Here is a 126,800-nt window from a genome sequence, read left to right as displayed (position 1 = left end):
CCTTTGCTTGTTGCTCCTTTTGCATACCTACCCACCAGGTCATTTCCCTCCACAAAAACATGATTAGGGAAAAAAAATAGAACTCCTGGCCTCTTAATTCTGAGCAAGTTATTTTGAATATTGCATTTGATCTGAATGCATGATCTCAGTTATTAGATCTTACGTTAACAGTAGCTGATGAGTATCCCAATAAATAATAAAATTACTGAAACCTTTCTCTTTCTTTCGCAGTGTCGAATTCACATCTGATGCTACTCAAAATAACGGGCTTGCAACTTATACAGTTCATGATGCATTAAAAAGCTGCATTTTAAGGAGTGGCTATTGCTAACATCTATTCAATTTCAATTAGTGGTTATTGTGATGCCATGTACATGAGGCTAGACATCACAATGTGTGTCTTCCTGGATTGTCTGATGAAGGTATCACTGGGCTGTAGTGATACACTAATCTCGCAATACAAAACGATACACGATATTCAGCTCACAATACCATATATCTCACAATATTCAGCTCTGACCGGATGAGAAAGGCGTTGGCGTCTGGGTAACTAGAAATGCTCTACAGCGACATGAGCGGCCGGCAGACCGAATTGCTCTTCCTGCAAAGTGCGGGACACGGGAGATTTGAATGGGGCTGAATGTATTGATACTCTCTGGGGAAACAAAATATTGATATATGTTGCAGAATCACTAAAATTGCTCAGCCCTAGTTATCACATGCTTAAATTTAATCTAAAGAAAACAAAAATGATCTCATGTCTGATTGCTTTCCCTGTTCAAACTTTTGTGGTTTGTTAGAGGTTAATTGGAGGCAGCTAGAGTCAGCCTGGCAGATGGAAAATGGAGACAGATGTGGAGCCCCCAGACATGCTCTCATCATCATGTTTGTGGCACTAACACACACGTGTGCGCGCACACACACACACACACACACACGTCATCTTGATATTTTGACATCTGTCAATTAATTTGTGTTATTTGATAAATTATGACAGTCAATGTCAAATGATGACTTTAGGGGAACAAATGTTTTCCCCTCAAGTCAGTGACTGACTCTCTGGTGCAGCTCGTCATTGCACTTGTATCATAGCATTTAACTTTTTTTGTTACTGCACAAAAAAGTTATGTTCAATTTCCTGCCACTAGAAGGTGCAATGACCATGAAAAGTCTAATGTTCCCAGACAACAGTTTCTCCCTTTTATTTTAAATGAATGAAATTGTTGTGATAACATACAAAAAGAATATCACAAAAATAACAGATGATCTAACACTGTGTGTAAGAAAACATATGTTAAAAAAAGAACATTTGTCATTACTCTGTCTGGTAACACAGACACAGTGGAAGAAGAAATTCCATCAGTCTGTGATATATATATTTACACACACACACACACACACACACACACACACACACACACACACAGAGTTAAACACGTTTTACAAAGAAGAATCTGAAACTGTTATTCCAGATGCATTCTCACAAGTTTTATTCTCAGTATGTGTGCTTTAAGTCACACAGGCTCTCTTCTAACACAGTGAAGCCACTTAATTCAAAATGCCTCTCCTCAGGATTTACTGCATTTTGAAACTATTGAATTTAGTAGAGTGTTAATTTAACTTCACTGAGACACATGCATCCTGGAACAGTTAAAGTTATCAACAGATGGAAGGAGAGCGGTTTCATCATGAGCCAATCAGAACACAATGTCAAATAAAGTGGTGGTGGATGTGTTGAAAAAAAAAAACCCACATCAATAATAAACAATTAATGTTTTAAAGGAAAAAAGCCCAATCCTAGGAAATTCTCATGCAGTGAAGAATGAATAAAATAGAATAATTAATATTTAATACAATTCTAATGATTTATTATATTTTTGACATAATATCCCTATGCAACAACAATACTTGCATCATTGTTTTATAGATTGGGGATTTTGCTGGTATACACTCAGCACTTGAAATGTCTGATTCAAAGAAGTTGCAGAGATATAATGTCATCGGTAGGAACTCTGTTTGTAGAGTTGGTCTGTTTCAAGCTTCAAACTGAGCAGCTATAAATGAACTGACCGGTCCTAGAAGAGATCCAAGTGTCTCCTGAGTTTACTGGTCCACCTGCCCGTGGTTCCCCCTGATAGAGGGATCTTAGATCGCACTGTGAATGTTTCTTGAGTAAAAGTGTAGACATGTAAAGTGAGAGGATACAGTGGTGAAAACATAACAGCCACCCGAAACATATTTTAGACATTAGATTTAAGCTAAAACTCTTTCATGTGTAAGGGAATATAGCTCAAATGTTGGTGGTAAAAAACAAGGACTGAACCATGACAGAGGCTCTAATTGGTAGCTGCTGACAGGCTGCTTCTCCAACCTGTCTGCATTTCTGGACATATAAGCTGCCTGATGATGATAAGAAGGCTAAAACATTCCTCACTGTGCTGCTGCGTCGCTCCTTTCATCCTTGTTGGAGCCAAATTTCAATGGCTGGCCACTGTTTTGCTTTTTGGATTTGAATTTGTGTTTATACATGTGTTATTGAATTTGCTGTAGAAATACAGCCACTATTGGCTAAACCCACAGTTCTAGCATCTCTGAACCGCAAGGAAACTTCACTCGCATCAACTTAAATCATGGTTGAAGGGGTGTTAAAGTATGAGAGTCCCATTGACTTTATTGGTAGTTTTCTGACGAATGCAAACACATTCTTGTAAAACCGGGCCTATTGGCCCGGCAGGGGCTCAACAGACAAACTGTTCCCGATGCACAGTCGCTTTCTTTGTTACGCAATCACTGAGATGAGCCACCGAAGCGGTTGAGTAAGACACAAAACACTAAAAGAGCTTCAAAAGGACAGTAATAAACAAGAGCACTTACAATTCCTAAAATTGAATTAATATTATCCGACTAAGATGGCATTTACACATCAAAGTTGACTCATTGCAAAGTGGCTAATTCAGCAATGTGTTTATGAGCACAGATAAAAAAACCAAAAAAAACAAAACACGAGATGGAAACAATCTGCACTCCACTGGGATGTTCCACACTAAATTAAATCCAAAATGCATTTCCTTGTTTGCCAACTTTTGCATGCATTCCGATTCATTATGCACATCTTTTTGCCACAAACTTTTGTAAAAGACATGGCTTCAAGCAGCCCCCTCAAATACCACCCAGTTGTATGTAACCCCAACAAACATCTGGAGAACTGGGTCTGTAAGACACTCTGTCAGTGGAGACCTTTCCCGGCAGAGGAGACACAGCCTGTGGTGAAGAGACTTGAATAAGAAGTTGAAGCGATACAACACCCGAATGGCGCCCCGTGGTCACCGACTACAAACAACAGCAAAACTGCTGAAAAACGTGTGTTTACAGACCCTCAAATCCATCGTCCTGCTCATTGAGCTGTATATGCTCAGCAATCCACCAACTCTTTGATTTGAGCTAAAAAAAACAAACTATAACACAACTGCGACTTACCTGAATGTTTGTTTTTGCCTCATATGGAAGTGCTGGTGGATTAATTAGCACATAAAGACGTGGATTTTAACAGACGATGCACTTGAGGATTTGATCATGGACGTTTATGAACAGTTATGAATTTGATGGCCCTGAGTTAGCAGTCAGCCTCCAGACAAATATACGTGGCTGGCTCTTTCCACATTCTGAAGTCATAAAGATGCTGCGGTAAGAAAACATCTTTGTGAGCGCATAAACATCTGTTTATGAGTGCTTGAAAGGCAAGAGACACTGTTTTGATGAAATATTATAAAATTAAAGAAAAAAATTACTGATGAGTTAGGATTTTTCTCTGTTTAACTCTTTCTGGTGGAGGATCCATGAGGAGTTTTTGTAGTAGTAATGAGGTAGTGTGGTGTGAGGTGTTAAGATTGATGATAAAGTGGGTTCCTTTAGAACCAGCCAGGGGGATGAGGAAGTGAGCCCTGCACCGGCAGATGTAATGTGTATATTTACATTCATGTATATGCACATTCAAATTAAGCTTGAACCAACATTGGGGAAAGATTTTATTTTGTCTTCATGTGATGAAAAGGTGTCATATAATGCGGTATAGCATTCAAATATAAGATTAAACTCATTCATTCATTTATTCTATGCGTGACTGTGTGACCTACATACTCAGACTACCCTGAAAACCCTCTTGACCTCAGGGAGAGCCTCAGACGAAGGAGCCCACTTTCAGGATGAATAGCATGGTTGCCTCAAATACAGAGCAGGCTAACGAAGTCTTGAATCATGCAATGAGTAAATTAAAAGTGACAACAGCAGAATGAAAGAGTCAGCTGGTGTCACTGCTGCCGCTAACAGACTGTGTCTGGCCAGCACCTGGCCAACACTGTGGCTGGTGCGGAAGATGTTTTTGGACGGAGGCCTGTGTGGCCTCAGCAAGGCTCCCTGGGTAAATAAACTTACGTCTGACCTCAAGCGCCAGTCGCGGAGTCTCCTGACCACCTGACACAATGTTCCTCCCCCAAGCATGAGCATCAGGCCTGGGTGGTCATGCAGGAAAAAGGGAATTCTCCTTGACATCCTTTCAGCAGGGAAAATAGAATTTGTACAACTCCACCACACTGATTGTTTTGTAACGTTAATCTTCTTGGCCTTCATTTATTTTAACTCAGGCTGGAATAAAAACCGCTTTGGGAATATTTTTGCTCACTGTTCTTTAGCACCTGCTGGGCTGTTTTTACCTGGTCCTGCCAGGAAAGGCAAACAACAGATGGAATTAAGTTGTTTTGAAAGATACTTCTATATGGGGTAGGAGTGTAGTTGCAATCCATCTCCCTCACCCCCTTTGACTTCCCACCATCCCTCCCTCCCACTCTCCCTCCTTCCCTCCTTCCCAGCTCTCTTCTCCCTCCCTGAATCGTTCTCTGCATATGTGATGGCTTCTGTAATGAGGGCTCTTTGATGTGGAGGAGATCTGGGGTAAGCAGAGTGCTTAGTTGAGTTGGGGCAGAGGAATGTGAGGCAGGTACACCACAGCGTGCGTGCGTGCGTGCGTGCGTGCGTGTGTGTGAGAGTGTGTTGATTAAAACTCTTGTTGTCTCCCACCAGACCAAGCTCAACCACCCTGAATACAAATGCATCTCCCGAATTTTGTTGCTTTCTATCCTGCATAATCCCAGTTACTAAGTCCTGTCTTTCTAATGGACATTACAGTTGTTTGTCTCTCTCTGCATTCCTTCAACCCTTAATCCCACTCTGATTTAACTCTATTCAGACATTTCCTGCAACAATCAACAGAGCCTGAACCTTTGTCAGCTGCTTGCACGCGTGTTTCCACAACAGACACAAAGAGAGAAAACCATCATTCAGTGCATTGTGGTGTAAAATGATGTGCAGTGTGGGCAGGGAGACCAGCCTGCACTCTGATTTGATGGATATTTCTGACGTAAACTGATAGAAAGGTGAGTGATGTTGACAGTGTGTCTATACTAATAAGTCATTTTACCTCCAACAATAGATGCTTGGCAAGGCTGAAGTACAGTAGTGGTGTAAGGGAAATAATTTTATGGTTTCCATCAGTCATTTCTTATTCGTCCAGATACCTTGGAGGTAAGATGATTTACCAGCCATTGCTGTAGAGAAGCAGATTAAGAGAGGCAGAAGAAGGAGTGGAACAAGAAGAGCATGGGGCGGAGGGGAAAAGTCTGACAGATGATGATATTGAGACCTTGTTGATAAGCGAACTGTTCTCTGGACGTGGACGTGCAGGTGAGTCCATTTTTTTTTTTGCACGTGTAAAGTTGCTCAGAGAGTGAGGGAGAGAGAGAGAGAGAGAGAGAGAGAGAGAGAGAGTGAGAGCAGCCAAGGCTGGCACATCAACAGCCACAAGCGAAGACCTGATGTGGTCACTGGGTGACCATGAAAGCACCCCGAGTGACCATGAAAGCTCCCCTTACACGATGTCAAATGGTTTCCTGTAGTTTACATTTTTCCATGTCATAACTACATCCCACCACATACAGTATGGAGTCAGACACATACACACATGTCATTTTTCCATCCCATAAATTTTACCATACACCAAGTCTTTATCCTCATATCCAAGGGTTTACATTGTGACTTGTTTTTTATGCTCTGTATAAACATGTAAGTAGATTTGTATAAATATAAAATGAAACCACTCATTTTTCTTTAGACATCACTTTTACATCACGACCATTTATTTCCTCCACCAATGAAGTAATATTTTCCTTGCTTTCCTGTTTTGCAAAAACTAGGAGGTCAACAAAGAACCCATTGGGGCATGTCCCAAAAAGATATTTGTATTTGATCTTAGTCTATTTTTTAAATTCAATTTGGAGGCCTTGATGCAGATATTCTGAGTGCCCTCTCATTGTCATTTTATGGCTGTATTTGACCCATCATCCTTGGATCAGTCGGCTTTTCTACCAGCGTCAGGAGTGTTAACTTCCTTACGTGAACCTCGCTGATGATGGAGGAAGCCAGAAGACCCAGAAGAAGCCATGCAAATGCTGCACAACTGGAGCTCCAACTCAGGACCTTCTCCTTGAGAGGCAACGTGCTACACAGACAAGCCTGATTAGAATAAACTGCGTATTTCTTTTACGACTACAATTAAATGATAAAAGAAGCCTTGTCCCAATGTTAATCTCTTGCTATAGCTGCTGTGAGTTGCTGTGTGTGCTTGAGTCAGGATGTTGGTCTCCTGGTACGACGTTCTTAATTGTCCCCCGGATGAGTTGTTCACCAGCCATAAAACCTTTTATAACTGGCCCTCCAACTGTTCTATCATGGGATCTCAGTTGCCAGCGATTCACATAAAAGATGCTGCTTGTTTATTGGCGCCTCTATAAATTGATCTGGTCTTCATCTGGCTGGGAGATGTCCCTCTACGAGTGTGTGTTAGGGGGTCGTAGGCATCAGTGCAGGCTTATTTTAATTGTTCCACCAGAGCTGTCTCACTTTTTATCCCCCTTTTAGACCAAACCATCTCGATACATCTGTTTGTCCTTCCTCACCAGATGTTTAACTCTCTCCCGTCCAGACCAGCTGAAGCACTTACACCTCTCCCTGTTAATGTCCTCTGCCCAGTCCCAGAAATATTTTTTAAAAACTGTCATTCAAAAGTCATGGAGAATGATTTGGCTCCGTCTGTTGAAATTGTGGCTGTGTGGTCTGGCACCACCCACATGAATATCCTCGCTTTGACAACCTGACACTAAACATTAACCTCGGTGAATTGCCGTTTTGACACACAATCTGGCTAACCACTGTAATTTACAGATTCTGTAAGTTAAAGGAGACAGAGGGGGGTGTAAAACATTTGTAATTTTCTTTGAGCACAGCCTGCCTCAGGATCCAGATGATAAATTGAGGTGTGTGTGTGTGTGTGTGCGTGTGTGTGTGTGTGTGTGTGTTTAAAACTGTAAATTCTGGGTAGGTTTCCACACGCTTTAAGAAAAGAAAGGTCTGTTTTTGGTTCTTTACATAGAAACTAGGGCAACCCCTTAAAGGAACCTCATATGCACCCCGTGCGTACGCAGTCCCACGGTAAACGCGCCTGTGTTTGTTTTTGTTCTGACTTTTTCCATCACGTGACAACCGACAGTAGAGGAGAACATTGTATAGTTTTACATGTTGATTATAACGTGTGATGTCAGTGTCACATTTCCATTCTTCAAGGGGCCATCAGAACCTCGAATTAGTGCTTCTCAATCCAGATAATCAGACATTGTTGCATTAAAAAAACTCAAACCAAAACATCAATTCAACACTTTTCTTTTCACGCCCATTTTTTCCACGAGTTCTTATATGCACACTAAAGGTTTCTGTCTCATTAATTTTATTGACGAATGTGGATGTGCAGCCAAATTCTTGTAAACAATGCTGGATGCAGTTTATTGGAGTGAAACGACGTTAAGTTGATGGGTAGTAGCTCTGGTGGACGTTCTCACAGTCTGCACGCCAACTGTACGCTCCCTCAAAACTTGTGACGTCTGAGGCGTTGTGCTGTGTGATAGAACAACTCATTAGAGTGTCCTTTTACTACCACCAGTCCGAGGCACACCTGTGCAATAATCCTGCTAAATTTTGTTAAATCCTGTCAGGTGGATGGATTTTCGTGGGAAAGGTGAATTGCATCATTGTGAACACAATTTGTAAAAAAAAAACAAAAAACGAAATCTTTTGTGTGCTTATGAGGTTTTTACTTGAACTCGTGAAAAATCTGTATTTGTATATATTTTTTGTAGTACGACAAAGTATAAAGAACAACAACTTATTATTAGTCCTCATTCTTCTATTTACCCTTTTATCCAGGATGAGAGTTGTGAACAGGATCTTCAGCCACTCCACTCCACTCCACTCCACTCCACTCCATCCATCCATCCATTGTCTTCCGCTTATTCCTACATTAAGGGTCGCGGGGGGGGGGGGGGGCCTGGAGTCTATCCCAGCGTCAACGGGCGAGAGGCGGGGTTCACCCTGGACAGGTCACCAGTCCATCACAGGGCCAACAAAGACAGACAAACCACCATTCACACTCACAGTCACACCTACGGTCAATTAAGAGTATCAATCAGCCTCGTCCCCAATTGCATGTCTTTGGATGGTGGGAGGAAGCTGGAGTACCAGAGAGAACCCACACAGGCACAGGGAGAACATGGAGACTCCTGGGACTCAAACCAGGAACCTTCTTGCTGTCAGGCGACAGTGCTGACCACTGCACCACCGTGCAGCCCCAGGATCTTCTGATAAGAAGAAAAAAACAATCAGGAAATCTCTTTTAACGCCACATGATGAAGAAAAGCCCCCCTGCTGAACCGTTTCCTCTGCTTCTTCATTTTGATATCCTACACCATCTGCTCTGCCTCACTATAAATATCATTACACAATCAGGAGGCTTTAGAGGCCAAGAATACATACATACATATAAGTGTGTGTGTGTTTATATATACACATATATATATATATATATATATATATATATATATATATATATATATATATATATATATATATATAGTGTTCTTATCAGCATACCCTTCCAGCATGTGAAGCATGATTTAATGATGGTTTATCTGATAGAATATGTGAACTACTGAGATCGTCACATATTTTAACACATGTAAATTAGATGTGAACTAGGCAACATGGCCATGAGACTGTATTAGATGAGAACTGTTGGTGAATTTCTTTTTAAAATGGATATAAAGAAGATTTGATCTCTTGAATTCTTGTTGTTTTTCCTTGTATATATTAATCTAAAACCCTGTGAGCCTTCGGCCCTCCCAGGAGGATTCAAGCCTGCTATAATCAGTACCTAAGCACCTCTGTGGTGGATGGATGATCCCCTGTAAGAACCAAAACAGCCAACAGGTATTTACACTCATCTCACAGAAAAATAATTCTCTAGATAAGGTCGACTTACTCTCAACGATTGAGTCCATAACAAACGGACAGAGAAAACATGTCTTCGTAGGTTATCTCGCTCTTGCGCGTCGCAGCTGGTATTTCCAGTTCATGCTGTGTGTCGACCACATCATGTGAGGCCTCTTCACCCAGATTGGGGCTATGATTTTATTGCGGTCTTGATTAGGCACATGTGACTAGCTGCAACCCCTAGTTGGCAATGAGTGAGCTGTTGGCAGAGAGCGGAGGTAACTGGAATGAGATTTTGGGAGGTGAGAGTCGCTCACCAAGAGTTTGATTCTTCTTGAATAAAGTTGGCCCGAACTCACCTCATTTCACACATTTATAACTGTTGTGTTTGCATAGAAGAGAAACATTTTCATTATACTGGCGGTCTCCACTACCTCACAGAAGAAAAATGCTAATCCCGTTTTACTTCCCATGGAAAAAAACAGCCAAGTTGACTTGGTGAGAAAGGGAAAATATTGGGGTCTTTTAAATGCAAAAATAGCTAGAGATGGTTGGGATGGAATTTTTTTTTAATACAATTTTCCTCACATGAAAAGCAGAGCTCATCAAAACTCAGTCATGATATCCTCAAGAATAGGTTGGACCTGGTCTTTCTCTCTGACTGTTTTTTCCAGGGGATGGGGAGCAGCGCAAGAGAAATGGTTGTGATTTGCATTGTGATGGATGCCAACATAAATTGGGTAGTGATTTTCTCTTGCTCTCTCTCTTTCTCTCTCTCTCTCTCTCTCTCTCTCTCTCGTTTGAGGCTCTTGCATGCAGACCTATTATACATTTACCACATCAAAGAACCATCCTAATTTCTATCATACACACTTCTGAGTGGGGGAGCCAGAGAAAAGAGGGAGAACTAAATTAAAATAACCTTTTAAAACATAAAATGGGGGGTTTGGGGTGGGGGTACATTTAGAGGGGCTGTGATAATATAGTGCTCTTGTGTGGTCCTTGCCCTCGCTCTCTCTCTCTCTCTCTCTCTCTCTCTCACACACACACACACACACTCCCCCTTACTGTTCCTCCTTCTCCTACGTTCTCTCTTCCCTCTTTTGTGGCTCTAAGCCTATGAGCTGGCGTGGGCCCTTCCTTACTACACACCCAGTGGGGCTTTAAAAAGGCAGGGCCGGAGGTCTTAGCAGGCACACACACTTTCTCTCCCTTTGCCTTTTTTGTTAGAGGCGTTTGCCTCTGAAAAAAAAACAAAAAAAAAACAACAACAATAACAACAGAAAAAAAGTCTGTGTCAACCTCCTCAGGTCGTTTGGATTAGAGATGCAGGCGCTGCAGCGTAGGGCCCCTAATCTCCTGCTCATCCTTCTGGGCCCCATCCTGCTGGCTGTAGATTGGGCTGCGATGGAGAGCCAAGGTGAGGAGTCAGATGAGTTTCTACTGCTGCCTGTGGATTGGATATTAGTAGCACTGTGTGGGGTTACCTCATCCTGGAAAAAAGGTGTGTGTATGTGTGTGTGTGTGTGCGTGAGAGAGAGAGAGAGAGAGAGAGAGAGAGAGGGAGAGAGGGTGGGTGAAGAACATGAAGATGTTTCTTCAGATATACAAAAATGTGCATGAGTATATTTTTCCTGTTTATGGAAAATATTGGATGAACTGTCTTTTTGTCTTTCCATTGTTTTGTGACCACTGTGTGTGTGTGTGTGTGTGTGTGTGTGTGTGTGTGTGTGTGTGTGTGTGTGTGTGTGTGTGCGTGTGTGTGTGTGTGTGTGTGTGTGTTTGTCAGATGGAATGTTCCCTACTGTGAGCCTCTTAGTGGGCATGAATGGACAGAAATCCAGTGTGTCTTCTTGGCTGTTTTTATCATTTTGACACCTCTTGAGAAACCCATTTTCTTGTCTAACCTAAGGCTAGTATAATTCAAAGTGTCAGAGAACGGCAGTGTGGGATGCAAGCAGTTCAAGTATTTATTATTCAAGATTCACCACACTGAGCTTTCTACATCCTACCTTCTTCCCTGTACCTGTGAAATCTCAGATATCCGTTCATATCGATCCACAATCCCCAAACACTTAACTTCTTCTCATTTCCATGGAACAGATCTATATGAACGTGAAAAAGAACCATCTTATTGGGATGCACAGGCAAGGGCAACACTGAATGCTGCATTGAAACTCCGCCCTCGGGAGCACCGGGCCAAAAACATCATCCTGTTCCTCGGTGATGGTAAGGACATCTTTTCTTTGTTGAATCTATTCTATCAAACAACTAATTCTCTCTTGGTTTCTGGTTGAATTTTGAATTGAAAGAATTCCTACTTTCAGCTTTACTGGCAAACAAACTAACCTCAGTGTGCAGGACAATGCTCAAGTGTGCGTCATGAAGTTCTTGTTGTGTTCTGAATGGGGAAGGGGACTGTGGTTTGGAAAGGTACTGTGCGTGTCTATTAGTGCACGCAGATATTTTAAGCTCGAAGAACTGATGGATTTACTCTTTGCTTTAAACACTCTCACCAGGAAAATTGCAGGCTTGGTCATTTGTTCAAACATTTCAAATTGACTGTGTTTACCCTGACGTGTCAAGGAAACTGGTCAGAGTAATAATCACTATCCTCTCTAGGCAAGGCAAGGCAAGGCAAGTTTATTTGAATAGCACATTTCAGCAACAGGGCAATTCAAAGTGCTTTACATAAAACAAACATAAAAAGACGTTCAACATTATTAGAGAAAGTAAAGACAGAGAAAGACATTCAACACAATTAGAAGAGTTACATTGCAGCTAAAGTAAAGTTAGCTGAGTAGAAAGTCGGACAGAATGGCTGTCTTGTAAAGGGGGATATTTAACAATATTATAAATCTGAATAATGACATTTGGATTTTACCATTTCAAAGGGGACTAGGACTCCACCAGGGAAGATTTGCGTCATGCACTGTTAAAATAAATTAAACATTTGAGATTAGCTCCCGTGTCTTCAAGGCGTCCCCTCCTCAGAATGATTTCACATCTATCTCGTTCAGTTCACCTTAATCGAGCCCCCCCCCCCCCCCCCCCCGTGTGGTTCATTTGGGCAGGACACAACAATCACTCGTAGGTGCAGGCCAAAACAAACAGACCCTTGAGAGGAAGTGGTCTTGGTCGGCTCACAAGCAATCTCTGGAATGGTTCGTTTGAGGTGAGATTGTGATCTGACCGTGGTCCAACCCTGCTACCGGTGAACTCAGCAAGTCAGAGCCCAGATACCATAGTTCTGTGTGACGCACCTGAAGTCCATTCATTCCCCATGGAAACAGCCAGGACCGCCAACATGCCCCCCCCCCCCCCCCCGACATATGTCTATGTCGCTCGATGACGATGAGAGAGCTATTATTAGAAGTTGATTGACTAACAAAGAGTAATGCGAAAGAAGATACTCATATTTGATTTTTACAAAGAAATTCATCACATTGTCGGGTTTTAAATGTTGTGCCGTACTGTATTCACACAAAGAAAAGACAAAGCTAGGGACTCGTATTTAGCAGCTTCCCTCATAAGTCGCTGGAGACCAACACAGTGGATACGAGAGTTTGAATTTTCATGCTCTGGGATGATGACTTCAACTCTGGAAAGTACATTTAAGTCCCTGCGTGGCAATTAAGGTGGCAATCCCAATTAGTGCAGGAATGGCTGTCACTCAGAATGCAGCCTCTCTCAGCATTGCAGGAGTCAGCAACTGCACTGTCTGCTATTATTGCCAGATGGGCAAAGTTTCCATCTGAATTGGTTTGGAATGGATTTTTGTCATATTACTTGTCACAAGTACATTATAGAGTATTTACAGCTGGTGAGGCATGAGACTAATTTTTGTAAGGGGAGCCGTTTAAAGAAACACAGACTGTTTTTCCTGGTAACTACTGGAATCTATGTTTTAAATCAAAGCTTCTTCTCGGATTTCTGGGTGGTCGAAGCGGAGTTTTCTCTCTGCGTCTCACCAGTAATTTCTTGCCCAGATTCTGTTCTCAGTTTTATGACTGTGATGTTAAAGGCAGAGTTAAGTGCATCACACAGGGTGCAAACCAACAGTACACCCTAAAACTGGATGAAACAGGTTTCGTTAATTGTTTAAAAAGAACAAAATAAAAAGGAAAAAGTGATCAAAAAGACATTTATGTTTAATGATATATCCAGGAAACAGTGGGAACTCTGTCAGTTGATATGTTAGATATTTACTGTGGTTTGAATACCTGCCAGGAAGAGTCAGTTTTGGGTCTGTTTGATGACTTCCTAGAAAACCACGGCCCTAAATGCCCCATCCATTTGCGGATTCAGCTGATGTTGATGGCCTTGACATGCAACGACTTTGTTTACTCAGAGGATTACTAGATCCAAGGTTTTACCTCAGTCAGGCTGCAAAAGCCTGAGCTTTTCAAACAAACATTTTAATACGTTGTATGGATTTTTGAAATGCTCACAAACCGGTCAGAGAACAGTACTGAACATACTGTGGGGGGATCTGCTCAAAAGAATGCAGCAGTGGATTTGTATTTCCACTGCACTTTACTAAACGTTTTGAAGTATTGCGTTTGCAATGTTTGATGGAAAAAGAAAAAAAAAAATTCCAAAAATTGACCACGCATTTGCAAGGTTTTTTTAAGCTTCTTTTTTCTTCAGAAAAGACAAAATGGCTTTACGGGGAGATGAAAATATCTTTGAAGAACATATTTTGATCTAACTGATCAGCTGTTTCCACTCCAAGAGAGGAAGAGGACGCTATTAGCATGAAACATATCCAATACTAGCTGATGTACATGACTGATGACACTTTCTCAGTTTTTCTCTCAAAGTCGTCCGAGGCAATTGGTTTTGTTTCTCTCTTCTTCTACTTTTTTTCAAACCACAACTTTTGTTACCATTACAGTTCACATTACTACTTTTACTGTTTACCACAGTAAAAGCTATAGGGTGTAATATACCCTATAGCATCAGCCTCTAAGGAGACACTATGTGTGGCTAGCCTTGTTTTTTGCTTCAAATCAGTATTTGCTCAATGCAGATTTTTGCATTTGCATTGAGTTTGCATCATATTTAGATGAAAACACTGCAAAAAAAAAAAAAAAAAGAAATCAAAATAAACAAAACAGGGCAGAACCTTTCAGTAATCTGTCAATCATTCTCTACCCAGGAATGGGCGTGTCCACAGTGTCAGCGGCTCGAATTCTGCAAGGTCAGCTGGATGGCAGGTCAGGTGAGGAGACGATCTTGGCGATGGACACATTCCCGTACGTGGCACTCTCTAAGGTGACAACAAAATCCGGTTGACTCTCTGTGATTTAAAATACTGTAAATTAAAACACTAACTTTACCATTTAAGTATTTATGATTTGATGCATTTTTTTCTTTCTTTTTTCTTTGCAGTGACTGCCTTAACATTTTTGTTTTCGATAGTCTGGAATGGACTGAATTATTGGCAAATGATGAATACTGATGAACGTTTTCAACATTTGCCAATCATATTGCTTGCACAACATTATTGCAGTGATGACTTATGGGAGATTTTAACTGTCTTCTCAGAAAATTTGATTTGTAGTATTTTATTCAAAACAAACCGTAAATAAAACGTTTCAAAAGAAAGGAAGATTGACACGCACTCTCGCATACACACCACCGAGACTGAGGAGCAGATTCCAAGGACAAGCTCTTGTCAACTGTTACTGCTGTTAGATGTGCATGAGTGTGTGCGTGTGTGCGTTTGTAGATTTTGGGTTCTGTTACTGGTCGGGTGTTAATTATTTAGGTGTGACGATAAAGTTAAGATAGGCTACACAACAAATGTAGTAACGTGTGGGTCAGTGGCTCAGCGTGTGTGTGTGTGTGTGTGTGTCCATTTTTCGCACACTTGTACTCTGAACATGCTGCATCTTGCCTCAGACTGCCCCACTCTGACTTAAGCCCCAAAACTTTTCTGTGAGTAGAGTTGCAAGGGATTTATCTAGAATCAACAGTCAACTGTAAATGCTGACATTTTGGTTGTAGAAGTGAAAACAGACTGAAAAGTGCAGTGTGTAGAACTGAGCCTGGATATACACACTGAATATGATTCCTATGTATTATTAATCAATTTCTGCTTGAACTGCACTCACAGCTATGTGTATTCTACGAATGTTAAAACAAACAATTGTTGCTTTGAGATACGCCATTTCTTCCTCCTCTGTTTTGCCAACAGCACAACTAATGATGAGAACCAATCAGGAGTCACATTACTTGGGTGGCAGAGTAGCAGTTCAAACTCAGTTCTAATTGGTCCATTACTTTCCAATATGATCCTCCAGGCCACCATAGGTTGTGCTACACACTTGAAAGAGCAGGGATGTTTTGAGGGATTGCAATGAACTAGATATCACTAGATTCTACGCACTGATCCATTTTTGTAACCTCTACATGTCAGATATTTTCTAGTAGGAACAGAGCTGCATTTGGAGTGATGAAAATATTTATTAGGTATCTGATTGCGACAGTCAAACGCAGAAACCTGCCTTTGTTCCCACTTTCCATTACCTGACACTTTTTGAGGTCTTTAGAGTTGCTACTTTGAATATCTCCAGTATCTTTGCCCTTGTTCTGTGTGACATACGTGCACAGTCAGTAGCTGGAGTGCTGCCAGACGATTTTACCATCCTAACCCAACTCTTATCCTGTCTTATAAAATATTGTATTCTTCCTGCACAGACCTATAGTGTGGACAAGCAAGTAGCAGACAGTGCCAGCACAGCTACAGCCTACCACTGTGGGGTGAAAGCCAATGCCAAAACTGTCGGACTCAGCGCCAACGCAGTGGCCTACGAGTGTAACACCACCTTTGGTAACGAAGTCTACTCAGTGCTACGGCGTGCCAAAGCACAAGGTAAAGACAAGAACACATGTGATGCGTAGGGTTGAGTTCAGCTGGTTCAAATAATAACATTCTTATCTCAAACATAAAGGGTAAAACAATCATCTGATAAGCTAGTTCAATGTTCAAATTATATCTAATTATAAGATCATTCCACATTACCCAGAATTCCCCTGTGCACTGTTCCAAACTTTTCAGGATTGTTTTCTTCTCTTGAGCAGTATGTTGTCAAGAAGTTCTCGCACTCTGTGATTTTTCATTCTGAATTCATGTCACGGCATCAAATTCCTTCTCGCTGTCGATTAATTGTCTTGGTTGTGATTGGATTGTCTCTTTGAATTGAACTTTCTTTTTTGACCTCCTCTGGGCTCTGTTGTTGCTCAGACACCTGCGGTCAAATCTACGTGTCGTGTCATAACTCTTCTGCTGCAGCCATCACCTCAACTGGTGTTGTTGGCCTTTAACCTCCAGTTCTAATATTAATGATTCTGTCGGTATTTGTATAAAATAATCTTGCAAAAGAATTTTCAAAATGCAAAAGTGGGTAGTCAATATTATCTTTATTATTGAATGAATTCTGTTAAATAACAGTAAATCCCAACTGCAAAAAATTGTAACTGACTGATACTTCAGTCTCTGTTGTGAAAAGTCTCAGCAATATCATTTGACATTTACGGAATAAACACGATATATGGACACATTTTGGAGTAAAGTCTTGAAGCGTTTCTAAATAAAAAGAGTACTACTGTGTATGGTCAACTGAACCGTGTGTTGTCTGCCCTGTCCAGGTAAATCAGTTGGTATCGTGACCACGACTCGTGTCCAGCATGCCTCCCCAGCTGCTGCCTATGCCCACTCAGTCAGTCGCAGCTGGTACAGTGATGCTGATCTTCCTTCTAGCGCCCGTCAGCAAGGCTGTGTGGATATCGCCACCCAACTGGTCACAAATGTTGACATTGATGTATGTGCCAACACCTCTTACCTATTCTTTATATTATACTGCCGCCTGAGTTATCTGATTGAAAACTACTGCTACTTTTTCATGTTTAATAGTTGTATGGTCTTTAATGGTTATTTAATCAAGTCTTTAGGGCAATGTAGAAGTATTTCCCTATAAACTATATTGCCCTGAGGTAATAGAGGAGTTTTATGAGAATATGGCTCATTTTATTTGTTACTTGCAAAAGGTGCACAAGGACTTTGATCTGGTTTAATGGTTTTAAGACACTGCGGGAAAGTAGTGTAATACATAAGTGCACTATTTGGTGAGACTTTCAATGTGGCTCACTCGGGGCTATCAGGGTATCAGGAAAGTATGCATATACAGTGGCATTTCCGGATACAACAAATCAGTGTCAGATAAATAAATGTGTCATGCACCATTTTCATGAATTCATCCTGAATAAATTGGTAATCCACAGATCAAGCTACCAATTTGGTATGCAAATGTTTGATTCTTCTTCGATTCAAATTGCAGTAAATTATGCAAGTTTTACTAACTGCCTTGAACGTAACGTCTGCAGCATGATTTGCTCTGGCCTGCAACCTCAACATTCATTCAATTTGGGACCCTCCTACTGCACTCAATGCCACTAGAAGCGTACGGCCCCCGCCCTTGACAAGATAACCACCCCTACCCCGCCCTGCAGTTATCTATCACCTATTGCTAATTGGCTAGCACACACTCACTGCTGGCTAGCATAAGCTAACCGCCAGCCAGTCTATGGAAAATGATGGCTAAACCAACTAAACACTGATTAGCACAAGCTAAACAATGGCTATGACAAACTAATCGCAGGTTCACAGCAGCTAAATGTTGGCCAGCCCATGCTAAACGGTCGCTTGGACAAGCTCGTACTCTCCTACCCCCCTGCCAAGCTACATCCTGACAAAATAATTCTTTTTTGTTTGTTTTTTCAGGAAAGTGAAACAGACTCTACCTTTAAGTCTGACAATATTCTTAGTCATTCAGGTCATGCTTATCAAGGAAGGTGAATTTATAAGTTGCTGGACATGGTAGTACCTGAAGACATTTTGCTTCCCATTCTAGGGGCTCCTCCAGTTCTTATTGACAGAAGGTGGTTCTTGTTTATTCAGCCTTCATGTTGTTGTTGTCGGGTTCATTGGTTCATTGGCGCTCTTGACTGTGATCACAACACATCTAACAATCCGGGGCCACGTGACTTAAAGTACTCCAACAAAGGTCTTTCACTCTTGACCTTATTTGACTTATGTTAATCTAACGGCTGTCATTACAACAACTAATCAACCGAGTGGTACAAATCACCTCGATAACAGCCCTACTGAGGCTAATCTACACCCTGCTAGAGATGAAGGCCCTTCGATGTGAAGAATCGCATCATAAAACCAAATCCAGTTGCCCTTGATTCAACTATATTACATTAATAAAAAGAACACCACCAAATACACTCATCCAGACAAGGATACACATGTGAAGTAATGTGCATACATGCCTAGTAAAGCGGAAACCCCACAGAACCTGCATGACTGGTGCAGAACATCCTCTCTATGTAATGACTTCACTCTCTGCTGTCTCTTTAAGGTAATTTTGGGAGGTGGGAGAATGTATATGACACCAAAAGGCACTCCGGATCCTGAGTACCTCACTTCCAATTCTCGCAAAGGGGACCGCAAAGACCAGAGGAACCTTATTGACGTGTGGCTGAAGGCTAAACCAGTACGATTACATAGTCTTATTTTTTCCATGTCATGTGATGTAGGGATCCCAAATAAGTGCAAGATATTAGTACTAGACCAGAGGTTTAAGATATACCTCTTTTTTGTCGTATATTGCCTCGTATTTTACTAAATATTACCGCCAGATTGGGAGTACTGTAAACATCTATTTTTATTGCAGGCTATATGTTATATGAATTGTTTTTTTTTTCATATTTTGTATGTCTTTTTTAATCGCTTACACATAATTGGACCTAAGGACTCCAAATCAGTACCAGACCTATTCCTACAAAAATGGAAAAACAGGAAAGATATCTTTTTTCTTTTTTTTGCGTTTCAGAAAAAGAAATCCCACTATGTTTGGCACAGGAAGGAGTTTGATGAGATAAATGTTAAAACTACTGACCGGCTCATGGGTGAGTAATCAGACACACACTGTCATCAAACTCCCTAAAAATACAACAGGCAAAAGAAAAACTCTACATAGTAATGCATGTGCCTCAAACACACACAGACACACACACACACACACACACACACACACACACACACCCAGGCTGTTTGCGCCGCGGTGTCTCACAGATAAAACTGACTGATATATGTCCTCTTATCTAAGTTGCAAAACCTTCTCAAGGGCTCATAAGCAAAAGATTCCAGTGAGGTCAGCTTTCATCTTTACAGCCATGTGAAGTCATCATCATGGCGCTCTTTAAATTCACACTAACGGCTTTATCACACGTACCAGAAATAATAACCTGAGGGTATGCTTCATTCTAACACTGATATCCTGCTTGCCCCATCATATTTGAGGGGGCCATTAGGAATGTTCAAATCTGACAGGAGCTTTAACTTTCTCTTTTTGTGTGGTTCCAGGTCTGTTTGAGCCAAAGGACATGAGGTTTGAGGTTTTCCGTAATGAAACACGTGACCCGTCCATCGTGGAGATGACGGAGAAGGCCGTTCAAATCCTCAGCAAAAATCCCAAAGGATACTTCCTGTTTGTGGAAGATGAGTACTTATTCCTTTTTGTTCTCCATGGTGAAATGTCCTCCAGGATGTTATTATCATCACCATCATAATGGTCATGGAAAACCATAAAATAGATATAAATGTAAAAAAAACAAACATGGTTGTTTATTGATTACATAACAACAACAATGGAAAACAGGGACTGATCTTATAGCTCTTCTGTTTTCTGCTATCACGAGGGAGAATTGATCATGGCCACCACGATGGAATCGCCAAACTAGCGCTGACAGAAGCTGTGATGTTTGACCGAGCGGTGCAACGCGCTGCACAACTAACCAGGGAGTCGGACACACTGACTGTTGTCACTGCTGACCACTCTCACGTCTTCACCTTCGGTGGTAACACACCTCGAGGAAACCCAATATTTGGTACGATCCACAACGCAAACCTTGATTCTTTCCACATTGAAATTGAAAATAAAAATAATAATGAAATTGTAACTAAAGATTTTATCATGTAAAACCAAAGATGGCAATGAATATGAACTGTTGTTCCAAATCTTACAGGTGCACTTATTTTTCAGAATACCCAGTATGACCAGTTAATTGTTATCATTCAGGTTTGGCACCAAAGAAAGCAGATGATAGAATGCCTTTCACCAGCATCCTGTATGCCAACGGTCCTGGTTACGTCCATATAAATGGAACACGGGGGAACATCACACTGGTGGATTACTGTGAGTACACTCTAATATCTTTCAGATGCAACACTCAACTGACAGACAGCGTGATGTGGTTGTAGCTGACTCATGCTTTGGTTTTTCTCTGGAAAGAAAAGATAAAGTATAATTTCATGGCATTTACTTTGCCATGCTCTGTACTGCCTCATTGTGTACATGTAACTGTATTTAAAAAAAGCTATTTCTGTTTCTTTGTGGAACACTGGACAAGCGATGATCCAGTTCCTCCTCCTGCTCCTGTTCTGCACCATTTGCTTTAGTCATTGCATGAGTGTGTACACTTAAAGGTAGAAAGAACACTTTCCAAAAATGACTTACCCCCTTTTTTTGTCTGTGTGAATAGACGCCTCACGTTATATTTTTGAAACCGGTAGTTGGGACTCGGAAAAGCACACTCAACCCATCTGGCACCTTAAATAAACATGTCATAAAGTGTAGTTATTCATTTCTACAACTTTTTATATCTGTCTGGAGAAAGGTGTGGTATCCTTTTTGTCAATGAGTCTTTTCAACAACATTTAAATGCCATGCTTATTTTTGCTATTGAATATATTACATCTTAACTTTAGTCAAGCGGTGAATAATACCATTTTATCAAAATAACTCAAATGATTTTATGGACTTGTGTTGGTTTAAATATATTTATTTTCATAAATTCCAGAGGATTTACTTGTGCTTAAATTTGTAAGTGATTTAATCTCAAAGAGTTGGTGACATAAAAAAGATTTCTCTGTTATAGTCGCCGAGTGAGGCAGTTATTTGTCACTGTGGTAAAGGACGAGGTTCCATTTTCGACTTGATGTGGTTTGGGCAGTTTGTGCTGTGAGCGATATTTAGACTGTCTCAGTAAATCTTTGTCTTGCTTTCAGGTGATATAAATATAGCACATTACATTCTCACCTCATTTTGTTCCAGATGACGAGGAGTACATGCAGCAGGCCGCTGTCCCTCTTGATGCCGAGACACACGGTGGGGAGGATGTCGCTATTTACGCTAAAGGCCCAATGGCTCACCTGTTCCATGGGGTGAAAGAGCAGAACTACGTGGCTCATGTTATGGCCTACGCTGCCTGTTTGGAGCCCTACACAGACTGCCCTCCTCACCCCCACGCTCACACCTCCAGTGGGAGGATGAATACACCGTTGAGCCTCACATTTGGGCTACTAGGCCTCCTCTGGTTGTTCAGATGACACCTTCCCCTTATATGCACACACACACACACACACACACACACGCACGCACGCACGCACGCACACACACACACACACACACACCATATATGCACAATTAAATACATACTGTAAATTGAATGCATACAGCACTTAATGCACTAAACATCCATACAGTACATGAACATAATCTTGCTGTATTCACACAGATTGCAGGGATAAACCTAACAGACAGACATCTCTTTTGCAAACTAGCATTCAGGAATTGCAAGCCAGCTAACGTGCAAATATGCAAGCAATTTACATAAAAGCTGTTCTTTAACATTCAGTCACATGCAACAAAGACTACTAACTTGTACAAGCGATCTCATTTACATTTTTGTTACATTTTTGTCCCTCTACCCTATAGTCTCTGCTAGCAGCCTCCTCTTAGACCTGTCAAACATTTGCAAGGAGCTGCACTGTATTACTTACATATTATCCTGAAGCTTTACCTTGAATAACTTGAAAGGAGGAAGCAGGCTGAGGGTTTACTGTTCAGCGTGTAGTCACACAGCTGTTGATCTTACATGTAGGTTGCTGTTTGGATCAAATATGACTGAAGCGAGAGCTATGACGCCATTACAAGCAGCCACACCAACAGACCTTACAAGGACTTGTAATAATGCTGTAGCTCTCTCTCTCTCTCTCTCTCTCTCTCTCTCTTTTTCAGGGCAACATGTTGCTTTTCAAGATGTTTGAAATTTGTATCTTGACCTCATTAGTACCAAATATAAATTGTTTGTCACATTTTTTCTGCCTGTTGTATCTATTTGGAATACCAGAATGTATTTTAAAGGCAAAATGTATTTTTGTAAGGTGTTTTTTTTTTGGAGAACTTACTGATATAAAGATTAAAAAAAGAATATATATAAGCGGTGGATTTGTTGTTCGCATAATTTGCAGATGCTGTACCTTATTTATGAGTCTGATTAGGAGTCTCATTCACTTTTAAAAAAAAAAAAAGAAGGGAATAATAAACATCCATCCATTTTCTACCTCTTATCCTGTTAAGGGTTGCGATGGACTGGAGCCTATCCCAGCAGCCTTCGGGCGAGAGGTGGGGTTCACCCTGGACAGGTCACCAGTCCATCACAGGGCCAACACATAGAGACAGACAACCATTCACACTCACAGCCACACCTACAGTCAATTTAGAGTATCAATCAGCCTCGTCCCCTCTTGATGTCTTTGGACTGTGGGAGGAAGCTGGAGTACCACAGAGAACCCACACAGGAACAGGGAGAACATGGAGACTCCACACAGAAAGATCCTGTGCCCGAGCCGAGGCTTGAACCCAGAACCTTCTCGCTGTGAGGCGACAGTGCTGACCACTGCACCACCGTGCCGCCTGAAAATAAACTTTTGATCTCCAGTTAAAGAATCTAGCACATTAAAATCAGTTGGAGACATTACAAAAATATCTATGAAATAAATATACTGCAACATTAACGTTTCTTAAGACTTTTGGGTAGAATCATCAAAAAAAAGAGAAATGACAAAAAAAAAAAATATTTTCACATTTCTCTAAATAATTTTGTCATCAATTCATCAATTACAAGTGCCAACTTTCATTACTAATGTCAATCTTTAACCTGAAATTTAGAAAAAATTACCAAGTATAAAAAAGACGGAAAATCTCACCGTCGTCTAATTGCTACATTCATTGTGTTGAATCTGTCTCATGCTTATTGTGTGGGGATGCAGGATATCTCTTTTTTCTGAAGTGCTGATATTTTAACTTTGATTTGTCAAACACTACGAAAAGATTTTATGATATTTATATTTTGTACATTCCGACAAAAAAGCATGTAAACATACAGATTTTGTAACTTTCTTCTTCTTTTCCAACCGTAAATCATATATGTGTTGTTGCTTCCTCATCAGTGATGAACAAAGAAGACTTTGGCAAAACTTGGTTGACATTAAAATACCGCCCATCTGACCAATTCCAGTGTATTAAAAAAAGCCTGATATCTGCTGATAACCTTCCAATATTATCATGCATCCCTTCTGTTTTGTTGCAGGAGATGCTGTAACTTCAACAGTGTCTGTGAGAATTAACCCCTCTTTCAGATGCGGCTGTTTCTTGAACTTGTTCCAACACTGAGTCTAATTTATTATACTGACAAACCCATTCAGTTATCCTAACATTCACTTCTGAAAACAACAACAACAAAAAATCCACACCAAAAAAAAGCACAGTGAAATTTGCCTTCAAGCATCTTGTTCATGAAACAATGCCACTTATTCAAAAAAGGGGTTTAAATTGAGCTGATGCACATAAAATTCTGCATTCTTCAAATGTTGAAACTACAATGTCACATAAAACACTTGGGTCATGCTCAATATCATATAATGATTTATGGTGTAAATTAATATTGCCTAAAGCTGCCTCTGGTTAACTGTCACCAGATGGTGTTCTGTTTTGTTGCTTTGTGTGCAGTTCACTCGACCTGGAACCAATAAACACAGATAATGGATCCATTCGATTGCAGTTAAGATCCGTGATTAATAAACTCTAATTGTGTTGTTTTTCTGTCTTAGACACTCTCTTCACATGCAAAACTTCTCGTCAAGTATTCAGAGTCAAACACACTGTGACAGCCTCAAATATTATTGAGGTTTGGTGAGCAAAACTGTTATTTTTTCGTTGGAATGTAAGGATCTTTTTCTGAATAATGTTGTGTGTGCTGAGAGCAAAAGTGAAATTATTCAGCTAGGATTCCCATTATATGATATAATAATCTTGTAATAGTTATACAAAATAAAAGCTTTTCATGCCATACAAATTTATTCACAAGGCACAAAGGTGTGAAGGACATAGACTTGCATGTGTGCTATGAAAATATGTAAATTTCTCCCCTGCTTCAGTCCTCTGAATGTTTGTATGTGACCTCTTGCTCATATTGTAACAAGCATGTGACCTTTGCTCCTTGGATGCAGTTATAAAGAGAACCAGGTGTTCTGCCCTGTATGCAGTTTCATTTACAGTCACTGCCATGGCCAGGAATCATGTGTTCATCTTTATTGTGTTATTGAATGTCATTTCAGTGCAATGGAGTCTGTCTGTCTCAGGTAAAGATCTATTATTTATAACTGCATTTGGAAAATAATGAAATATCTGCTAAAGCTGCTTACACTCTGGTGTCAGTTACAAATTACCAAAGAGCTCTATTTCCAAGAAAACCCATTTCAGGCATGTAAACGTTCACTCTGACCCTTGCATGTCCACTTCTGAATGTGGGTGACACTCTCTCCTTCTTCTCCAAAGAGGACGAGCTCCATGCCAGCTATTGGAACAACAAAGCGAGCCAGGCTCTCTATAACGCCCTGAATATTCGGTCTAATCTCAACCAAGCCAAGAACCTCATCCTCTTCCTGGGGGACGGTAAGTCTGAGGAAGGAGCTCTCTCACAATTTAAGCGGTTGCTTTGATTTGTGGAGTATTTCCCCACATTAGTTCTCTTGGTATGGATATAAGTCGCCAACAGAGCATGATCATGCAGCTCTAATCATCACTGTGGTATGCTTCGCTAAGAGAAACTGATCTCGCTATGTGTTTTAACTACACTTTATGACCCCAAAAAGCAATATTTTACGGGCAGAAGATGGAGGTTGACATCTGATAGCCAGTAGTTAATACTGCTTGGAAGCCCAAACACAACAAAATGAGCCAAGGCTAAACCACAGTCTACACTGCAAGTAGCTATTTTCTCGTGTGTCCTTAACTGATCTGCGGATCAACCAGGTCAATTTCAGGACCACGAACTAAAAGTCAGTCAGTTTCCACTTCACCAGAGTTAAACTCTTGATACTGGTGGTGGCACGTGACTTAGCCCAAATGATGTTTTTTGCTTCTTTTTTCCAACAAAGCTCTGAGTATATAAAACTAACAATTAAAAAGGCTCTACAGGGTTTTCCCTTGGAATTAAACAGAATAAGCGTTACCTCCTACACTCAAAGGAACATGCAACTTTTAGGGAAATACACTTATTGTCTTTCTCCTCAGAGCCAGGAGAAGAAGAAAGATACCCTTAAGTCATTTGTGCATGCAGAATGGAGCTGAGACCCATAAAGACCCACTGGTCGCTAGTCAGCTTAGCTCAAAGAATGGTCGCGGCTTGGAAAGGTTGGCATACTGCTGTCAAGAGACATAAAATACATACATCTCCACCTCACAAATTCCAGGATATGCTGACAGTAACTAATCTAAGACTTTATCAGTGTTTGGGATTGATCAGTAACTTTTAGACAATTTATTAGTGACATGTTTATGAGAACAAATGGCAAAGTTATTGGCAAGGATAGCTCTGTTACAAAACTTTCTAAGGAGGGATGACATATTTGACAGGAAATTGATTGATGGCAAAACCTTTGGTAGATTTATGATGCTGTATGCTACGTTGTACTTTTAACAGTACTTACTGTTAATTTTACTACCACATACCTGTTTCCAGGTATGGGAGTAACGACAGTGACTGCTGCAAGGATCCTCAAAGGCCAAATGGCAGGAAAATCTGGAGAGGAGACAAGTCTGGTTATGGATACCTTCCCCCACCTGGCGCTGTCCAAGGTTTGTTTGAACCGCTAAAGTGAAGACGACACGCTTGCTTTTCTCGTGTTTAAAAATCACAAAGGCGCTTTTATGCTCTGTAAGGAAGGTGACCACCGATTATTTACATCCCTTTACTCTTATTGGCAACTACTAGCATTTGGACTCAAATCCCACTTTTCTTTTAAAAAAAAACAAAACAAAATGTACAAATAAGTGTGTGCAATTTTTTTTCTTATAAATTATAACCACTCATTGCTTTTACTGCTGTTATGTTTAACACTGAATAAGATGAAGATATCTAATGTAGGTGTCGTGTTTCAAATTGTGACAATTTGTGGGAGATTCACTGTTTAAATCTGCTTTACTCTCCTTCTTTGCTAACTGAAACCAAGACACTGTTCTTGCTATTTTTCTGTCTCGAAGGCGAATAGGGACACCATTGTATTCCGCTCCTGGGCAGGTTTATTACATAGACCAGCAGATGCCAGACCCCACTGGCACGGCTGCAGCGTTATCTCTCAAAAGCTCCTTGGTTATAATTGCAGTGGTCCATGCTATGGCAGGCCCTACTCAGAGGTCACCATTGCATATAAAGAAAAAGAAGACATAACTCATTTGATTAAACAGTTTTATATATCAACTTCACTTACTGAGATTTCATAGAGTTAATATGTTGTAAGAGGCCTGTACCCTCTCTGAGGCTCACAACCTCCAGTGCAACTCTTGAGTGACAACTCTGACTGAAACAACAGTGCATCACGATACAACCTGCAGCTCTCACATGACTTGTTACACCGGCTGCACATTCATTCAGTGAATTCTTCAGCTTTCAGTAAAAATGTTTTTCCCTTTTTTTTTAGGAACTTTTTTAAACTCAAGCATTTATTTCTAATGGGATCATATTCTTGGCAGGGGTCAGGTACTCAGCTCTCCTACTTTTCTAGCTTTAGTCCAAAATTCTAACTTTTGCTCTTAAACGCAGGAAGCCACGATTAGAAGACCAGCTTCGCAAACAGAAATGGAAAATATTCTTGTGATTGTGTTTGCAGACATATAACGTGGACCAGCAGATGCCAGACAGCGCTGGCACAGCCACGGCGTACCACTGTGGAGTAAAGGCCAACTATGGCACCCTGGGTGTCACTGCCGCCACCACAAGGTACAACTGCAGTTCTACTTTTGGTAACGAAGTGACATCTGTTCTCCATCGTGCCAAGAAGGCAGGTACGTTCAGTTTTAAAAACCTTTTTGTGCTTTTAAGTTGACCTGGACTCGTTGCTGCTTCCCACTTTGGGGTTTACATATTTTTTTTTGTTGCTTTTATGGGCCACTGATTTTCATTTTCTTTCAAAATATGTTTTAAAAGCACAGGAAAATAATTAACTGGAGCAATCAGTTACCACAAAAAACTGAGGAAAAATACCCACCGAGCAGTTAGTCAAGAATAAGCTTGCAAGATAAGTCTAAAAGTATACAAAACAAAAATACATCTGAAATGCCCAAAACTGTTTGCTTTTTTTTTTTGCTTGTGCCATTGGTGCTTTCTGGATTTCTTAAATTACTGCTTTGACTTCAATCTTAATGATTTTGAGACAACAGCTCAGTTTTCTCTAGGATAAGAATCCAAGTCATCGTGTCTAAACGTCTGACACGTTGTGAAATGTCGATTAAAGGATAGAAAATAAAAATGCCATGTTTCTTTTTTGCTTCAGGAAAATCAGTGGGTATCGTCACCACAACCCGAGTGCAGCATGCTTCTCCCGGTGCAGCCTACGCTCACATTGCCAACAGGGGCTGGTATGCAGACTCTGACCTCACCCCCGAAGCTCTCAATAATGGCTGTCGTGATGTCGCGTATCAGCTCATTCAGAACACAGAGATAAACGTGAGTCCCAGACTAACATGGACACCAACTTTGGTATATTCATTTATAGACATACAAACTTCAATATACCTCTCCATCAAGGTCATTCTTGGTGGAGGTCGGCAGTACATGTTCCCCAAAACCAAGCAAGACCCAGAATACCCGAGCAGCAGAGGAGACAGGAATGATGGGCAGGATCTCGTTCAGGAGTGGCTGAAGAATAAAAAGGTATATTTTTACGAGTAAGCTTTATTCAAGTGCAGGTACGGATATATTATCATCTTAAAATTTACGATCCTTCCAAAATTAGTTAAGTTGTTTTTCTTTCTTGGGCAACAGAATGCCAGATATGTTTGGAACAAAAGGGACTTTGATGCAGTCAATCCAGCAAATACAGATTTCCTGATGGGTAAGAAAATGAATTCAGTTTACTTGTCATATGCAAGGGTACGTGACCTATAGCAGGAAAAAGACATGACGAAAGGAATACATGAAAATAACAAGGTCTGTTACAGGTTAGATTTGAGATTTAGAGCAACAGCTTTCACACTCAAGCTCACACTGCACACAAATAAGTCATGAAACACACAAAAGCTGCTGTTCTGTCTCACGTGATGAAAATCTCTCATAGTTCCTCCAACTGAAGACTTCCACTCTCTCCGTGTTCAGGTCTCTTCGAGCTGAAGGACTGTCGCTACGAGTTGGACCGTGACCCCTCCATGGATCCATCCCTCACCGAGATGATGGAGAAAGCCATCAGGATTCTCAGCAAAAATCCCAAAGGATTCTACCTCTTTGTGGAAGATAAGTGGAGTTGTGGATCTTTCCAAGCCCAGAAAAAAGCCGTCACGAATCAAATCTTTTCTATGCTGTCATCACTTTCATTAAAGATTAGTATTTGTTCCATGACCAAAGCTAAACAAGCTAAAACTGAGGACCGTTTCTGTTTTTATTTTTTACTCAATTTCACATGTTATTATCTTCCATGCCCCTTTTCTTTAAAGCGCAAGTAATACTTTTAGTATTATTGGTTTTCTGTCTTCTGTTGTTTATATTGTTGCATGAGGGAAGGGAGGGTGGTGACCTCTAAACTTGACTCATTATATTTTCCTTTTTCACACTGACCAAAATTTTTGAGAAAAAACATCTTGATCTATTGATAGCCGCACACCAAAAATACACTTCAAAAAGTCAAAATGTAAACTTTATTCTAGACTATATTCAATATTTATGAAAGACACCCAAACACATCCAATAGAGGATGAAGATTCCCTTTGATACCAAATAACTTGATGATCACAAACCTGTCAAATGGTTTCGTGAGTGACTGTGTTGTTGTAAAAGATAGATCAAGTGAAAAAAAAATCTCATTGTGTTTTGTTTTTTTTTTTGGGTGGGATTAAGGGGGAGAATTGACCATGGTCACCATGCAGGAAATGCCAAGAGAGCTCTCAGTGAGGCTGTTGAGTTTGACCGGGCCATCGGGCGAGCCGCTGAGCTCACCAGTGAGATGGACACCCTATCTGTGGTCACCGCTGACCACTCCCACGTCTTTGCCTATGGAGGATATTCACAAAGAGGAAACCCTGTTTTGGGTCACTATCATTTACAGTATTTGATTATACATAAATGGAAACCATCACTATCACCTTCCATGTCAGAAACGAAATCTGCTGATGCCGCTTTTTTTTCTCTTTCATTTCAGGAGTTTCCAGGGTACTGGCTGAAGATGACAAGCACTTTACCACTGCAGTGTACGGAAATGGACCAGGATACAAGATTTCCAATGGAACTCGCCCAGATATGAATGCTTCTATTTCATGTGAGTATCATCACACAAAGTAAGATTGTATCTCCATCTACTGGTATAACACGGTACTACCGCAGAGACTGGGAGCGAGTCACACAATGAAAATGGCTCACTCACTGTTTATAAAAAAAAATAGATATCTTTCATGAGGACACAGTAACTGTATAGGAAGAAGACAGAGCAAATCCTCCTGCACTACTGAAGAGTAGCAAAATTGCAATCAAACACAAACAAGTAAAAATATTAGTTAAAGGCGGCTGTGAGAAGAAAAACCTCGAGTTTCAGATTATAAAATGGGTAAAGCCTTGACATACATACATACATTTTAAAACAGGTAACAGGTAATTCTCTATACACACTGTCTACTACCTCATTAGGTACATTTGCACAAACATTAGTTATGCCTTCACGGTTAATAACACTTATTGACTGACCGATGTCATCAGGGAGTTATTAGTAAAATCTACTAAGTATCTGTATTATCCAGGTTGTAATGTGTAATAATTGTACTGCATTAGAGTTTGGAATGTTGTCGCTTCCCCAGATTAGGAGAGGGGCAGAATATTAGAAACAGATTTAAGTAGTACAACACCATCTGCTATGGCCACAATAATAGACATGGAGTAGGATTGTTACCTTTCTGCCAGGGTTAACAACAGTTTGTAAAAGATATATTTGCATAATACTCTGGGCTTTATGATGTAACCTGTCAGTTTTACCTGTATATGTCATCTACTGTGTTAGATGTTGCTGAGACTGTGTATGGGGTTACAAGGTGATCCCTGGTATTATAATTCTATGTGATATACACTCCACTGTCGAGCATGGCTGCCAGCGTGACTTTGCCAGAGGAATCTGAGTCACAGCTCCTCTAATCTGGTTCCTCTGTCTCCGTCAGCTGGTAATGATTACCTTCAGCAGGCAGCAGTCCCTCTCGGATCCGAGACCCATGGCATAGAGGATGTGGCAATTTTCGCAAAAGGTCCCATGTCACACCTTTTCCACGGGGTCCAGGAACAGAACTACATTGCCCACGTAATGGCTTACGCTGCCTGTTTAGAGCCATATGAGAACTGCAAACTGTCTGAGCCTAACCATGCCGGATCCATCCGGCCCAGCCTGCTGCTCCTCCTGATGGGCCTCCTTCCTGTTTCTGTCTTCTCTGCCTGCGTATGAGATAACAGCCTCAGATTGTTTCTCTTGGGAGGAATTCAGCCATCCGACACATGTTAAGCTATTACCTGCAGTCTCTTTGTCTGGCTTTTAGAGTTGTAGTGATGCCACAAGACTGCCATTTTAAGTAATCAATTCAAATGCTGCCATGATGTGACCTTAAACACCTCATTGCATTTATTTATATACAAATATCATTGTAAATATTTTGAATTTTTTTTGGAATAAATGTTATTACTGACATCCTGGCCTCTAAAATTATCTTTCAATTCATTAACAGCCTTGCCTTTTACTTTGCATGTGTTATAAGTGCGTACATCCTGATTTAATGCGTCAAACCTTCTCTTTTTCTGCTTCTTGATTCATATTTGACATTAGTACTTATTACAGGCAGTTGAAATGTATTTGTTGCTCTACCCCTGACAGTTATGATTTCAGTCCTAAAAGGGTTTTTACCTAAATGTGACACAGGATGAAATCCAAATCTTTGAGCTTAATAGACAACTGCATAATGCTAGTTGACCCAGATGACCTCTTTAACTAAAACATTCGATGGGCCTAGAAAGATCACGAAACATACAAATGTTGCAGTCTGAGGACGGAGGGAGTCGGTCGATACGGCATCCAAGAGCTACCTTCTGCTAATGCGTCAGTATCGATGACTGACGGCTTACCTGATTGGTGGGAAAGAATAGATTGTCCAATGGGGCAAGAGTCGTAGGCGGGACTTCCGCCTGCTGAACGCAAGGAGATGCTTTGGAGGGAAGTTTAATCACAGTAGTCCTGCTGTTGTCAGTAGCTTCCAGGGAAAAAAAACATAATGTTTTGTGTTTGTAACAAAACAGCTCTTGAACTATCTTGGCAACCGAATTGAGAATTATAAGCGTGTACAATGCGCGCCGGAAAGACCTTCTGTAGTAGTTTTTAGCTTTGCTCGTTAGCCGCGACAGTGCTTTCCACGCAGATGTTAGCTATGGGCTAATTTCATTAAATTTATAATCGAGAGACTCAGGAAAAAACGAAAAGTGAAAAAAAAAATCGTCATGGCTCGACATACGAGCAGTCTGGAGAGTCAACTGCGTACGGCTGTGAGGAACGGAGAGCCGAGGTGATGTGCAGCTCCTTGTCTTTGTTTTGCCCGTACGTGTCACCTTCTGTGGTAAAAGATGTAACCGAAGGCTGGAAAATATCTCCTAAGACTTACAAGTAGAATTTCCTCTCCTGTTAGCTGAGACCTTAGTTAACCACCCAAGTGTGTATTTTGTAAAGAGGTGATTTATGACTTTTAAAACGAAAAAGTTGTTTTCCTATCGTGCTTGAGCTGGAATCGTTACTGTCGTTGTTGCCTATTTGGTTTCCGGAGTTGGAGTTTTTCAGGGTTAAAACAAACAAACGTTTTGTTTGTATGGATGCATCATCCATCAGTGAGTCTCTGGTCTTGAACTTACTGTAAATTTAGTTTTCCATCATTAAAAAAAGCAGATGTCAATCCGATATCAAACATTCAGGCTTGACCTAAAGATGATGTACATTTAATATTTATCAGGCAGGTTTCATAATGAAGATGCAGCCGCTGACTATCAAACGATGACAGTATAATGAACACAGCAACTATGTCATCAGTGACTACTATCATTTTTAAAGCCAAAGCCACCCCCCCCCCGAAAAACATCCGTTCCAATATTATGTTATTAACAGTAAACTAAATGGAATTACAAAAATAGGTTAAGATTGTTCTGTGCTCATGTAAAATCTAAATTTTAGGCATGATCTTATGTGCCTGATTTGACTTTTCACCTTGTTTGGAGGCTTATCTGGTTTCCCTATGTGACAAACAAAAGTGTGATGATACCTCCAGTGAACAAAAACTTCGAAGAGACAGCTTGTAATGTAATAATGTATTTGTTTTATGTAGTGATTATATTTATATATATATATATATATATATATATATATATATATATATATATATATGTATGTATGTATGTATGTGTATGTATGTATGTATGTATATATGTGTATGTATGTATGTGTATATATATATATATATATATATATATTAATATTAGTATAGAATACCCACATCTTTGCGGTACAATAACTGAAAATGGTAACATATTTATCTTTTACAGGTCTGTGCAGCTTCTTCTGTCTGAAGGTGCAAATCCCGACCTGGTGGGCTGTAAAGGGGTGGCTGCAATACACTTGGCTGTTGGCAAGGAGACTGAGAAGAACACACAGTGCTTGAAAATGTTGCTGCAACATGGTGCCAACCCTAACATCAAGTAAATGTCACAGTCGAATCAAAAACAATCATGTTCGCACTTCGTGAGATCATTTCTTACATCATACCGTCCTGTGACATAGGGAGGAACTTTTGATATAGATGAACTTAAAGTGGCATCAGTGCACAAACCATTTTTGATGTGCCATAGTTACCGTCTTCTTATTTTTGATGCTAAAAAGATAAGTAATCAATTAATGGGCTGTTTTTCATATGTTAAACAATGTTGTACTTGTTCTAATTTGATTATCAGAATAAACGTGCTATGATATAATTATAATGTGCTGATTATGTATCATCCTGCATAAGCTGATCAGACTTCTTTGTTCAGAATGATCAGGGTGCTTTTGTCACATTTGTTTTAATTTTTTTGCTTTTCTCCAAGATCATCAGAGGGTCTGACTCCACTTCACATTGCTGCAGTTTGGGGATGTTCTCAAAATCTGAAGCAGTTATTGATGAATGGAGGGAACCCCACTATAAAAGATAATGTAAGTACCAGGCATAGGTCATGTGTCAGTTTGGGCAAATTTGAGAGCGAAACAGAGATTTGCGCTTGAAGACAGCATAATCTCATGGAACATACGATAGTTCTTGTTCTTGCAGTGGCTCCGTATAACAGCTGTAAGGGTAACTGTCTTCATCTGTGCAGGAAGGATATACTCCAGGGCAGCTTGCAGAGCAACAGGAGAACAGAAAATGTGCGCAGCTTCTTCAGAAACACCTGGCCAGCTCTGCAGAGACCGAGCGTGATGACTTGCCTCAGTTTCAGTACTGTAAGAAAATGTATTTAGAAGATTTTTTTAGGGTACAAATCTGTGTTCAAAAATCCAAATATGGTACAAAGTTAATTTTGCCAATTTGTGTCGTAAGAACATCCAATCAGTTGGAAAAAAACATAGAAATTCAATATTTTACAGTAATATTTATCAAGCCAGTCAAGTGTTTGTCATGAGCTTTGCTGCCTAAAGTTTATCTTGTTATTTTAGTGCTGTAGTGTTAATGTCCTGAAACCACTGGAATCACTGTTAATCACTGCAGTGTAGCTCTTGCATATTGAATGTGGCTAAAAATAATAACCAATAAACACTTAATATAATTGGGGTGACATAAAAAAAAAATACATTTATGGTCGATAATCTGCTGAACAACATATCAAAATGGGATCAGATGAGTTACAGCTGCAATGAAACAGGCCAATGATTTTACCTTGGTATGGCGTGTGTTAATTTATGTCTCCTTATTCTCTGCTTCCCCGTAGCTCTGTATTCCGACCAGGCAGACGTGTCCAGCTACCCTGAGTCAGACCACAGCTTCAGCTCCCACTCATCTATGATAAGTGACTTTGGCGAAGCCCCATTGAGCAGCACAAGACGCTCATCGTTTTTCAACCTGTCCAACATTAACGGGAGGCCCAGTTGCAGAGGAATATTATACAACAGACTGTCTGCTGTGGATTCTGAAATGCATCACAACCAGTACTTGAACAGTTCTTCACAGTGGTCGTCACAAGGCCCATCCTTATTATCCAGCACCCGCATGTCTTCCGTGTGGACTGCCATTCCAGTTCTTAAAGAGGATGAATTGTTTATTGATGACGTTTTCACATCTAAAGCAAATATAAACAGTGCTATAACTGATTGCAGAATCTCTCCCTCCAGAAGAGACACACTGCCTGCATTTCTGCCCAGGCGAACAAGCTGTAAGAGTGTCAGCTTCTGTGATGTCGATGAATACTTCCCAGTTTTTAGCCCTGAAACTCAAAAACAGCAGCAGTGCACCAGCGACTTGTCTTTTGACCCGTCTGAGTACTCTGGATTCCTGGATTCAGAACGTTTGGCCACTGTTTTACACACGCAGGGTATTGACGTCACATCGCCAGATCATGTTTATGTGTTTTGCAGGGATAGTAGTGAAAGCACTGAAGAGGAAATGGAGAAAACAGTTGTCAGTCACTGTGATTTGAAGGACAGTGCTGCTGCTGCTGCTGCTGATGATGATGATGATGAAAAGGAGGTCCCGGAGCTGCCAGCGCATCCCTCTGGGAGTGGGAGTGGCAGCGGCAGCGGGACAGGTAGTAGTCATTACAGCAGCTGTGAAAGCGACCATTACACCAGTGCTCTGGAGCCTTCCAGACACCCTCAGCACCTTTCACCCCCTGTAGTAGAACATGAGTCTGCTAGTGCTGATGGGGATTCTCCAGCAGCTGAACCTCAGATAGATGTCAGTCTTGATAAACTGAGCCTGACTGAAGGAAAAACCTCAAATGGTGATGTATTGGATGGTCGTAGAGGCCTTGGTGTAGAAACGTCAAGTAAAGATGGAGTTGATAAGCCAGACACACAATCAGATGACGTAGCTGAATCGTCAAAGGAACAGTGTGACCTTCCATTTACACCAAGTCCTTTTGTAACTGGCAGGACACGGTCCAGGTTGAGCCGCTCTCTGAGAACCAGCAGAACCCCCGAGAGCCTCCTCTTCACCTCCTCCTTATTTGAGGATACTTTACCAACACCAGTCAGAACACAGCGTCAGACGCCCAGGTCTCAGAGGAGTACTGACTCCTACAGCTCTCCATATGTATGTAGTTATAGACAGTCCGATTCAGGGAGTTGCAAAGGATTTGTATCCTCGTCTTTTGATCACCAGGACACTCAGTCCAGCACCCTTACAGCCAGTTCAAGTGTGAGCAACAGCCAAGCTGACACTCTCATCCTCCCTAAGAGCGCGAGTGAGTCTGCTGGTGAATCGCAGACTCTGTGTGATACCGTGATACTGGAGAAAGGTCAAGAATCCTCACTGGATGCTTATGAAAGAAACCTTGCAGAGATTGCACTGGCTATGCAGGGTCAAGGAGAGGATCAGTGTGAAGCCAGGGATTTTTTGACTGACGACATGAAAAGTTCAGATGATGCAACTACAAACCGGCAGCTAAACGACGCATTTGATGTGGGCGGCCTGAAAAAGCAAGATGCCTGGATCAGCGAGGACTGTACTTCTCAGCCTGAGTCTGTGTCCTCTTCATCCAGCTCTGCCTATTATTCCCCAAGGAGGTCCAGGGAGGACTCAGACCTCCCTAGTACCCCTGGGACAGGCTGTACCCCCAGATACAGCATGAGCCGGCTGTCTGGTTACAGCAGGCCACAGCACCTTGCTAACCTGTCTTACACCCCTGGAGGGCGTCCACACATTGAGGATGTAGATGAACCAGTTCAGTACCTCTACACTGACACAGAGCAGGGCCACAAGCTGATCGAGACCCACGTCCCACCTTCAGCCAACACCTCTCTCAGCTCCAGCGTGAGCACCGCCAGCAGTGAAGAAACCATCATTTATGATTGGCGCTCGATGCAGAACACCGTGCAAGGAGGAAAGGAGAACCAGAAACCGCAGGAGGGTCTAAAAAATGAGTCCAGTGATGAGGTGGAGGACAGGTTGCTGCAGGAGACCAAAGGGTTGACTGACAAGCAGCTGAGACTCAGGCTAGTGGCACTGGGGGAGAGCCCAGGTCCCATCAGTCGCCAGACCAGACCATTCTACATGAGAAGATTGTGCCGCTTGTTGCAGGAGCCCCAACCCCCCTCACCCCAGAGGCCCTCAGAGCAGCCGCAGACAGGTATTGACTGTTATCAAATAAAAGCTCTTTCATGACTGAACATAGGCTTCGTCAGAAATGATAGTAGAACCATTGATCCGTATGTTGATATGCTTTTCTTATCATCTTCGCTCTTGCTGCAAGTGAAACGTTTATTTTTCCCTTTCTGTTGCAGGTTTAGGTTATAGTCCAGAATTAAATGTGGCCATGCAGATGTTTAAGCTGCCCGATTGCCATCTTGATGAGCAGGCCTTGTGTCAGCAGTTTGACCAACCAGATCAGAACAGGAAGTGGAGGGAGGGCATTATCAAGTCCAGCTTCAACTACTTGCTGCTGGACTCCAGGTCTGCTGTCTCCTCACTCTCTGATCGCTAGATCGGAACCACTGTTTGTCTCTATTAACAAGGCTCTATAATTTGTCTTCATGGAGTAGAAAAAAAAACTTAAATTGCAAATTAACTGAATGACTTTTTACGCTAGAAGATGAATGAAAAAAAGCAGTCTGTCTTCAGACTTGACATTTCACAATTGAAACATAATTGAATGGGTAATTGCTTTCCTTGTTTTTCAGAGTGACAAAAAACCTCCCGTTCCGGAGTCGGACCATAACTCAGCAGGAGTGTTTCCAGACGTTCATTCATGCTATATTTTATGTGGGCAAAGGCAAACGCTCCCGCCCCTACAGCCATCTGTATGAGGCTTTGGAGTATTACAAAGGAGACAAGACCTCCAAAGTAAAAAATCCTCCACTGATCACTTCAAAATAAATTCATGACACAGGATTTAAATTGATGTATAATGTTCCTTCTTCTCTCTGACAGAAGCTGTGTCCAAAAGTACAGCACATCCTTCAGGTTTGGAATGCCGAGCAGGGCGTCATATCTCTGCATTGCTTCCAGAACGTCATTCCAGTGGAGGCTTACACCAGAGAGGCCTGCATGGTGGAGGCAATAGGTGTGTATAAGGAGGTTAAAACTCAGCCATGTCAGTCTCACCAGTGGCAGTGGTCTCAAAATCTCAAATCAAACACCTAACGTGTTGGACTTGATTATCCTCCTCCCACTTATCCCAGGGTTGAAGATGCTCACCAATCAGAAGAGAGGAGACTTCTATGGCGTGGTGTCGAACTGGCAGCAGAAGAGGAAGCGTGAGCTGGGTGTCCACCTGCTCTACCGGGCCATGCAGATCTTCCTGGCCGAGGGGGAGAGACAGCTCAGACCAGCAGACATCAGACAGTAACAGCTGCCCCCCAGTGGAGCAGCTGGCAGACAGGGAAGTGCCACTGGATCAGGATGTAAAGCACAAGTGCTGGATACGTGTTTTTAATCATCAGGATTCCCTCACCTGGAATTGTTTGGTACATGTCATGTGCTGTTTATGTCTGAACTGTCTGTCAATGTTTTGTTTTTTTTCTTTTCTTTTTTTTTTTTTTCAAATAATGCCATTGTAGAAATCCTGGTTGATTTCATTATTTCTGTGGTCGTTTAACTTTGTCTGCACAGACATGTCCATACAAATAATTCCACTTACCCTTAAATTCTGGAATTATGTTTACATTTTTTTCTACTAATTGAAAAGTGTATGATTGAATCACATGATGAAAAGAAATTACTAGACTGAAAACCTTTTTTTTGTTAGAAATCACAACCAACGAGGTAGTTTCTCAAACATGGTTTCCATTTCAAAACTTACAACTCTTCCAAACTGATCTATACATCAATGTAGCATTAGTACGTTAGCTATTGCCTTAGCATAGTTTTCAAAAGAAGCTGGAATATAGCAGAGGTTTGTGACCGAACCTGTGCACAAATGCTTTATTAATCCCAGCCATTAGAGAAGTTGGCAGACGTGCACAAGCCTGATGTCCACTTCCACATTCGCCATAATTTGAAGTGGAGCCACCCTCCATTGTTTGCTTATCCCAATCCTGCCTAAGTAGAGTAGTTTCTCCAGGCGTGTGGCATTGGCGAGGCCTCCAGCAACGCAGGAAGCAGTTGTCATCACGCATGACCGTAACACGCAGTTGCAGCTATTAATAGCAGCCACAACACCAACTACCTATCAGCGGCAGCGTCTGAGTCGCCATCACTGAACATCAGTAACATCATTAGTTTCGAAACCACTTGAATCGGAAAAAAAAGACATCGCCGTTTGTCCCAGTGAAATGATTAAGTAAATATTATTAACAGAGAGGTGAAGGGTGTCATTCATGAAAAAATTAAGAACTCAAAATGCATCAGCTAATTAATTGTTGATAAACACTAAAATGTTTAGTGTTCGTAGTTGTTTTATTGACCATTAACCGTCAGCACAAAATGTGCAATGCAGCATGTTTTGTTTTTTATCCAACGTTAATCATAAAGTCACCGATGACACTACTGACCTTGATATGATTCATGGATTAATAAACAATGAATTGTTTAATTTTAGACTATCATTGTTTTGCTCAAATGTGATTTGTTTACATGATTGTTCTTGTATTGCCATTTTGTTTTTTAGGATTTTTTTTTTTATGTAGCCAGGCCGATGTTATAACATCTAGTGGTAAAAGTGATTTATATGTCTACGGTCATGAAGGTCAGTCTGTCAGGAACTAGATTATAATCTCATGCTATGGTCCACACTGTGTGTCCTCTGGATACGATCTATTATTATTACAGGGATTAAATGCAACTGCTCAAAACAGGAAAAATCTCTCTCTCTCTCTCTAAAACAAATTAAAAAAACAATCTTTCTGTACCACCCAATTTAAGATATCCAAACAAGAGGTCTTTATTTTGGCATGGAAGTCTAGCTTTGACCTTCAGTTAGCTGCTCAGTTAGCCATGTAATATAATAATAAAAGAAATCAGCTCAAAGCCCCTCAACGCTAACAGTATTTTTTTTCTTTTTTAAATTTGTAGGTGAAGCTGTATGTGTTGTTCTGAGTGATGTCATGATTTCTGCATTAAACCTGAACTTGGGAGTCTCTTTCCTCCTCAACTCTTTCTGTCTGGTGTCCCTCTAGTGGACAAAACATGTCACTGACTTCTCTTCATGTAGGTCACTGTGATAAATAACATTTGGAGTCAAGTATTACTATCATGAGAAGAGTTATGTACATAGATACACACAGCCATGCATTTATTTATACAGAGAAACAAATGGGTACATTCATCAACATTTTCTTAAAGTTCAGCTGCATTGATAACAAAAAACCAAAACAAAACCAAACATTTGGGTGGAATCGTGAGCGAATGATGCACGTTACTGGTCTGAAATTATTTTTTTCAGCTGTGACACATTCAGATAGATTGCTAGCGTCTTGTGAACGATGTTGTGTTTTAAACAGACCCTGTAAATGTCCTTTAGTTGTAACTGATCTGAATATTAACTCTCAAATATTTCCCAATTCAAAAATAAATATGTTAATGTATAATGTGAAATGTAATTGTCCAAAATATGCAGAAAAAATATTAAGAAATATAGATGATCTGGAAATATTATTGAAAAAATATGAGTGTTGCTGATATTGGAACATTTTCAGATTACAAATATGAGCTGTGATGCATGAATGGAAACAGAGTTGTTTCCTTTGTGTCACAACTGTTCTTCATCACATAATAGTGGTTATGATTCAGAGTGAGAAGTCTTGAGCAGATTTTTGTTGAAATACTGTGGAGGTACTTTCCTGACTGGGCAGCAGAAACTGAGGTATCACTCATCCATCGGACACTGGAAGTCAAGCTGCCGTTTATTCTCAGGAGGTTAAAAAGAGAGCGGGCCCAGCAGGCTAACAGACACTAACATGTCTGGGAACATATGGTACTAAAACACTTACTCCAGTATTATTATGATTACTACTGTCATTATTATTATATTATTATAGCTCAAATTGTGCTTTGCAAGATGTTCTGAATTTGATCAGCTCTTTACCCTTTTTTAAAAAAAATTACGAACCCATTTATATTATTTATGATATAAACGATGCCGTTCAACTTCTCAGGACGCTGTTACCACATGTTAAATATACATGGAGGCCTTGAATGCAGCCCCCACAGTTCAGATGTTATTCTCTTGTAATTTAGCTTTATTTCTTACGCCACGCCTTTATTTCTCTTTCATACTGCCGATTTTCAGAGCTGTGGGATCTGTATTTCATGATTTATTAGGAATATATGTAATTACAACGTTTCAAAATAGGAGGCAAAAATGTTCATACAGCTTGTACACTAACATTTTCCTACAGGGGTTCCTAGTTCCCGTATCACCGAATAAAGAATCATTTACATAAAACATTGTATATTGTAAAATATGGTGGTTCTACTAAAGGTTCAATTTATTAAAACTTTCTTGGAAAAACAGTAGCTCACCTAGTTAGTGATAAAAAGGGCTGCCTAGATTTAATTATGTATTCTATTTTGTGTGTGTCTTTGTGTTGTATATACAATTCTTGCCTCTAATAATAATTGTGTGCCACATTTCATGTCTTTTCTGACCAAACAAATTGCAGAAAAAAACCCAGAAACATCAGATGGGCTTTTGAATGTTTTTATTAAATAAAACAGACTGAACAATCATATATTTTATATATATATATTATATATATGTGTGTGTGTGTATATATATATATATATATGTATATATACACATATATATGCACACAACACACATATACATACTCACACATACACACATTTTGTTCCTTCATAATATACCATTTAAATTTTTCCCCCCGATTTTTATCAAACTGTACAAATCTTAAAGACATTCTTGATTACTTCATATTTTTCACTGTGTTTTTTCATGATGAATAAAAAGACAATCTATTATCATTAATTTGTCCAGCAGGATTTTTTTTAAATTATAATTTTGGAAATAGCATCTATTCATCTTCAACGTAGTCTTGTTTACAACCAAACTATTGCTCCGAGTAATCCAATGCAGACAAGAACAAACATTCGTCATGCATTATTTCTTCCAAAGGTCATTTTTTCCACCTTTCTCTTCGTCTTGTTTCTTCTCTCTGCTGCTGCTGCTGCATGAAGATTCAGACCTCGCCACCACAGCCAGCCTGACAGAGATGCAATCTGAACTTCCTGTCAAGTCACACTGCTTGTGTTTGCTTGTTATTGGTGGGAGGAGAACGGGGTTGGAGGGTGTGTGTGTGTGTGTGTGTGTGTGTGTGTGTGGGGGGGGGGGGGTTCGGGGGTTGGGTGGCACAGGCGGAGAAATAAACAATGCCATCATCAGCATATCGTGACGCTATTCGTTGAGACTGTCGGCTGAAATCTGGGACACAGTTGCATTCATCGTTCAGTGAGCTCTTCCACACAGTTAAACCCACCGACAGCAATGAATGTTGATTGTGACCTTTGTTGTTGTTTGGAGGATTTTTGTTGTTGTTATTGCTGTTGAAGAAAGCAGATTTTTAAGCAGGTTTAGGAGGAGGGATGCACTGCTCTTGCCTGATGGTTGAAGGAGTCGTCAGGCACGTGTGAGACGCCAGGACCCTGCACAACTTTAACTTCTTTTTCTTTCACTTTGCAGAAAGAATGCCAAAGGCCTTCCACAGGGTACAATCAACGGTCGATGGTTTTTACAATTTAGCTCAAACTCACCGACAGCGTTGAATGTTCACTGGGGCGAGCAAAGACCTGATGGTGAGCAGGGACGACAGCCTGCGTAGAGATGTAGAGGGAGCATGTTCTCCATCACCAAGGAGGAAAATGCTGTGCGTTTTAGCATACTTTCATGATGCCATCCTCTTCATTATTGAATCATTTTTTACAAAAAAAAAGCCAAAATAATTAACAGTTTTGTGATCTTACTTCACAAGTGTTAATTATTAAAACTGAGGAACATTATTGGCATGCGTGTCCTCACATTCCTTACACCCGCCGCTCACGGAATCTACCTGAAGATTAGAGCAGCGAAGATTATGGATATGGAGGAACAAAGGCGGTACAAGAAAAAACTTCCTCCACCCTGTGTTACCACCGAGAAAAAAAAAGCAGTAGAACCGGTTTCGCTTGACCTTTAGTCAAACCTCATCATCGCCCTCTCATAGTATCTGCTTTTAACGTTGATGACACACGGCTAATTATGACACCAAAGACGGTATCAGTTGAAGAGAACGCTTTTTTTCACAGAAAGTAGCAATCAGGGGAGGGATGTCATCTCGAAACTACTGAGTCATAGATGGTTTTTAGTAAACAAGCAGCTGGTCGCGATACATGCCACAGTGAAGCACAGAGGCATGGTGACTGTAGAGGCCCAGCTTGACTTCAGGGCTACTAGCAAAGACACCCGGTTTGAAACTGCTGACTCACCTAGATTAATAATCTGTTGTCTCGCTATGATGCAAAACTGTGGCTAAAGAGGGTGTTTTTCTGCATGCATACCAGTAAAAAAAATTTTTTTTTTAAAAACTGTCCGCCATCTTTACAAGAAGGCTTTTTTTCACAGGCAGATTTTTTTTTTGACTCACTGTTACTCATTGTGAAAGAAAAAAAAAAGTTTCTGTAAAGGAGAAGAACAAAATGCCACAAAGCTGCTGAAGCAATAAAGACAATAAATTTGTGACGGTGAGAGGCAACATAAGATCACATGATTAAAAATATTATTGGGACCCTTTAAAAAAAAAAACCTGTGTGATGATGTGGTGTGTAATCTTCATCTCCTGCCATGAAATTTATTTAATACAGATGGCGGTTAAAAAAAAGACACACCTGTCTCACTGTGAGTATTAACATCAGAGGAGTTCTACAGACGTATTTACATGCTTGACAGTGAAGAGCGTGCTGCTGCTCTTCTCTTAGGATCACAAGAGTTGCTCAAACGTTGTCATTTGCTGTCTTAAATAAGAAAGTAAGCCTGCCAGTTTGAAACTCGTGCAAAAAAAAAAAAAAAATCAAAATCCCATCGTCAAAAATAAAAAGAAGAAGAAGAAGAAAAACAGTTTGCAGGCTGCTGACACGTCACCAGGCCGAGCTTGGACCTAAAAGCACAGTCCTTGCTCTAAGGGACATTGCTAACTTGGCTTCGCTCCATTCTCACGAGAAGTGATGTGAATGACAGTGTTGGAATTGACAGAAGTGGATGAGAAGGAATGTTGCTTTATAAGGTCTTCTCTGGCCGCAGGACCGGGGTGACAGGAAGAAAGATCTGGGACATCCAACTTGAGAGAGAAGGGCCTTGAGCTGACAATGTGGCCCTAATCTGAATGACAAGGTCTGCACATCAGCCCTCAAACCAGCCTGGATGGGTGGGGGTGACGGGGGGGGGGGGGGGTAGATGATGAGGGAAGCTAAAGGGGAGAGATGCAGGCGAAGGCAAAGAGAGAAAGAGAGGAATAAGAAGAGACAGAAGAACGAAGGGGGGGGTTGGGTGGGAGCAGGCAAGGGTGTCCTCCCTTCAAGCGCGCTGGCCTTAATGGCACGGACAGCTCTGACATTTAACCACTGAATCATTTTTAGATAAGTGGATGTGGTGGTTTGTGGGGGGAAAGAGTAGTGAGTTGTAAAATTTTCATGATGTGTTTTTCGTTCTAAATTAAGGGCTTCGAAAAAAAAAGAGGACAATAAAATACAGATAGGGAAATAAGCTAATCACAGAAGACGGGTGATCCGCCTCATGAGTGAAGTGAGGCCTGTTCAAGGACAAGGCTGGACGGACGAGGGGAGAGAAGCTGGTCTGTGACTTGCAAATTTTACAAAAAAAAAAAAGAAAAGAAAAAAAATCGGTGGAGGAGATGTTTAGCGGCTACTGTTGAGGTCTCTCCAGCAAAACACCAGTGGAGGGATCGCTGTGGCAGTCGTGCAGGATGCCACTGATGAGAAACACATGCCGAACAGACTGTGCATGAGAGAAAGATATAAAAAAGAAAAAAAACAAACAAACACAAAGCCAAAGCCGCGCAGAGGAGCGCTAACAATAGCAAACTAGCCCAACAAGTTTTAGTAATAGATACTGTCACAATTATTCTTGAGGATGCTGTCAAAACACCTATGTGGAAGACAGACAAATAACCCTAGGGTCATCGAATGACTCCCGACCTAACAAAAGAGCCATCTGTAGTCAATTTCATAATAGCGTGTGAACGTGCTGCTCTATTTTAATATCAAAGGATAACCTTTCATCAAGTCAGTTAAGCACATGAGGAGGCATTTCAGGACCGGGACCCTGCTACTTTTAGTCCACACAGAATTAATATTCCTCACCTGCTCTTTATCATCCTGAATATTTCTAGCAAACTTTCTTTAAACCTAACTTTAGTTTTGTTTTTTTTTGCAGATGCTTGATCGTGTAGAAAATCCTAGGGAATAAAAATGCATTTGAGTTACTTTATCCCATTTATTTTACCTTGTTAATGAGAAAACGTCAAAAGAACAGGAAAAAGGACATTTCTTGATATTAAAGCTGTGACTACGGTTGGAAAATGAAGAAATCAGTTGAAATGCAGGAGTTAGAAAACTCTAAACTAACTGAAAATGAATCATATTCAGAACGGGCAGACATTAGCCTACTGGCGCTTTCATGCCCGGGCCATAATTAAAACTGCAAGCAGGGACGAGTGGTTTTTCAAACCCCTGCACGTGTCGGTGTGCGCGTTGGCACTGTGGAGCGAGAGGGCGGGGAAACCACGGAGCAGAAAAATTCGCACACTGTGTTACAAATATCACCGATCAAATCCACTAGGTGGAGATGGAGAACACTTACATGACGTCTGTGTTTTGGTAAACCATGTGAGGACAACACGCTGTCATTTCCATGTAAATCACATGATGTTCATCACATGGGGCTTACTTCCTGGAACCAGGCGCCATGCGTTCTCATAAAATCTAAGAGGGACCTGGTGGACCTACTGGGAGGAGTACGTCAAAGTCAATGCTTCTGACACTTCCTGCTAACAAAACAGAAAACCGCCATCGAAAACCTGAACTCCATGGCGTAGGAAGGTCATTATAAGGATGGTGAAATAGTGCCAGTGAGTCATCAGGTCATTTTGGTAGAAATATTGAGTTCTTTGCAAATTAAGAGCGCTCTATGTGGCAAAATACTTAAAAAATTGTCACATCTGTTTTATTTGTACTAACAGGAGGAAAAATAGCAAAGAAAGGCTGACCATATATGACATAACAAGACGACCAAAATCAGTTTTAGTTCCAGCTTTTAAGATCATGTTTGCACTTAACCATCAAGTGGAAACCCCAGTTAGCGTCTGGGTCTCACCACCAGTCTGAGGGAGGAAATTCCTGGCAAGGGTGCTGTGAGTTGTTGTTTTGTGCCTGCAGGTACAGACCGGCTTCGTCTGTCTGCAGATATCATACCACGACGTGATCTGTTTAGTTGACTGACTTAATGCTCACCTGCTCATGCCCTTTTGTGTCTGTGTCTGTCTGTGTGTTTGTGTGTGTGTGTGTGTGTATGAATGTGTGTTGAGTCCTTCCATCTCTTCACAGCTGGAAAGGCATCTGTCTCTTTAACTTCTGCCCTGCGATTACAGAAACACAGACAATGTTAGATGGAATTCTACTGCACACACACAAGAAATAATTTCACATTTAAAACAGTTAATCCAACACACACACACACACACACACACGCACACGCACACACACACCATGAGTGACAAACTGGATTGAAATGCATGGTATCAATGACAGTAATTTGGGGGATGCAAGTGTGGAAGGCATGATTGTGCTTGTACTGAGACATGAAACCTTGTGTCACTGCAAAAAAAAAAAAAAAAAAATCCTAGCAGCAGTAAATTTAAAACTGTCTTTCTATAAAAGTAATTGATTTTGTGCACAGGTCAATAATGAGAGCAATATTCCTGTGAGGTTGTAACGACCATACAAGCTTTTGGCTGCATGGCGTGTCGAAAGCTTCACATCAGATTTGATTTTTTTTTTTTTTTTTGTCATTTCGTCTTCAGTTTGTCACAGCACTGAAGGATCCAGGCTGACGTGAACAACCACGCACAGAAACCCCAGACAGACACACTTGAGTAGGAGTCCAGCTGGAGGTGGTCTCCTGCCAAACCTGCAGGCAGGCTGACTCGATTCATATTCATCACACACAAGTTGATTTGAACTGACAGGACACACACACGCGCACACGCGCCAGACACACACATGTGCCAGACACATGCGCACGTGCGCACGCACACACACGCACAGCTGAGAAAAAAAAATCTACTGGTGAGTAAATCAATATTTCAAGGGCAACCTGCTATCCAGAATCTATTTTGCCTCCTCTGCTGCATTATTCGATCTTTGACATATTTTTCGATGAGACTTGAGGTAGTACAGCTGCTGGCTGTGAGGAGCTAGCACATCACACCTGTGCCAGCCTCTTTAATTTGCTTTAGGATCGATTTCATTGATTACGTCCTAATAGCCTCACTCTGGATTATATTCTAAGACACTTTAATCCCGTATGAGCATTTTGTCTTTGTCCAGGCTGAAAGGGGACAAAGTCTTCGCCGTCGGGGTGAGAGGGGAGGAGGGTTAAGTCTTTTTATAACACACTTTTATTGGAGAGCACGACCTGCTTCTTCCTGAGCTGCTTTGTTCTTTTTCAATTTCAAGCTTCCGTGTCAAATTTTGCGAATATTTTACTCTTTAATTTTAAATCTAAATACGTTTGTTTCAAATCTCATAGCAATGTGTTTTGAATGACACAAGTTCACTCTTATCGTCATCATTGTTATCATTTTTATGATTTCCAGCCATTATTCCAGACGTACAATAAAAAGCAGAGCTATTGAGAGAAAAGAAAAATATGCAAGCGGGAGTCAGCCACAAGAAGATGTAGACGCGCAGCAGTGAATAATGTCACGAGAGAGAAAAAGAGAGAGGTGAATAATAGCCAATAGTCTCGGAGCGCGTCAAGAGCAAGAGGGATGGAGGAAGAGTGTCTCTCTCTCACTCTCTCTTTATCTCCCTCACTCTCTCACACGCACAAAACGCAGAGAGAGAGAGAGAGAGAGAGAGAGAGAGAGAGAGAGAGAGAGAGAGACAGAGAGACAGAGAGAAAGAGAGAGACTCCGCGGGGCGCTAAATAATAACCTTCCTTGTCATTACCATCGCCCAGCCAAACCACTCTCCACCTCCCTCGGTCTTCGGCACAATCCTTGCCCTATCGTTTACAGCGTGCTGTTAAATGGGAACATCAATAGACACATCCATTAGCAGAGCTAGTCTCTTCCTCTCTGATGCTCAAGTGCTTTAATAACTGGCAGTCACGCTTTCCTTCCGCAGCTCTCCAGACTGTTAACCAAGCTACCCCGCTCAGGCAGAACTGGGCCTGATGAAGTATGTCATTGCAGCTGGTTGGTGACACAACCGGTGCCGCCGCTGTGAGGGCGGCGCCATCGGTTAACATGCTGACTCCCGATTGAAGTGCTAAATTTTCTCCTTCTTTAAAAATTAGTTAATCGTTTATTTTGCTCGTGTCTCAGTCGCTCGCCCTATTTAGGCAGATTCCCTGTTTATCGTGACCTATTTTAAAAGAATTCCATTTTCTTTTCTTACAACGGCTGCTAATGATGTCAGACAATTTTGGATGGATTACAAAAAAAACAACAACATAACAAGCGATGTTGATGTGCACAGGAAAGAGCGCAGTCTGAGTTATGTCCTTCAGAGACAGCAGTCAATAAATGTATATGCATTTATGTTATGGTTATGGGACATTTTGGCCGTTAGACCACATTCAAAGCCGTAAGAGCGCTGTTAACACTTGTTCTGTTATCGTATATAATTCCACACACAGACACACACACACAGAGGCCTCTGAGTGTGTGTAGCGTTCTTGTGTTCCTCTGGTTCAGTGTGACATTTGGGAGAGTATTGTTAGAAAAGTTCTGATAGCGGTGCCTTTATTGACACCTTGACCTGAATAACGGTCCCTAAATGACACTTTTTCAAAACTAATTAATATCAATTAAAAATAATTGTTAAATTACAAAAGTCACATCGTGCTGGGTTTAGTGAGCAGCATCTTCAAATTTTCTCATAGTCAAAAAAAAAATCATTCATTAGATAAAATTAAAAACCAAATTTCTAAAATGTTTCACTTAATTTATCTGTTTCAATCTTTATTTTTATGTTCCACTTCTTTAGGTTTATGTTTTTGCATGTTGGGAATTTCACACTCACAGCTGTGCAAAATAAAAGTTATATTTCAACATAATCGATTCAGTCGGCGCCACGAAAGTATCAAAGTTGAGTCCTGATGATAACTGTGGAAAGACTTTTGTGTTGTTCAACTTGGAGGTCATGAACACACACACACACACACACACACACACACACACACACACACACACACACACACAAACACACACACACACACACTTCCCCTTCACATATTCTAATAGGAAAAATTGCATCATCCTAAATATGATTCGGAAAGGCCAACAAATAGGAAAAAATATCAATACAACAGGGCCAATCTTATTTAGGACTGAATTAATGTGTTATTAACCTCATTCTGAACCTTAGTCCTTGTAACTTAAATTTCAAATTAGTGCTGGCAGCTGTTTGACAAATTAACATTAAAATATACCCCCCCCACCCTGCTCCAGCCCCACGACTGAAAGCATCTGAAACAGTAGCAGAATGCAAAAAAGATAAAGAGGGCAAAAGGAGCGTGGGAGGGAGGGAAAGGTTTGAGACACACACACACACACACACACACACTGTAATTTCAGCATACACGTATTTTGGGGGGGCTGCTGGGAAGTTTGGGAGGGGCACTAGTGGGTTGGGGGATGGATACAGGGGTTGTGGGTTATGTGGTGCAGCTGTTAAACTTGAGTTGTGGAGATTGGTCTGGTTTGACTGCTCAAAATAGAAAAAAATGCAGGGAAGCAGGCGTTGCAGGCACACACACACACACACACACACACACACACACACACACACACACACACACACACACACAAACACACAATGTTCTTAAAGAGCCATGTAAAAAAGACTATTTCATATGAATCCCTGAAGGAGGAAATGTTTTTTCTGATCTTGTGTATTTGGTTAATGAATTCAATTCTTTTAATTTCTCATTTCTTCAGTCATCAAATCAAGTTATCCATCAAACAGCACTGCATAATGAGTTTGTTTTCTCACATTCACTGTGTTATTCTCCTCCTGACTCAGTGGTCGCTTACCATAAAAGGACGTGTGTGTGCGTGCGTCCGTGTGTGTGTGTGTGTGTGTGTGTATGTGGTGGCGGTGGTGGTAGGCCACAGGGAGACTCCAGGTGCTGTTGTACCTCCTTCACGTCTGGACCTGGGTCAGAAAACAAACACAGGAAAAAGCAGGATAAATTCAGGTGTTTGGTTATACACGTTATTAAAATGTCAGACAGTGCACACTGTGTGTATGCCCACACACACGGATGCATGAATCAGAAACAAGGATGGAAGCGCGCGTGCACACACACACACACACACACACACACACACACACACACACACACACACACACACACACACACACACACACACACACACACACAATCTTTGACTGCAGTAGATTCATATAGTGTAATTCATAACCACTGAATTTACAAATATGCAGAGGTTTTAAATAATTCCATTAAATTATTCAACGGCACTGACTGATGTAACAGTATTTGCTGCAATAACTCTGCACTTCATCTCCTCTAAAGACACCACGCACCGTTTTATAGGTTCAAGAAGCCTACTTGCAAGCCCTTTCCTATAAACACTTTGGGTGGTCTTGAAAAACAATGACAAGGCACCATAGTATGTCTACATTAACATGTGATTCTTCTTCTTTTATTTTAAGTTGGACGTAGGAGAAGAAAAACAAATGTGAGGTGAAGCAAGCGCCGCCATAAACACATGGAATCAGCCTTTGAAGCCTTATGCGATCAGTAAAATCAGATCTTGATAAAACATGCGCGCTTCTGCCGTTATCATGACTCCTAAATGAAACTGATGATGGTACCCTAAACACAATAACTATTTTAGGATCATTGTAGCTCCAACTGTAAATATATCATGAAGAAGTAGGCGTCAGTCATGCCCGAAAGCAGGAAGAGACTGGCAGTGATGTGCACTGACAGAATGAGTTATCAAAAGGAATTTCTGAGTGTAACATCTTAAGTTGACCAGATGGAGAGGGAGAGAGAAAAAATCAAATCAGTAAAACCTGGAAATGCAGCAGAACCCACTGACTTTAGACTTCCCGGTATCTCACTGAACTCTCCCTAATTTACTTTCTTTGAAAACAACATATTGGCTACAAAAAGAGAATACAACAAACTTAAATATTTTTCATTAATTTTCAAAAGCATGTCAGGAGAAAAATATTGTGAGATACGATGGAAAGATCTCGTCCTTTCATGTGTAGAAAGCCCGTCAGGCATTCACCACATTAAATGTCAGTATAAACAACTTGTTTAGCGAGACCGACAATCCAAAACTCAAACAAGGAATCAGAGAAATAGTCACACTTTGGTGGCTGCAATTAATCACTGATGCCATGTTTCAAACAGATCATATAAGAAGTGAAGTAAATACGGTGGAGTTGCATTACGAGTTTAAAAAAACGGCAGCTGCTAGCATGTTGTTACACGTGACTACACAGTATTTTGCATTATCAAGAAAACAGAAGAAATATGAAGCTAGCAGTGGTGAGGGGCAGTGTAGTTTGTTTATAGCATCACACTAGCATTTTCCGATTAACGATTGCTTCAAAAATCAAAGAAACGGCCTCATTTTTGAGTGTTTATCTTGTGAAACAAATACCTCATACATTTTTGCTTCCTGTTGAGAGTATTTTAGCAGTAATCTCACACCCAAGGTAAAATATCCCATCAAGTGAACCCGTGATGATGCTAACTTCTGTGCTAGCCTAAAAAAAGAAAAAAAAAATCCATCATCCCTGCACGATTCTATTTGCAAACCAAGCATTTCTATCAGGACTTTGATAGAGTTTGAAAATAGGGACCTGACCCATTTGTACCCTTCTTGGCCTTTGGCAGTAACTTTACTACAGTCACTTTATCTACCGGTACATGCACTAAAATATTCTTGTGTATTCCAATATTTTTATATTTATATCATTACTGAAGTGCTTTAATCAGGCTATGGAGTCCTACTGGACTGGTACAAGAGTCTCCCTGCTTGACAACACACAGCTTCAAATGAGTGTTGCCAACCCTGCTTGACGTACAGTGTTTTGCATAATTTGGAAGAAAACACTGAATAAATCACGGTAGCAACACGAGAGGTCCCATTCTTGAGGGGAAAGTCTGACATAAATGGAAAGAGTGTAATATGAGTATATAACAGGAATACAAGTGGAATATTCTGCAGGTGACTCATATAAACCCCTAAATTGAAATAGAGGGTTATCTAAAAGAAGGTGGGTAGTTCCATTATTGTAGTCCATGTACTGTAAACGTAGTCCTTGTTATACTTGACGTGCTTTGTTCTTTCATCGCCTGCTAACTAGCAATAAATAGTGTGTGTGTGTGTGTGTGTGTGTGTGTGTGTGTGCATGCTCTAAAAGCTCGGGGGCTAATTTGTGGTCGATAAACACATTAAAGTTCCTGAGGGAAATACATATTGATAAATATATTTTAAGCCCCTTTAGCAATATTAAAAGATTTCTTTGAGGACAATCTTATTGAAGTTCTGAGAAATCCCTCGAGGTGCTTTACCAACTTTGGTTCAAGAACCATTTGGTCATAGTTAGAGGTGGTGAGATGGAGTGCTTCTTTCAAAAATATATCTACATGTGATACGTTAAGTGCTTCTATGTATGTCCTTTGCTGCTCCATTTATAGTTTGCGTGCGCTCCATACTCCTGATCTTAAAGCAGGCGCTGAGTCCAACTTCAAGGGATCTTTATATGCTCATATCAGTTCCCTTTTCTTTTAAGTTACTCGTAGTGAGTCACATATATTACGTAAAGCGGTGTAAACAACACTCTCGTGAAACAAAATGGACCTGAAAACTCTTAGAAGTTATATTTACAATCTGAAAACCTCCTTGCCAAAAAGAAAACACACACACACAAATCTGTCCAAAAAAAGGTTGTTGAAAGTTGGCAGGCTAAAATAGACTTGCCGGTGAAATATATTTCTTCTGAATTCCTCCCAGCACGGATCTACATTCACAGGGAAAGAACAATGATTGACCTTGGCCGAATGAAAAATTGCCTCAATTGTTCATACTTCACTTTGATGTTAAATACAGTGAAACAGGGCAGCACAGGAAAGCTGCTTGCCACAGCCGCAGGAGAAATTAAACCTTTTATGCCTCCTAAGACCTGCCTAACTCGTTTCTCTTTCTTAAGTTGGCTTCTCTTGGATTGCCTGCATCTGCCAGGATATACTGGCAATTTACTATTTCTGTCTTGCCTGGGTAATATATCCTTCTTTTTCTACGCTATATTTGTTGCTGCAATCTACATTTGTTTAACATTTTTGCATAATTCTCTCCATCTTTCATTTCTTTTAGCTCTGATAAGCAGTCTTGGTGAGACCAGGGAGGGCAACTTCTATCATTAAGGTTCAGAGTCACCAAATTTATCCTCTCATTCACTGATGCGTGTGCTGCTCAGTCCATTGAAAAAAAAAAAAAAAAAAAAAAGAACAAAAAGAAGAAGGAAAAATAAATTATGGGACCACCCACATATTTAGGTCCCCTCAAAACAAAACACAACAATAAAAGATCTGTGTTCTGTCTACCAGCTAAATGAGCCAAATCACAGGAGTGGGGGAGAAAAAAAACAAGTCGCAAATTAACAGATGTTTGATGGCAGACGAGGTGTTTATGTGCTAACGAGAAGATGCTAATAATTAGAAAACACTGCTTGAGAAGCCCTCACTGTGGACTTGAATGGCCACGTAGTTTTTGTTTATTCCCCACAGAATACACAAAGCCTCATATGAATTACAGTTTGTGTTGTTTACATTTGGGATTATGTATATGTATATATATATATATGTATATATATATGTATATATATATATATATATACATATATATATATATACATATATATACATATATATATATATATATATATATATATACATATATATATATATACATATATATATATATACATATATATACATATATATATATATATATATACATATATATATATATATATATATATATATATATATATATATATATATATATATATACACACACACACAAAATATATGATATTTTAAATCGATAATGATTTCTAACTATCGCTCCCTTCATTCCTTGGCTTGAGATGATCCTGCCAGAACGTCTCTCAAGTCGCACGACACCTTCACGAGATGCTAAAAGCTCACTGCTACTGATCCATGAGACATTTTTCTCTCCTCTGACAGCTGCAGAGAGGCTGCGGGGTCAGACAGGCAATAACCCCGCAGTTATTAATGAACACCTTGCAATTTAATCAAGGGACGTTTCTAACGATCTCGTGGCTCAACGGGCAAAGCACAACACAAACATTGCAAGGGTTCAACTTCCAGCTGGGCCGCTGCAGGTCGTAACATAAAAATGCTTGATGAATAGATGCTTTCTGTGGTAAAGCTACAACCCTTTTCCTCAAGATTTATTTCAACCTCTTAAAGTTAATTAAATAAATAGAAAAAAAAGCATTCATGGTATTTATGGTAACTTTATGTACATGAATGTAAAACATTTCTGTCTCAGACGGCCTCTGTTCTGTGTATAAACATGATAAACTGAAATACTGAAATAGAGACATGCATAATAGCATAAATGCACAGGGCACAGACGTGTGCTTGTGCTTTGTGAAGTAGATCTCATATCAAGTACACATATATGAATGTCCGTTGTTGTCTGCCATCTGCTTTGATCAATTCTACTTTTTCCAGATCTGCCCCTTTTTTCTTTTTCCTCTTATCACACAACCATCTGACTTGGAATGAGGAGACATGGCCGCCTTCTTCTATCCCTGCACCTTTATGTTTGTATGCACTGATCTTTGTGCTTTGTCAGGATACGTCTGTGCTTTGACCATATTGTGTCTGTTTGCAATAAAACTAGTACAGACATGTAGAGCTAGACCACCCAGAGCAGTCATTCACTAACCCTCCTTACTCACCAAAAAAAAAAAAAGTCACTAGTCTTAATTATATCCATCCTCTGGGTGTGTCTTTCTGCTCAAAACAGACATCTGAGCCACCGCTGAGGGCTTACGGAAAGAACATTTTTGGTGAACATATTGACTTTAGATGGAAATAAATGTATTTAGGAGTGTGTGGGGTTATTTTCACCGAGGTTACACATACAATCGGATTTTAATGTGATGTTGTTTGATGTTGAATTATCTCCTCTTGTACCCTAAGACTGGTAAATGATCCACGACTTTAAAAGGTTCCTGCAGAGGTTCCTTTGATAAGAAAATCTGCGGGGTGTTAAAAGGATATATCATGATGAAAGGCTGGCAAACACAACACGACCTGTGTGTGTGTGTGTGTATACATACACACACACACACACACACGCGCATAGGAATAAAGAGGCGTCGGCTCCAGGGAGGAGGTTGTTGTGACTGCACTGTTCTTTTTTCACAATCTGTAATTTTCAAGCTGGTAAAGTGAGGGGTAACAGCAGCACGACACAGTGTGCACTGCAGACGTATGGAGAAACATGAAGACATAGGGAAAAAAAAAAAAAAGCGTAGACACAGGCAGGACCCCAGCGACTACTGCCAGACAAATCCTCCCTGGCTTTGATCCTCTGCCCACTTGTCTCTCTGCAGTTTTTGTTTTCAGGCAAACAACTGATTTTCTAGCTCCAGTGTAGTGTCGAAAGATTCCAAGATCTCAACAAAAAAAAAAAAGAAAAAAAGGAAGACTTTCAAAAGCCACAACAAAGCGACACAAGCACACAGGAACTAATTTAGGATGCAGAGGGCTAAAAATATTAAATCATCCCTGTCCACTCCTTCCTTCCTAATGTTTTCAATATGTTATCCTCCAGAGGATCAAGGGGTTAAATGGCTTCTATTGTGTTTTAGCATGCTATCGAAGGCCATTTGTTCCAAGCAGTGAGGCTAATGACCCTGATCTGACACTTGGTGTTTGGCTGGGAACTCAGGGCAGGGGAAGGTAAGTAACCTCATATATTCTCCAGGGGGCTGAGCTAATGAGAGGGAATGGGAATGCGACCTGCGGTTCATCATCTACTTAGGATCTGGACAGCAGCGTTGTTGTCCTCTCAAAAGGGTACAAACACATGATATAGAGGGAAAATAGAAAACCCCACCATCATCCTCTCCGTGCACCAAATTCTACTATTCTCCCTTCTAACTGTGTTCAACATGAGACAGTTCTTCAAGCACAAATTAAAGCAAGTAGTGATGTTGTTTCTTTGTCAGAAAATAAAGAGGATTCAAGATGATACCGGGGCATCATGACAGGTTATCAGTCTGATAAACTACAGATGATGAGGAAACAAGGCACAAAATATCGGATTTGTTGGCACTTCCGTATGTTTCGGAAAAGAAAAACATGACATCTAAAATTCTTATGTGTTTTTAAGCATGCACTAACTTTGCATATCAGGTAATATCATTATCGGTGATACTGGTAAATGTAAAGTATCGGGAAATCAGATAAACACTCAAAAAAAATTCCAATATCATTCACGTCTGAAAGAAATGCAGTTTAACGCTGTTATTTTTTGGATTTACCAGAATTTATTTCTCTGGATGAGGCAACTATTGGAGGAACATAATATATAACCATCAGTTCCACAGTTGTGCAGTGTATTAGTTATCACGGGCTGGTTATGTCAGCAGCTGCTTAAAGTTAAAGCTGCAGCTATGCAAGGTATAATACATATGCCCACGCACATGCACGCACACACACACACACACACACACACACACACACACGCGCACAAGGTGTAGCTGTGTGTGGACGTTGCCGCCATGTGAAGCTGAGTGAATTCTGCTGTGATTGGAAAGCAGCAGGAGGTCCACTCCTCTGCTTATTCGATTCAAGTCAAGCCCGGCTGCCTCTTTCACTCCTCTGGCACGCATACAAATATTCAAGCATGTGTATGTTAAAAAAAAATAAAGAAAAAAAAAGGGAATTGGTGCAGGAGTAAGAGCTCTTGTGTTTTGTATGTGCGTGTGTGTCTATGTGTGTTTATATAAGTGTATTTGTGAGTGTTGGTAATACCTCCAATGGCAGACTAATGATAGGTCTTATCGACACCCAGCAGTGAATGCGGGCCTTTGTCTCCTCTTGGGAAGCATTATGGAAAGCTTAGGGGGCTGCCTTTGACTCCTTTTCATTCTCTCACCCACTGATAAAAACCCAGCACAAAAATGGCAACCGTTATACGGCTCCAGTAGTGTGGCGAGTTTAGGCACAATACACCCCCGTACCCTCTTCATCAGAATGAGCAAAAGTTTAGCACCCAGCTCGTAAACTCGGGGTAAGTTACTGACAAAACATAAGAAGTTCAGACCCAAAAAGCCTGCGATATGACAAGGAACCGATTATCAGCCATATCAGCTGATAATCGCCTGTCTGACTACCAGGGGCCTGTTAGCAAATAAGCTACAGAGGTTCATCTGCTGATGTAGAGAAAAAAAGAAAAGTTAAGGTAAGGAATGGATGCTCATTCTTTCATTCCCTTTTATTGTGAAGGTTTCTTCCCCCCCCCACACACAATCGTAGAAATAAATAACTCTTAGCATCAACCTGGAATTGCTCAATCACTCCGCCTCCATTACTGTGCAATCCAGATAAAACTGCAAAGTGGGTGTTGTTGTTGGTGTAGAATGACGTTAAAGCAACGTTATAAATATTCCAACGACACAGGCGATAAATCACCAGTGAAACAGACGTACCTCCACTGTATCTAAATTATTCGTTGGTGACTCCAGAAATTTTCAATTGTAAGGTTAGAAGACAATAACATAGGATTACTAAAAAAAAATTAGAATTACTTTTTTATGCATTACCAGTTTCTACATGGTGTTTTTGCTGTCAAAAGATGTCAACTATTAAAAGAGAGAAAAGGTAAAAAAAAAAAAAAAAAAAAACAGTCAGTAAAACTTTCATCTCAAACCCAGTCATTATCCATCTCGGCAAACTCTGGGGAAAGATATCATTTTAGGACCAAAATTGAAGTGAAAAGACATTCAATCTTGAAACATAAGGATGCTGCATGATGTGCCAACGCTATGTTTAAAGTCTGGTTAAGTTTAGGAACAAAAGCACAAGGTTAGGGTCAGAATAACAACATGGCTTCGGTCAAAGTTGCAAGTGAAAATGTGACTCAGGCGGGACTCAAACCAGCGGCCTGCCACTGCCAGGTCTGGTGTCTGTTGAGCCGTCCATCTCATCAACCTGCCTCTCCGCATGCTACAGAGACACTCGAGTCATCAGTAAGCTCCGTTTCTGGATCAATCTCGACTTTGCATTGCAGCCTCTGCCATAGGTGTTGATGATGAGTCAACATAGTAATGCTTTTACTGACACCGAGAATAGAAAAAAAAAGGTGTTTTCCATAAATGAAAACACGTATTTATGATGACTTCTGATAACATCTAGTCACCTTAATCAAGAGATAACTGAATGCATTTAAATCCTTTCATTTGATTTAGAAATGATGACCTCACCAAACTGTTAAAAAAATGATGCTTTGGAGACAAATATTGATAATAATAGCTCTTCCATTCAAGTACATCTGCAGGTATGTAGGGCAGTTAGGAGTTTTTTTTTCCTCTCTTCCACTATTCCAGATTTTTAAAGAATGATGCTTTTCTCTTCCTCTGAAAGCTCACTTAGGAACAGTGCTTATTTTAGGGTTAGAGGTTGGGTCAGGGTCCCCTAGACAAGCAGTTTATGAATTGAAAGTGTTTTCTTTTCCTCTGATGGCAAGCGTTACTTTTCACGTTTTTAAGAGTTCACCATACAGCTCCTCGGGGAAGCATAGCCGTTTCTAGTTGTTTCCTGCTGAGTCAATAAAATCTCTCTCTCTTTTTCTCTCTCTCTGCCTCTCCACTTCTGTGTGTTGTTTCTCAGCCTCATTTTCAAGCTGCTATTACTCAGAATAGCATATATAAGTACATGATATTTTTAACTCTGGTCCCCTCCTCCCCAGCTCAGATCTCTGTCATTATTCATTCACCTCTCTTTTTTACCAGGGCAACTTGACAGGGATCATTGAAAATCTTGCCTTTCTTTGCATTTCTTCTTTCCTTTTTATCTCGAGCAGAAGTACAGTAAAGAATATTTAAACACGGACCAACTTGCTCTCCCTCACTGCGTCCATGTTACTGGTGTAGAAAATCCCCCCCAGAAGTCCCAAAGGCCGAGCAAGGATTTAGAGTTCTCATTTAGTAAGTAGGTAGAATCTAGTCTCCCTCCATCCCATCCCTCTCAGCAATTAGAGAGAGGCCAGGAAGTGCAGTATTTTATGACCTTATAAAGACGTTAGTGGCATCGCTCTGTTGGCCTTCACCCCTCCACTCACCACTTCCATTTCTCCAATTTTTTTGTAATTCTTTCATGTACACCTTTAATTTCTTTGCACTTATCACCTTTTTTGTCCTGTCAATATTTTCACCATTTTTATCCATCTCTCCAACCAACCAACCATCCATCCATCCATCCATCCATCCATCCATCCATCCATCCATTCATCCCTCCAACCCCCCTCCCCAAGTCATTTTGAATCTGCTGTGGCTTCAAACTCAATAAAAGCTCTCATTCTAATCTTTAATCCTCTGGTGGTTGCAGCATGTCTGCGCTGAACAGGGTGGGTGGGAGGGTGGAGGGGTGGAGAGGCTTTGATGAAATAGCAGTGTTGTTCCACTTTGTGCAGACACAAACGTTACCATTTTCGACACTTGTCCGTCAGGTTTATTTCTATGCCCATCTGAGTATGTCTTTGCCCCTCGCCATTGTAAACCGTTGTCCATCAAGCGCTAGTTATTTTGCGTGAGTGTGAAAATGACGATTACTCGCTCTGTCTGCTTGTCCAGCACTGAATCAATATGATTTGACAGAGTGGCTCATTTGCCTGTCATTTCCCCAGATGCCTTTTTTGAAATATGAAACCGTGTGACAATACCGTGGTGCGAGCTTTGCCCCACCTTCTTATGCACAAACCAAAAGAGATCCACGCCGCTCGTCGAGTCCAGCGGCTTTAAAAAACACACACACACACACACACACAAAAAAAACAGCCAGCTTAGATAGACTCGGCTGCTCCTGAAAGACCTTCTTCCACCGGAGCAAAGGCAGATAGACTTGAAAGGAAAGGAGGGGTTGGGGGTGGGGGTGGGGGTGGGGGGGTGGGGGTTGGTTAGAACATCCGCCACCTTTGTCCTTTTCTTTCTTCCTTCCTTAAACTGCACTTGCATCATTTGACCAGTTCCTAAAACGATGAGGTTTGTGTGTAGTTGTAGAACATGTGACTCCACCAATCACACTGGGTTGATATAAAGAACATCCATCAAAAGAAGGATGAAAGACAAAGAAAACAGCTTTTTTTTCCTCAAGCAAGTTCCGAACCACATCCATCCATAGGTTTTGCCTAACATGAGGATGTTAAGAGGAAAAAAAATCTAAATGGTAGTCTCCCTCTGGAGGGCTGTCGCCAAATTTCTAACCTTTGTTAAATTCATTTAAATCTCTTTCATTATAATTTCCTGTCTTTTTAAGTGCCCTTTGTTTGGTGACTTTATGAAAGGTAGAACGAGGGAGAGAAAAATCTTTCCTGGGATACAGGAGAGAAAGATCCTGATGGATGGTTGTTAATAAAAAGAGAGATGGCTCGGGTGGACTATGAACCTGTGATTGCTCAAGAGAGGCGAGAACAAAAGAGTCGAAAACGTGCGAAAGACAAAAGATTGCAGAGGGCTCCTGCAAACTGGAAATGAGTGAGAACGAGTGGAAGACACAAGGAGCTGGAGGAGAGAATTGTGTTTGACTGGACTGGGTTGATATGAAGTGAGTTGAGCTGAAGAGAAGATGAATGAATTTAATCTGTCTATACAGGATATAATTGTCAGTTCATTCTGACAATTTTCCCCCACTGGCAATGCTTTCTACAGGCGTGCCATGTTATTATCACTATTATGGTCGTCTTTAAGCTTCAAGTCAATTCATAAAAAAAAACAACATTTCTTCACTTTGAAAGCCCATATATGACTAAATGGACAATGTTGGGACTTTAGATCCGGAAAAATAAATCTAGGTGTAAACTGCATGCTAATTTTTGACGTCTAATAACTGTAAAAGCCTGGACAGAGAAGCTTTGAAGCCATCGTAACCTCTGGAGATGGAAGAGTCTCATTAGACGGGAGGGCTGACAAGAACTGAGAAAAACAGTTTTCTTTCTTTTTAACTGATTCTTGTGTGAAATCAACCCCTCCCTTTCCATCCACATGCCCACATGGTAGAAAATGATGTACTGCCGCGTTCGGTCTCACAGAGAGACAGAGAGAGAGAGAGTGAGAGTGAGAAGATTACTCAGTGAGACTGCTCATTTTGGAAACTGCTGAAATACAGTTAGGACAACAAGGTGGCTCCTCGCCCAGTTTCACTTGTGTATTTTGCTTTTTGGCACCATCGTCCTTTAAAATAATGTTTTGTTATATGTCTTCCACCCTTAAAATGTTGGCATTTTTTCTAAAAGTCGAACTGATGTTGGAGAGAAAGGGGCAAGTTCTCATGAAATAGATTCTCTGTGTTATCGTGACATAAAGGAAAGAATAAGTGGATACATGGTTAATTCAAGTTCATACGTTTTTAGAATACAACATTTGTTGGCTTACTCTTCATACAAATGTTCAGCATTCATTACCATAGAGTACTTGAAGTACATAGACAGAAATATATGATTATATATGAATATATATATTCAGCGTGTATGGGATCTGTTAGGTTTCTCCAAAAATCTCCTCCCGCCTATCTAGTAAAAAAAAGTTCTAGCATAATTTTCAATGCAACTCTCTATTCGATTCAAATATGTTATTGTCAAAGACCATGAATTTAAGACTTGTTCTGTGGGTGTATTCACTGAAGACATGTGAATGAATGTCACGAGCAGGTCTAGATGTGACATAAGCTGGTAAAACCCAGTCATGACAATGAGTCCTACTTCGTGTCTTCTCTGAATACAAAGACTTTGCCCAAGTGATGTAGATTTTTACGAGATGCGCATGAATGTGACATGAAATCCTGCATCGTTCAATCTATGGTCAGAACGCAACATAGAGATGCAAACTGAAATCTAAGTCAGCAGATTACAAAGAGGAGATGGCAGAGAAGATGGCTGCTCACACGTCGGTGACGTGACGGTAAAAACTCAGACGAGAACAAATGAATGACAGAACTCCTTGATGTTCAGTCTTATTGTATTGTGAAGGATTACTGACTTTAGCCACACCACACTGCTTACACCCGCAAAGGAACGCTGCAGTGCTAGTCACCTTCTCTGAAACCATCCTCCTCACTATCTTATTCTGGTGATATTGGAGCCAGACTAGATGTGGTGCACATGTGTTACTGACCCCCACAGGTCGTGGCTGGAATCTCGGGGAGGGGGGGGGCGCGTAGTCTTGACCTGACTTTTTCACGGCACATTTCAATAATGTTCCATGCCGTCTTTAATTTTCCTGCAAAGGCGTCGCACTGGTTAATCAAATTCACTCCCATCTGGCTAGTGGTGGGTGGTGGTTTCTAACCCTGATACAGTAGAAGGTGTGTTGGGTTCCACTTTCGTAAAGAGAAAAGCATGTTGGTTGAAAAGAGAAGGAAAGATTAAGACAATGGAGAAGCTGAAGAGGCAGCAGGTGACTCAGATCTGATGGTACATTCTTCACCTGGCAGCTGTGGCTCAACGCCAGGAACACACACACACACACACACACACACACACACACACACACACACAAAACAAACAAAGACAAACTTACACACATCACAAAAACACACACATATACATGCAAATGCCAGACCCACTCTAGGTAGATAGATGAATCAGGCAACCTGGTGGAAGGGCAACAGAAAATACAAACACACACACCACACACACACCACACACACATACTGTACACACACACGAGACAGAACCCCCGGGGTGAAGCAAGCTCTCTTACCTCTGTCATCGCTCTTGTCTTTTCCTGGTTCTGCTGTGAGGGATTTTCTGCTCCCCTTCCTTCCCTCGGTGGTGAATGCTGCAAGCGCTTGTTCTGTTTCTTCTTCATGTGCCAGCTCCTACATGACCTACAACAAGAGGGCAGAGAGGGGAAGCAAACGGTGAAAAACTGTTTGAACACAATAGAGATGTATCTACCACCGACCCTACAGATCATTCTGTACCAAGAAAAGTAGGTAGTTGTCCATTCATACGGTCGAGCCTTGTGGGATTCCAGTTTCGCCCTTAAAAAAGTCAGTGTTTCCTTTGTAAAAAATCTGTTATCTCACTACGCTGAAGGAATGTATGAACAAGATAGCAGCAGAGATTACAAATAGATGCCATTCGTGACCTACAGCAGAACGTGCTTACCTTAAAGTACTGAAGATAAGATTTTTTTGTTGTTGTTGTGTCGTATTTTATCTCATAATGCAAAGTAACCACTTGGAAGACAATGCAGCAGAAGTGGCCTGTGCATTATTTGAAGAGTAGAACAAGATTGCTCAATGTAACAAGGAATGAGGTTCAAGCTGAGGTCAGGGATTGCTAACTGGCAACTGGGGACAAAGAAGTGCTGTGATTATGATTATGCTTCTATACGGCTACCTGATTGCCATTTTAACATGTTGATTTGTTACTGTGTCACCATTCATAGCTTAGAAAAGTTGGTATTTAATTGCACTGTTAGGATTTTATCGTAAACTCATAAATTGAGGGTGTGTGTGTGTGTGTGTGTGTGTGTGTGTGTTGGGGTGGGTTGAGGGTGTCTAATAGTGCACTGATTAAATTGCTAACAGCTGTGACAGCTGCCATCACACACACAAACACTTTTTGTCATCTCATTTGTAGCATACAGCTGCACAGATAAAGCATGTGGGTTAAGCAAATATTGTATAATGGCCAGGAAACAATGAACCATCTCCAACCGTTGCCTATCTCTCACACTCGCACTATCTGCCGCTTTGCAGCATGCTGACTGTAAGTGCGTGTGTGTGAGTGTCTGAGTGCATCTGAGAAAGACAAAAATGACTGGCACTGCTTGTCCTCTTTATTACTATGAACAACGGACAGCCTTGCTCCCCTCCCGTTCATTTTAATCTCTATTCTTGATGATAAAACCTCCTCAGTCACACTCCTTCTCCATCTGTACTCCCCTCCCCTCTCCCATCTACCCTTAACCCCGCGCCCCACTAGCCTGGTGTAGACCCTCCCCAAAAACCCACAGCTAGACAGCAACAGTACTCCTTTGTTTGCCCTCCTCCCCTCTTCACTTCTCAACTTGCCCCTCGCCCTGTCCTGGACGATGCCGGTTGGCGGAGATGGAGGCATGCCTCGACAGGAACGCCAGAAGAAAGGAAGGGAGGGAATGAAGAATGGAGGGAGGGAGAGATAGAGCAAGGCTAAAAATGTTGGAGGGCTGAAAGAAAAAAAATAAGGGTCCTTTTTTTTTAGTCTCCTTCCCTTTGCAACTCATTTTCTCCTCTCGTCTATCCAGCACTTTTCTGCCCATACAGCATTACATGAGAGTGTGTTTATGACGGGGGTGGGGGGGGGGGTAGGTTTGGTTTGGGGAGGCTTCACCCTCATCGAACTCACTGACTCCACTTTAACTAAGTGTTGCAAAAAGTCATATGCCCGAGGCTATTTCTAGTGTGGACTAGCATTCTAATTTTAAACACCAAAGGAAAAAAAAATGTGTCTCTGGATTTTATTTCTGCTCTAAAAGGAACAAACGTTGGAATAAAACGTTCTATTTCTCGGTTTTTACATTTGCATGGCTCTGAAATAATGTGGATGATATTCTAAGAGGAAGCTATAAATAGCTGCTGAGTACACAACCTGTTATTTCTCATTTATGCAAAGAAAATACAGAACCTGCCCAATGAGGTTAGACAAGAAATAATTTTAGCCGTTTCCTTTTGGTACCACTGCTAGCGTGGTAAACCCAGTTCCCTAATAGCATAAATTCTGCTCCTGTAATGGTGCCTATGGCATGTCTCATTTGGAAGTAAGGGAGACGGCTTAGTAGAACAGTGCCTTTTTGCCCTCGCCAAAAACACACGTGCACACGTACACAGACGCCATGGCAGCTCCCAGGCAATCGGATCATTAACCCCAACTAATCTACAAACATTATGTTTATAGAAACGCCTTTCCAGTTTAAACGCCGGCAGCAAAGCCATGCTAATTCTTTCATAGTTGTGTGTGTGTGTGTGAGTACAAGTGTTATATGGTGTATTTGTGAGCTGTGACGACATGTGTGTGAGTAGTGTGTGTGTGTGTCACATCTCTCTGAACCCTTGTGTGTATACTTGTGTGTCATGGCTGCCTGCGTCTACAGTGTCTGTCTTCTGTGACAGTGACAACATGACATGGAGAAAAAGTGTGTGTGCGTGTGTGGGTTAACGTGGATGCACGTCTGTGTGTGTGTGTGTGTGTGTGTGTGTGTGTGAGAGAGAGAGAGGCTCCTTACAGCCTTGATCTAAACTCCTGCCTCTCTTGGACACCCTGCTGCGCCTGCTTCATTAATCAATAGGACAGATGAAGACAGACTTCTGCCGCGCTGTGAGAAAACGGTAGCTTGCGTGCTTGAGTGTGTGGAGTTTCTGCATGCAAGGAGGCTAGAATGCCCTCGGGGAGAACGTGGCAGACATGATGCAAACCTTCAAGGCTTCCTGCCCACACAAAGATCATCCACACTGGATTTGCTTTCTTGTACCGCCAGAAGAAAGCGAGCCTCACTGTGATAGATGATTAGCACTGACTGATCTATTTGCCAGTGTATAACCCAAAGCTAGTAGAGCCAGTTTTACTTCTCCAAAATAAAAGGTCTTGAATTTCTGTCTTTATGCGCTAACTTAAGTTATGACTGACATAAATACATTTCTTAGGAAAAAACCCCCCGAAATGAATTCCATTATTATCCCACCTATTTGAGACTCTAACTTGTGGAACAACTATTTTTAAAAGTCTCCTTTGATCCCACCACCATTGTTGGCAAGGAAACCCCCATAAGTATTCACCCGAATCCAGGAAATTGCCCATGTGTAACTGTTAACTACTCACTCTCTCACCACCAACATAAACAGCCACTGACCTGTGTGTCTACATTCATTAAACCCTCAGCTATAACTATTTTTAAAAAATTGAAAAAAAAAATCAAGGTCTTTTTAAAATTGTCTATGAAAACAGTTTTAACGTATCTTTAGGGACAGACAAGTGAGATAGAAACTAGTTTTAGGTAAAGAAAAAGATCACAAGCACACAAGCAAGTCACGACCATGTGACGTAAAACCAAAACAAACAAAAAACAAATTGCTGATAGGGTTTCAACAAAACTTATCTATCAGGTGTATTTACCTCATCCGCAATGTGGGAGAGGACTCCTTGTCTAGGCACCGTCTATTGTGAGGGGAAACGGGATATCTTTAGTCATAGGTTTGCAGCTTTGTGAGTCACAATAAGATCAGGTTCCACTCAAGTAAAGATGAGACTGAAGAACAATAGCTTCAGCCCGTTCAGGACAGTCCAACGTTAAAAAACGAAACGAAACAAAACTATTAAATATGTCCTGTTAAAACTCATGACAGACTGAGCTGAAAGAGGTTGTTTTATTTTTTTTTATAAATAAGTAATTTCAAAACACCTCAGTACATTTCCTTTTTATTTTCTAAGCTTGCTATTCTTTATGTAACCTCTGATTTCAATCACATGGTCCACATTATTTTAAGTGTCCCAGCCAAGTCAAGATCATGAATCAATTTCATGTTTTCTACGGAAGCAATTAACGCTGAAATTATGGGCATAATTGTGCAGAAGCAGTAGAATGTTTGGGCTTATTTTGTTACTGGGAAGCAGGAATGTGTGTCATTTCCTGGTTCTAATGACTTGAATCAAACAACAACATCTCCTCCACAGCCACCAAATATTGGGGGGTAGGATTCGATTTGTCTTCAGCTTAACTTGCCATACTGAAAGAGTCAAAGTACTCACGTTGTTACCATTGTTTGGACATGAATGAGTCATTATATGTCATACAGTTTTAGGCCATAAAAATACCAGAATAGTATATTAAATTAAATCACTAAACTCGGACAGTTTTCTCATGCTCTTTCAATTATGTTCTGTATGAGACTGATTTTCAGAATGAGATATATAAAGAGAGATATATATCTCTCTCTATATATGCACATGGTGATTTTTCAACAGCTTTCACACAAAGAGGTATCGTTTGTTTCCATATTCAAGATGAGGTGAGGCTGTGAAACAATGTGCCTTTGTTCAGATGAGAATAAAGCTGTTCATCCATCACGGATCAGAAGAGATGCAAGAAGGAGGTGCTTCGTGGTCCACTGCAGCTCCTTTATAGAAAACACTCAAGAGTTGGCGATAAATCTGTGTGGCCGGTGTACGATGCACGTGGATATCGACATCTAAGTTGTCCGATATCTGCTGATAAGCGGTTCTCCTTTTTTTTTCCCTTCTTTGTTTTCATACCAAATATAATTCAGACAAAGATACCTGGAGTAAAGGATCTTGCTAAAAGACTATTGGCTGAAATATCTATTTTAGACACTCTTACTCCTTAAAGGTGACCTTGTTGTTCAGCTTATGTGATCCTTTTGAATGATCACAAGTGAGAGATCATTGTAAAAAATGAAAGCATATCCACAGACAGACTGATTTCAGAATTTTCTTTCTACTTAGTATTTCCGTCCTCGAAAACACAGTATTTTTGCACGACACGAGAGTGCAAATTGGCAGAGATCTTTGTTTTGATTACATTCAACTCAACAAAATTTGTCTTCCTGGATGAAGTAAGCTTCCGTCTTGATAATATTCTGAAAACAGCTTCACATTAAGCCTATTCGATCATTTTACGAGAATTCAAAAAGCGGCATCATTAAGCAGAAATATGCAAAATTCTACAAAAAAAAAACCCAACAATATATTATAACAGTGAAAACATGAAATCCTGTGTCGGTTCCTCACCCGAGATGCCCTGATTGCATCGGCGCATTGTGTTATTTGACATTGCGCCGACGCCTGACGCTCAGACAAAGGAACCAGCGCGGGCCTCGAGGGGGCAGATGACAAACACTCCTAAACCATAGCCAGACATAATCCCCCCTCCCGCCAAACCCCGCAACAAATGCACAGCAGAGGGGGACCTATTCAGGGCATATTAGGGAGGTGAAGGAGGCCAGGCACTGAGGGACTCTCCCCACTTGGCTGTCCTAATCATCTGAGAAAACTCCTCCAGTGGCAGACCCCCACCCTCAATCCCTTCCCGCCTCCACACATATGACCCAGACACATCCAGGAGCGTTTACAAGGGCGGGTAGCCATTAAGTGGGGAAGCTGACCAAAATGAGCAGCCCCTCGGGAAATGTAGTATAATTGTCCATCTTCTTGGTCCAAATTAAACAAGCTCGAGCGCATTCAAGTATCCATACACCCCTCGACACACACACACACACACACACACACACACACACACACACACACACACACACACACACACACACACACACTTTTAACAGACTGGCACGTTCCATAGAGCATGCCATTGATGCAGTATGATGACCGAGACCCCATTGTCTCTTTATATTGTCTTCAATTAGGCAGGAGATGATGGGAGACAATGAGAGACGCATTTGTAATCATGAGCCTCCCAAACTCATGCTGGGAAACAGAACTTCATTATGCCCGATAGTCCCGCATCGACGATAAAACTCTGAACATGTGAAGGAAGTTTTCAAGCATGAATGGCTCAGAGAGAAGTGAGGCACTGGGAAATACTGCAGGAAAAAAAAAATGAAGTTAACGACAGATAAAAATATTCTTTATCTGCGCCCGGCATGTCTAAACCTGAGCAATTCATCCTCTTTTCCTGTTCACTTACCTGAACTATCATCCTCTGCCAGTTTTCTACCCTGGTATTATATTGTTTTAAAAGTAGGAATCAGGAGTGTTTTAGACTTGTGGGTGAAATTAGAAGGGGAGGAAAAAAAAAAGAGAGATAATTCTTTAAGCGGCACAAGAAATGAGTTCTTCAGCAAACTTGTTTTTTTTTTTTTTTTTATTCCAGGGATGAATTTACAGGCGTGAAGTGTAGCCATAATGTCTTTTGATCTTCACCACATAAATGTTGTACAAGCTTAGTTCTGAGAACAGAGGCTCTGGCAGTGCCTGTGTCAGCTCAAAGCCGTCTGTAGAAATGAGACTTCTTTAAGAAAAGAGAAAAGAAAAACTCGAGAGCACATTATCTGCATTTTACCTGGAGAGCGTTCAGCTGAGAAATGACTCTAACCCGACATCTCGCTGGCTTTGTAGCTCACCTCGTCATTTAAATCACATTCCACCATGTCTGTAAAGCTTTGATAGAACCATCCAACCGGACAAATACCGCTTTCATAAAACTGAGAAAATGATTTCTTTCAACCTGGATTGTAGCAGTATTGTTCTTCCATCCCTGACACCCCCCACCACCATCGCTGCCACCACCACCATCCTGTCTTTCCTCTCTCTCCTTGCAGCACAAAGAGCTAATCTGAGACGAACACTCGCACCAGCTCTGACACATTGTCAAGCCAAAAACCTGGGTGATTTTATTTTCTTTAAATCATGTAAGTGCAGAATGAGGTAAAACCCATCATCCGAAGAGGACGGGTTTGAGAAATAGCTGCATATTTTCTCTCCATGCAGGCAGCAGGGCTTATATATCATGCTTCCCCTTTGCCTGTTCTCCCAGTATACGGTATCAGAGCAGGACCAGATAGATGCTGGTTTTTGGGGTTGCCCATTTGCAGATGAAATCAGTCTGCAGCGTGTGCCAGTGGGAAGGATGGCCGTCAAGTCGAGCTGCCCCGGGGCTGAACAACCTTTCCTGCAAGGCCCCGCTTCCTTATCTGATTCCAGCAGACGGACCCAGATGATGGCCAAGCCAGCCGGAGCCTTTGATTTTTTAGGTATATCCCCTCTGCTTTCACACTGTTTTATCGATCGACGGCAGACCTCATTTTGCTCCTCCGCTAAAAGAGCACTTCGACAATGTCCTATTTGTAATGTGATCACCCAGATGAGGTGGATGGACACTAATCCCCCCCCCCCCCCCCCCCCCCAGTCTCCAGCATCGACTCGTGTAATTTTCCTGGACTGCCCCTGGTGGACTTCTTTCCCATCACCTGAGCTCAGATGAGACCCTCTTCCTGACATTTTCTCCATTTATGGGAGGGGCTGCACTGTATTGCATATTGGGAGGGACAGATGCTAAGATTAGTGACGTGGTTTCCAAATTCGATCCTAACCACATTAAGTTTCTCAAATGCATTTTTTCATTTTGCTCCCACAGTTGTTCTCACTTGCAGAACTTGTCACTAAAAAAAAAGCTGTTGTTAAATTCATCAATGAAAGTGTCAACTTTCTCTGTGCAACTCTGGAACTAAAGAGGCAGGCGACTGGTACAATTTACACAGCCTCTTAGTCACAACCACAGAGAATATTTTCAAATTCTAAATTTTGGAGTTCTTAATGAGGAAGAAGGAGTTGCAGGTGTTATTTCCTCCACCAAGGGGGCAATGTCATCACTGCTACTAGTTTGTCTGTTTTTAAAATCTCTATGTTGTGAAGGAATTTTGCTGAAATTTGGTATAATCACAGCTTACGCTGAGAAAGAAACAACGCCGATTTTCTAGAATTTGGTCAGCACTGGCTGGAGATCTGTTGATGTCGTAGGTTTGGACTCTCGTCATGTTTTTATCCTGCATTAAAAAAAAAAAAAGGTCTGACCAACATTAGAGTGTACAACTTTAACGTCCATCTAAAAGACTGGCTACCTCTAATGCAATCATTTGCAAATGGTTTAAATTAAATTTTAAAATACTGCACGGATCGTCTGGTAAATTTTCCTCCTCGGCTAATGAGATCACGTTTTTGGTGCCATTCGTCTGATTGTCAGCAAGATTACCAAACAAGGCAGATATTCTATTAAACTTGGTGAAGGGGCTGTAGCGTCAGTCAAGGAGGACATGATTGTTTAACATGGCAAACAAAAAAGAAAGAAGCTTTTTTTTCCTTTTTAATTTCCATTGCACGCTCCGTTTGAACGCCTCGTCCAGGAATGTGTTTGACCACAGGCTTGATGCCCATCAAGCTCCGAGGACCTGACGCTGTCTTCCGTGCACAATTCAACAGTGCAGAGTGGGAAGCATCTGCCTTGTCACTCCACCCAGATGGAAACAGAAAGTATGTAGATTGGTTCATTAACCTTACAGCGCTTTAACCAGTGGGCCATGCATAGGGGCTTGTTCCAACCACTTTTTTCTTGAATTTTATTAGCACGTATTAATAGCACAGGGAAACTTTCACTAATGGCCCGAGGTGATTCGCTGTGGTGTTATCAAACACCAAAGTAATTATACATGACTTGCCTCTGATTAACACTCCTGTGATTATTGCACCATGTCAGATCATCTTCTTTTTTTCTCCCCACATTTAAAAGGCAGGCATCCATTTTTTCGAGAGAAAATATTCTACAGGAGGAGTGTGTGTGTGTGTGTGTGTGTGTGTGTGTGTGTGCGCGCGCGGGGGGGGTCTGATATTATCACAACACTCCCCCACCCCAACAAGCTGGCTTGGATTTTTAACCCTTGACAATAGAACGGCAAGAAAAAAAAGAAGGGGTGGGGGTCTACGTTTTTATAGAGTGCCCCCCCCCCCCCCCCCCGCCCAGTGCTTGTGGAGTGTGTGAAAAATTAACTTGTAGTGCGTGTCTGTGTGTGAGCCGCCAGCCGTGAGGGCTTGCACCTGGAGCAGGGAGGAGCATGCAAAAGGTCAAGGGTCACCTCGTGGGCTAAACCGGGTTGGCGTTCTCTCTCTTCCTAAGAAGGCCAGACGATCCCTGCGGCTGCATCGCACAACACAGGCCCGTTCACGCCCCCTTCCCTGCCTTTCTCCACTCTCCTGATTCTCCGGTTCACCTCTCTTTCTGCTCTCCTTTGGAAAAGCGCAGTAATCCATAACCCACTCAACTATCAGAGGCCCAATTATCCCTCCCGTTCGTCCATATTCTCCCCTCGGATGGAGATTCAAAAACAATTAACCTCTTCACAGCTGGGGACTTTTCCCGGGAAAGGGCACGGTGGTAATTGAATGACTCCACCATTTACATTCCTGACCATGACTTCACTCCTTCACGCATAAATCTGGTTACTGAAAATCCTAATCTGTGGCTTTGTGATTGTCAAATGTCATTATCATGGATGATGTATTATAACACTGTGGAGACACTATTTTAATTCAAGCAGGATTTAACGGGACAATTTGATCATGTTTACACAACATTCTTTTGACCTTGAACCTTCTCGGATTTACATTGTTCCGGTTCTAGACAACAAATTTTGTCCTGGCAGAAACCAAAAACTGCTTCTTTTTTTTTTGGTGATACAACTGGACTATTTCACACCAAGTGTCTACACCATGTAGCGTACCCCCCCCCCCCCCACACACACACACACACACACCCCCATCCTCAGCCTTCAATAAAATGTTCACATCTCCCCCTTCGTTATGGAGGGGCCTCCTATTCATCTCCAGGTAGAAACCCTCAAAGTGTAGGAGGGAAAAACAGCTTGTTGCTTCCATTGAGCTTTTTTTTTTTTATTGCTTCCCCCTTCAAAGGGTGGTGACAGAAGAAGAGACATCCTCAATCTCCTTGATGCCATGATACACAGAGTCAGCCTTCAGAACACACAAACAAGTGTCAGGAGTTTTGACTGCATCCCTGTGCAAATTTTATGAACACTTGCTCTGAAAAACATCCGATTTTATGGCTCCGAATGCAGAATTCCAACTGTAACGAAATAATCGTTAATATAATTCGAATCTTGACACTGTTTAGAAAGCGTGCATAAAAATTGACAAGATTTTTTTTCCCTGACTCGTCAAGCAAAAAGACTCCACTTCAGCCATTTTCCATGAAGTAAGCTGGCTTATTATCTAGCTAACCCAGCAGCAGGCGAATGATGTAATCCCTAACCAACACGGGGAAAACAAAGACTCATAAGGAAGGCGCACTTGAGAATGAATTTGTCTGTCCAAAAGAATACGTGTACCGAAGCGTTTTCACCAACTCTCACCTTTAATTAGTCTTTTGTATTTGCTTTCCGCTTCACTTCAGAAGCCACTTCTACTAAAGCCCCGCAGCTGAAAGCCGCCCACCGTCACAACGGAGATGCGTCAGTCGCCTGTCTGAGGGCCTCGTTTAAAACCAGTAAAAATGGAACCATCGAGCAGAAACTGTATTTCCTCTTCGTTTTTGAAGTTCAAAAAAAGATTACACTCCCATTCATTATGTTTTATTGACGTAGTCCTTTGTAAGGATGAATATCAGGGCAAAAGACCTCTTGCAGAAGAGTTATGAATGACCCTACACAATTAATGAAATATAGCATATTCCGTGAGGCCAACGATTAGGAAACTAAAGACAAAAAATTATCATGATGAGCTCCATTCCATGCTAACAGCCTCGCAGAAGCTCATCAGAACAGCATCTTGCACGCACGCGCGCGCACACACACACACACACACACACACACACACACACAATAGACTTCTTTGATGTTTCCTGATGAATGTGTCTATTGCAGCTGTGTGAGTCAACCACACTCCATCCATGTAGCCTCCACAGCAGCAGTGGTAGCATGGAAACTCTCTCTCTCTCTCTCTCTCTCTCTCTCTTTCTCACACACACACACACACACACACACACACACACACACACACACACACACACCAACACAGCATGTCTTGACTATGACTGAGGGATGGGAGAGAGGCACGAGCTGGGCCAGCTGGGCTGCCAGGGGGGACCAGAAAAAAAAGAGAAGAAGGAGAAGAAGGGAAAAAAAACGCTAAAACAACTGGCTGTGTTTCAGACAGACTGGAACTTCTCTTGATCATTATGTCTAGCCTTCAGGTGTCTGGGGTCGGCCCGACTGAAGGCAGTAGTTAGGTTGAGGGTGGTTGGGAGGACTTAGGAAAGGAGGAGGGGGGTAGATAACACACCAGCCAGACAAAGAGGGAATAAGAGGGTTGCCTACATACCACCAGCATCAAGGCAGGGCGGGTGGGAGGCAAGCGAGAGAGCGAGAAGAAGAAGAAGAAGAAAAGAAGGAGGGTTATAAAAATTTGATGAGATGATCCTTCGCCGAAGTGACTTTCTGTGTTGGTTTCTTCTTGTTTTGTATTTGTGTGTGTGTCAGCTCCCCTCCTTTGTCGCTCCTCTAGAGTGCCGCCTCAGAGAATAGGGCAGACAGATTTTATAGGTCCTAATTAAAGCCATCTGACGCCTTCTGAAACATCAAATGGCTCCAGTCCCCAGTTCGCTGCCTCTGATTGTGCAGAAATCACAGACAGTCAGAGGGCACCCTTTTTTTTAACTTTGACCCCCCCCCTCTCCATCATCATCCTCCTCTACCACTAACATGCTAGTTAATCACATGACCTTAGCGTCTACCAAATCAACTAGAATTTGACATGAGTGGCTCACATCATTGTTGACACACGCTGCCACATTTTCTTTAAAGTCTTCAAAATCTACCAGACTTTTTCTCTCTTTTTTATATAAAATCATATATATATATATATATATATATATATATATATATATATATATATATATATATATATATATATATATACACATACACACACACACACACACACACACACACACACACACACATAAAATCCTGCACTGGAAATCACACCTTACTGAAGATTCGCCTCATCCTGGCTGGAGGGGTTGAAGTGAAGTGCAGCCCTGTTTATGGAGTGCTTCAAGAACTCCATTTTTTCCCTCTCCTGTCCTCCCCCTCCCTAATTGTCCTCATTGAGCCGTGTGGACCGGTTGCACAGCCAGTCAGTCAGTCAGTCAGCCTGCCTGCCTGCCTGCCTGCCTGGGGTCAGCGGGTTTACCCTGTGCTTTTTTATCTATATTTCATGCTATGGCACTGAGCGGAGACAGCCCCACGTAACACAATGAGAAAATTCCCATAGGCGCACAAAGAATGACCAAAGAAGAGAAGACCAGATGAACTTCAACAGGAATCAAGCATCAAGTGCGATTAAATTTGTCAGGAATAAAAGCCCATAAAGCGTTTTTTATGTTTAATTCCTATCAGACAATAACGTCTAAGGCGCATACAATAATAGTATACTACAGTAAAGTTAGCTGCTAATTTATAAATACGACCAATATTGACAAGAATGACAGCGATAAATAAGCGAGAAAACTGAAATGACGTCTACTTACGATTCATTTCTGCAACTTCTAGGCGTTATTGTCTCGCCGCTGTGGCTCTACGGTGGTTTGGTGGCGGAAAAGTCTGTCCTCCGACGACGCAATGTCAATCTCACCGACTGGACGGTCAGCTTCATTTGATGACGGTAAAGTTTTTGTAACATAACGCCTGGTCACTTCTGTTCTTGAAAGCTGAACGTCCGATTCCGCCGGTGTCAGGTCTTCAATGATGCCTGGACTCGCCGGGATTGAGCGCTCAGAGGAGAGGGAGCGTACAGAAAGGCGTCATGTGAGCCGGGTAGACGCGCGCCATTGGCCAGGCGGAGGATGTACGATGAAGCTGTTCTGTGCGCCATTGGCCCATCAGCAGAGCGGAGGCGCCTCCTCACTTGGCCGTGCGCAAGAATGTGAGTGCGGCTCACTGTTCATAATTTTCGGGGGTGGGTGGTGGGGTGCAGAGGGGCAGAAGGGGGGCATTAAGTAACAAATTGTTCAAGAGATCTCCTGGTTTGTTTGTTGTTGTTTTTTTTATTGCTGTTATTTTGTCATGCACGCACATGGAACAGCGACGACCAACGCACACGTTCTATTTCCTCTATTAATAAAAGGAGGAAAAGAACAAAAGCACGCTCGCTGAGGCTATTTGTGTGATTGTCAGTCATACTAATAAGATGTTATCGTTTTTCCATCATTATGGTGCCAATTAAAGTGACATTAAAATGATTAAATCATCCTTAAAAAGCTTCAAAGGAGCATGAAAAAGGTCAAGAAAGGAGCATCAACTCAGCAGATCATGTTGTGTATTTGGTCCAGTAGTTCAGATAACCCATGAATGGAGTCAGTGAGACCTTTTAGAGGTTGTTTTCAAAATGATTTAGCAATTTTGAGTTTGATAGTGTTTTAGTAGCAAATCAGACTCAAATTCAATGGCCTAACACAAGGAATTTGACTCTATACTTATACAGAATAGACATACAGGTAAAACAACAGGCTGGACGAAGGTGAACAAACATTTAAAACTACTAAGCACTTGTATATTTATATTTATAAGTGTGCTGAGGTAGGATTTGTGTTCTCAACATGAAAGCAAACATCAGGGTAACGCCTGATTAAAACAAGCACCATTTTTTTTTTATCTATTACATTGATTCCTTTAAAAAAAAATGCAATTGACCAAAACAAAGCAACACGCACAAGTGTACGGTTGGTGTGGAATTACATCATTCTAAATCGATAAAGATTGACACACACACAAAAAAAGAATTTTACACAAAAAAAAAAAATACACCACATTTTTTTTGTCACAGCATACTTCCACAACTGGTTGCCTGCCATATAGTTTGAAAGACCTAAACCAACCTTAACAATCGATTTTTTTATGCTAATAGGGTCTGAAGCCGATTCATTATTTAGGAGGCAGCAGCTAATTGAAAGGATACAACCTATAGGTGTTGAGATGGGAGGTTACATTCAGGATATCCCTTGATATTCTCTTTTTCATGTACAGAAACAAAGGAAGCATGCTTTAACATATTTATACTGTTCTAATTATCCATTGATTTTCTACACAGTTGGACTTCACAGAGGGTAGCAGCACATAAAAGAACATCCTCTCTCTCTGGTTCTCTGGAGTGTGGAGGCAGAGGAACTCAAGGTTCTGTATGGGTGGGAAATAGAGCGCATGTAATCTGGAGCGCGCATCTTCCCTTGCACAGGCTGCGGCATTAAATCAATATTCCACAAAGCTTTCTCTTGTTTTCACATTCACTTGACTGCTGCCGTGATGCGCTGTGAGGGTCGAGCAGCCGCTCCCTGATTTTTGTGGCACTTGCCCCCCTCCCGTTTCTTCCTCCTCCTACTTCACTTCACTTCACGGCAGACACCCTCATTTGGATGGCTCCAAGGCAATTCGCCCATTCACTTTGTCTCACGCATTAACGGGAGGTGACAGGAATAAGGCGATGCGTTATCTCGACACAAAATATTATCTCTGCCTCGCTCCTCCATTACCGTGAAACAATGATTATTAACTGCTTGAGGAGCTTGTTCAGAGGTTTCGAGGCTTGTCCTCACACTTAAGGAACATAAAATATATTTCACAACACACCCCCTGCGCTCTATTTTTTTTAAAAATTTTGACTCAAGATAATGCTTCCCCTTTTCTTGCTACTTTAGAGTACTTTCAGTTCTAACTCGCTTGTCGCCTTGGGGGAGTATGGCTAACGGCATTATGACTGGACGTGTGACAGCAGCATTTTTACCAGAAACCAGCCTTAGCACTTCCTTTTCAAGATTTAAAAGCCTGTCGTGCTTCATCATCCCGTTGTAAGATACTAGTTATACATTCATACACACATGCGCTCACTCACAAACCATCGTTATGAAAGCAAAACCCTGCCTCTGCAAAATGGGTCATACACTGCAGTCACTTTATTTCAGCAAATGCATTGTGCCTGTGTGAGAGTGTGAGTGGTAGAAATGCGCATGTGTGGTTGCACATCAAAGGCAAGACTAAAGCATGGGAGTCTTTGTTGAAACAAGACCTCAGCATATCATTCATTGTTTTTTTGCAGGGGGGCATGATGTAGTTTGCCCTAAGATCTGAAATGTCAGTCTTTAATACTTTAAACAGCCAAGAGGAATGTGGTAGCGCAAAAATAAACTCGGGTGGCGTCTTTTTGTTTGGGGGTGGGGGCGTGGGACGTTTCTACCGCAGTGCCCTGTATGCCTTAGATATCAGCAGTTCCAACCAGACATTAGAACACACATGATTTACTCCAAACACACAACAACTGTTCCCCCCATGGTTCTAACAGGAAGACACACAGACAGGCTAATAGGTAGACCCGTACAGGTTACCCTTGCAGATATTTACCCAGTGTGGAGTGAATTTGAGCTGCGGGGTTCAAAGCTGTGCCAGTCAAAGAGGGAAGACAGCTCTGTGCCGGCGTCTTATAGACCCATCACTGTGCGCGCTAATCTGCGGCTTGTTCCATCCCTATATTTAGACTTGTGTTTGGTGAACACTTAGCATAATTCGCTGAGACGAAAAGACCCATTCGAAGCTGTTAACCTTGTCCCTGTAAAACTCATCTGGAGGTTTTCAGCTGTGCATTCCAAAAACACCTGTTCTTACCTTTGTCTTCCTAAGAAGCACTCAGTTTCAAGGAGGAATGGAGATGTAGGTGCAATATGACTGTCGCTTGCAAGAGAACGAGTTTTGTTTGATTAATTCTATAAAAAAAATGCCACAAACTTAATGCTGTTTTTATCATCATCTAATTTATCTTAAGTCATTATCTCCATCATCACACCCCACTGAGCACATCTGACGTAAAAGGAAGCAATATTCCTGGAATTAAACCTGCTTCCATCGCATTTATCATTATGCAGAGTCCCCTGACCTAAATGTGCGTGAATGTATGTGCCCGTGTGTTTGTGAATAGCAAATGGTCCAGTCTGCTCCACGTGGACCAGAGGGAGTTGGTCTTACTAAAGGCCTTCACCTCCATCTGCTCCACATGTCCCCCAAACACACCGAGAGGATGGACTGTCTGGTTCAAAAGCTTGTCCCTCAAGCACTAAATGCTATACGCTTTGGCCACAGTGACAGGCCACACTGGGGGCCCACATGGCATCTGCCTCCCAGCTTCTGGAGCCAAGGCATGGGGCCGAGGGAGGGGCCTGAGGCCGAGATAAGCTCTTCCTCCCCTGGCCACCACTACGCCACAGGGACCGGACAGGCCTTGAGCCTCAGCTGAGCACCACTGATAATATCCACATGAGTGTATGTGTGGTAGGACGGAACGGTGTTGGAAAAGAGAGGAACGGTTTAAGGGTTGATGTGACCTGGGCGGGAACGCGCACGGATGCACAAACATGTTTGTCCAAATATCACGGCTATGACAAAAATGCTCAAGTATGAAAAGTTATGCGGTTTGATGCCAAACGGTTGTGAGCAGTGTACACATATGTTTCCGCATGAGGGATGCCTTTGTGCATTTTAGTAATATCTTTTTAATTGAGTTACCTTGCTAATTAATCAAATGTTGATATTCCCACACACACCTGCACTGGAAACTAATGAAATGATTCAACTATCAGGTTGTCATGGGTTTCTCAAGGAAAGTAGACATTCAAGTGTGAATCCCTTGTTAGTCAGGAAAAGACAAAGCGTACAGTAATAAGTACAGAATGTTACGCTCAATACGTTCGACGATGACAATGTTGTATTCACAGTTGTACTTTATGTTTTTTGTACCCTCGTTTGCGACGAGAGATTAATTGATGTGCCACCATGACAGCAAATCAATCTGCCTTGTTCACTCGCTCTCATTCAGTGTTTATTTAATAAGAGTGTAATCCAGTTCTGTGTGAAATGACAGAAAATGATCTCTTTTTGTTCGGCGGCAGTGACCTTATCATTTTAACCTGTCGTATCCGGATACTCATTTTCCCACCACATTAAAAGTCAACTCACGTAACGAGGAAGCGAGGCAAATGAAATTAATTAAGTTTTCTTTTTTCCTCTACCGTGTTGATGTTTCAAATAATAGTGCATGACGAAAAAAAGGTCTGAAGGATGATAGAGGAAAGTGATCATTACACTGAAATGTAATTTGAATGCAGCATTACATAAGGATATTAGAACGTTATTAATAAGACTGATGTCACCAACATCAGATGAGGTATTAGCACATTGGTTTTAGGAAGTAAATTTTAGAATCAACCGCAAATAATATGAACCAATGATTCTTTTTTATGTGTGTGTTTCCAAGTACATTTGAAATATGCACAAGAAAAAAAGTACACTTGTTCATACAAGTGCATTCTTTAGTTTATGAGGGAGTGAAATGGTTACAGGTTTATCCTCTTTGGCAAAGACACAACTATTGACTGGGGAAGATATTTTTCTTTTTGATACGAAGCAACGTGATTCACAGTTAATGTGAATTTTAGTTTGAGAAACATTGAGATATTAGAGATGTTTGTTTGCAGTTGGAGTTTTGCTTGCTTGCACCATGAAAGTGTCAAACTATATGAGGTTTTTTTGTCTCAGCAGCAGCTGCGTCTAGTAAGTGCTGACTATGTTTACTCATCCTTGAGTGTCAAGTTGATCCTAAGTTGTTAAATTATAATTCTCTGAATCGGGTTAGAAACATTTGTCATGCCTGATGTTTACCATTTTTGGGAAATGCAGAAATTAAGTTGATGCTTTCATTTGTGAGATGTACAGAAATCTCACATTATATTATCATCATATTGTTTGTTGTAGTTGGATCCTAATTGGAACAGAAAAAAACAAAGTTAACTGCGTCACTCTCTTTACTTTTACTTACAGTACAGTCATGGAATACTTACAAGCAGCAAGGTGCTGGAGTGATGCATGATGGGATTTATGCGTTTAATGCTGTTTATCATATGATGAATTGTGGCTTTGCAGCAGGCAGGATGGGAGCTTTGCCATATTAAATGAAGAATAGCAAACATAGCGTAGCTTATCGTGTGTGTAACTCTCCAAGTTAAAGCATGTGTTTTGACAGGGAAAGAGGGAGAGAGAGAAAGATAGACACGGAGAGAAATATCCAAAGATTCAGGTCAGCTGTGAGGCCTCAGCTGGAGTGGAGGGCTACACCTGTCAGCGCCCGGGGGCCTCTCTCTCTCTCTCTCCCTCTCTCTCTCTCTCTCTCTCTCTCTCTCTCTCTCTCTCTCTCTCTCTCGTCTTTCTGTCTCTCTCTTTCTGTCCAGCTGGACGTGCAGGAGCTGCTCAACCCCCCACCCAGCCTCCACCTCCCAGATCCAGGCCAGTTCAGCTCAGCCATGCGTGGCCATCTCTGGGAATTCATTCCGGATGCTTCCTGTTCATTGCATCCATTCCTAACGCTCTTTCTCTTTCTCTGTCTTGTCACTCCAACCCCCATCTCCATGACTTTCTCTTCTGCCTGTCCCGTAAATCATCCCCATTTTCTTCATGCACACAATGAACCCTTCAAATTCTTATATAATTTAACATCTTAAGTATGCATTTTGATGTGAAATTTACCAAAGAACAAATATTGACTCATTATTGGAACCAGACTTTAAAAGTTAGATTTCACCACTCTCTTATTTAACTCTATTTTTTAACATATTCTGAGCTCTTGCTGAAACATCTGAAAACAAATCTTTCATTTTCAAAGCTTGATATCATATGTGTCACAAAACTACAATAAAATTTGGACTATCCATGTCTGACCAACATCTCAGAGCACTTTAAAAAAAAAAAAAAAATCCCTGTAGGCCACACTCTTCTTTGCTTAGATGGTAGACATATTTGAAAAATAAATAAATAATAAAAAGGTTGGCACAAATATCCAAAGTTTGCTTTTTCATTTGAAAGTTTAAGCAGGAAAAGCACAGCCTCACCACTCCTGACTCCTGCTGTGCATCAGAATCCTTCTTTCAACAAAGTCAGCAGAGACGGCAGCTGGAAGCATTAAGATGCTACTACAAGCGTGTTCTTTATTCTCATATCGTGTCGTAGCCTATTTTTTTACTAATAAAGCCTATCTTGTAAAACAATAACACTGTAGTATTTCTGCAGAGTTGACTGCTGCTAGCCATGTGCCTAAGGAGGAAAAAAAAGGGCACTTTTTCCAGTTTGGCGGATAATATTGCAATATCATTCACATCTGTCCATGCCGATGAATTTTACATTGAAATGCACATGTACAGGCAGCGCATTGTAAACATCCATCCATTAGCTTCACCACTTAACCTTTCAGAGGGTCGTGGGGGGCTGGAGCCGATCCCAACTGACGCTGGACGACAGGAGGGGTGCACCGTGTACAGGAAGCCGAGCAGTTGCCAGGCTGACACGTAGAGACATACAACCATTCACATTTACACTCACCAGTTAACTTGAATGCTTTTGGATCAGTAGGAGGAAGCTGGAGATCTTTTGGGGAAATACACTCGTAAATCTAACACCGCACAGGCTCTGAACTGTCTCGTTGTAAGGTGACCAACCTGTTCACTTGTGAGCATGATAGACAAATATGTTGCAAGAATATTCAAGTCAGGCCCTCAGATGGGGCTGAATGCTCATGTCTGATATGGTTTCTCCTACTACCTCAACTGGCAAGTGCCTTAAATCACACAAAGTATTTAACACCTGTGACACGGTGCAGAACTGAAAAGAAAAAAACAACAACTTTTAAACCCTTTTAGGTGAGACCATTAATCTTGCTATTCATCTATTCAACAATATATGCCCCCAAAAAATCAATTTCTTGAAATTCTTATGAATGCATCCATCATCCATCCATTTTCTATACCACATATGGGGGGTGGGGGGGGGGGGTGGAGCCTATCCCAGCTGACATTGAACATGAGGGTTCACCCTGGACGGGTTGCCAGTCCATTGCAGGGCCATCAGGAGCAATTAGGGGTTCAGTATCTTGCTCAAGGATACTTTGACATGGTCACCGGGGAAGTGAGGATTGAATCAGCGACCCTAGACGGCCACTCTACCTCCAAGCCATGCCGCTCCTCTGAATTCTTATGAATAGATATCAAAATCCAGTTGTTATTTTCCAACTTTAAAAAAAAAAAAAAAGTTAACAAATGTCTGTTTAGATAAGCACCAACCACTTTCAACCAATATCATGACTTGTATCGTGCTGATGGAACTTGCACTCTAAGCACCATCCACCTCTGGACCCGGGGCCTCATGTATCAACGAAGTTTACGCAAGAAAAACTTAAGTACGCAAGGATCGACGCTCACGTTCAGATGTATCAACGCGAAAAGTTCGTCGATTCTTGCGTTGTTTCACGCCAACTCTGGACATGAGGCCCCTGGACTTGGGGGGCTGGTGTGCTAGCAAGGAGGCTAGAAGCTATGGTTACTAGCATCAGTCACCAGCGCATCTTTGAGGTGTCAGAGAGGGAGGTTTCCTTGCTGCCCACAGGCCAAGTCTGGGGACGTCTGAACGATATGTAGTTACGTCAACAGAGAAAAAGAATGGCGTCAAAAAAAATTAACGCTCTGTCATTTTAGATAAATGTCACCCGTAACTGTTTTCCTTAGTGCAACAAACGCACGCAAATCACTTTGATAAGCGCACATTTTTTTGAAGTATTAAAAATGGATATCTGAAGCATTATTAATTCTATTGCTCACTTCCTCGCTGTTACCGTGGTTACGGCCGCTGCTTCAACTTGATCTAAATTCAGGAAGGTGGGATCCGTGACAGCTCCAGATTATGTGCAGGGCATTTTACAGAGGACTGCCTCACCAACATGGAGAGCAAAATGTGCTTCATTCTCTCTCACTGCTGGACACCACGATCCAATCTATGTACAGCCTGCTGTCTGGGCCACACTCAGTGTTTGTTATGACACACCCACTTTTAACCCCACTTTAATTTTTGCACTTCTATTTTGTTTCACTTTCAGTTTAGAACATATTTTAACCCATCCAACTCACTGCAAGGACAGGACGACTACAAATACCATCTGACCTGTCCACTGTTTTGTGTGCCAAAACATTGTGATTGGCCTATGTTATTTTCACCAACTATTTTACCCCAGTCGTTAGTCATGCAAAAGAAAAAAAAAGTTTCAGCCCTCATAAAATGATGGTCAGCCATTTAAGTCTTTTCTGTTTCAACTCCATAAGCATGTCACCTTCTGGAGGCACGTGCAGCAGGAACGGTACGATTTCCAAAGGAAGCACAAGGATTACTTCAGTTCTGTATGCCACCTGATTTACCATTCCTTTTAGAGCCCATTAATTTCTGCTATAAACAGAAATGCATAAAATTAGTGTGTTCTCTCTGCCTCCTTGTAACTGCAGTGAGCTGTATTTTATTTATAGCTCCACCTGCCATTCTCATAATGGCGGATGTGTAAGGGGAGAGTGGCTGCAATGAATGAAAGATAACAGTAATGGGTTTGGTTGAAAAATGATAGACAGTCAGCTGTTAAATACACTGTGGAGTATAAAAAATGGATGTGGAGGAATGCTCAATGGCTGATTCTATGTCAGATTTGATTTGAGGAAAAATGGCTCGTAAAATATATTGGTATTTTATCGTTGGACACCTTAGAGATGTCCTGGTTAAGTTTATGTTTGGGGGCGAGTCGTAAAAATCTGCCATTTAACCTCATTGAATCTTCACTGTGTCCTTCAGCAAGATGGAGAAGAGAGCTGAATAACAGTAAGCTTATTCTCCTGCCGCATTCGCACAACATCCTTTCCTACATGCTCGCTACTGAATTATTCAACTATTTGTACCTGTGAGGCAAGCAGACCCTGTTAAGGGCTGCCCCTGTATGATCTATAATTAAATATAATGCAACATGAAAGTGCATAAGACATGAGACTAGGGTTTGGACAAGTCACTCAGACTTCCTCCTTGTTATCCATTTTGTGTTGGTTCATATGCCGACTGCAGCTGTTTCACCCATTTATTTTACAAGCGTTTGAGATTGTACTTTTAAATTTTTTGCCTTTTTCCTTTGCTTGGTCTGCTACTCTGAGTCAGTAGTCTTGCATGTTTGCTATCAACAGTTGACATTTAGGGTGAGGGGATGTGGGGGTGGGGGGTGGGGGGGTTGGGGGGGGGGCAATATGATCATGTCATGTTTGATTATGCTATTATTGCCTCAGCACTCTCTAAGTAGACAGTATTACACCCAATAGCGCTCTTGTCTCTTGCAGAATGTTTGTTTTGTTCCCCCTAGCAGCTCTATCATAAATCCTTTCAAAGCTTACACTCAAAAATAATCCTGCTGTGCATTTGGAAATATGACCATCACAAAACTGTTTATAGGCTCTCTAAATTGACCATTTGGGATATATAAAACCCAGCATCCGTCCATTGTTCTCAGCAAGCATCCAAGTCTCCCGGAGGTAGATGCAGTTACCTCAACCACAACCGCACACAAATTGACATTCTTCCCAAAACTTTAGGACACAGGACACGTTTGCTTTTAGAGCACCTTTGTCTTAGACGGAGAGCAGAAGAATGTTACTAAATCACATGGTAACATATACGGTATGTGGAAATCTCAGTGACAGTTTAAGGCCGTAACCTTGCATGTTTGCTCATGCACACACACACAGAAGCACAGACACACACACACACACACACACACCACAGTGGGATCCTTGCATCTGTCCTAATGTGAACAGTAATATCTCCACCTTGCAGGCGGCTGTGGGGAGGGAAGGCTTAGTGGCTCGCTCACTTTCTTCCTTCACTGGCTGTGAAGTGGAGTCTGAGGTGTCAGGAGGGTTTTTTTCCCATCACCCTCTCTCTATGCAACTCTCTCTCTCTCTCTCTCTCTCTCTCTCTCTCTCTCTCTCTGTCGTCTCACAGCAAATACGTCATAGAGTCTGTGCTTTACAGGGAACACTGTTAAGGCCTGATAAGAAGCTGAAAGCAGATATATACATCCTAGTGTGAACTGCAGATGCACATTCAGGGGGACAGTTACACAGATCGCATACATTAAGTCTGTGGGATTTACATGTTGTATATGATACAGAGGCATTAGCATAATGTGTGTGTAAAAAACAAATTAATGGCCATCTTGCGTCTTTGCACCTAAGAGCTTGTTCGAGCATGAGATCTAGTGTTGTTTTGTTTGTTTGTTTTTTAAAAGAACAGTAACACAATTTCTAATTTTGCTTCCAGACAAACTGAACTGACACATCCGTCCCTGTTGTGCCAAAAAAATCCCCCCAAATTATTGCCCATCAACTTGCAATTCAAACAGTTTTTATTCCCTCCATGCGCTGAGAGTATTAACAGAGTTTCAAACCCTCCCACCCCAGAAAAGCTTTTACCTCTAGCCTTTATAAAGACCCAGCAATTACTCTGGTTTGCTGACACCCTGAATACCAACACAACAATGCCTCTTCTCTCTCTGCAAGATACCCCCCAAACACATCTTACTACCACCCTCCCCACCCAAACACCCTCCTCACTCCCCTTATTCTCCTCCTCAAATCCAAAGTTGCCCATGGTTGCCATGGCTACCACAGGAGTTAATAAATCCAAGTACAGAGGGACTCTTCATCCCTTGAAAATTATCAGGAGGATTTTTTTTAGGGGGGTTGGGTGGTGCACAGGGTTGTGGTGGTGGTGCTGAGAAGGGGGGGTTGGGGGTGATCTACAGGATAGAAGATGAAGGATTTGGTTGAGGGAGGAAGAGGGATAGGGTGGGTGGAAGGGAGGAAGCCTGTCCCTCTCTTCTACCGCTGAAGCAGATGGTGTGACTCTGCCATGCCACTGCGGTCGCCTTCTGAGCGCTGCTGCCATAAGGAGGCAGGTTAGAAGGAGATTTGGGGTGGCAGTGTTTGGCAAGGGCTACAAAGTGAAGATGCAGGGAGGGAGAGAGCGCTCTGTGCCTTAGGGTGACACAAAGGTAAGCTGCTGTTATGTTTCTGTCTCTGTGATTTAGGGCCTATGAGGTGCAAGGAGTGGAAAAGCGAGGTAGTTTCTGGGTTCAGGGCCTCTGAATCATGTCTTACTACGCCATGTTGTGCATTTTAGTTTTGACGAAAACCCACTTCAATAGTCAGCGATCAAGTTCTTGCATTTCTCCAGTGTTAACAAAAGATTAACATGCCTGTGCATATACAACATCTCTAACAAGAAAATGTTGGGATGAACATGTGAAAAGTGAAAAACACAAAACATTCCAAGCAAGCATCAGCTGGAAAATCAGTTCTAGGGGCTTTACAGAACTTTTTTTTGTTTTTTTTGAAGCACACAAAAAAGAACCCAAACACAAAACTTGTTCATGGTCTTTTAGTGCAGTTTTATTTTGAGAATCAAGGTTTGTTTTCCATTCTTCCTCTTGATCATCAAAGAAATAGCAAAAGTCTCCAAGGAGTGGCAACATCCCCTTTGTGACGAGGCTTTCTTAAATTTTGAGCAACGCAAAATGTTCAAAATAAAAAAGTCCTGGTCGAGGGGATTTCAACAGGTGATTAGAAATTCCTACTGCAAGATAAAAGTTCATATCATGGTACTTTATTATTAAATGTATTTTTATGCACAGTAGTAGTTATGCCTTTAATTTTGTTATTGCAAGTTTGTTTGCCACCCCCCCCCCCCTTCTTAAATAAATGTCCCCTTGGGAACTACTGAAGCTGATCTGCCTCATATTATTTTGCCATCATTCAGCTGTATGTGAAAACATAATTTGAGGCAGACCCTGACCAATCACATCTATTCTGACATCCTGCACTGGGAGATGACAGGCCCCGCTTTGATGAGAACATTGTGTACTGGCCTAAGTCTGGGCGGGTGCATGTGTGGGTGGGGTGGATGAGGGGTACAGGGTGGAGGGATGGTTTTAGTGAATGTGTGCATGTGTGCGTGCGTGTGTGTGTGTGTGTGTGTGTGTGTGTGTGTGTGTGTGTGTGTGAGATGGTGGTAGGAGGGGTGTATAGGGTCATCTGCCTGAATACTCCTGCACACATCCTGACATGCTGTCTCTGTGAGGCTCCCCTCTTGCTGTCACAGGGAACACACTCATGCACACACTAGCCCCCACATGCATTGAACCCATCTGCAGTCACACACACACACACACAAACACACACACACACACGCACACACACACTTACACTGGTTTTACAGCTCACCCTATACAACGTATACAGCAATACACTCTTAAACACACATAAATGCAGGCACAGCAGCCCCCCCCCCCCCCCCCCCCCACCTCTAATTCATGGCCTGGAAGAATGGAGCCAGTGTGTGGTGAGGCAGCCAGCAGACAAGGGCAGGGCCAGGTTTTTTGCTGGGCCATGAGTTGCTGAGTGTGTGTGTGTGTGTGTGTGTGTGTGTGTGTGTGTGTGTGTGTGTGTGTGTGTGTGTGTGTATGTGTCTGTGTCTGTGTGTGTGTTGGGGATGCAGAGGGTTTGGAAATGTGGGTAGGTTTTGGGAGGGACCCTGGGCTATATGTCTGAAAGGCATTTAAGTAAATAGACAAAGTCACAAATAGAATCAGAGCCATTCCTATTATGACAAACTGGGAGATTTGTGGTTCCAGCTATAAAGCCCTCAAACGAGTTGATCTTACAAGCCGGTTTAGGAATAAATTATTAAAATGATGGATGTTTCCATGCTAAATTTAGACACTGTCTCAAACAGCACTCAGAGGATTGAAGTGTAAGACTGCCTTTAAAATTGCTGAATGCAAAAAGAAAACTCTGTCATTGTCTGCTCACCTCTCGTCAGCTGTAAGATACTGAACTCCACATTTCTATGGAACACAGCAGGCTAATACCCAAAGGTCTATCCAAGCCTTGGGGGTATTGGGGGGTGGGGGTGGATTTATCAGGCCCAAATTTCAAGTTTGATAGGAAAAACCTCTGGACGATTGTAATGGAGATATTTGATCAGCCATAAAAAGATGATCATTTCAGTTTTAGAGGGAAAACACACTCAAAAAAAAAACCCGACCAAGTTACATTTGAGTTCTCCGCAAATCATGGTTACATGTAATCTTCACTTTTACAACACAGCCCATTGCAACAAAATTCACAAACAACGCACAAAGTTTGCCATCGACACATGCTTGTGAAATGTAACTCAGAGATGATGGTGTGTCAGCTTTTAAGCTTTTTTTTTTTTTTTTTTAAGATTTAGGTACAAAAACATCTCAAAATTGGAAGATGACGGCACTTAGCCATGTCACTGCAAAGTCCGGTGTTCAGTGGTCCCACCCATCCGCTCAATCTACGCCCTAACAGACGCTCACTATATCATCACATTACCGCCTTTGCTGTTGTCAGACATGATGACATGTTTGGTTAGCGTGTTTGAAAAATGTTGACATTATGGACTTTGCTTCAGTAGTCTAGGACATCGTCTGATATTCAGTATGTCACTTTGAGCTGCCTCAGTTGGGTGATGATTAAACATGGCGATGTCTTTGGTCATGACTTTAAATATGTCCTCCCACATCGTGCTATGACAGAGGTTCAAAGACTTGTGATCCTGCGACAGTTAATCTGACTTACGGTGTGCATCGGAATGTGGACATGCTAATTTACATGCATGCTAACTTCCCTGTTACGAAATCGAGCTATCTTAGCAAAATTAGCATCCCAAATTGTCCTTGTTTTGTTGCGCAAGGGTTTGATTTTAGCTTCGTGGGTGATGTCATCGTTGAGGCAATTGGACACATTCAGATGATGCGAATGAAGCTGTTTATGAAACTGCGTATGGACTGTCCATGTATCCTGCGATTCAGTGGGTGCCTCATTGCACAGTGAGGCATGCAACGAGCTTAGAAGATTGCAAAAAAATCTCTCAGTCTGTTGGAGGCTTAAAATGCATGGAGCAATTGTCTGCCTGTTGGGTGCATGTATACAAGGGGTCATTTGTCTTTAAATTTGTCTTTGGGTGTAACATGGATTTAATGACAGTGCTGTTTCTCATTACCTTTTAAACTACGCCCGCAACTCAGGGTATTGCAAGATGTGGCAAGTTGGAGAAAATTACTTGCTGAGCAAACAACTTGTTTTCGTTTTTTTTTCCGTGAATGACCCAACTTCATTTTAAAATAAACACATCAGTGGGTCCACAATTGGGTGTAAGAACATTGGCTATTTAACTGTGGCCATTCTTCTGTATTGGATAAGAAAATGTCAACTGTATCAGTCAGAAAGTCACAAAGACACCTGTGCAGTGCCATGTGCCACATTGTGTAGTGTTGAAGATTGTTGCCTGTATGTGATTTACTGAAATGTATAATGGCAATTTTTTCTGACTGTACCGATAAAAGTAAGTGTTTCTATAATCCTACAAACTTTGCCGGAGAATATAAGGCAATTTAATTTTGGATAAACTATGCCTTTAAATGTTCAATTTTTCTTTCTGTAATTTGTGAAAGTACTTTAAAGTCAGCTTCTTAACCTGTCATAGCTTTGCTGATGCGCCAATATTTTACTTATGATTAAGATTATGAAACTAAATCTGACTTTACTGTGTCAGTTTTTCTTTTAACTTTAAAGCTGAAGGGATTTATAGTGAGTGAGCAGGTAGAATGTTAACATTTAGTGCTCTAGGACACTTCAGCAGGACTCTCTGCTGCTGATTCCTGGCACAGCGCCCAAATATGATGCTTCAATAACAGCATTATCACTCTAACTCTCCATGTGGTTTTTATCTGACTGGCCTGCGTCGACCAACCGTGGAGATCTCAAATTCAGTTTGCTGTAACTTTCCGCAACTGGACTGACACTGACTCATTTACATCTAAATGTACCAGGAATTACGTTTTCCACTCATACACGTGCGCTATAGAAAAAGCAGTTTATCACTCTTGAATGCAATGCAAAACTTCAATATTCGTGTGGCTGGTTCTAATTTAAGGAAAACTAGAAATAACACACTGGGTTGTACGTCTCCGCTGCGTGTTTCTGTGACAGCGACCTTTGATCACCAAAAGCCTTTCAGTTCATCCTTGAGTCCCAGTGGACATGTCAGGCAAATTTGAAGCAATTTCTACAAAGCATTTCAGGGATTTTGCGTTCATAAGAATGGGACGTACATACCTATCATTCATAAATGTAACCTGGATTATATCACCTTGGGTCTGGCATAAATAAAACCCTATCATACCACAGGCACTGATTTAACCATTTCCATGTTTGTACACACTTATGTACTGTATGTCGCTTAAGTGTACGCATTTGCTGGATAATTCTCACTTTGCACTGATCAGAAGAACAACCTTTCTTATTCGTGCAGCTCATGTTGCATTTCCTCATTGTCTGTGTCCTCATCATTACAAGTATGAGATTTATACTTAATACTGAAGACACACAGAGTCAGTGAAAGGCCCCCATGTCCTCAAACACCACGATTGTCAACTTCTACCAACTATTTGGAGAATGACATTTTTTTTTCTTTTTTCAAACTGTGAATACCACCCCTCCCATGTGGCATTATGCCACTGGAACGGTTTGCTATATGAATGGATTTGACAGAAGTCCAACATTTCAAGTGAAGCCCATTACTGGGCTTCAGTGTATTTTCGCTAATCTATATACTTCATAGGTTTTATGTCTTTGAATATACACCTTTGTAAGAAGGCTGCTGTCAAATGAATTTGAACTGCCATTTTCAATCATCCATTATTCTGCCATTATGCCTCATCGTTTCTCTCACTGATCTTTGCTTTCCTTTCTTTTCACTCATCATTTTCATTTCGGAGAAGCAGATGTGAATGAGTGGTTGTGGTTGAAAGTGTGTGCATGTGGGAGACAGAAAGAGAGAGAGAGAGAGAGAGAGAGAGAGAGAGAGAGAGAGAGAGAGAGAGAGAGAAGTTAACCAGCTAGCCCTCTCGTTTGAAACCCAGAGGGCCTGGGCTGACTCCAGTCTCCAACATAGCCACCATAAATCAGTGGGAAAAAGAGCTAAGTTAATTGCACAGGCATTTATGAAAGAGAAAGCCTTGATTTACTCCAAATGCTTTACATCTCCCCTGTGAATGTGAGGATGGGAGTGGAACGAGGGAGAAGGAGGAAGGCTACGGTGGTGGAGACGAGGATAGAACATAAAGGGTGCGAACAAAGTTCACTTGCAGCATATTAGATAAGCCGATTGGTAAACTAGATTGTGGACAGATATGCATCTACCGCCTAGGGAATAATTATTAAAACTTGATAGAAGTCAGGAAGACTTTGGTTTAGAAGGTCATTTTTCATTACGGGTTCAAAAAGATGAAGCACAAAGAAAAAAAATCATATTTTTGCATAATGTAAATCCTGTAAAACACAAGATTTAGAATAAAATCCTTAACAAAAGTAAATACAATATATCTTGAACTTTAGCTTTTGAAAAGTTTACATTTTAATCACTCAAGGAAAATTGCAACCCCAGAGGCTGAAAGCATCAACTTGACATTTCTGAGGTTTTGTTCAGTTTGGACCTGTTAAAATTACTCCTGCATTTCAGGAATGTGCATTGCACAGCTTTGTCCCATATACTTACTGGTACTTTTTTTCTCCCTTTCACATATTAGCAACAATAACCTATCTGAACATTACAGTTTTAGTTCTGGACTAAGTCTGGAACCTTAGTTTATATTTTGGATGACTCTTTAGTTTTAATGTAGGCGTTGTTCCTTGTTCTCTTTTTTGTGTCTCCAGTTTGAGTTCTCCTGGTCTTTTGATCCAACCCTTTGTGTATTTTTGTTTTATTTCCTGTCATTTCAGTTTCCCGCACATCTTACAACATCGCTGACAGGAACATTAAACCTATGTTTCAATACATGTGTTATTATATTTGAAAGGATCCTTTTTTTTTTTGTAGAAGGGTAGAATTTATGTTTACCACTTCAAGAGAAATCCATCACTTTTACATATAAAGGTCAATTCACATGCCAGCCAATGAAAGAAATGAATAATGTTGTCTTGCTTCCGAGAAAAACAACTCGGAAAACTGATTTTTGATCTGAGAGACCAGATTATAAACATGGTGTGCAGAGTTTAGAGATGATATTTAAAGGACAGTAAAAAAAAGCTACTAACTTTGCATTATGGGACATGTAGGATCAGGTGTACTTCAAGCTTGACTTCTGTAATTTTGAATACATCTTTGCAAGCCTCTAAATAAATGGGAGCGCAGTATGAGATCACCAGATTACTCATTGAGTACAGCAAATTAAATCTGAAATCCATTCTGATGCTTTCCGAACTGAAAACTTGCAAAGGACAACACCTTCGAAAACTCTACCACCAACTTATGTGAATGAACATTTATGTGTAAACATCTGCACCAAACTTAGTACACACACCTGCTTTAAAATGGAAACTATTCTTCTCTAGAAGTTTGAGTTTTGCCTCCCACAAGACAGTATGGGTTGCATCACGACAGAAGGGCGGGGGAAAACTTGAGGGAAAAAAAGAATGAATTTATTCCATTTTTGTCTAGGCATAGACAAGAGACATAACAGACGGATTCCTTTGTATGTGTTGAAGCAAAAAATAAATAAAAAGAAAGAAATTTCACAACAGAAATGGTGACAGGAGAAACTCAAGTAACTCCAACTGGAACAGTGGACTTGATTATTTTTTGCAGTAAATCCAGCTCATTTTTGCACAAAATTGGCAAGATACCCACACGGGTCATCTGCAGTGCATATAAACTGTGGTGTGTAGACAGGATTACCAGCCAGACACGATACTGTCATTTCAAATTATATTAGACATTTCTGTTTTCGTGAGACGACCAGAAACCATCAAGCTGCTATGACCTCCACAAAGAAACTGCAGTGAGGAGGAGTGCTCATGCTTGCTGAACATCCGTTTTATCAGCGAAGAACCAGATTAGAACGTAACCCAACTTTGCCCCTTTACTCCACATTAGCAGCATCAGCTACAGTCTCTGGCTCACTAGCTTCTTTCCTGTTCGATGATGCTATCAAGGTTTCGGCTGGCTTGTTAGCAGCTGCATACAGTGTGCACACGCACGCACACACACACAAAGTGAACAAAGAGGTGGAAGTGGTAAGAAACCGTTGAAGACGTGGTTTTGTAGGTAGGCGTATGTGGCTGATGATGGGAAACATTCGTTACAGAAGGGTAGAGGAGCTGGAGCCAATACATAGGAAGACAACGTGATGGAGAAATAAGAAAGGCATCAGAGGTGTTGGGCAAGACAAAGGAAGGAGAGTTAAGGAGTGAAAAAAGACCTTACTCTTATTCTGCTTTACCTCGTGACTATACAGTCAGTGACAATTACTTATTTTAGTTTCATTATCAGATTAATTGTACAACTTGTGTATAAAATGTCAATCATTTCCCTAAACTGAAGCATTTAAGAAATCTTTAAGGCTGGAAAAACAAAACAAAACAACAAAAAAAAGCTTTTCCTGATTTCACCTCTTTTTGCTTCTTCTTTGTTGTTGTTGAAACTCAGCGTTTAGGGAAAGTGCTTGATTTAGCCTTTATTTAACCAGGAAGTAGCATGAGCTCCATGAGCTCTTTTTCAAGCAACACCACACTTAAAACAACAACACCATACAAACATAAATCAAGAACAACCATAGCTAGACAAGAAGGAGAAAGGACAAAAAGGAGATAAAAGGAAACGCTGTAGCCAATGGGTTGCATCAACTAAACCTAGTCAATATATCAGAAAAATGATAGGATGCTTAAAAAAATGCGTTTTTTTTTTGTTTAAGTCCTACTGTACATGTCAATTTAAAAGCACTCTGACGCTTTGGGCAATATTACCTCGCAGTTGGATGGGATGTTTCAAACCTTCTTTCCTGTTAAGACTGTATTTCAAAGATTGTATCTCTGCTTTAAGAGTGTATAACATTATACAAATATCATATTTTGAATGACGTACTGATTAAAAATAAAGGAAGCAGGGTTGCAGAAGCAACTTTTAGATATTTTAGTGTTTTTGCTTTAAAGTACATCAGTAAACTGCATTTTTACATTTCTTTAAAAATGTGTATTTACCTTTGTAAAAGTATTCCAAGTGTCGTAAAAGAGTAGTTGCCTAAAAGTGGCCAAAGAACACTAGAGGTTGAAGCTAGAAGTGTTGTGGTGACGAATCATGTGTCTGTGGTGTAGATCCTTCATAGCATTCATTGTACATATATATATATATATATATATACATATAAATACAAATATATATACATATATATATATACATATATATGTATGTATATCTTCACACACACATATGTATGTGTGTATGTATATGTAATTCCACATCAACTCTACAAAGCCACTTAAGATGCATTCTACAGTCCATTTTAGGCATTTGAATGCATAACGTAATAACTTTCATTCTAAGCTCTTGCCTCCAATCATTGTATACAGCCAATCACAGTGAGTGGTAGTTGTCACTTTCTTGCTGTGGTGGATATCTCTTTGTGGAAGAACTCTACAAATGCCTATTTTATACGGTGCTGTGACCTCAATAGGGAATCTGCAATCCTCCCTCCTCTGCTAAGCACTCCGTGTTCTCAGGTGCTTGAATCCCTTTAGTTTTACTCTGGAGGGGATTTGAACAGCATGAATATGGATGTGATGATGATGAACTCGATGATGAAGGTAGTTTGGTCTTCCTTCAGATAAGCGCTAATCGCATTTGGAGACCGTGGCGGCAGAGCTAGGTGTAAAGTTGGCCAACGGCATTATGCGGCTGGGGGGTGCAGGGTATGAAGTGCTTTTGTGCGAGTGTGTGTTGAAGGGTTAGGGAATCACTCAGTGCAGCCTGAAACATTTAACCTGAAAGCAAGCAGATCTCTGTGAGGGTGGGTGGGGTGGAGGGTGTTATCAGAACACACATAATCCTAAACTAAGGATTGATCTCTTCACTCCTCCCTTCTTTACTCCTTTCTTCTCCCGCTCCTGTGTTCCTTCCTTCCTTCCTTCCCTCCTTCCTCCTCCCTTCACTCTTTGATTCCACTGAATGCCGCCTGACGCTGACAAGGCAGCAGAATGAGGGGTTTATAATTAACCCAGTTATGCTTATTCATATTCAAATTTCACATCTAATCTCATCACAAATTTCCAACAAGGAAACAGGATTGGTTTGTCCATTTGTATCAGATGGTGTGATGGGGTCATATCACCGTAAACCACATCACACCTGGTACTTTTCATTCTTTTTTGGCAATGTGCGTTTTACCCATAGGCCAAAAGGTCCCAATAAGGTACAGCAATAAAACTCTGAAGTCCATATTGGGATGTCCACTTTTTGGCCAGTTAATCTTAAATATAACACAACACATCACAACAAAAATAACACTTGCTATTGTGTATGTTTAAGCCTGCATAATTTCAGTCCAAGGATAGATGGAAGATATCAAGCACTGATATCTGCAGATGAACAGAGGCCAACTGCAGTTCCTCAAATGACCACTTGAGGCTCCCTTAAATATCCACAGTCTCCAACTTTAAATTACTTCAGAAACATGGTACAAGATGCATTTGAGTTGTGTTGATAGCTTCCCCTAAATTCCTGCATACTTGAGGATGCAGCCTCTTGCAGTAGCTGGTGGGAGTGTCACCACTATTCACATAAGCCACTAGCTATCTGCACCTGAGCTAAACCTAGTGACCGCAAATGACCTCTCGGTAAAGCTTTTTCTCTTTTTTACATAGTTTTTCATGTTGTTACTGGAGAAATAAAATGGACAGGAAATTAAACTGAAAGATTCTCATGTAAGCCTGTGCTACAGAATTTTGTTTTTTTGGGAGAGAAATTCTTGCGCTATGGGTGACAGCACTAGTTAGCAGTCAGGAACAACTTTCCACCTAGTCATTATATGCTCATATCTGCTGCTATATGTCCTAAGTTGAAAAGGTGAACACTTTACGTGCTTCATATTGAAAACAAACCTCTCATTTTTGATTCAACAGTTACAGTCACAGTTATGTCAAGTCCACGCAGCATCAGATTCAGCTCATAAGTTGCACTGGCAGACGAAAAGTCACGCTAGCCAGCAGCATAATGTATTTTTAATGTGTCCTTTTTCATTGGGCAAAATATTGTGCTTATGGATAATGTCTCTTAATTCAAACAAAACAGGCCCTTTTGGATTTTGTAAGATTTATTGTCAAAACTCTATTATTTATTTCTTTTTATAGTGTTGATACAACACACGAGCATTTGCAAATTTAAAAAAAATTACAGTACATCATTGACAATCAGAAAAAACTACTAAGCTACAAAAAAAACCTCCTGGGTTTTAATACTTACTTACTGAAATGTTTGGAAGATTTAACACCAGGAATACGACCAAAGTAGCGGCTCACACTACAGTTATATATGAAAATAAATCCAATTATATCTGTAATTCAAAATGAATAAGTAGAGGAAAAAGTCCCTTACCTAATTATGCAGCGACTGCAGTTTTTACATCAAGTACTCTGAAACTCACGACAGGAAATCTTTCCAGGATGTCTGAACAAAGGATTTTCTTTGATGAATGTATACTGTTTCTCTTCTTCCACTAACATCTGTTATTCTGACAGAGTAGAGGACTCGTCTGAGATGACTCTCACAGAAAACTCTATTTAGAAATGTTGTTCTTTCAGATGATTCACAGAACATTTCACCAAGTTCTCTGTCTTTTCTTATGAATGAGAATGAGGAAGAATATTTGTCATGTAGCCTGTTAATACTGTAATAGACCTCCAATGAGGCTATTTTTCTTTTGCGTTCCTTTGAAATGTATCAACACTGTGAAAGCAGGGGGAAGACCTCATGCAGCGATGTATTTAGTGTCATTCATCTGGATGTGAAAGAGAGAGCGTGTACGCGTCTCCAGTGTGACGATGCCAGAGAACCACTTCCAGCTCTGTTCTGACTAATGAAAGGACAGACAAACCTACGCCGGTTATTATTCTGTCCTTATTTCACAGAGAAATTAATAAATTAAAAAGGGAGGGGGGTTGGAAATGAATAAACTCATGCAGATTTTATTGCTAAGAGAGAGGGGGACAATAAAGTAAAAGAAGACTAATGAAGAATGATACATTTCTGAGAGGTTCCCACACCTTATTGTTTGTGCTACAAACTGAGCATATCTTTTCAAAGTTTAGACAGGCCATGAAGCTTAAATCCTGCTCCCAGGCAGTTTTGATTTTGTCAAGAGGGGCATGTCTTAGATAAGGGATATTAAACCTTTGTGTGATGGGTGTAAACAAAGAACGGCCTCAGCAGTGTTCATATCAGGTCCCTGAGGGAAGTTTGGTATCTGACAATGGAGGAAGTGTATGGTTTGAAGATACCAGAAAAAAAATATTTGGATGGTGTAATTTAAAAAAAAAAAAAAAAAAAGTTGTTCACATTATATCAAGATGTTATCAATAAAAATGTAATTGAAGCATTGCAATGCATCATTTGTGCCCTTCATGAAATGCAAAATTGAGCAAAGAAGGTTGGAAGAGACGTAACTTCAGAGAGAAAAAACATGAAAATATACTGTCTTTGTTCAGCTGATAACCGGGTTATCACTTGATTTACTTAGTGGAGGAGGGAGTCAAGCAGTGCTGAAATGGGAATTATTCAACTCTATTACCCAGCGCGATGTGCGGTCAGCTTTGGTATCACCGTGTGACTGAAAGTAAGGCAGCATAAACCCTCCAACTGCTAAAAGCAGAAATTACGCAGTGTCATCCCACCGTCACTTTGAGATATTTGAGGATGGACGTTTCTTCTTTAGTGTACTTGCCCCTCCACGTTGAGGAAAAATGTAACTGAAAAAGAATATAAGACTTTAATGAGAACATTAATTTTAACAGAGGTAATACAGCCCAGCAAGGATGAAGATTGGGGTGAACACTTATATATTTAAAAAAAATGCTGCTCTTCTCTTTCACCAGTGATACTAAGAAAGATAAATGGTTTTATTTCATGATACTAAAGGAGAACTGCTGTGTGTACCTCCCTATTCACTTAGAACCTTTTACTCTTCACAATGGCTGAAGCATGTGAGTCATAGAGGGAAGGAAGTTTTCCTGCTTCACACAAATAACAAGGCATCATCACCAAAGAAAGATACTTTATGGTCATTTTTCTCCGCAAAAATTAGTTTCAAGGGCTTTGGTGTTAGATTTCTTCCCCTTTTTTGGGTCTGGTTCTAGTCATCCATGTCCAAATGGTCAATGCTTACATAAGTTGTCAATTAAAAACATCTTGATCATATTGTCAATTCATCATAGATGGAAATATTCACATCACTCGTGGTTGGCAACAACTGTTTGAAATTTAAGTGATTCATCAGTTTATGCTGTTCAGCATTTGAGCAGAAGGCCTCAATATGACCTACGTGGATTAATGAGAACATTTGCCATCGCAGTCAACATTTACTCTAAAAGGCTTTTTCAGGTTCGCTTCCTGACAAAATCAGATGAATACAAATTATGATTTCGGAGTAACACACACTTTTTGAATAACATGTACAAATCAGTACTAAAATAATGTTGACAAAGTTTCATATTTCACCATGTCATGTTGGTTCTTGTCATAAATGTCAAAAATAAAATACATAACCACGACACAGAGCATCCTGCAAACTATATGTAACTATCTTCTATCGCTTCCTTGTAAAACCAAGACATTACTTTTTGGTCATGTAGTATTCAGCATGTGCTGAGTCATTAACAGTTGCTGCAAAGTGCTGTGGCTGTTCTGCAAAATGGCTCTAACTGTTCTTCTGAAATGAACACATTGTCAAAACTAAGAGGTGACGCCATGAACTCTGAAGGCTGTTACTGCATGATTTAAGTCTCAATACACAGTGGGTGGAGGACTTAGAAAAATACGTTTTAAGTAAAATTATATAAAATGCTTGTACTCACTGAATCACATGCTGTTGCAAGCCTCATGAACCATGCTGAGGCCAGCGGCCACAGCACAAAGCTTAAAAAAAAAACAACTGAATTCAACATAATTTCTAACTTATATAATTGTGTCCCACTTTATTTCTGGTCTACTTAACAGCGCATTGGTCAGAAAATCACTGAAATAAAACCATATCAGCACAAACACCCCCCCCGCCCACTTCATCTTTAACAATTTACCATATTCCGTGCTGATATCAGGCCTATTTATCCTGCACAGGGACGACTCCTCTCTGAGGCAGGGGTTGTGTCACAAGGATGCACTGAAGCTTGCTTGACGTGTGTGTATATATATATATATATATATATATATATATATATATATATATATATATATATGAAAAAAAAAACCTTGCTGCTGCTTTACTCACCTCAGGGTGTGTGGTGCATCCATGGCGTATGGCCTACATGCTCGCTCAAGCATAAGCCGATATACCCTCTGCCTCCCTGGCGCTGCAACTCAGAATTTGTCATTTATCTCAGATGGGTTTTTATGATTCCCTTAGAAAATTCCACATGTTTTTAGAAACATAGTGGCAATATCAAGATATTTCAACAAATTCCATGTATTACTGTTAACCACAGTGCCTTTGTTTTTTTTTTGTTTTTTGATGAGGCTCTTAATGTAGACTCTCCAACTCTAAACACAACAACTTCTGAGGACTGCGTCAGCGACCAGAGCTGCTAGAGCTGCACATTCTTGGTGAGAATCAAATGCTTTAAATGAGACAGGAGCAAATAAGATGGACGAGAAAGGTGGGCTTCAGGAAGACGCGTGAGACATGAATTATTTCTCAAAGAGTCTGCTGGCTATGAATAAGATTTGTTTTGCCTCAATAACCGAGATAGATTACTTTATTAGATTGTCGTTTTTCACTATTTGTTTTCTGCACTGAGATTACATTGTCAATGGAGACACAAAATATTTAACAAGGAATACAGTTTTAAATTATCTTTATGATACCCAGAGGAATATTTTAATGCTTTCTAACATTCTTCTCTTTCTTAATCTCCCTATTTGCAGGATTACTGAATTATGACCTGCTTCTCCTACCCATATTTTTTAAAGATAAATGCTGTGAGATCTGAGATCCGAAAAAAATAATCCTGTACGGTTCAAAAAAAAAAATGCCAAAACACATTTAATATTATAATTTTGTCATTAGATTCTCAGAGATTAGGGGTGATTTAAGACAAAAGATAAGTGCAGTGTGAGGAAGACCAAATTATTATCATACGTTTGAATGTCCATTTTATTATCTTTTAATGACATGACAAATAAGGGAGGTTCATCACAAAAACAAGTTAGAAGTGGCGATCATGTGACAAGCCACATCAAAAAAATCTTTCAGGTATAAATGAGGAACATACATACACCCATATTATATAAGAGGACACGTTTTGGAGGATTTTGGGCCATTTTCATGTATAGTTGAAAGGCTCCATGAACTTGCATGTTGTTTAACATCTTGACAAATATGCAATTACCTGGTACATGAACTGTTTCACCTGTTCCATCACTCATCCCGAGGCTCTCACCACTGGGGTTCCAGTGATAAGTCTTACAGAGGAGGATGTTGTTATTCTCTCTCTCCCTGACCAATCTTTTTCCACCTTTCCCATTATTGATTTTTTTTCCTTTTCAATAATTTTCGTACAGCCCCGCCTGACATTTTCTTCAAGTGCATGCTGCGTTGTTTTTGCAAGAATTTCACATCATCCACTAAATATGATTTCCAAGCTATGCTAAAAGTGTTATTGCACTCACAAGGTTATATGTTTAATAGCCTTAACAATAAATATTCCAACTGTTGTCACCTGGCAAAGCTTATCCTACATCCTTATTAGTTAAGGGGCATATGATGTGGTTCCTTTACAGCAAGCACTCCCTAGTCATGTGTTCCTGTGGGATATGACCTACAGGAGGACTTAGCACTGGTGGCAGGAGATAGGCCATGGGTATTTTCGTCTCGGTGTGTTATTCCATATAATTGTCAGGATGACATTGTTTGTGCTTTTCAAGTCTGTTAACTCACTGTAATTGTTTCGTGACGTATCGATGCGAGATTTAGGCCCTGAAGTTACACAAAAGGAAGAAAGGTTATGGTTTGTGCTCAAATAACCTCTTTTGTTAAGACTACGTCCTCAGTAATGTTAGATGACCTTTGCTGTTATTGATGTGATTAAGATTCAACAAATCTGATCACGTTTTTCTTAAAAACGCCTCTCATGGTTGCATGCAGGAAATGAGATCTCCTGTGGCAAGGTCCTGCGTTATTATCAGCCTCCTTGCTCTTCCAGACTTTGTCACTATAAATGGATGTCATCTGATTTGATCCTTTGCTGTGGTCATAATTACTACAGCTGCTAAGGGCATCTGTCAAATATTGGCACTTGCATTTATGACCTATCTTGTCATTTTTCTTCAGAGGACAGTCCCTTGATTTCTCTAACCCGTGTTATTTATTGGATTTTCATGTAGAGACAAACACAATTTGAGCGATTGTTAGCTGAACCATAGTCTGTCACAATATTCAGTATTTGTTCTTGTTTGAAACAGCATGATGAAAACCCCACAGACAGAAGCCACCTTATGACTTGGTCAGTGCCAGCTTAAATTTTGTTCACCCACTGACTGACAGCAACAACATTTCATGGTTGCGAGGCATTCATTCTGAGTGCTTCATCTCAAGCTTGACCTATCACAGCATCCCCCATAAAGTGTTTACTGTCTTGATCTTTCAAGTCATCTGTGGATTTTGACTTTAGATATTTGTTCATGCTGATTTTCCAACTGCCAGTCACTAGAAAATGGTAGACTAACTCTTGCAGTTAGTTGGGTAATACCAATTGATTGAGGTCAGCAGTGTGACATGATAGTGTCCTTGAACAAGAGATTATCAACGTATTCTCATGAAACATATGTATGATATACCACGAGATGTTATGCACAATGTGCACCATCTTGTGAATGTACAGAAACACTAGTAGAAGTGGGCCATATCTTAAGAGAAGATCTCTCACCACAGTTAACACCTTTGCTAACGGATATCCAATGTGTGAGACCAGTGTTTAAGTGTGTTCTGTTTAGGCAAAAAAACAACAACAACAAAAAAAACCCACTTCTGTTTCAGTGCAAGATCGTGGTTTGGAGAAAATTTAAATAAATAATAATAATGATATAGATTCAGATGTAGGATTATTAATTGGTTGTGTCTCCAGAACAACAGCTGCAAAGGTCCACACATCTCACTAAAAAGTTGTTGTTTTTTTCTTCTTCTCTAGAACAATGTTCCAAATCCCCCGACACCTCACTCAAAACTAAGTTTTGTCACATGAGCAACAGTTGCAAATTGCCAGACATCTTACTCAAAACACCCAGTTTCATTCTCAGAAATGTAGCTTAAAAGTGCTGGGTTGTCCCCTCAACAACTTCAACATAACCTGTTGTCTCGCTCCAGGCTCACAGTTACCTGGTAAAATGCATTTTCATAGGTACTGACAGGGAGACAGAATGAGAACAGCCGACACCACTATTAGGTCGGTGTAAATCGGAGCACACGAGGTGCACATGAACAGTATGAGTGTGAGGTTAATCATTTTTTGTATGACGCCAAATAGTTTGATGCATGATGTTACTGCGGTAGCGCACCATCTGGCCTAATTACACTCATGCTTTAACAACATGACAAAGTCTTGACCCTTGTGTAACATTAGCTTCCAGGCTTTGAAGACTCCTGAGTGTTGGTGGTCAGGCTTGTTTTAACAGACTGCTTAGTAACTGTTATGGTGCTGTTGGACCACACTTAATGAAGTCACGTAAGGCAACGCTTGTCGCTGAATCTCCCCTTGTGCTGAATTGTTGATGTGGCATTTATAAAAGGGAATTGTTGATCCTTATATTTGCCAATTGCACAGTCCCTTTTCATCCAAACGTTTTGACCTGTGTGTGTCATATTTGTGATTCATACCGGAGGCTTCCTGATTACAGATTCATTTTCAGGCAGCCCGTCAGATCTCCTGTACATGGATCACAGGATAATTGGGTACTGCCAATTATTTTGATGCATCGCATGTGATGAGGAGGATGTTGATTCTGCTTCTCTCGCTGCTGCGAATCAATACACTCTGGTCATTATAAGAATTCTGCATGTACTCCTGCATGACAAAAACAGTTCAAACACACCAGGGAAAGGGTAAGAGAGTGTGAGAGTGGAAGGAAGGAATGGAGGAAGGATTTGGAATGTATGTACGTTAGATAAAATGTTTGTACTTGATGGATTAGAGAAATATTTTCAGGGAGTATTAACACTTGTCACTGTGACAAGAAAATGACATTTTGTGATTTAAAAATATATCTATATATTTTATGAACTGGGCGGCCAACATTTGAACCGCAGAGACCACAATAATGCAATTAGTGGTGAAGATGGGTGACGCTGAGCCTTCAGTCAGTATTAGAGGAGACATCTCATGTGTTCCCGCCACAATGGAAAAAATAAGCATCTAATTCTTCAGTCCTGATGCATTACACAAGATATTTTTGTAACTGGCTGTGTTTGTCATAATTTTAACTATAGTGCAAATTTAAAAGTAACACGTCATCAGTTCGTACTGATCTCATGACAAATATTTTCTGTGGGACACAGCAGTTGCAGAATATGCATTCACACTTGACTTACATGAAAGGAAACATGTTCTTAATGCATACATTAACATTACACAACCTTTGCCTTTCGCTCTTGATATGAATGCATAACCCAGTATTTCTGTCCATCAGCACGCTGCACATGAAGGATACTGACTTGTCTTCTCATTATCATATATATTTCCTCCTTTCTATTGTGAATCTGTTGACAGTTCACTATTTGTTGACAGTCACTCGCAAATTTTCAAATCAAAACATTCAGATACAACATTTTTTTAATCCTCCTGTCGTGTTCTGGTCAAATTCAAGGTGTGTTTTCTTTCTGATAAATGTTCGTTTAATTTGAATGTTAGCACGTTCCACTAATCCATACATTTTTCAATGATATACACAACTTTTCATGCAACTTTGGTCCTTGCACAGACTTAGTTCAACCTTAACACAATAACCAACAAAATTCCGTACTGTTTTGTGAGGCTCTACATCCTCAAATAAATTCAGTATAATTCAGCAGTCCTTTGTTGAATCCTTCTTCAGGCGGATTATGATCTGCTTTTACTCATGTTTGATAGAGCTGAGATATATTGAGTTTGGAAGCTGTAGCTTATGGTGCTGTTGAGCTACTGGGTTTATACCAAGAAAATGTCCCTAATATTTTGGCCCTCCTAAGGTGTAGCTAATAAATTAGCGAGCGAGTGTGTGCTCCTAAGCACAGATATATTGGACATTTTATGGTGGACTTATTGGGTGTAAGTGGAACGATGCCAGCTACTAAAACATTATGCGCTAAGAAGATTGTCAATGTGAGAAACAAACAAGATTTCTTGGCGAAAACCCAAACCTTGTTATAGCTTTATAGAAACATCAAATGAAATTCTTAGCATGCTGGGGAAGGCTCCAGCCACAGAAAATGTATGGAATTCATTTTAAGTCTTAGCCCGGTTTCCACCCAAGCTGGGTTGTGCCTGGTCTTTCCAGATGTTCAATTGAAGCCTCTTCAGTTCCCATGTAAAGTTTTTCATTTGAGTCGACAGTTTCAGGCAGTGGGAGTGAGTTAAGAAAAAAAAATGCCTACACATGAAGACTCTATCAAAGCAGCCAGACTAGATATAGCACAACGCCTCTGGGATGATCGCTGTCTGAATTAGATAGAGGTACATTTTCTAAAAACTTGCAGCCTAATTCCAAACCAGTCCCTCAGCCACCATTTCAGAGCTTACATTTGATTCGATATAGCTGTTGTTGTTGTTTTTTTTAAAAAAAGGCTAGAAAGAGATGGAAGAACAAAACCAGTTAAGCAAGAGTATAAAGAAAATAAACAGTGGATTTAGCTCATCTAAACCCCACCTCTGCAAAGCAATTGGAAGTCAACAAGACCCAAGGGAAAAGGGTCTAGGGATTCATTTGGATGTTGGCCCACACTACCTTTGTATCTTGTTGGCAGGGAGAAGTTGCCCTCTGGCTATGAGGCAAAACCACTGTTGCCTTTCCTTTGAGATGCTGGCAGTTGCTGCTGTCTATTTGTGAGGGTATGGGAGCATGCTTGTGACTCCGGCAGACAGTTGTAATTACGGCCAGCTTCTCAGCTGAATGAGCAGCAAGCGATAATACGGATGTAAAAACTACCAAACTACCACCGCCGCCCCCCCTTTGTATACTTTTACACACATATACACACACACACACACACACGCAAAATATGGACAACTTATATGACACACAAGATTTGAGTTCATGCACGGAGGCATGTGCACAAGATGAAAGCATTAAAAAAATCTCTGTAATGAATTGAACAAGTAGGACACTTCTCATTAGAGATGCATTTGTGTACATGAGGCACGGGCAAATTATTATTTTCAGCCTCACAAATTCTGGTGCAAGTCAGTGGAATCAGGAAGAGATTTTAATATGTTTTTAGCTCAGAAAATCTGTTAATCGATTAGGATGAGGGACCAAGGCAACTTGGATAATAAGCATTTACTTTAAATGACTTATTCTCGCCTGTTATTGCAATGGCATACCAAGTGTGTCAATAACATACGCCAATTTATATTTAAAGGATGGAATTTGATCATTTTTATCCTGTTGTTTTCAGTTACTCATGGATCTGCATTAACCATGTGAACAACAGTGAGGAAGATGAAACTGTAGAGAATTCACTTCTGTAGACTAATTGATCACATTTATTTCATATATTTGTTCCTAGCTCCTCCGAATTAACTGGTAAACACGCGATGCTTTCAGGCAGCCAACTCAACCGTGTTAGCTGTACACTGCAACAATCCTCAGGGTTTATCTGCTGTAAATGTGTCACAACTCAGTTCCTTTTCTTCTCCCTGCTAAACCCCGGTCCATTCTATTGCCCAGATTGCACCGTTGCTTGGCTGCCTGAGGTTTCAATGAATAGACACTTCCTGTAGTTCAGAGTCATGATTAACCAGCGCCTATATGCTACTCAGCACCCGTGCTTTTGTCATCAGTACGCCTCACTTCCTCCTAACTGGGAGTGCAGTAGAAAAGACAACAGAGAGAACCAAGGCCTGGTCAAACACACAAGCACAATTATGTTAACCCACCCTGGTTTCCCACTCTCCTCCTCCACTGTGGTTGTTAAAGAGTAGTAGACTGAGGACCCTGTTTCAATAAACCTCTCTACATGTTTAGAGCCCATGGCCCCTCTCTGGGACCGGGCGTCGCCTCCAATTACAATGCTATTGAGACCTCTGTTCTATAATTATGCACAAGATTTCCTCCACATGGTTCTGAATGAGGGCCTTCTTTTTTGCATGTGAATCACCCAAGCTACATCGTTAAGTCACCTTTTGTTTCGTTATATGAACCAAATGGGCTCTAAAATTGGATGGATGGAAAATAAATTGGTTGCGTTGGTCTTTGGGTGGGATGGAGGCAATTACAGAATTTGTGGAATTTAAAGTTCGTGTGGGATCAAACCGTTTTATTTTGAAATTTAGCTACTGTTTTGTAGGCAAGAAAGTTTTGAGTGTGTGTATGAGTAGCATTCTGTTGCATGTTTTAAAGTCACACACCTTTTTGCTCTCAACAGTGACTGAAGACATCGAAGTAGTGACAGCTATACCGTGAACTCTTGCCTCAGTGCAAATTTGATTTCAGCTATTTCAGAGAACCTGTTGTAGGCCCACTTAACATTACTGTACCTGCCATGACGTTTCGGAGACAGGTTGGAGGCCCAGAGCTATTTTTCACCTATTGTCTGGTTTCCTCTGCTTGTAGAGAATGACACACTCTGCCCAACCCTCTAATGTGGATGCCACAAGCATCCTCAGATATGATATATCTAGTAGCTATACCATATTTGTGGGTAGACTAGGGTGAAAATAAGCCTGAGCTTTGTTGTTTGTGTGTGTGTGTGTGTGTGCGTGTGTGTGTGCGTGTGTGTGTGCGTGTGTGTGTGCGTGCGCGTGCGTTTAAAAAAACAACTGTGTATGAGTAAGATTTTCTGAGTCCTTGTTGTCATCTCAGTGTTTTGTGCTTTCAAACAGACATCAGATATTTGTACTTAACTATTTATTTTTCCTGCAGCTTTTTACTTTTACTCTTCATATTTTTAACATCAATCTATACTTTCTGCATTTTACATTTTAAACACAGGCATTTTTATGTTGATTTGATGTGCAACTGACAAAATTACATGAAAGACATGAGAGAAAGTATATTTCTTTTAAGGGGGCAGATAGACTGTTCCACTCCAACATAGGTGGCCATGCTACATGTTAACGTTGATGGTCAACGGAGGAAAAGACATCTGGCAAATTTTAGAAAGCTTGAACAAGAGCCCTGCCATGTTCACTCATAAAAAAAAAAGAGGAACAGAGACGAGTTAGTGACACTCAACTGACGAGGAACTGCATGAAGCGTGGTGAGGAATGTGATATATGTGTCTCTAACATGAGTGACATAATAAGGGCCTGAGCCTGAAGGTACTTCAGGCGAAGACCCTATTATGTTTGCTCAGCAGAGCAACACATTAGCAGCACTAATTATCTATTGTTTTTGTTGTCCAGAGATGGACTGCACATTATTTTATTGCTTTATGTTTTTATCATATTTATTTTTATTGTTTTTTTGAAAATAAAAATGTATATGAAATACAATTGAGTGCATGTAGGAGTCTGTGCTTCTTCTACTACGATAAGATTGAATTATTACCTCTACTTTTAGCAGAGTCTGTACTTCTACTTGAGTAATGAATGTATGTACTTCTCCACTGTGGTTTCAAATACTCTAGAGTTTGATCCGAAATAAAAATAGAGTTAATTTATGCTGCTTTTATAATCTCAGTCACATTTCCTGATTTTCTCATATTTACATAAAAAAGCATGTCAGAAACTATAATTTAAAAGAAGCCAGCAATGACATCATCATTGCCGTGATCTTCGCTGTATTTTAGACTGCTGTAAAAATGAGTGAAGCTAAAGTTAGGTGTGCGTGTGACACCCTTGTGAAATATCACCACCTTGTTGCCCAAAAAAAAACAACACCGCTAACATCACCACCCAGTTGCCAGTTCTAATACCAGTAATGGTGGTAAATGAATCCCCTGTTCGACCTCCAAACCTCATCTGAAAAAAGAAAAACACAGAGATGTAAGTCGAGATGGATTAAAAGTTTCGGTGCTACTGACTTCTACGGGTTATTTTTGTGTAAAATTCTTTTGGAGAATTTTGCTTAAGTTGTAACTACCAAACACCAAACCTCTTTCTTTTCAGTGGTTTCATTTCCAAGGTTGAATATAGAAATAATACAGGTGTAGGTGAAAAAATTCACACCAATAATCTTGTGGGATTCCAAGTTTGGACTGTAAACAAACATAAGTTGTAACTCGAAGCTGTGAAGAGAAAGAAAGTTATATAACACTCACATTGTTTTAAACTGGTTTAAATTATTGTGCTCAAGTGATTCTACATTTATTTCACTAGTTTTTTTTTTGTTTTGTTTTTTACAAATTTCAACACTGAGTTTTGTTGTGATTCTTAATGGGGTCACAACTCTTGTCAACAAATAAATATTAGTTTTTGTCCATAATGATAATAGTTGAGTCATTTATGGTTTCAGCTGAGGCCTGAAAAAGGGCATGAGGGTGCTCCTCACCCACGCCTCTCTTTGTCTTGGACTAATTCCTCAGTCTTGTCCACAAGAAAAGGGCTCCCACTCACCATGTTTACAAAGGGCCTCTCAAGCATGACCCCTCATTATGTACAGCCCCTCCCCTTACAACTGACAGGGCCCCTCAGGGTATCAAGCATCAGCAACAGAAAAAAAAAAAAATCACACCAACCACATTTGCATTTGATTTGATTATCCTTCATGGTTGATTCATGGCCCTGTGAGTCTCCGTTAGGGGGCCGTTTATGCAAGCCATCATCCTGACACACGTATTTGCACATTTTTTTTGTTGATGTGTGAAACCCAAATTCCTTTAGTCTCAGCAAATTTGCAAGTTTCATTTTCATAAGTACTGACAACCGGACACATCTGAGCACCTTCCTTCTAGCAAGAACAAAGATTATATTTGTTATTCAGCAACGACTAGATGTCTGTAATTTTTTTGTCGGTTTTCTACCTCAGCTTTGCAATTTTAGTTACAAATTGCAACTCCAGTTTCTGTGAGTATGGGCATTGACCTCTAAGCCACAGAGAACACACAGTATCCCCTTAAAATTGTACACGACTTTGTGAACACTTGGCCTGTTTATATGTCAACATCCTGTCTTCTGCAGCAGAAGTGATCAACCATAGGTTTTAATTCAGCTGTTCCGATATGTTGGCTATTCCTTTTACACAGACGCTGATTCGGCGCTGTCACTACCTCAGCGGTCGGATCAGAGCCAGAATAATCTTCCCCTGCATAGAATCTACTACTTTTATACAGATGAAAAGGGGTAACAGCAGTGTAATATTACCACAGTGAAAAAGGCTGTGTAAAAAGGCCCCTTGCTCCACTGACATTAGCTGGGAGGAAAAAAATGCTGTTTTGGGAGCAGAGCTCAGGTCACACAGTGATTATATACTGCAGGTGCAGACTTGAGTGGCAGGATGTGCAGAGCAAGGGAAAATATACGCAGGATTGCAAGTGCACAGAATGATGAAAGTAGTAGCGGAAAAAAAAACTCATACTCATGGAGATGTAATACGTAGCTGCTAACAAAAGAAGACACATTTCTATAAACGCGCCACAATGTCATCTAAAATATTAGAAATATTCGTGCCTAACCAGGTTTCAAAAATGGTGTTGATGCATCATAAAACATCATTAACTTTGAGGACTAATCCCTTCCCACTCGCTATGTCCAATTTGTTGGGTTAAAAATGAAAATGTGTGAGTTAATGATTTTAAATTTGCCTGCCGTCGTGGTCAGTGTCCTTTCTGTTAATGTTAAAGCAGAAGTGTTGATATCTTTAGTATTTATACACTCATAGGAGACACAGTTATTGGAACAAAACATATCACTGTAACTGCTTTATATTATTGAAGAAAAAAGAAAAAGCATTACTTGCTTGTCATTTTCAACTATTAGTGTTTCCTACACTTTTGTAATCTAAAAGTTCCAAAAACTTGAAAAATCATTTGTATTTTTGCTTAAAATCTTAATTAGTGTATACTGAAACAGCACACTACTCAAAAAGACTGTAATAAAAGCAATATTTTATCCCTCAAGCTTACTATTTCATGTCTGTTTATTGTCCTTGTCCCTGTTTATTGTAAAAAAAAAAAAAAGTCTCTAAAAACACAAAATAAGCAGTCCTTTGTTCTTTGCTGAAATATCTTTTTGCAGATACATATTTTCTGTCAAAAAAAACCAAAATGCGGTTGTATGCGTGTCTGCTCCGAGGCTGTTCAGATGCTCGTCTTTCCTGTTCCTGTTTTCCTGTTACATGGGAGTGCGTGTGTGTGTGCGTGCCTGTGTGTGTGTTTGTGCATGTGTCTGTGTATGTGTGTGCGAGCACATGTCTGCGGGGCAGCTGTGTCCCCGATATGTGGGGACCTGACCCAGCTGTCACTAAGCATACTGTGGGGGGTCTCTCTGAAAGCACGGAAATGTATGTTCATCTCTCAGCAGGAACTGGCAGGGAATTGTCAGTAGTTAATATAAACAAATGAGCCTCCTCTGAGCACATCTCACCCTTAATTTACCACATTATGTCTGTGCTTTTGATTCACGCAGGGGTGAAAGACACAAAGCAAGCTCATATTCCTCTTTGTACGTACAATTTGCTCTCCACTGAGGCGTGTTGGCTGAAAACATTTTGTTGCACACGGAAAGTTAAAGGTTTAAACCCTGTGTAAGCTGTTCTGTCCTTTACCAAAGACCTTAGATGATCCACCCTGCACTCCTCTCACCTGCTGCATCTCAGTTATATGTAATTTAATGGAAAAGAGATGTTCTCGACCATGTTCAGAACTCTGAGAGCACATAACTCCACTACACCGTCTTGCTCATGGACAGAAACTTGGAGACCTCAGTAAACTCAATGTAAAGGGTGTCTGATAGATAATCACACCCCCCCCCCCCTCCTGCCCTTAAAAAAAGAATTAAAGGGCACCTTGGCCTGTGCTGCACTTTTCCACCCAATTTACTGAACATCTGCCTCATCATTTTTACATAATCTTGCTAAAAGACTAAACAGTCAAAAAAAAACATCCTTGGTGGAGGTAAAAAAACAAAACAAACACACCAGGTGATTATCAGGGTCTCAAAATTATTATCCAGACAGTCTTTGTGCACGCCGCTCTCCTCTAGGAGAATTGATGCTCTGTTTTCATGTAGTCTTCTTCAAATTGTGGAACCTGCATAAATAGTGCATCCTCTCTGAATCCCCCCCCCACCACCACCACCACCTACCCCCATCGTCTACAGTGCACACATTGCTTTGGGGTTAAACATAATGCGGACGAGCCCTTTAAAGCAAATGTGATCTGAAAGGCTGGCAAAGGCGAGGGGACGCAGCTGTCGGCAAAGCATGTCTTTTTTAAGGGCTGCCCCTAATGATTGGAGACAGTTGGCAATTACGTAAGCATTCACTTTTAGGCCACTGGGCTGTACACTGTGCCGAGCCCCCCGGACCCTGGCACACATGCAAAATGGGAAGAAGACAAGGGGGAGGGAGGTGGGGGTGGGTGAACAAGAGCAAGAAGAGAGGAGTTGGGGGGTGCTGGCCAAGAACCAACAGGGGAACAGTGATGTACGTGCCAACATAGAGGGAGAAATTTATATACCAATGAACAGAGAGAAACTGGGATGGAGGAATGGGAGAAGAAAAGGTAGAGGATGATTGAGAAAGAACAATAGAAGAGTAGATGAAAAGGCTGATAATACTGAGAATTGAAGCAACGTAAAAATGAACGAAGAAATATAAAGGACTGTGAGAAGCAAATGGCATCATGTACCATTTTTTTAAAAGTGGTACATCATAAGCTTGGAATCTAGAGCTATAAATTTCACACCTCAATATTGTACAATACCAGACAATTCACTTTAAAATTGTACAGCAAGCGGTTTTGAACGAATTCTATAAAGGGTTGCTTCCACACAATGATGAAATGAAAAGCTGTGAGGCAGATGATGTCTTCTGAGTTGTTATGCTGTTTCAATATTTATCAAGGTGTCAACATATGTGCGGGATAACTATATCCTGGTTTCAATCACTATTTATTGTGGTGTGTGTGTGTGTGTGTGTGTGTGTGTGTGTGTGTGTGTGTGTGTGTGTGTGTGTGTGTGTATAATGGAGCAGGGAACAAATGATAAAGGAAACTGCAAGATACAGGAGGGGTGCCGGATTTTATATGTGTGCCTCACGTGTGAACATGGCAGTAAAGGAAATATATAAGTACACAAAACACAATAAATCACCTCATCAGGCAATGTTTAGTGCATTATTAGCAGCATGTCAACTATTACACTGTTTTGGTGTTTCTTCAGAGCCAAGAGCTCGTACTTGGCCCCACCACCTGTTTCCCATTTAGATCCTGGGAGGTTAGTTGCCTTGAAAGAAGATTGATGCGCGCGCACACACACACACACACACACACACACACACGCAGGCACACACACACAAACTGCATTATTCATCCAGTAGATTGTCTCTGTGACCGTCATACGTTGTCTCGAGTGCAGCAGCAAATGCATGGAGATCATTTGGCGCTACAGCATTCCTCGCACTCATTGAAATCACAACAAAGGATCTAATTAGCTCCATCAAGGAGGTTTTCATCGCCGTTTATTTGTCTGTCTGTCAACAGGGTTAGACACAAAAAAAACCCAGAACAGGCCGATTTTTCGCTGTGAGGTGGAGCGCTGGCGAAGAAAGAACCTATTAAATTTTTGGGGCAGATCCGAATATCTTCATTCATTTCCAGGAATTATTACATGAACCCTGGAGGAGGTCTCTAAGTGCCCCTTTCCTTTCTATTTAATTTGCTCTATTCTCAATTGCAATGACGAGCTGGCACATTCCTCGTTCCACTTTTGCTCACATTGTGTACATACAGTGCAACAAATATACCGTATGGCCTGTGTGTGCATGTGTGTCGATGGTATGTGTGTAAATGTGACTGAGATTGTGTGATCCAAGGGTGTGTGTGAATCAGCAGGGGTCCATATGTTTCCCACTCATCTCTTAACATATTTTATATGAAATAATAAAAACTACAGCTACAGTATGAATGATACCAGAATATTTTACAAGTTTATACTAATTCGGGTTGAGCATCTTTATGAAATAGGAATCAAACTATTTTGAATAATTTTTAAAGAATCTGTTGACTACTGCTTTGGACCAATACCTACATATCCAGTGATATTTAAATAGAAAATGGAAATAAATCGGACATAAAAGAATATGAGATTTGCAAAGGCACATGTTCGCTTTCCTCTAATTTGCAACATAAATTTGGCTGAGGAAAAACATGTACATTTTTTCTTGTTCCACTCTTTTTTCATTTTTGTGCGTGAAAATAATAAAACTTGACAGCTGTCAAATGAAATAAAGATTATGTTGTGTGTATCCCTCATCCTTTCATATTATTATTTATTTTAAGGGTCTTAAAAAAACCTAAAATATTCACTGACATTTTGTTTATGTAAACACAACCTTTACTTATTTGCATGTAAATTTAAAGCACATCGCTTTGAATCAAGAGAGTTGAGCAAATTCTCTACTTTCATGCACACTTGCATGTATCGTTAGCATGATATATGTTAATAAGGTGTCACCGTAAGCTTGCATCTCTTTATCGTGTCCCTATTATATCCCACATAAGGAACTGAAGCCCACTAATTCTTTTTTTTTTTTTTTAAGCATTCGAGAAAGAGGTGCCAGTGGTGACTGGTATTCAGTTGCACCCTTTGTTTATCTGTTTATAATGCTGTCCCAGTGAGGACGCTGCAACAAAGGAGCAATGTTTATTCCCTCAGACAGTCCTTGTCACGTTCTGTTTGTTTGAGCAGACCAAAAAAAAAGATCTTAATAGAGTAAATAGTTTCAGTCAAGAGTAAAAAGGCACACATAGTGTGTTTAATTTGATGCTGAGTCCCAGTTCAAATTTGCTCTTTTTGCATTTTTAATGAACTGATTCATTTGAGTGGACTTCTATTCGTACGACCAAAATAAAACCTTAATTAATATACAGAGACAAATGAAGATTTTTTTTCATTGGCCGTATTTTCATCCATATGTGTGAGATTATAACATAAATGTAAAGAGTCACATCATTTTCAAATCATGTTTCATCATAAATCACAATATTTGTACTCCTAAATGGGCCCCTGTGATGAAAACCTCCCTCCATCACGGGCAAACAATGCTACAGAGCAGCTATCAAATAGACAGCTGCTTTAAAAGCCTCAAAGCCTCATTTGCATATTTTACTTTCTGCATCCTCGGAACTCTGGAACATGCCGGCGAGTTTGTCTCCTGTCTCATCACTCGTAAATTCCAAACGGATTACCCCCCCACCCCGTCTCTGACATGTTAGTAAGAAACAGCTTCGATTTTCAAAAATTAAATAAATAATATCTTACAGGGCGGCTTGTCAAGCTGCGATTGCTAATCTATGAGGGAGGATTTGAATAAGTCTTTGGTGGCTCTGCACTCTCTCTCCGCTCCTCAATCTCTCTCTCATCCCTCTCTCGGCGGCCGACTCTGAAGGAGGGCCCCTCTTCGAGAGCCCTTCGTGCTAAGTGAGATTAATTTCGACATCCTAAATAACTTTGAGCAGGTCGCTGCAGGGAGCTCAGAGACTGTGTTGTGCAATAGAAACAAATGTATTTGACTTTGGTTTACCATTTCAATCCTTGCGCTTAATCCTGTCTTTGTTTTAGTTGTGCACAAGAAAAAAAAAAAAAAGCCAGGATGGGACTTATCATTATGACATGCTGCATTGTCTCTAGCGCGTTCATCTAAATGGGCTCCTCAGAAAGGACTGATAGTGTTTAATGAATGGAGATTCTATAAATAACCTTTAAACCATTATAAATGCGTGGCACATTACCAACACCTCAGCCAACAGACTCACGCTCTGAATTTCTAGCATTGAAAGGTGTGAGATTTGTGGAACGGTTTGTGAAAACAGCACTTTCTATGATTGCAGCTCACGGTTTCTGGTGTACAGTCTTGAGGACAATTACAATGGCTGGCTTTAAATGTTCATATAAATAATTAGGGCCTGAGCCTGAAGATACTTCAGGAGAAGACCCTATTATTTAGAATTGTAACTTCTCTAAGTATGAGTGAAAGTGTTGCCATGATTAAGCACCTTTAAAGGAACCACACTGAGATTAAATGCGTTAATAGCTTTTAGTTACATCCATCACAGGATGTGAGTGTTGTTGATTATCTCATATTTTGTCATTTTTGCCGGATCTTTAGCAATAATCCAAAGCTACTAAACATGATGATGAACTTTTAGAGGCAAACCCGATGGAACGTCAAGATAACTTTCTAGTGGACACGTGAAATAATTGTTAATGTTTTGGCACAAAAAAAAACCTACTTCTTAGTGTGTCAACTCACACACATCACAGTAAAATCTGGTGCTTGTTGGACCCATCAACCCTCAGGTGACTTTGCATAGATTTAGCGCTGGTGCATCACTACATAATGTGCATTATTGAGGTTGCTGTCATTTCCATTTTTCTTTTCCTCTCAGTTTGTTTGCAGGAAACAGCAGACAATCTTTTCATCGTATTGTAACTAGTTGGTCAACGGTCTCGTTTCCACTTAATAGTCAATGAATTTTAAGAAAACGTGAAGCTCCAATGCACATTTTTGTCGCAAGATAGTGGTGTAGGCAATGTTGTGCATGGATGCACCCAGTGAGAAACAGAGAAAGTTCATGAAGAAATACCGTCAAGGTTGTACCGCTGTCCATGTTCACATGACCGGTGATGAAGACAAAGCTTGGGAATATCAGCAGAAACAACTGGCCAATCATACGAGTTCAAGATTGCTATATTTCATCTCTCCAATGTTTTAGATTCACTGGTAACAAAAACTACTCACAGCGAGCCTAGAAAGTATTCCTTGTGATTTTTTTTTCAAATGTTACTATTTGCATCAATCTTTTCTTATGTAATACTTCAAAATATGCATCAAAATATGCATCAAAATATGGCGATGTAAAAACAAAACAAACAAATGGCTTTGGCCCTGCTGTGACCTCATGTGAGATGTGTTCTCATTCTTCGAGGTTTTGCTTGGATACTTCTGGTACAGTATATATATACATTAGCTTTAATATGGTTGACTTGAGTTAAGGTCAACTGACTTATAAAACTTGGAGCAGTTAACAGTTTTAAAATCCCTGACTGTCAATGATTTAATACAAAAATGGCAACTCTTAAGACTATCCACACCATCCTTATGTAGATATATAGCACATTGTATATTTCCATCCAAGCGTCTGCCAGAATGTGCCTCCTCTGGGAGTGTACCCACTAGTCCTTTTTACCCCCCACTCACAGCCCACACTACCGCAATACACACAAACACACACACACACACACACACACACACACACACACAAGAACACACACGGGCACAGAGTTCACCATAAAATCCAACCCTATAACACAAGCAAACAAAGTCACATTCATTACAATGTCAGATTTCAGAAGACATGATTTGCCTCGAAGAAAAGCTCAGCAAACAGAGACAGAGAAAAAAAATTCACCCGACGACCAATGCAATTTAAATAGGATTGACCTTAACTCAAACAACCCTCCTCAGTTCCCTACTTGAGCTGAATTTGGTCTCCATTTATTTGAGGGTGTCAGGACCTGTTCCGCCTTGTTTACTGTTAAGAGGATGAAAATGAACAGCCAAATAGTGCTCCTTTATAAGCCTGTTTATACATGCTAATACCAGAGGCGGTTTTGCACCCACAGCAGCATCTCTGGATGTGACTCAATCAACACAACAGTGCGCACGCACACACAGACACAGACACACACTCATGTCTTCATAACAAAGCATGAAAATATATTTAAAAGCAAAGCAAAACGTTGATTGTAACCATGTCTAACAAAATGTCTTCCTGATAATGGGTCTTAAATCAGCGGCTGTGACCTTTTCATTTGAAATGGGAGTAATACAAGTCACTGTAAGAGTATGCATACTTATTGTTTCATTTACATGGCCTTTTCAGTACTTTGAAGGTGTGACAACTCTCTCTCAATGCCAGTGCTCACTTCATCTTAAGCCATTTAATCTACCCGCAGCAGCTTCTAAGATTTTTTTTTCAGTTGGAAACTACTAGCTTATGTGAGAGGAGTGTTTTGTGACAAGATGGTTTTAACGACAGCGTATCATAACCAGTTGATTTATCTCCGATGACATCTCCTCTCAGCATGATCACTCAAGTACAAGTAAAATGTTAAATGCCGTTATAAAAATGTACTGTAAACTACGGTGAATGATTAAATGAATGTACACATGTGCTTCAGGGAAACCTCTGAGCTCAGCGGACTGAGAAAACAAGTCTGCTTACATGTGAAACATAATTAAAAGTGTATGCTTTTTTGGGGGGGGGTGGAGAATTCGGCACTAGCAATAAAAATTAACGCAGGTGTAGTGCTGTGAAGCTGGAATGATCACGTTGAAGAAAAGTGCCAGGAGCTATGAGCAGAGCTTCGACATTATAACAACTCTACCAGTCTAACAGAAGAAATGTCTGTATATAGCTTTACACTGGGTTGGCAAAATCAACTCCTGTGCTGTTTTATACAGTAGTTTAAGTGATACTTCACTCGAAAAGTAGCATTTTGTGCATCGCTGCATCACTTAAAACATCAACAATTCTTCAAGTTTGTTGTTTGTTCTCAGTAACATCAAGCATGACCAGCCGGTGCATTCGCTTGTACCAGTTCACTCACACTCGTCGGCCCCAGAAAACAACTGCAAGCGTTGTCTTCAGTCTGTTGTTACCTCAAATCAAAGTGTTTGTGGATTACTGAGCATGCAGCTGGATAAAGAAGATGTAGTAAATACTTGACAATGCCCTTGAGAGGTTTTAGATGGATATTTTTTCGACTATTGTTAGTCCTTGGCCTTACTAGCTTCAAGCTAAATATTTGTGGCTGGTTCTTTCTGCATTCTTAGGTCATAAAGAAGCGATGCAACAGTGAAAAAAAAACCTATCTTTGTGAGTGCAAGGCTTATTTGTAAATACTTGAAAGACTTTGGGGGAAGTATCAATTTAAGCAAAAGTAGCTGTCAATACCAAACTGCAAATAAAAGTCAGAAACAAGTTTGAAAATTAAAATGTCGTGTGTGTTACATTTAACTGTTGTCGATGGACAGACAAGGAGACAAATGTTATGCTGGAAAACTTTCTCCAGGCATAGGAATATATCTACATATTCTAAGCTCCACTGGTCAAATTCAATATCTTCTCCGTGAGTCGAACATCATTTGTATGTGACATTACTGACAGACAGCACCGATGTGTCCGGCAGGGGCTTTGAGTGTCTTGAACTAATGTCTGTTTTCACAGCAGGAAGAACTCCCAGATGGAGGGTATTCAACAGCCCCTGACAAGAAGAAAACAAGCAATAGTGATGACAAAGTCAATGTTTCTTCACCTACCCGGGACCCCCTCCAGGTAGTCTCCACACTTTGGAGTGAGAACTGAATGACAGAAAGGGTTAGGCAAAGGCTTGTCCTTGCTGACTTTCTGCCTCACTGGATTTATTTTCTTAGGTGACATGGTGCATATTTAAACATGCTATATTTAAATTTGTAAACTAGCTAGCCATCCCATCTCACAATACCACTTTGTACCTAAAAAGGTGATGGTGAGCCACCATGGAGGGAGGGGAAAGTGGCTCTTCACCAGACTCCCTCTAGATGTCAAAGCTCCCACCCTTTCTCTTTCCTCCTGTCCTTTCCCAACACCCGTGTCTGTAGCTGGAACCCATATGGACTCGTAAACTGACTTCTAAATGCTTCTTCACCACACTAGAAGTGCTGTGCTCATCCACCTATGTACCTCCACCACGAGGCACTTGAAATTCTTCAGCTTACAAAATTAGCTTAAAGTGTCAATATGGTAGGGCGGCACGGTGGTGCAGTGGTTAGCACTGTCGCCTCACAGCAAGGTTTCCGGGTTCGATTCACAGGATCTTTCTGTGTGGAGTCTCCATGTTCTCCCTGTTCCTGCGTGGGTTCTCTCTGGTACTCCAGCTTCCTCCCACAGTCCAAAGACATCAAGAGGGGACAAGGCTGATTGATACTCTTAATTGACCGTAGGTATGACTGTGAGTGTGAATGGTTGTCTGTCTCTCTGTGTTGGCCCTGTGATGGACTGGTGACCTGTCCAGGGTGAACCCTGCCTCTTGCCAAAAGGCTGCTGTGATAGGCTCCAGCCCCCCACAACCCTGACCAGGGTAAGGGGTAGAAAATGGCTGGATGGATGTCAATGTGGTTTCTGAGTCAGCATTTCCTTGTTTCTCATATTATACTGCCCACTGTTATTTGTTTAAAGTGCAGTGCTTAAATGTAGCACATTTGCTTTATAGGCTATTCGCTGTTTTTATGCTTCCATGTAGCCGCGAGCTGTATGCATTATGTTTTTGGTTAGTCCGTCCATTTCACCTCAACGCAACATCGCAGGAATGCCTTGAAGGAATTTCTATCTTATAAATTTGCCACAAATGGTCAAATTTCAAAGGACAAGGTCACTCTGTCAGGCAGTGGTGCGTATGTGATATTTCTAGTTTTTATATGGTGCATGACAGAAACACAGATTCTTGAGTATGTATGCATGTAAGAACATGTAATAATATATACCTCACTGATGCGAGCCACTTTTCCCTATTTGTAATAAATGAATACATTTAACATACCGGGGATGATGTGAACCATGAAAACTCATTTGGAAAAAAATGCATTACAATTGCAAATACAATCACTCTGAAACTGTGTTTCTGGGTGTGTGTTGCTTTTAAAATTGTCCCTTTATTTTCTCACGATCTTGACATTTCTTGAATAGACAAAATAACCTCAAAACAAAGCCATTTGGTGTGAAATCGTGGAGTATTACACATCCCCTGAACGAATGTCAACATTAAGGGAACATTCACTTCTGAAGCTTGGTGTTTCCTGACTCCACCAAAAATAAAAAGCAAATCCTGTGATGCACAAATTCTTAAAGGGGACATTGGATTGTGCTCACATGAATGCATCCTGTCTCCTAATGTTTCACGTGTTCCAAAGCAGCACAGTGCTCCAGACAAAACAGCTTGTCCAAATTGAGAGTAAATATGGATAAATGGATGTGATTACACTAAATAAACAATACCATCAACGCATGCATGTTGTCATTCTTTTGTCATCCTTTATGATTCGCTGTCATCTTTCATTCACTGCTTTCAACCGATTGCGAGCGCTGCTAACATCCCATGGAGAGACGGGAAAAAGACGGACAGACCGACTGAGGGGCAAAGAGAGAAAGATCTCAGCACCCCATACACATATATTATTTGTGCAGTCGCTCAGGATATTTCACAGCTGTGTTTACATTGGACTCTGCCTTGAGTATTAGGTGGCAGGGCCTGGACTTGTAGATGTGATTACCCATTCACACATTCACTACCCCTGTGTCCGCAGACCTGCAGGCCCCTTTTTAATTTGTCCTCTGACACTATTAATCAAAAAAATCCCACAGGACATTTTTCCTCAGGACCACAATTCACTGCATGATAAAGTCAAAGCTTTATTTAGGTGGGATTTAGCTGTAATGTCATGACAGTTACCCAATTAGGTCGTCTCAGGGTGAAGTCATCACAAGGGGCCTCAGCCAACCGTAACTCTGGGAACATTTCCAGCACTTTTCTGAATGGAAAAATCGTCAGGGTTCAGAATTTATGTACAGCCCTGCTGGCACTGGATAGACTGGCTTTGTCTAGCCCATACATCAAAGTACTGTATATAGGAAATAGGAGCCATACCATACCAACCACACAAATGTTTTGGCTCGTGGAACCCAATCTGAGAGAGGCTTCAGCTTCATTTTAGAGGAGTGCTGGAGGGTAGACGATTCGCTGAAAATATGCCCACTTATCATCAGTTTTTGCTTCATCTCGCAGTGTTGCTTCATTTCTTAAAACTCTGCTTGTTTGCTGGTTTTTTTTGTTGTTGTTGTTGTTTTTTTTAACCTGCTTCACACTCGTCGTAACACACACCCAACCACTGTCAGCCAACCGCAGTCAAATGCCAGCCGTTTGATATTCATCCCTGTTATCATTATCAGCCCCAACCAAACATCAACCTCCATTTTTCTGTCTGCATGTTTGTCATTCTTTTCCTTTTTCACATTTCTTCATTTTAAATGCCTCTGCCTTTTTTGAAAGCCAAAAGCGAGTAAAGATGTTGATCTGATACATAATTATAACACTGAAAGATTTTCCTCTCTCTCTCTCTCTCTCTCTCTCTCTCTCTCTCTCTCTCTCTCACTCTCTTTCATTTATTCTCTTCATTATTTTCTTTCAAATGTGCCACCAACTTCAACCTGTGGGAAGGACTTGGGCTAAGTATATACTGATAAATGTAAAATAAATGAAATACTTAACTAAGAAAGCATCATACCTTCTTCCTCTAATGCTCTCCACTCCGTAATGATCCAATTTTGTGGACTCAGTCACTGAAATAATCTGTGCTGGAGGCAAACAGCCTGCAACTGGTGATTGACTTCGCCAGACATTTTCTCATTAAACTAAACTGTATCAGGCAATTACAATACATAGCATTTGAGGATAAGGGATAAGGATGGAGCAGAGGAGAGACAGAGAAAGAAGAGTCCAGGTGAAACTACGCCATAAATTCACCCTCATGTCTAAAATAAGTCGATCCTGTTAATACTTATGCACTTAACGTACCGTATCCGACAGACTGTAATCCTGTATGTATATCATCTCCTGACTAGTCCCATTCTATGGAGCTCAACACCAGATTCACTGTTAGCTAAAACCATACCTGACATTCCACATACCACACAAAGTGCCATAAAATGTAACAGCATATTTTCTGTCTCCGCAACAGAAGAGTTTTGAATTTGCTATAAAGCAAAAAAAAAAGAAAAAAAGGAGACCGCAAAAACAAACATCTGGTTGATGTGTTGCTCTGGAGGCATGGAGGTGTTCTGCTTAAGGCCTGATCAGAGTGGGGCAGGGGGGGACGAGACCCCCATCTGATCAGTACATATGTTGCTTTTAGCCCTATGGTTTACGATTTATTCACACTCGGCTGCTTGTAAATTATGTGTCAGTTCACATGCACGGACACGATATGCGCATATTAATCCACTTTTACATGCTAATGAGGTCATGTAAGAATTAAGCTGAAAAACACAGTTACAGTGAGATGGGGGGGGGGGGGTTGGTTTTTCAGTAAGCGATGAAGAGCATGTGAAATGTTCATTTGACAATTGTGATTTGAAAAAAAAAAGTGCTCAAAATGCAAATTCAAGTCTAGTAGCTTAAGGTGTCACCAGAAGTTCCACTGCTGCCATTGCAGCACTAAATATCCACATACAGTAGGTCATGTGTGATGGAATAGGCGTGCACGCACACTTATATGGAATGCTCACCACAGACATGCATTCATGCACACAAATTCAGACGCATGAATGCACAGACATGCCTAAACACACACGTATATGTATATTAAAGTAGGTTTTATGGTGTAAAAGAGCGTTTGTATAATTTTGACTTTGTTCTTCAATTTTAACTCATTGAAAGTGGGTTGCTGACACACACTGACATGTCACGCTATACAAAATACACCGCTTTTTGTTTATCATAGTGTTGCTGTCATGATGAGGACTCTATATGTAATAAAATATAGTTCTGTTGTTATAGGCTTGATGGTGGATTTTGGGTGAATATGAAAATGTATATTGTTCTCTCATGTAATTTGAGGTTAAAACATTACAGCTGGTAATCTGATGATTCACGTATGAAATATGATTAATTGTAGGTGTCACTAGGACCACAGTTGTTGGTAATTCCGACAACTAATTTGTGTTTTGTGCCTGAGCAAATGGGCACACGATCGGGCTGTCATGTATGAATCAACACTATCCTCTTAATTGTTTCAGTTTTAAGAATTTGGAACAATTTAGTGCTAGTCTGTCGGGCTAGTAGTACCACTTTAGACCAGAAGAGATGATAGTGAGTCGCTGTGGCGTGAAAGAACTGCAGCTCAGCCCTGTGAACAAGGAAACTCATTTTGGTTACTTGTAGTCTCATTCCTTTGGTTGCTCCCCAAAGCTTGGAACGTAAATTGACGGCTAAAAAGGAGCCCAACTTCCTGATATTTTTGCTACTCCCTGTTGGTTTGGAGTGTGGAATACAAAGCTTGTTCCTCTGAATCACACCTTTTACCTTAGAAAATGCTCTTCCTACCGCCTATCATCTTTAAAAAAAAAAAAATCTTGTACATTCTCTCGTATTGTTTTTCTAAAATCTTAAGCATGTCGTGTCCCTGTCTTGTATAATAAAAAAAGATTTGTTATCACACCAAGGTTATTTGGTTGGATAAAGGTTAAGTTAAAACATGGTAAAATATTGTATTTCACCATCAAATAGCTTCCTTCTACCCCAGACAGATATCTGCATCATCCTTTTCCATCTGTTGTCCACATACCAAAAAAAAAAAAAATGTCCCCATCACAATCAACCTCTCAGGATCAAATCAGAAACTGTCTCAAGATGCAAACAGCAAAGGAGACAGTGACTCCAGAAGCCTGTCAGCTCCGCTCACATCTTTATCTTTTTTTTCTCCTGTCGTCTACAGAGAAGACAAGCGGGAGAGGGCCCTGCCTGTGGCGTATGGAAGAAGGAAACGTCCATTCTAATATCCTGTCTGGGGCGTACACTCTCTCCATCAGCCTGCGTCTATCAGTGGATCTGGCTGGATCTGGTGTAGGGAGGACGGAGCCGCTCTGATATCTGATGGTCCCCTTGTTCTCTCTTTCTTTTTACATTGAACATGGCAAGTGCATGTAGCAAATCAATGTGGAGAGGAAATATACCTCCTATGTGGTTTATCAGGAGAAGCACAGACCCAGAACACACAGAATTAAAGGAAAGATTATAAAATGGAAACGATATGATTATCATTAGTATTCTTATAACAAGTCTACAACATGGGCAAAAACAAAAAGCTTGTATATTGAGAGAAATTGATTATTTTGGTGGGGCAATATATGTATAAAACACTAAACCATTATGTGAATGCGTGACTCTGACACAAATGACACATGAGTTTGAACAGAATAATACATTTGTCCAAAGGTTTTAGCGTAGTGAAGGATAGCAAAGCCACACAGTAGTAACCTCTAAATCAATATTGACACAGCAAGCAAACAGCATCCCCCCCCCCCACACACACACACACACTCGCACATACCACCAAACCAAAAAAGGCTCATTTATTTAAATGTGACAGTGAAATTGCTGTAAACATTATTATTTACTATAAATAAAGTAATTACATGTATTTTGTGTCAAAGTTTTGTTTTTTTTGTTGTTTTGTTTTTGCTCTTTTGGCTCATTTACATGCAATAAATTCACATATAAGCAAAAATGTAAGACGGTGACGGAGGGGATAAAAGAGGCGGGAAGTCCTTAAAACTAACTGGAGGAAGTTAGACGAGGATAAAAAGGGAGGAAGAGAGCAAAAATGACAGCTCCGTATCTGCCAAAGCCTCATTCATGGCACCTCTCCATCTTGCCTTGCATGACCTTCTCTTTAAGTACAGACTGTGAGGCTTTTGACAGTTTAAAAATAGCGTCTACTAAATGCTGCACTTCACTGAATTATTTCTATAGGAAGTGATTTTTTTTTTTCCGTCAATGCCTGCGTGTGCCTTTTTACACCAGTGCCTTCTGATGGTTACCCTTACCACACATGCGCTTACACTGAGTTCGTCTGCGGCTGTACAAAGTCCCAACATGCAAAAGTGCTTCACAAAGAACAAGGTTCTGTCTTTGACATTTATATTAAAATAACAAACAAAAAAAAAAAACCCAAAAAAACAAAAACACAAAGGCATACACATCAAGTGGCTGAATGCTCACGAGCAAGCTGTGGAAATTGTAATACCACGTGTTTTTAGTTCAAGTACTGCTTTATAAAGATGCTTCCGAGGTGTAGACACGGTCAAAAAATAACAGCTGGGCAGACATAATGGGGGAGTTTCGAGTTTTATTGCACGTGGCCATTTGGTTTTTAAAATCAAATCAAACGAAATGATTGTTTTAGAGGACAGACTCACACTGTGCAGAGATGATGCAGACAGACAGGGTGTCTCTCTTTCCACAAAATATTTGATATTTGATTGCTTTTGTTGTCTTTTTGAAACAGAGCAGTAAAATACCTAAACATGTCATTTCAAAATCTAGTTTCTTTTCTCCCAGTACTGTACGTCCTCTCTTTTTGCTTGTCCTCTTCAGCGGTGGATAAACGTTTATTACCATAATACCACAGAGGGTGCATTCACAAATGTTATGTGCGCTACTTTACTTTTTTTTTTTTTTTTTAAGGCAGATATCATAATTTAACAGACTGCATCGATTTGGTAAACATCAGCAACTGCCGTAGCTGCTGTATGG

General features: G+C 40.8%; 3 protein-coding genes and 2 long non-coding RNA genes across 7 annotated transcripts; 4 read left to right on the top strand and 1 right to left on the bottom strand.

The window, feature by feature from the left end:
• Positions 1 to 9,053: 9,053 nt before the first annotated feature.
• LOC147249699 (alkaline phosphatase-like) lies at positions 9,054 to 22,667 on the top strand. Its single transcript, XM_086223403.1, has 12 exons — positions 9,054 to 9,366; positions 10,680 to 10,789; positions 11,473 to 11,598; positions 14,531 to 14,646; positions 16,075 to 16,249; positions 17,026 to 17,198; positions 18,801 to 18,935; positions 19,275 to 19,350; positions 19,808 to 19,942; positions 20,140 to 20,331; positions 20,523 to 20,639; positions 21,558 to 22,667. The coding sequence occupies exons 2-12, from the start codon at positions 10,696 to 10,698 to the stop codon at positions 21,830 to 21,832; spliced, it is 1,614 nt and encodes a 537-aa protein (XP_086079529.1). The 5' UTR covers positions 9,054 to 9,366; positions 10,680 to 10,695; the 3' UTR covers positions 21,833 to 22,667.
• Positions 22,668 to 24,852: 2,185 nt separating this feature from the next.
• On the top strand, positions 24,853 to 31,258 carry LOC147249698 (alkaline phosphatase-like). The gene is made up of 11 exons (XM_086225134.1): positions 24,853 to 24,928; positions 25,125 to 25,241; positions 26,311 to 26,426; positions 27,458 to 27,632; positions 28,121 to 28,293; positions 28,375 to 28,500; positions 28,612 to 28,681; positions 28,942 to 29,080; positions 29,677 to 29,867; positions 29,978 to 30,094; positions 30,981 to 31,258. Exons 1-11 carry the CDS (start codon positions 24,853 to 24,855, stop codon positions 31,256 to 31,258), a joined length of 1,578 nt encoding a protein of 525 aa, XP_086081260.1.
• Positions 31,259 to 32,005: 747 nt separating this feature from the next.
• On the top strand, positions 32,006 to 40,093 carry LOC147249697 (uncharacterized). Its single transcript, XM_086223696.1, has 9 exons — positions 32,006 to 32,363; positions 33,388 to 33,540; positions 33,925 to 34,030; positions 34,192 to 34,315; positions 34,801 to 37,155; positions 37,310 to 37,478; positions 37,706 to 37,868; positions 37,956 to 38,088; positions 38,207 to 40,093. Exons 1-9 carry the CDS (start codon positions 32,299 to 32,301, stop codon positions 38,371 to 38,373), a joined length of 3,435 nt encoding a protein of 1,144 aa, XP_086079822.1. The 5' UTR covers positions 32,006 to 32,298; the 3' UTR covers positions 38,374 to 40,093.
• Positions 40,094 to 41,779: 1,686 nt separating this feature from the next.
• LOC147249696 (uncharacterized) lies at positions 41,780 to 75,900 on the bottom strand. Of its 2 annotated transcripts, XR_015119328.1 has the most exons (4): positions 75,621 to 75,900; positions 63,267 to 63,393; positions 50,294 to 50,414; positions 41,780 to 46,609 (listed from the first exon to the last, which is right to left on the bottom strand). It is a non-coding gene; the product is annotated as an uncharacterized LOC147249696 (long non-coding RNA). The 2 variants fall into 2 exon arrangements; XR_015119327.1 differs by having other exon boundaries at positions 41,780 to 50,414.
• Positions 75,901 to 86,877: 10,977 nt separating this feature from the next.
• LOC147249695 (uncharacterized) lies at positions 86,878 to 125,597 on the top strand. 2 transcript variants are annotated; one of them, XR_015119330.1, is made up of 3 exons: positions 86,878 to 87,025; positions 119,681 to 119,788; positions 124,981 to 125,597. It is a non-coding gene; the product is annotated as an uncharacterized LOC147249695 (long non-coding RNA). The 2 variants fall into 2 exon arrangements; XR_015119329.1 differs by lacking the exon at positions 124,981 to 125,597 and adding an exon at positions 120,306 to 120,461.
• The last annotated feature ends 1,203 nt before the right edge of the window (positions 125,598 to 126,800 follow it).

The sequence above is a fragment of the Aulostomus chinensis genome, chromosome 14, assembly GCF_037954235.1.
Source record: "Aulostomus chinensis isolate RoL2024-O1b breed Wild chromosome 14, RoL_Achi_v1.0, whole genome shotgun sequence".
NCBI classification, from domain to species: domain Eukaryota; kingdom Metazoa; phylum Chordata; class Actinopteri; order Syngnathiformes; family Aulostomidae; genus Aulostomus; species Aulostomus chinensis.
This window is presented reverse-complemented; position numbering and strand designations above follow the sequence as displayed.

Excerpts from the sequence above, each read along its gene's own strand:
- LOC147249699 (XM_086223403.1), top strand. The coding sequence starts at position 10,696 with ATGCAGGCGCTGCAGCGTAGGGCCCCTAATCTCCTGCTCATCCTTCTG. Across the intron at positions 11,599-14,530 it reads CATCCTGTTCCTCGGTGATG|GAATGGGCGTGTCCACAGTG; the intron begins GTAAGGACATCT and ends TTCTCTACCCAG. Across the intron at positions 17,199-18,800 it reads TCACAAATGTTGACATTGAT|GTAATTTTGGGAGGTGGGAG; the intron begins GTATGTGCCAAC and ends TGTCTCTTTAAG.
- LOC147249698 (XM_086225134.1), top strand. The coding sequence starts at position 24,853 with ATGGCCAGGAATCATGTGTTCATCTTTATTGTGTTATTGAATGTCATT. Across the intron at positions 25,242-26,310 it reads CATCCTCTTCCTGGGGGACG|GTATGGGAGTAACGACAGTG; the intron begins GTAAGTCTGAGG and ends ACCTGTTTCCAG. Across the intron at positions 26,427-27,457 it reads CCCACCTGGCGCTGTCCAAG|ACATATAACGTGGACCAGCA; the intron begins GTTTGTTTGAAC and ends TTGTGTTTGCAG.
- LOC147249697 (XM_086223696.1), top strand. The coding sequence starts at position 32,299 with ATGGCTCGACATACGAGCAGTCTGGAGAGTCAACTGCGTACGGCTGTG. Across the intron at positions 33,541-33,924 it reads GGTGCCAACCCTAACATCAA|ATCATCAGAGGGTCTGACTC; the intron begins GTAAATGTCACA and ends CTTTTCTCCAAG. Across the intron at positions 37,869-37,955 it reads AAGGAGACAAGACCTCCAAA|AAGCTGTGTCCAAAAGTACA; the intron begins GTAAAAAATCCT and ends TCTCTCTGACAG.